Consider the following 144,179-nt stretch of genomic DNA (forward strand, 5'->3'; position numbering starts at 1 on the left):
CCAGTATCGCATGATTTCATGATTTCACCCTCGCTGGCCCCGGATTCCATTTGCCATCTTAAGTCAGCACCTGTACCCGGTTCTTCTCAGTCCACGTCTTTCCTTGGACCTGCTGCCATATCCTGTGTGGACATCTGCGGACGCTTTCCCGCAACACTCCTGTGTCCCAGCTGCTACGCATCTAGGCCCTCTGGGGAGATTGCCAGAAAGCCCCTGTATAGGGGTTCGCTCCTGGTGGTTTCCTTGGGGGAGTCCGGTGCGCGGTCCCGTGGATCCTCCTCTGCACCAAACATCACAGTTTGAACAGGCCATGGATCCCGCCGGGTCACAAGCATCCAAGCTACCTGGATTACACCAAGAACTGGTGCGACAACGCGAGACCCAATCTCGCATGCTGGCCTTTATGACGTCCGTGGATACCCATTTGAATACTCTTCAGGCAACAGCCACAGCCCAGTCAGATCAGTCTACTGCAGCGGCTCCCGCGGTTGCGTCCTCCTCAGCCTCAAAACTCCATCTTGCTGCTCTGCCCCGGTATGCCGGGGACCCCAAGACATGTAGAGGCTTCCTGAATCAATGCTCCCTGCACTTCAAGCTGCTCACACACCTCTTCGTCTCGGATCAGGCGAAAGTGGCCTTCCTGATGTCCCATCTGGAGGGAGAAGCATTGGCCTGGATGAATCCCTTATGGGAGAGAGAGGATCCAGTGACCGTCAACATCCAGGCATTCCTAGAGGCCTTCCGCAACACCTTTGATGAACCAGAATGTACCTCCGCGACGGCCTCTTCTCTCCTTCGACTACGCCAAGGTTCTCTAACTGTTGGTCAATACGCCATCCGTTTCCGCACGCTTGCCTCCGAATTGGGATAGAACATCGAGGCATTGACTGAGGCCTTCTGGGAGGGGCTCTCCGGTCGCATCAAGGACAAGTTGGCTGGTCGTGATGTTCCTCCTACCTTGGATGGTCTGATCTCTCTTGCCTCCAGGATTGACCTCCGTTTCCAGGAACGGACCAAGGAAGCACTCTGGGAGAGAAGACCAATGCGCCACGTCCCAGCAATCCAGAGACCCGTCGTACCCCTGTCGGTGCCGTCCAGTTGTTCTACTCCCGAACCCATGCAATTGGATCGCCTGGGACAGGCTGAACAACCTCGGAAGGAGCGGATCGCCAGGGGTCTATGCCTCTACTGTGGTGGCGACACACACCTGATTCGTTCCTGCCCAGACCGGCCGGGAAACTCCAAAGCCTAGGATTGGTAAGGGAGGCTATCCTAGGTGCCGGAGCACTCGCATCTCCGGTAACGCTAACGGTCCAGGTGACCACGCAGCAGACCCGGTTCACGACAGAGGCATATCTGGATTCTGGGTCAGCAGGCAACTTCATACAAGCCACGGTGGACAAATACCGGATTCCCGTTACCCCGCTCTCAAGTCCTCTTGTGATCGCCTCAATGAACGGGAAACCTCTCTCTGATCCTATGTTATCCGTCACCAAAGCCATGGAGCTCCGCATAGGCGCACTGCACACTGAGAAGATCAGCCTATACATACTGCCTTGGCTGGCTCACTCTCTCCTCCTGGGGCTCACGTGGTTCCGGGCACATGAACCTCTCGTCAGTTGGCATTCCGGAGAGATCACCCGTTGGGGTCAGTCGTGTCACGAGCGATGTTTACAACCCGTCCGCCCTGTTCCTCAGGTTCCGGCACCTTAGTCCCTGCCAGGACTGCCCTCTGCATATTAGTCGTTTGCAGATGTATTTGACAAACAGGAGGCTGAGGTGTTGCCGCCGCACCGACCATACAACTGTGCTATCGACTTGCTGCCTGGATCCACTCCTCCCTGTGGGCGTATCTATCCCTTGTCTCCAGCCGAGACGCAGGCCATGTCGGATCACATTGCAGATAACCTTGCAAGGGGGTTCATTCGGAGGTCCTCATCACCTGCAGGAGCCGGGTTCTTCTTCGATAAGAAAAAAGGAGACCTGCGGCCCTGCATTGACTACAGGGGCTTGAACCAGATCACTATTAAAAACAAATACCCCCTTCCTCTCATCTCGGAGCTGTTCGATCGGCTTAGAGTGGCCCGCATCTTCACCAAGCTTGATCTTCGCGGAGCTTACAACTTGGTCCGTAGTCGCTCGGGAGACGAATGGAAGACGGCATTCAACACCCGAGACGGGCACTACGAATACTGTGATGCCGTTCGGTCTCTGCAACTCCCCGGCTGTCTTCCAAGAGCTGGTGAATGATGTTTTCAGGGATCTTTTCTACGCCTGTGTGGTCGTGTATCTGGACGACATCCTGGTCTACTCCCCGGACTTAGCGACCCACAGGAGAAACGTATGACTCATTCTGCAGAGGCTTAGAGAAAACCGCCTGTATGCCAAGTATGAGAAATGCTTGTTTGAGCGGACTTCCCTTCCCTTTCTTGGATACGTGATTTCCGACACCGGCCTGCAGATGGATCCCGAGAAAGTGTCTTCTGTTCTCAAATAACCTCCTCCCTCCAGACTGAAAACCATCCAACGCTTCCTGGGCTTCGGTAACTATTATCGTCAGTTTATCCCCCACTTCTCTGCTCTGATGGCCCCTCTCTCTGCCTTGACGAAGAAGGGAGCGAATCCGAAAGAATGGTCCCTTGAGACCAACGAAGCCTTCTGCTCCCTGAAACAGGCGTTTGCCTCCGCTCCCCTTCTCCATAGACCAGAGCTGGACCGACAATTCACCTTGGAAGTGGATGCCTCCTCATCGGGATTCGGGGCCGTGCTCATGCAGAAGTCGTCCTCCGGAAGAATGGTCACCTGCGGATTCTTCTCCAAGGCCTTCTCTGTACCGGAAAGCAAATACACTATTGGCGACCAGGAGCTCCTGGCTATCAAGTTAGCCCTGGAGGAGTGGCACTACTTGCTGGAGGGGACGGTGTACCCGGTTATCATCTTCACCGACCATAAAAACCTGGTGTATCTGCAGTCCGCCCGAAGACTCAACCCGTGACAGGCCCGCTGGTCCCTGTTCTTCGCCCATTTCGACATCCAACTACATTTCCGGGCCGCGGACAAGAATGTGCAGGCTGATGCCTTGTCTCAGTCTTTCGTACCGGCAGGGCTAGAGGAAGAGACGGACCAGTCCATCATCTGCCCCAGTTAAGGTCATCCCGGTGGCTCCCATCACAGATTCCCCCTGGGAAGACCTTTGTTGCCAAGACCGACAGACTCATGGTTCTTCAATGGGGACATTCCTCGAAAGTGGCCAGACACGCAGGTCAGAAGAAGACTTAGTGCGCTATCTTTTGACACTATTGGCGGCTGTCTCTCTGTAAGGATGTCGTCTCCTTTGTCTCCGCCTGTCCATCCTGTGCCCGCAACAAGACGCCAAAGCACCTGCTCTTCAGTCGTCTCCTGCCTCTGCCCATTCCCTCCGTTCCATGGCAACACATTGCCATGGATTTCATCACAGACTTGCCCTCGTCTTCCGGTTGTTCCGTTATTTGGGTCGTGGTGGACCGATTCTCCAAGATGGCCCATTTGTGCCCATGGTCGGACTACCCTCTGCTCCGGAACTCGCCGACGCCTTCATTCAGCATGTATTCCGGCTTCACGGTTTTCCCTTGCATATAGTGTCCGACAGGGGGACTCAGTTCACCTCGCGCTTCTGGAGGGCGCTCTGTAAACATCTGGGAGTATCTCTCTCTGGACTTCTCCTCGTCCTACCATCCCCAGTCAAATGGCCAAGTCGAATGGGTCAACCAGGTCCTAACCTCCTTTCTTCGACACTTCGTCAACGCCCATCATGACAACTGGTCCACGATACTCCCTTGGGCTAAGTTCTCCTACAAATTCTCAGAAAAGGAATTCTTTAGCGGGTACCAAACTTAACTATTATGTCAGATTTAACCTTCTTTTTCAATTGATACTAAAATTTTTCTTTTTATTTATATCTCTTTAAAATCTTCACACCAGGACAAACAACATAAATACATATACAGTGAAAATTTAAAAAGGGGTCTGAACCACTATACTTTAGACAATTGAGGGATGGAAGGTAAGGAGAAAAAATGCACACCTCCTTTTGGAAAACCAATAATACTCGAGGGGGACCAATCAATCAGAAATGTCCTTATTATTACCCTTATTGTCCCTGCCTACCAATGGAGTACATCCTTATTTATACGATGCCCCCATTCCTCGGCGGCTTGCCCTTGTATGTCCCTTCTCTCTCCCTCTCAATCAATACCACACCAAGTCTCTATAGTGAAGAAGACCACCTAAATCTCCGGCAGCCAGTGCGTATAGTACATATACAGTGACATTAGTACCTAATATGGACTATCCCTCCGTCTCATTCCTATCTGGCCAATGGAGCACACCATGTAGGCCATGTACAATAACATTGATAGCTAATATGAACTTTCCCTCCGTCTCTCTCCTTCCTAGCCAATGGAGCACACCTTTATTTTTCCGATGCCCCCACTCCACGGTGGCTGACCCTATAGTTGGCCCTTACTGTCCTAGTTGAAAAAATGACATACGGTCATTGGAAAGTTCCATTATATTCAACAATGAGATTATTCACTTATCTGGGGATCTCCAAGGTGCCTAGAGGATATTCAATTTCTTATATCATAATTTCTTTAAGGTCTGATCTCAACGCGTTTCACTCCATACACATAGCTGACGGAGCTCATCAGGAGATTTTTCCTTTTTCAGGTTGGCCTAATAGCCTTGGTTGGCCTAATAGCCTAAAAAGGACATTGTCAAAGTCAGAAAACTTCAAAAAGAATAAATATTACTCCCAAATTATTATTTATGTTTTTTATATATACATATATTTTATGCAGAAGTTGTCCCCCAGAAAGCCAATCCATATATAGTGCCCCTATATTATAGCATATCAGATAAACAGTATATAGTAGTACATAGGGTAAGTTTTTACCTTAGATGTTGCTGCCTCCAGACATCAAAATGGTATGACACACCATACCTTAGATGCTGGGGTTTAAATAGGTCTATGCCCACCCCTTCAGCACACATGACCCATATAGAACTTTTTGATTGGTCATAGAGGGCTTCTTAGAATTAAAAGATTGAGCTTCTCACAATAAACAATTAAGCTTACTTAAGTGATTATTACCTTAGTCGGAACATATAATAATGCCTGATATCTACCAATATAACCTAAAAATGATCTTAGATGTATAATCCCGAAACCGGAAGTAACAACGCGGTTCACGCATGCGCATTGCGTCTTTCACAACCAGGATGTTCGGCTGTGGAACGCACGCTGCGTTTCAATTACTGCGCATGCGTTGAGATAACTTGACTCACTGCGCATGCGTCAGGGGATATCATATCGCTACTAATACAGCGTTTGCTTTTAGATTCAAAATGCAAGCAAGGGGATTTTAATTCAGATGGTCCGCTTACTTGGCACTCCTATAAACCCACAGTAACGGGCAATAACATGGAGAAATTTCTTTATATTATTTTTCATATTTTATTATACCTTTATGCACTTCCTATCGCTGCCTTTCCCAATAATAACCAGCAGATGTCCTCGGAGTACACAATGTGATTTCTATATATAAGTAGATATTCATGTTTTGTTTATTGCTCATACTAATTCAAAGTTAGGTAAAAAAAGGGGGGGGGGAAGGAAAAAATATGCTATCAGTAATGTAAACGGGGAATGGTCAGGACTTCTGTAGGAGGACAAATTCAGCAATAATTTTATTCCATATAAATAAAAATTAGAAAAGGGGTGACCCATTCTGGTCAATACAACCCTGGCAGGGAAAATCAGGCCACCTTCAGCCTATATGTTAAAAGCACGGTATCTCTCCCTTCAGCTTTACCACAATCACAGAAAACAGTTGAACACTAGCTGTTCGTTCAGACCATCCGGACTAATTGATCTGAATCGATAAATCCACTTACACTCCTTTTGGAGCAATATTTTGTTCCAATCTCCTCTCCTCGGTGAGGGGGACACTTGCTCAATTGCACCAAAATGTATACTCCGCAGATCTCCTCCATGGACGGACCTTACGTGCCTTGACACTGGGGTATCTCTTGCATTCCGTATATCTCCTAAGTGCTCTCCAATCCGTTTATGGAATTCCCTCTTCGTCTTTCCTATTTAATTCATAGGGCAGCTACAGGTAATTAGATATATTACTCCCTCAGAACCACAGTTTACAAACTCCAGTGTCTGATATGTCTTTCCGGTGCTAGCACTTGATGTTTCTTTCTTTTGGGCTATCCATTTGCAGAATTTACAATGTCCACATCTGAATGTCCCCGTTATTTTTCTATCAAGCCATGTTCCACTGGCTCTTGGGGGCTCATAGAAGCTGTGGACTAGTCGGTCTTTTAAAGCTCTCCCTTTCCTGAATGTTACTGCCGGTCTACATGTAACATAATCCTGCAAACTTGGATCCGCCCTAAGAATACCCCAGTGTCTGCGTAAAATTGACATTACTTCCTGGTTGCAATTATCAAAGGTGCCAATCAGTCGCACTATCTGCTCAGAGGCTTCTTTCTCTTTGGGAACAAGGAGATCATGCCTGTCTCTTTCAATCGCTCCCTTATATGCCCTAGTTAGAACATCCGAAGGGTAACCCCTCTCAGAGAACCTAGCCCGCAAATCTCTTGCTTGATTATGAAAGGCACTATTTGTTGAGCAATTTCTCCTCAATCTAAGGTATTGTCCCCTCGGGATCCCTCTTTTTAATGGAACTGGGTGGTGGCTTGACCAGTGGAGCAGAGTGTTTGACGCGGTCGGCTTACGATGAATCTTAGTTTGTATACAGCCCTTTTCATCTTTGCTTAGGATGACATCTAAGAAAGGTAAATCATTTCTCTGGATCTCTGAAGTAAAAAACAGCCCTATGGTATTCTTATTTAACTCCTGCACAAATTCTCCGAATAAATCCTGCGGGCCGGTCCATAGAATCAATATATCATCTATGAACCGGCCCCAGAACAGCAGATGATCAGTCCATCTCGACATATACTCCTGGAAAACCATGGTGTCCTCCCACCAGCCCAGGAACAAGTTGGCGTACGATGGGGCACAGGAGCACCCCATCGCTGTGCCCCTGAGCTGGTGGTAATATTTTTTATTAAAGATGAAAAAATTATGGGTCAAGACATGCTTTAGGAGGTCCAATATAAAGAGATTATGTTTTTCATATTGTAAACCTCTTGTTTCCAGGAAAAATCTAACAGCCCCTAGCCCCTTGTCATGGGGAATGGAACTATAGAGGGACTCTACATCAATGGATGCAAAAAATGTATCATCATCCATAGTAATCCCATCTATTTTCCCTAATAAATCACTAGTGTCTCTTATATATGAAGACAAGGACACTACAAAGGGCCTCAGTATTCTGTCAAGATAGATACCTGCATTTTGTGTCAAAGAGTTAATCCCTGCCACAATTGGGCGTCCCTTTAGGGGGGACGTCCCTTTGTGGACTTTTGGGAGAGCATAAAATGTAGGTGTAGTCGGAAACTTATTAGTCATAAATTCCAGTTCGTTTTTAGATATTAATTTTTCTTCAAAGGCTGTTTCAATAATTGTATTCAGGGATCCAGAGAAGGCTTCAATGGGATCTTCACTTAGTATACAGTAATTATCCCTCTGCTTCAAAATGTCATGACACATAGATAGATATTTTTCATGGTCCAGGAGGACAATGTTTCCTCCTTTGTCCGAAGGTTTCAGTACAAAATTGTTATTCTTTGTCAAGGCCACCATTGCGTCCATTTCCTGTTTATCAAGGTTCGCTGCACTATTTCGTTTAGATGAGCATAATTCCAAAAGATCCTCATTCACCACCTTCATAAAAATATATACACTGTCTAGAGCACTCCTTGGTGGTGATCTGGTGCTTTTTTTCTTAAGCGATGTAAATGGGCCTGTCCCTGGTTCCCTTCCTCCTTCTTCCTGGAGATCACAAAGTGTACAAAAAGTGTCCCTATCTTCAGGCGTAATTCCCAGGGCCTCCATTCCCAGGGCTTCTTCACTATAGAGACTTGGTGTGGTATTGATTGAGAGGGAGAGAGAAGGGACATACAAGGGCAAGCCGCCGAGGAATGGGGGCATCGTATAAATAAAGATGTACTCCATTGGTAGGCAGGGACAATAAGGGTAATAATAAGGACATTTCTGATTGATTGGTCCCCCTCGAGTATTATTGGTTTTCCAAAAGGAGGTGTGCATTTTTTCTCCTTACCTTCCATCCCTCAATTGTCTAAAGTATAGTGGTTCAGACCCCTTTTTAAATTTTCACTGTATATGTATTTATGTTGTTTGTCCTGGTGTGAAGATTTTAAAGAGATGTAAATAAAAAGAAAAATCTAAGTTCTCCTACAACCATCACGTCAGTGAGTCCTCCTCCTGCTCTCCCTTCTATGTAGTCTACGGTCTCCAGCCTTCCGTTCCTCTACCGGTATCCTCTACTTCTGGTGTTCCCGCTGCAGATACCCTGTCCTGGGACTTCTCCAACATATGGACTGCTGTCAAGAAATCTCTGGAACGTGCTTCCACTCGGATGAAGAAACATGCTGACAAAAGACGCCTCGATCCACCTCACTTTTCTCCTGGGGACAAAGTGTGGCTGTCCTCCATGTACGTCTGGCTGAAGATTCCCTCGTTCAAGTTGGCCCCGCGATACATTGGTCCGTTCAAGGTCATCAAGCGGATCAATGAGGTCTCTTACAAACTGGAACTCCCAGCCACGATGCGCATCCCTAACTCCTTCCATGTATCCTTGCTCAAGCCGGTGGTCCTTAGTCCTTACCTCTCGGGTACCGGTGATTCTCCTCTTTCTCTTGTCTCTGATGACGTCTTTGAGGTAAGAGATATCTTGGCCATGAAAAGGGTGAGAGGCAGGCCGTTCTTCCTCGTTCATTGGAAAGGGTTTGGCCCCGAGGACCAGTCTTGGGAACCCCGGGAGAGCATTGATGCTCCTCTTCTCCTTCGCCAGTTCTTGTCCCGGTTGCGGGGTGGGGGGTGTGAGAGGGGGGGGACTGGCGCGCCCCCAGGGCTGCAGCACCACTCATCGCTTACCGGCCTAGTACCCAAGCACTCTGACCACGGCCGCCGCTCCCGCTCTCTTCCCTCAGCTTCCCCTGCGCGTCCCGCTCGGCGGTCCCGGCGCCTCGCTGTGTCCCGGGATTCTGGTTCCAGCCCTCCTGCCTCATCTCCCCTGCGTCCTGCACTGTTCTCCGGCTCCCGGGTCTCGCACATGCGCACTAGGGCGCGGGTGTGCTCTCTCCCCTTCTCTTAAAGGGCCAGCGTCTCTGAAACAGGAAATCGCTGAATACAGGTACAGGGTATATAAGACTTCCTTTTCTATGTGGGCGGTGCCTGTTCAACGTGTACCAGTAGCCGTGTCTCTTGTGCTAGTGTTCAGGTCCCCTGTGTCTTGTGCCCAGGATTAACTCTGTCTCTGCCCGCAGATCCCGACTGCTGACTGTGCGTATCCGGTCCTCCGGCTTTCCAGGAGAATCCCAGGAGTCAGACTGTTGTGGATCCCGTCATCTTCCTCCAGCAGGTACTCATCACCGATCCTGGACTCCGCCCGGTATCGCATGACTTCACCCTCACTGGCCCTGGATTCCATTTGCCATCTCCAGTCGGCACCTGTACCCGGTTCTTCTCAGTCCACGTCTTTCCTTAGACCTGCCTCCATATACTGTCTGGTTCATCTTCGGACACATTCCCGCAACACTCATGTGTCCCGGCTGCTGCGCATCTAAGCCTTCTGGGGAGATTGTATAGGGGTTCGCTCCTGGTGGTCTCCTTGGGCAAGTCCGGTGCGCGGTCCTGTGGATCCTCCTCTGCACCGAACATCACAGGAGGTCAAACTTCCTTGGACAGACATTTTGCCTATTGCCTTATACTCAGTCAGAAACACTCCTAGGGGTCCCACTAACCTCACACCATACAAGATTCTTTTTGGGGGCTTTCAAGGTTGGGTCATACTTCCCATAATAGCTAGCATTAAGGCCGCTTTACACGCTACAATATCACGAGCGATATCGCTAGCGAGCGTATCCGCCCCCGTCATTTGTGAATCACGGGCAAATCGCTGCCCGTGGCGCACAATATCGCTAATACCCGTCAAACGGACTTACCTTCCTAGCGATGTCACTGTGGTCGGTGAACAGCCTCTTTTCTAAGGGGGTAGTTCGTGCGGCGTCACAGCGACGTTACACGGCAGGCGTCCAAGTGAAGCGGAGGGGCGGAGAGAAGCCGCAGGAAAGTTACGCCCACCTCGTTGCCAGAGGACGCAGGTAAGCTGTTGTTCGTCGTTCCCGGAGTGTCACACGTAGCGATGTGTGCTGCCTCAGGAACGAACAATCTACGTCCACAATGACCAACGAGATTTTGAAAATGAACGACGTGTCAACGATCAATGATTAGGTGAGTATTTTTGATCGTTAACACTCGCTCCTAGCTGTTACACACAACGACGTCGCTAACGACGCCGGATATGCGTCACGAATTCCGTGACCCCGATGACATATCGTTAGCGATATCATTGTGTGTAAATTGGCCTTTAGGGAATGATACTCTTGTAAATTATGTTATTGCCTTTACTAAAGAATTGTTAGTAACTAGTGATGAGCGAGTATGCTTGTTACTACTCGGTACTCGCACGAGTATCACTGTACTCGGGCTACTCGGCGGGGACCGAGTAATCTCGCGATACTCGTGCTGTACTCGTGGTCTTCATCCCTGCATGTTGGCGCTCTTTTGAGAGCCAGCCCTCATGCAGGGATTGACTGGCAGACCACTGCAATGCCACAGCCCTGTTAGTTGTGGAATTGCAGTGATTGGCCGGCCCGCACAGCGTGACCGAGCCTTTATACCGGCGGGCGCGCTGTGCTCTGCACACAGCCATCCAGACAGTCAGTGCAGGGAGAGGGTTGCTGCTTCAGGGAAAGGTTTGCGGCCCTTTATAGTTAGTTCCGGAGCAGGGCTGCAAACAGTGTGACCAGAAGTCCTTCTCAGGACATACAATAAGTTGTATACAGGCAGGCAGGGAATAGCCAGGTCGGAGTACAGTAGCAGAGTCCTTCTCAGGACTATTGTTGCTATATACAGGCAGGGTATAGCCAGGTCGGAATACAGGCTAGTGACCAGAAGAGTCCTTGTCAGGACTATTGTAGCAGTATACAGGCAGGCAGGCAGGGTATATAGCCATTCCTAGTGGTGACCGTATACCAGCCTTCATCATATCTGGGGCTGGTGTACACAGTCTAAAACAGTCCAGATAGTGTCAGACTTCTCAGTAATTGTCGCTCCTAAAAACCTGTTAGGTTCTTAGTGCGTCCGTGCTTGCATTTAAAAACCGCACGTGTGTGCCTGTCGGTGGCAGCGTACAGGTGCACTTGTGTGCGTTTTTCACAGACTATCCATTATATAACGCACAAGTGTAGTGTATAATACACGTCAGTCAGCAGTGGCTGATAGTGTCAGACTTCTCAGTAATTGTCGCTCCTAAAAACCTGTTAGGTTCTTAGTGCGTCCGTGCTTGCATTTAAAAACCGCACGTGTGTGCCTGTCGGTGGCAGCGTACAGGTGCACGATTTGCACAAACTTGGATATAACGCACAAGTCTAGTGAATACACGTCAGCACAGCATTGCAAAATGCGCAAGGGCGTTGGCAAGGAACAAGGAAGTGGACGTGATGGTGGTGCAGGCAGAGGCCGAGGTCGTGGGCAAGCTCTAATTTCGCCACAACAAAGGGCCACATCTAGTCGCTCGCACGTCCTGTCCCAAATTCTTGGGGACCGCAGCAGTACACCGCTCTTGAACCAAGACCAGTGTCAACAGGTTGTTAGTTGGATAGCGGATAATGCTTCCAGTCAGATTGGCACCACCACAAACACTCTGTCTTCCACACGGTCAAGTGTTAGTAGCCGTGATACTGCACCGCACATTTCAGAACCTGATCCTCCTTCCTACCACAAGGCTGAGTACACGTCCTCGGACATTACTGATCCCACACTTGGACACTCGGAAGAGCTGTTCACGTTTCCATTCGCACATTCTGGCCTCTCGCCAGCTCATGTTGAAGTGGGTCATGAGGAGATCGTATGTACAGATGCCCAAATATTTGAGCAGCCACGTTCTCACGAAGTTGGCAACGTGTCTCAACAAGGGGTGGACGATGATGAGACACAATTGTCAGGAAGTCAGGAGGAGGAGCAGGGTGCGGAAGAGGAAGACAACGTGGTGGATGATCCAGTAACTGACCCAACCTGGCAGGAGGATATGCAGAGCGAGGACAGCAGTGCACAGGGGGAGGGAGGCGTAGCATCCCAACAGGCAGTAAGAAGCAGGGTGGTGGCTCCAGGCAGAAGTCAGGCAACCGTTCCCCGGAACAACAACACGACACAAGGTGTCTGTACAAATGTTAGGTCTTCCCGAGTCTGGCAGTTTTTTAAGTTGGGTCCAGATGATTCTAAAAAGGCCATTTGCAACACCTGCCGTGCCAGCATCAGCAGGGGTACCAAAACTAGCAGCCTGACCACCACCAGCATGATCAGGCACATGTCAGCCAAGCACCCGACTTTGTGGGAAGTACAACAGAGTCGAGGAGCAGTGCTTGCTGATGTCACTGCTACGTCTTCGCTGGTTGTGCATGCGAGCCAATCCCCTGTCCATGCTGCCTGCGAACAAGCCTTCTCCGGTCCTGCACCTGCAGTTGCCTACGCAGAAATAACACAATCATCAAGCACGTCCTTATCCCAGCGCAGCGTTCAGTTATCCATTCAGCAAACCTTTGAACGCAGGCGCAAATACACTGCCAACGCCCCACATGCCACAGTTCTAAATGCTAACATTTCGCGACTGCTTGCGCTGGAAATGTTGCCTTTTAGGCTGGTGGAGACAGAAGCATTCCGCGACCTGATGGCGGCAGCTGTCCCACGTTACTCGGTCCCCAGCCGCCACTATTTCTCCCGGTGTGCTGTCCCCGCGTTGCATAACCACGTGTCACAAAACATCACACGTGCCCTGAACAACGCTGTTTCACCCAAAGTCCACCTAACCACAGACACGTGGACAAGTGCTTGTGGGCAAGGCCGCTACATCTCGTTGACGGCACACTGGGTTAATATTGTGGAAGCTGGGACCCAGTCTGAGCGAGGGACGGAACACGGCCTTCCCACACCAAGGTTTGCAGGCCCTACCTCAGTCAGGGTTTCACCCACACTCTACAGCTCCGGAATGTCATGCTCTTCAGCCTCCTCCTCCTGCGCATCCTCATCCACTTTACCCTCCACACCAGTCCCAAGCTGAAAGCACTGCAGCACTGCCTCGGCGAAGCGGCAACAGGCTGTGCTGAAGCTAATCTGCATAGGTGACAAACCCCACAATGCAGAAGAGGTGTGGACAGCTCTGAAACAGCAGGCAGATCACTGGCTCACACCTCTGAACCTAAAGCCAGGAAAGGTCATGTGTGACAATGGCCGGAACCTGGTGGCGGCTTTGAGGCGAGGCCAGCTGACACATGTTCCATGCGTGGCCCATGTGCTCAACCTCGTGGTTCAGCGGTTTCTAAAGTCATACCCAGAGCTGTCTGATCTGCTGGTAAAAGTTCGCCGCCTGTCTGCACATTTTCGAAAGTCACCTACTGCTTCAGCCGGCCTTGCCGGCTTTCAGCGCCGTTTGCATCTTCCGGCTCACAGACTGGTGTGTGATGTCCCCACGCGTTGGAATTCAACTCTGCACATGTTGGCCAGGATATGTGAGCAGAAGAGGGCAGTTGTTGAGTACCTGCATCACCTAAGCCGCCGGGAAATGGGTCAAACTCCACACTTAACACCTGAGGAGTGAAGATGGATGTCCGACCTATGTACCATCCTCCAAAACTTTGAGGACTCCACCAAGATGGTGAGTGGTGATGACGCCATTATTAGCGTCACCATACCGCTACTCTGCCTTCTAAAACGGTCTCTGCTTAAAAACAAACATGATGCATTGCAGGCGGAGCGCGATGAGTTGCAGCAAGAAACAGTAGTGGGTGTGGGTGATAACACACAGCCCAGCCTCGTCTCATCACAATGTGCAGTGGAGGACTATGACGAGGAGGAGGATGAAGACATGGAGCAACTCTCCGGCCAAATTGAGGATATGACATGCACACCAGTCATATCCTCGGTTCAGCGTGGCTGGCCAGAGGACAGGGTAGATGAGGAGGAGGAGGAGGAGGAGGACAGCATGTTCAGTCATCGTGTTGGTCAGGCTACTGAAGTCCTGGCTGTTAAGAGTCTGGCGCACATGGCTGACTTCATGGCAAGCTGCCTGTCTCGTGACCCTCGCGTTAAGAACATCTTGGCCGACAATCATTACTGGTTGGTAACACTGTTAGACCCACGCTACAAGGAGAACTTTATGTCTCTTATTCCCGAGGCGGAGAGGTCAACCAAAATGCAGCAGTTCCGGAAGGCCATAGTCACGGAAGTAGGCAAAGCATTCCCCTCACAAAACGCTAGCGGCATAGGTCAGGAATCAGTGGACAACCAAGGCGTACAGCCGAGAGGGGCACAAGTCCAATCCGCCAGAGGTAGGGGAACAGTCTTTAAGATGTGGGACAGTTTTCTCAGCCCCTCACGTACCACAGCCCCTGAGGTGCGGGGTAGTGCCACAAGAAATCCTAAGTTTGCCCAGATGCTCAAGGAGTACCTTGCAGATCGAACAACTGTACTCCGACATTCCTCTGTGCCTTACAATTATTGGGTATCCAAGGTGGACACGTGGCATGAATTGGCTCTCTACGCCTTGGAAGTCCTGGCCTGCCCTGCCGCTAGCGTTTTGTCAGAGCGTGTTTTTAGTGCCGCAGGTGGAATCATTACAGATAAACGCACCCGCCTGTCAACTGAAAATGCTGACAGGCTGACTCTGATCAAGATGAACAAGGGTTGGATTGGGCCAGACTTCACCATACCACCAGCAAATGAGAGCGTAATTTAAAGTTTGTAACGGGAATTTGCCATGTACCTCCACTCACCCATGGGTACACACTTCTGGACTTTGGATAATCGCTGGACTGCTCCTCCTTCTCCTCATGCGCCACCATGATGACCGTTACAAGAGTTAGGCCTTTGTTTCAGGTATACCCCCAGTGGTAAATTTTTTCGCCCATTCTTTGCAGAGTGGACATTACAACGACAGGAGACCCGCTCCTTTGCAATGGGAACAATGTTTTGAGGCCCTTATGCACGTCTCTATCCAGGGACAACGTGGAGCCTCCCAATTTTTGGCTGCCCTGCCTAAGGGCTATACTATAATACACCCACTTCCTGACAATGGACACTTAATGTTTTGAGGCCCTCATGCACGTCTCTATCCAGGGACAACGTGGAGCCTCCCAACTTTTGGCTGCCCTGCCTAAGGGCTATACTATAATACACCCACTTCCTGACAATGGACACTTCAGGTTTACAGGCCCTCATGCACGTCTGCATGCAGGGGCATTGGTGAACATCACAATTTTGGACTGCCCTGGCAAAGGAAAATACTACAAAGACTCACTTCCTCAAAATGGGCACATTAGACTCAGAGGCCTTTATGTACGTCTCTTCTCAGGGACATCGGAGTGCCACACAATGTTTTACGTAAAATCTTTCATGTATTAATCTCAAAAAGTAACATACATTAGCTCTATCTCACTATTGGGTATGTGCCCTTAACATTTCCGCCATGAAAATTCATTTTGGTGTCATTTTTGAAGGTTTTCTGGCGAGTCCGTAAAAATGGCGTAAAACGCGAACAAAATTGTTCACAGCTGTGACTTTTGAGTGATAAATGCTTCAAGGGGTCTTCCCCATGCTGTTGCCATGTCATTTGAGCACTCTTCTGAGACTTTTGTGCCATTTTTAGGGTTTCTACATGCTGCCGGGGGTCATTTCACAAAAATACTCGGGTCTCCCATAGGATAACATTGGGCTCGGTGCTCGGGCCGAGTACACGAGTATCTTGGGATGCTCGGCCCGAGCCTCGAGCACCCGAGCTTTTTAGTACTCGCTCATCACTATTAGTAACACATGCACGAGTTTTATCATCCATTCCAGATCCAGATTCCAGTGAAGGTACACATTCTTTCCAACCTGGTAACTACATGCTAGTAAGGAAGTTATGGTGGGTGTGCTAGCTGCACTCATCTAGGTATGTTCAAATTAGCGGACATGAAAGAGATGTCGGTAAAAGAATATACACCTAAACCCCTTAATATCCCGTATCCAGAAATTTAACAAAATGATAGCAATTGCAAATTTGAAGACAGCCTTTTTGTTGAAACGAGGTACACTGAGACCAACGTATGGTTGAAATATACACTAATAATAAGTCCAATTGTTTTGTCTGTGCAGGGGCAAGACTCTACTTAGGATCTGTCCCTTTAGATCTATCCCCAGATGTAGAAAAATATTTCCTGAGTCTGTTCACTAATAAATCCTTGACTGCCGAGACCCACCCACCGCTTCTCCCTACCCACCGCGCAATGAAGGAGACCACACATGGAATATCTTTCTTTTGTACTTTATTGAAGGTATCCACGTAACACCATTCAATTTTGATATAAAAAGGGGGTTGCTTGATATTTTGGCCACAGCTTTAACCACAGGCACAAATCCGCCTTAAACCTGAGGGAGGAGGCCCGATGCCTACGGCCGTCCGTGGCAGGTTGGCTCTCACCAAATCCCTCTTTCACCGGCTGTGACTTTGAACTTGAAACATAAACTTTACCATAGGCACAAACCCGCCTTAAACCTGAGGGAGGAGGCCCGATGCCTACGGCCATCCGTGGCAGGTTGGCTCTCCAAACCCTCTTCCACCGTCTGTGACTTTGCACTTGAAACAAAACTTTTAAACACAGGCCCACGCCTTAAGCCTGAGGGAGGAGGCGCGATGCTACGGCCGTCCGTGGCAGGTTGGCTCTCCAAATCCCTCTGTGACTTCCGAATTTGTAACAAAATCTTCTTAAGGGAGGGAGGGCGGGCGATGCTCACCCTGAGGGCAGATTGTGGTAAGAGAAAGGAGGGACTCCGGCAGCTGTTTATATGCCCTGGAGGAGGTCCCAGCAGGGAAGGGGGGCAGCGGGGGGCATTGCACAGTGGGGAGGAGGGAGAGGTGACCATGGGGGACATAACGAGGGGCTCAGCAGTCAGGGGCAGCGGCATCGGCCGCAGTGCCCTGCAGACTGCCGAGACCCACCCACCGGTTCCCCCTTCCCACCGCGCAATGAAGGAGACCACACATGGAATATCTTTCTTTTGTACTTTATTGAAGGTATCCACTTAACACCATTCAATTTTGATATAAAAATGGGGCTGCTTGATATTTTGGCCACAGCTTTAACCACAGGCACAAATCCGCCTTAAACCTGAGGGAGGAGGCCCGATACCTACGGCCGTCCGTGGCAGGTTGGCTCTCACCAAATCCCTCTTCCACCTGCCACACAGTGGCGAAGGCCCACGCCTGAGCTGCGACCCCCACACAGGGCCCTGATGGCCCGCTCAACCCCGTGCTGGATGTCCGACAGGAAAATATCTAGTCCTATGTCATTGAGGCTAAAACCATCCTCTAGCACCAATCGGCTGATCTCTGATTCCAGCAACTCGTGTCCCAGCACTATACCTCTTCCTGAGGCTATAAATTTGGCGATCCGCATATTGACGTGCCGCCTTGACCATTCCACAGCCGCTATGTTCCTTGCCCCTGTCCAGCTCAATCTCTGTAATATGCTGGACCATACCACCACTACGTTGCTAAAGAAGCTGCTGAACCTATCCAGGTCTGCTTGCATGACCGCGAGCAGATCTTGGATCCTCTAATTTACTAGGTCGTTTCCACCCGCGTGGATGACTAGCACTACTGGGCCCGTGGCTATTCTTGCTAAGCTGACTACCTCGGGCAAGACCTGAGTCCAGGCCGTGCCCCGAACTCCTCTCCAGTGGAACTTGAGGTGATGAAATCCCAGCTCGCTTCCACCTGGTCTTGACTCGGCCCGCCGTGCTGCCCAGAATACGTGTGAGTGACCTAGGATACAAATGCTAGGTCTCGCCAGATCTAGGAAGAAAAGCTGTTAGCAACTGTACACAGCATAGTTATCATAGTGTCAGCGTCCATCATTGTATTAGTGTTTTCATTGCTTTGTTGGTCTTTGGATAACTGAATTGAGTGGGTTTTTTTTTTTTTTTTGTATTATGACGTGAAACACAGGGCACAACTGGTGGCGGGGAACTACGGGCCCGAACGGTTAAATATGATTAGTTTTTTGAGGGATGGGGAAAGGTGTAGCGACTACCGAGGCTGGTTTGAGGTTAAAACTTGTGGTAAAATTTGGCGGTTGACAGGGATCGGGGGTTAAATTAGGTCTGGCCTGATATAGCGGAAGAAACAGTCCGATTTCCAACGCCCTATCCGCTGTATTTCCTCATTCGAGAAGCCGGCCCTTGCTGCCTCGGTTGCTGCGCCTATGCGGAAGGAGTGCGTGCTATACTCCCCTGGCTGTAAGCCCAGGCTGTAAAGTGACATTTTTTAGCAAGGCTGAAAACTGCGTTGCCGTGAGCGGGGATCCACCCGCTTGCTCTAAAAAGAATTTGTTGGGAACCCGGGACTCTAAGTAACGCTGCAAGATAAGGATGGGACATAGGGGTCCTGGAAACGGGAAAATGGGGAACCAAACTCCTCTGCCGAGCTGATCTGTTTTGGAGCGCCTTATGTGAACCCGTACTCCACCATTGCAAATTATAACATCGTCGCGGAGCAGACCACTGGGACGAGCTGATGATCTGCTGACTAATTCGCTGATTGCAAAGCCCCGAAGAATGAAAGCGAGAAAGCCACCGAGAACAAGAGGACCTCACTGTCATTGGCGCATACGTCGCCTAGCTGGTTTATTATGCCTGAAAGGATGGCAAATGAAATGGGCCTTCTGCTTTCAGTGCACTGACGCTTCCGCTTCCAGCCTTTAACGGCCTGCGTGAACAGGAAGGTCTTGGTGACATCCGGCCATCCACGAACCCGAAAGTGAAAGGCTATGCCTGCGAGCCGCTGCTGCGCTACTGTACCCGACAAGCCATTACTATGCAAATGCGCTATGTACCGAGCAACGGAATTGCTAATTAAATAAGCAGACACCTGGCTAGGCAGCGGTTGTGTCTGTGGCAGAGGGAGAATGATGACGCATGGACCGGCACTGGCCGCTCCACTCTTCATTGTTGCTGTGCGCGATGACGAGGGAGGGGGTCTCGGTGCAACCGCCGCTGACACCAGGCAGGGGGGCCCGGTGTCAGCAGCGGCGGCACCAGGTGATACAGCGGCCGCGTAGTCTGCGCCAGATCAGCGCAGCTCCTCTCACAGAAAGGAACTAGCTGCTGATCTGCAGAGCGGGCCACTGAGCTCCCGGACCCGGTCGCGACCTTTGCGACTGCTGTAATTACGCCCCTGCTGGGACCAATACTTTTCATGGATGACGGGATGGCAGAGATGGCTAGCCCAGATAGGCGTTGCTATCCTTGTTGTAGCTATTTTGGTAGGGGTATGACACAGGCTCCATTGATCTCTGGCCAGTGGACAAGATGGGCTATAGGATAATGGCTGCAGATTCAGCGCATGATTGAGATCTTGGCAAACAGAGATCTCAATCTCCGGTGAGCAGCTTCGGATGTGATGGACTTCAGGAAAATGGCTGTGAAAGTAGCGCACGTGCAGACTGAGATCTCGGCTATCTGTGCATGCGCTGCACCCAAAATTTGGGGTGAGTCTTTTAACCCCTTAACGACCCTTGACGTACTGGGTACGTCATGGTGACATGGTGCTAAACGACCCATGACGTACCCAGTACGTCATGGCGAAATCGCGGTCCCGGAGCCCCGGGGAGTCCAATTTGTTTAATTAAACAGTAGATTCGGGAAGGAGGGGACCTCTGCCTGACCTCAGGAGGGGTGGTGCCTCCTCCCCGAACCTACAGAGGCTGTGATTGGCTGATGAACGCCGCTCAGCCAATTACAGTCACTGTAATGTTCCAGCCATTGAAAATAGCTGGAACATTGAAATACAGCCCTGATCAGTGCTGCTGTAGCACTGGCCATTGGCTGGAGCTGGGTGATCGGTGCTTCACCCGCCCCCAGCTCTGATTGGAGAGAGCGGTCTTGTGACCGATCTCTCCAAGGTGACCTGTGTCCGTCCCTGAGGGTGCCCATTGGTAAGTTGCTGCCCCCGCCGACCGCCCCTGTCCCCGATCGCCCTGCCAGCCCCGCCGCTGTCTCATATCGCCCCGCCTGCCACCGCCAGCCCCACCGCTGTCTCCGATCGCCCCGCCAGCCGTCTCCGATCGCCCCGCCCGCCACCGCCAGCCCCGCCGCTGTCTCCGATCGCCCCGCCCGCCAGCCCCAGCCCCGCCGCTGTCTCCGATCACCCCGCCCGCCACCGCCAGCCCCGCCGCGGCCCCGATCGCCACCGCCAGCCCCGCTGCTGTCTCCGATCTCCCCGCCTGCCACACCGCTGTCTCCGATCGCCCCGCCGCTGTCTCCGATCGCCCTGCTCGCCAGCCCCAGCCCCGCCGCTGTCTCCGATCGCCCCGCCGCTGCTCCCGATCCACCGTTGTCCCCAATCGCCCCGCCCGCCACTGTCCCCGCCGCCACGCTCGCCACTGTCACCGCCGCCACTGTCCCCGCCGCACCCACCTTTTTCAGCCGCTGCTGCCCCCAAATCGGCCCCCACTGTTCAAAAATCGGCCGCGGCCTCCTTCATCAGCTGCCCCTTCTCCATCGCCACTACACCTCCTCCCCCTCCATGTGCTGCAAGCCACCCTCCCCCCACATGTGCTGCAAGCCACCCTCCCCCCACATGTGCTGCAAGCCACCCTCCCCCCACATGTGCTGCAAGCCACCCTCCCCCCTCCATGTTCTGGGGGCCACCCTCCCCCCTCCATGTTCTGGGGGCCCCCCTCCCCCCAGGGCCCCCCTCCGCCATGTGCCATCTCTCTCTCCCATCAGACTCTGCCCCCCTCCCCGATCTGCTGCCTGCTGTCTCCCATCCTCTTCATCTACTGCCCCCTCTCACACTCCTCAATCTGTTGCCTCTTTCATCTGCTGCCTCTTCTGTCTGCTGTGATCCTGCTGCCTAGATCCATCCTGTAAAGTAGGTATCCCCATCTCACCTCCCTCCCCCCCATCCTCCGCCGCTCCTCCATCCGCTGCGCCATTTACCATTATCCATCCGCTGCGCCCTTTCCCATGCTCTATCCGCTGCGCCATTTCCCATCAACCGCTGCGCCCTTTCCCATCCTCTGCCGCTCCTCCATCCGCTGCGCCCTTTCCCATCTTCGATCCGCTGTGCCCTTTCTCATCTTCCATCCGCTGCGCCCTTTCTCATCTGCCGCCCCGCCCTCTCGCATCGCATTATCCAGCGCAGTTGCTCGCTTCCAGACTGGAGTGGATGATGCGATGCGAGACTCGTGCATTGCTCTCACGTTTGGCACTGGTCTTAGTGGTAGGCGCTCATATTTTTTTTTTTACTGATGTCTGTATTTCTTATTTCGCCAAACTAATTTTTTTGTATAGGGGGGGTCTAGTTTCCAAAATGGGATCACATGTGGGGGAGCTCCATTGTGTAGGCACCTCAGGGGGTCTCCAAATGCAACATGGCGTCTGCTAAGAACTCCAATCAATTTTACTGTGAAATGGCACTCCTTCTCTTCTGAGCCCCGCCGTACGCCCAAACAATTGATTTCCACCACATATGAGGTACCTGTGTACTCAGGAGAAATTGCACAATACATTTTATGGTGCATTTTTTCCTGATACCCTTGTGAAAAAAAGCTACCTGTTTGAAAAAACAATTTTGTGGTAAAAAAAAGAATAAAATATTTTCACGGCTGAACATTACAAACGTTTGTGAAGCCTCCAGGGGTTCAAAGTGCTCACTAAACAGCTAGATAAATTCCATGAGGGGTCTAGTTTCCAAAATGGGGTCAATTGTGGGGGAGCTCCATTGTTTAGGCACTTCAGGGGGGTCTCCAAACGCAACATGGCGTCCGCTAATAATTCCAACCAATTTTGCTGTGAAATGGCGCTCCTTGCCTTCCGAGTCCTGCCGTGTGCCCAAACATTTGATTTTCACCACATATGAGGTATCTGCGTACTCAGGAGAAAATGCACAATACATTTTATGGTGCATTTTTTCCTGATACCCTTGTGATAAAAAAAGCTACCTAGTTGAAGCAACAGTTTTGTGGTAAAAAAATTTTTTTTTTCTTTTTACGGCTCAACGTTATAAACTTCTGTGAAGCCCCCAGGGGTTCAAAGTGCACATCAAACATCTAGAAAAAATATTTGAGGGCTCTAGTTTCCAAAATGGGGTCACTTATGGGGGAGCTCCATTGTTTAGGCACCTCAGGGAGTCTTCAAACCCGACATGGCGTCCGCTAATGAGTGCAGCTAATTTTGCACTCAAAAATTCAAATGACGCTCCTTGCCTTCCGAGTCCTGCCGTGTGCCCAAACATTTGATTTCCACCACATATGGGGTATCTGCGTACTCAGGAGAAAATGCACAATAAATTTTATGGTGCATTTTTTCCTGATACCCTTGTGAAAATACTAATTTTTATGGCTAAAGTAACATTTTTGTGTTAAAAAAGTAAAATTTTCATTTTTTCTTCTACATTGCTTTGGTTGCTGTGAAGCTCCTAAAGGGTTAATAAACTTCTTGGATGTGGTTTTGAGCAGAGTGAGGGGTGCAGATTTTAGAATGGGGTCACTTTAAGGTATTTTCTGTCGCCTAGGTTTCTCAAATCACTCCAAATGTGATGTGGTACCTAAAAAATTTTTTTTTGTAAATTTTGTTGGAAAAATGAGAAATTGCTGATGAACTTTGAACCGTTCTAACTTCCTAACGGAATTTTTTTTTTTTCAAAAATTGCACTGGTGTAAAGCAGACAAGTGGGAAATGTTATTTAGTAACTATTTTGTGTGACATATCGCTCAGATTTCTGGGCATAAAATTTCAAATTTTGAAAATTGCGAAATTTTCAAAATTTTCGCCAAATTTCCGAAATTTTCACAAATAAACGCAAAACATATAGGCCTAAATTTACCACTGATATGAAGTACAATATGTCACGAAAAAACAATGTCAGAATCGCCAGGATCCGTTGAAGTGTTCCAGAGTTATAACCTGTCAAAATGACACTGGTCAAAATTGCAAAAAATGGCCGGGTCTTTAAGGTGAAAACAGGCTGGGGGCTGAAGGGGTTAATCCGGTGCGTCTTATAATCCGCAAAACACGCTATCTATTTTTCTATAATTTGCAATACGGATTTAGTATAATTTTTCCATTCTTTTAATAATTGTGTTTTAATGCATTGTTTGTTGATTATTGTTCGCTAAACTTCTAATGAATGTATGATTATAAGATGTATCTATGTAAAACTGGTATAAAGGAAACTTTTTACGTCACTCGATAGGAGGGACCTGTTGAAGTGTGGCGTCCAAACACAAAACATCTGTCTGTATGTTTCCTGCCACACCCATGAAGTTGTTATAATACACATCAATAAAGCACCAATTTTATTCCAAGATAGTGAGTGCCACTTCTACTTTTTCACTGTTGTGCCTGCGATTTCAAGACTCCATTGAAGGTCTGCGACACGGGCATCCTAATGTGTATGGGGTTCAGTGTCGGACTGGCCCAGCGGAGCACCGGAGAATCCTCCGGTGGGCCCCCAGGGCCTATTTTGCGGGGTACCGAGGGCTGGGCAGGGGTGTTCAGTGGGCAGACTGCCCCCACCCCATGCTTTGATGGGCCACCAGCCTTTCCATCATAAACTGCAGTGATCGCACAGAACGGTGCAGTGCCAGGACTGAGGCAGAGGAGTTCCTCAGCACCGCACCAACATCCGTAATCATCGGGGCCGCACGGAAGAGGACGCGCAGGCACCAGGTAAGCGCTTCTGCCTCCCCCTGCAGTGAGCCTCCCCTTGCAGTGAACCTCCCCCTTGCAGTGAGCCTCCCCTTGCAGTGAGCCTCCTGACTCTCCCTGCAGTGAGCCTCCTGACTCTCCCTGCAGTGAGCCTCCTGACTCTCCCTGCAGTGAGCCTCCTGACTCTCCCTGCAGTGAGCCTCCTGACTCTCCCTGCAGTGAACCTCCTGACTCTCCCCGCAGTGAGCCTCCCCCGCTGTGAGCCTCCCCTTGCAGTGAGCCTCCTCAGGTAAGCGCTTCTGCCTTCCCCTGCAGTGAGCCTTCCCCTGCAGTGAGCCTCCCCGGCAGTGAGCCTACCCTGGCAGTGAGCCTCCCCCTGCAGTAAGCCTCCCCCTGCAGTAAGCCTCCCCCTTCAGTGAGCCTCCCCTGCTGTGAACCTCCCCCTGCAGAGAGCCTCCCCTTTCAGTGAGCCTCCTGCCTCCCCCTGCAGTGAGCTTCCCGCCTCCCCCTCCTGCAGTGAGCCTCCTGCCTCCCGCTGCTGTGAGCCTCCCCCTTCTGTGAGCCTCTTCCTGCTGTGAGCTTCCCGCTAACCAACCAACCCAGTCTGTCTGTGCTCCCTCAGTTCTGTCCATGTGCCCCTCTGGTCTATGCCCCATAATTGTAGATTCACATTGAAGGCATCAAAACTATGAATTAACACATGTGGAATGAAATACTTAACAAAAAATTATGAAACAACTGAAAATATGTCTTATATTCTAGGTTCTTCAAAGTAGCCACCTTTTGCTTTGATTACTGCTTTGCACACTCTTGGCATTCCCTTGATTAGCTTCAAGAGGTAGTCACCGGAAAGGATTTTCACTTCACAGGTGTGCCCTGTCAGGTTTAATAAGTGGGATGTCTTGCCTTATAAATGGGATTGGGACCATCAGTTGTGTTGTGCAGAGGTCTGGTGGATACACAGCTGATAGTCCTACTGAATAGACTGTTAGAATGTGTATTATGGCAAGAAAAAAAGCAGCTAAGAAAAACGAGTGGCCATCATTACTTTAAGAAATGAATGTCAGTCAGTCCGAAAAATTGGGAAAACTTTGAATGTGTCCCCAAGTGCAGTGGCAAAAACCATCAAACGCTACAAAGAAACTGGCTCAAATGAGGACCACCCCAGGAAAGGAAGACCAAGAGTCACCTCTGCTGCGGAGGATAAGTTTATCCGAGTCACCAGCCTCAGAAATTGCAGGTTAACAGTAGCTCAGATTAGAGACCAGGTCAATGCCACACAGAGTTCTAGCAGCAGACACATCTCTAGAACAACTGTTAAGAGGAGACTTTGTGCAGCAGGCCTTCATGGTAAAATAGTTGCTAGGAAACCACTGCTAAGGACAGGCAACACGCAGAAGAGACTTGTTTGGGATAAAGAACACAAGGAATGGACATAAGACCAGTGGAAATCTGTGCTTTGGTCTGATGAGTCCAAACTTGAGATCTTTGGATCCAACCACCGTGTCTTTGTGCGAAGCTGAAAATGTGAACGGATGGACTCTACATGCCTGGTTCCCACCGTGAAGCATGGAGGAGGTGTGATGGTATGGGGTGCTTTGGTGGTGACATTGTTGGGGATTTATTCAAAATTGAAGGCATATTGAATCAGCATGGCTACCACAGCATCTTGCAGTGGCATGCTATTCCATCCGGTTTGCGTTTAGTTGGACTATAATTTATTTTTCAACAGGACAATGACCCCAAACACACCACCAGGCTGTGTAAGGGCTATTTGACTAAGAAGGATAGTGATGGGGTGCAACGCCAGATGACCAGGCCTGCACAGTCACCAGACCTGAACCCAATCAAGATGGTTTGGGGGGTAAGCTGGACCGCAGAGTGAAGGCAAAAGAGCCAACAAGTGCTAAGCATCTCTGGGAACTCCTTCAAGCCTGTTGGAAGACCATTTCCGGTGACTACCTCTTGAAGCTAACCAAGAGAATGCCAAGAGTGTGCAAAGCAGTAATCAAAGCAATAGGTGTCTACTTTGAAAAACCTAGAATATAAGACATATTTTCAGTTGTTTCACACTTTTTTGTTAAGTATTTCATTCCACATGTGTTAATTCATAGTTTTGATGCCTTCAATGTGAATCTACAATTTTCAAAGTCATGAAAATAAAGAAAACTCTTTGAATGAGAAGGTGTGTCCAAACATTTGGTCTGTACTGTATATACAGTATATATATATATATATATATATATATATCTATATATATAATTGCCTTATTCTGTCTGTCTGTCTGTCTGTCTGTCTATCTGTCTGTCTGTCATGCTCCGAAATTGTGTCCTTACGGTGACACAAAGCTGATTGGCCGCTGGGCTCGCCATGGCCCTGCCCCCCCACACGGATTGGCCTCTCGCCCCGGCTCTCTGCAGGCCCCGCCCCCCTCACGCAATGCACGCTCGCTCTGGCCCAACTGACACGGAGCCGCGACTCCCAGGTGAGTACACACACACACATCAGATCACACTCACTCTCACACACACCTCACACATCACATCCACACACTCACAACATCCTGGGATATCGCTTGCTTCTACACCGGCTCCGTCAGGATCCCAGCAGCGCCACACATAACCTTGCGATGCTGGGATCTTGACGGAGGCCGTGAAAGCTTATACACCTCGGGTAACTAAGGTCCCTTAGTTACCCGATGTGTATCATAGTTACCAGTGTACACCGGCTCCCACTCACTCTCACACACACCTCACACACACATCACATCGCATCCACACATCAAGGTCCTGCAGCGGCGGAAAATACAGACACATAACAGCACACACATAACAGCACACACATACACACACACAAATCAGATCACACTCACTCTCACACACACATCACATCGCATCCACATACTCACAACATCCTGGGATATCGCTTGCTTCTCGGCGGCGGTACTGTGCTGTTAGCTTCCAGGACCTGCGGGAGGATCACATGGCCAGAAGCATGTGATATCCCCGGATGTTGTGAGTATAAGCGCGTATGTGCGATATCGTCAGTGTCTGTGTGTGTGAGTGTATGCGATCGGGTGTGTGTGAGTGTATGCGATCGGGTGTGTGTGAGTGGATGTGATCGGGTGTGTGTGAGTGGATGCGATCGGGTGTGTGTGAGTGGATGCGATCGGGTGTGTGTGAGTGGATGCGATCGGGTGTGTGTGAGTGGATGCGATCGGGTGTGTGTGAGTGGATGCGATCGGGTGTGTGTGAGTGGATGCGATCGGGTGTGTGAGTGTCGGCAGAGGAGCACGGCGTGCTGGAGGAGGCTGGGAGCAGAGAGGCTGATCATGGGGAAAGCTGGGAGGAGAGAGGCTGATGCTGGGGGAGGCTGGGACGAGGGAGGCTGATGCTGGTGGAGGCTGATGCTTGGGGAGGCTGATGCTGGGGGAGGCTGGAAGGAGAGAGGCTAATGCTGGTGGAGGCTGATGCTTGGGGAGGCTGATGCTGGGGGAGACTGGGAGGGGAAGGCTGATGCTGAGGGAGGCTGGGAGGAAGGAGGCTGGGAGGAGAGAGGCTGATCCTGGGGAAGGCTGGGAACGGGAGGCTGATGCTGAGGGAGGCTGGAAGGAGAGAGGCTGATGCTGGGGGAGGCTGGAAGGAGAGAGGCTGATGCTGGTGGAGGCTGATGCTTGGGGAGGCTGATGCTGGGGGAGACTGGGAGCGGAAGGCTGATGCTGAGGGAGGCTGGGAGGGGGAGGCTGGGAGGAAGGAGGCTGGGAGGAGAGAGGCTGATCCTGGGGAAGGCTGGGAAGGGGAGGCTGATGCTGGGGGAGGCTGGAAGGAGAGAGGCTGATGCTGGTGGAGGCTGATGCATGGGGAGGCTGATGCTGGGGGAGACTGGGAGCGGAAGGCTGATGCTGAGGGAGGCTGGGAGGGGGAGGCTGGGAGGAAGGAGGCTGGGAGGAGAGAGGCTGATCCTGGGGAAGGCTGGGAAAGGGAGGCTGATGCTGAGGGAAGCTGGAAGGAGAGAGGCTGATGCTGGGGGAGGCTGGAAGGAGAGAGGCTGAGGCTGGGAGGAGAGAGGCTGATGCTGGGGAAGGCTGATGCTGAGGGAGGCTGGGAGGGGAAAGCTGATGCTGGGGAAGGCTGGGAGGACGGAGGCTGGGAGGAGAGAGGCTGATCCTGGGGAAGGCTGGGAGAGGGAGGCTGATGCTGGAGGAGGCTGGAAGGAGAGAGGCTGATGCTGGCGGAGGCTGATGCTTGGGGAGGCTGGGAGAGGGAGGCTGATGCTGAGGGAGGCTGGGAGGAGGGAGGCTGGGAGAGGTAGGCTGAGAGAAGAGAGGCTGATGCACACACACACACACGCGCGCGCACTGCACAACACACCACACACACACACACACACACACACTGGGAACCACAAACAACTGCCCTACACAGACACCCACACACACAAACAACGCTGCACACACACAACACCCAACACACAAACACCGCGGCACACACAAATATACGCACATACCGCACAACACACACATTGCACAAAACATACCTCCCCCCAAAACAGACCACACACACACAAACCGCGCAACACACACACACAACGCTACAGACACACAGCGCTCCACAAACAACGCAACACACGCAACACACATACAACACCGCTCTCACCCCCCGCCACACCCAGACAGCACCCAGAACATGTACAGCGCCTACACAAACACTTGGTAACTACACACAACAACATCTCTATATATATATATATATATATATATATATATATAACAAAAATCATAAATGAACTACACAATACGTAAATTCTAGAATACCCGATGCGTAGAATCGGGCCACCTTCTAGTATATATATATATATATATATGCATATATACATTATCACAGGCCCTCCTGTGATATATATACACACACCGTAGTTTTCGGACTATAAGACGCACCGGACCATAAGACGCACCCTGGTTTTAGAGAAGGAAAATAGGAAAGGAAAATAAAATTTTACGCAAAAAATGTGGTCATGACACACTGTTATGGGGCGAGGATCTGCTGCTGACACTATTATGGGGGTAATGCCCCCAAATTCTCTTATAAGGTACCCCATCCTGGTAATGATCCTCCTGCCTTTTGTTTATATATAAACATATATATATATGTCCCTCATCCTGGTATAGCCCCATCTTGCTATATACTGCCATCCTGGTATGTGCTCCCATCCTGCTATATACGCCATCATCCTGCTATATACACCATCATCCTGGTCATATACCCCCATCATCCTGCTCATATACCCCCATCATCCTGCTCATATACCCCCATCATCCTGCTCATATACCCCCATCATCCTGCTTATATGCCATCATCCTGCTCATATACCCCCATCATCCTGCTCATGCCATCATCCTGTGGCACACAAAAAAAAATAAACATTTACACTCACCTTTCCTCGCTCCACGCAGCATCGCTTCTCCTCCCCTCTGTGCCGGCAGCGCTGTGTGGAGCCGACCACGATACCTGCAGGATCGCGATTGTCCTCCTGTCTGTGCCGACGGCCCGGCTGTGTGGACACGTGTGCACAGCGATGACGTCATCGCAGCGCGCACCGCTAGTCTCCACACCGCGCAGCCGGCAGACAGGAGAAGATCACGAGGCTTGCAGGGGAACAGTGAGTTATACTGATTCACTGCCCCCCGCGCTGATAATGATGCGTGGGGAGCAGTGAATACAGCCGCACATGATCACTCCAGGCTGTAGTTTCCAGGGGTGATCATGCGGGCAGGCTGTTTAATATGCACGCATCCCCCGCCCATGCCCCCACCCACCTGTCAGCGCCATCAGCGCTGAGAGATGGGCGGGATGATGGGCGTGCATATTAAATGAGCGGGTGCACGTGGTCACAGCAGGCTGCTGCAGCCTGCTCGTGCCCCGATGACCCGCTCCACCCTCATTCCCCGCAGCCCTACATTCAGACCACAAGATGGACCCCCACTTTCCCTCAACATTTGGGGAAAAAAAGTGCGTCTTATGGTCCGAAAAAATATGGTATATATGTCCACAGGCCTTCATGTGATGTCTATATACTGTACATATATCCCCAGCCCCTCCTGTGGTGTTTGAATTTTTTGTGGCCCCTGAAGGTTGGTAGAAATTTCCAAATGGCCCTCAGCAGAAAAAAGGTTCCCCACCACTAGGATAGGGCAATGTGGGATCAGAATGGGGCAATGTGGGATCAGGATAGGGTAATGTGGAATCAGGATAGGGTAATGTGGGATCAGGATGGGGTAATGTGGGATCAGGATGGGGTAATGTGGGATCAGGATAGGGTAATGTGGAATCAGGATAGGGTAATGTGGGATCAGGATAGGGTAATGTGGGATCAGGATGGGGCAATGTGGTATCAGGATGGGGTAATGTGGGATCAAAATGGGGCAATTAGGAAGAAGATTGTGAAAGGTAGCATAGTATAATGAGGAGCGGGGGGGGACTTTAAGCAGAGACGTAGTATGGGGGAGATATTATAGAAATGGCAGGTCTTGGGGGGAGATTATGGAAAGGGGCACTTTGTGGGGCTATTTTGGAAGGTGGATATTTTGTGCAGGAAGCAATTAACAACCCCTTCTGATTCCCCTTGTTTCCCCCCAGGTAAACTAAAAGACCCTGTATTCACCTCTGGTGCTGGCGCTGTTTCGGTGCTGGCACTGTTTCAGTGCTGTCAGTAATCACGATTCGTGGCTCACATTACATTGTGACATCACGGGAGCCCCACGTCCAATCACTACCAGCTTCTGTCTCCCCACCTTAGGAATGAACTATCATTTGAGGGAACATAAGGGCCCAGGATGGGAGACATTATCAAATAAAGGCGGCCAGGATGGGAGATATTACTATATATATGGGACCAGAATGAGGAACATACATCATGGGTTTATGGTGGCAATTGGTGAATATAATTACTGAAGGGGCAAATTAGGGGACATTATTACCGCTATAATATAATTTAATTTTGAGGATACTGTCTTCCATTGGGGGAACAGAAGACTGACGAGGTGTAGAAATGAAGGGGAAAGTGAGGAATGTGCTCTGGGAGTGATCATCTATAGGTGACTGTGTGTTATTTTCTACAGAGTCATGTCATGGCAGGAAGAAGTGATGTCGGTCAGTGCCGGATGAAGAGGAAAAACGAAGATGAATAACCTCAGCTAGAGACGTCACTGGTAAGTAAGTGCATTACATGTACGTACACACACACACACACACACACACACACACACACACACAGAGAGAGCTCCTGTGTATAATGGCACTGATGGTAATATTGTTATTAGCATTGTGGTATTAATTCATGATCATTATTGTAGTATTGTTTGGGCAATGTGTGGTGGTGATATGTGGTCTGGTCACAGTGTGGTGGTATTTTTCTGTTGTATGTGGTATTATTTGGTTATTTATGTGATCTGGTCTTGAGGTATTTCTCCCTTGTATGTGGTAATATTCGGTCATTATGTGCTCTGATTATGGTGTGGCGGTATTTCTTGTATGTGGTTGTATTCAATTACTATTTCGTGGTAATGTTATTGGTCACGGTGTGGCTGTATTCCTCCCTTGTATGTGGTATTATTGGTCTTGGTATAGTGGATTGTGTTGTGTCTGGAGGACATTTTTTTTCTTTATCAATAAAGGTAAGATTATTTCCAGTAAATATTAAATACTTAAATGTTTAACCCCTCCCTGTCTTGTGACATTGTAGCAAATATGCTAAGTAATCACCTATTCTAAGGCCATATGCCCATGTTGCGTATTTGGTCATTATTTTACTTCAGTATTTGTAGCCAAAACCAGGAGCGGTAAAATCAGAGAAAAAGTAGAATAGAAACACCTCTGCATTTTTAACCCACTGCTGGTTTTAGCTCAGAAATACTGATGTAACAAACTGACCAAATACTGAACGTGGCCTAAGGATCATTGATCACTTATTCATCAGTGGGGACAGATTGCTGAGACCTGCACTGATCGTGCAACTTTTATCCCTTGAAAGTGGAGCTCATGTCCGACTAGTCCCCGGATCCATTCATTCTATAAGTGATCACATACCTAACCTGGGGATTGGTGATCACTTGTTTTCAACAAAGAACCCCCTTACTGCAAACTACTGTAATTGTACATCAGTTATTGTGTGTGCACAGGAGATGTGCAGGAGCCGCCTGTGCTCCACAGTCGATGCTCCACTATAACGGGGATAATGGCTAACAGCTGTAGGGTGGGCTCCAGACACCCCAGTCCGACGCTGATGAGGTTGTAACATCTACCAATTTGGTGTATATGAGTAGTGCCAGAATGTTTTCTATGTGTTTGCCTGCATTACATTCCCATCCCCATTCCCCACAAGAGTAACGTCACCTCCTTGCTCACCAAAATGCAGTCCCAAGCGAGTCACGTCTCCCACTTCCAAGTATCCCCCTTAGCATGCAGCCCCACACAAGTAATGTCACCCCTCCTTCCGCACGCAGCCCCCCAGCACATAGACCCAAACAAGTAACGTCACCCCATCCTTCTGCACGCAGCCCCCCAGCAAGTAACGTCACCCCATCCTTCTGCACGCAGCCCCCCAGCAAGTAACGTCACCCCATCCTTCTGCACGCAGCCCCCCAGCACATAGCCCCAAGCAAGTAACATCACCCCATCCTTCTGCACGCAGCCCCCCAGCACATAGCCCCAAGCAAGTAACGTCATCCCATCCTTCCGCATGCAGCCCCCCAGCACATAGCCCCAAACAAGTAACGTCATCCCATCCTTCCGCACGCAGCCCCCCAGCACATAGCCCCAAGCAAGTAACGTCACCCCATCCTTCCGCACGCAGCCCCCCAGCACATAGCCCCAAGCAAGTAACGTCACCCCATCCTCCCGCACGCAGCCCCCCAGCACATAGCCCCAAGCAAGTAATGTCACCCCATCCTTCCGCACGCAGACCCCCAGCACATAATAGACCCAAGCAAGTAACGTCACCCCATCCTTCCGCACGCAGCCCCCCAGCACATAGACCCAAGCAAGTAACGTCACCCCATCCTCCGCACGCAGCCCCCCAGCACATAGACCCAAGCAAGTAACGTCACCCCATACTTCTGCACGCAGCCCCCCAGCACATAGCCCCAAGCAAGTAACGTCACCCCATCCTTCTGCACGCAGCCCCCCAGCACATAGCCCCAAGCAAGTAACTGTAGTGGGTGGGCCTACCCCCTACCAGTACCAGCATAGTTAACCCGGAATTGTAACTAATAAAAATGTTGATGTTTATTATCATATGTTGTGTTAGGGCACCCCTAGTGGCCGGGTTGGACGGCTGTCGCCACCGGGGAGGAGGAGCCGGCTGAATCACAGGGGAGTGTGTGTGTGTGTGTGAGAGGAGTTGGATCCGGGACAGCAGAGTGTGAACATCGAGGGGCAGTGTGTGTGAGCGGGACCACCAGGGGGCGCCGGAGAACAAGGAGGAGAACGTAACCTCAGCGTGTGAAGCCACTGGTGTGGGTCCGGTGTGTGAGGAACCAAAGTGTGGGAGCCCGGCGAAGTGGAGTACCCCGGGCATATCCCCACCAGAGGGTGCGTTAGGGCAGGCTGCCCCCAGCTCCACCGAAAGTGCCTGATTTTACCGCCGGATAATATTGTGCAAATAAAGGATGTCGTTTGTTACCAGCACCCTTTGTCTGAAGATCGTTTGTACGACGGCCGGCGAATGCACGATCACACTCTGCCCCACCAAGTCAGTCCCCGACCTTGAAGAAGTGGTGAAGCCAGGGACCAGCCTGAGAACTACTGCCACGACTACAAGGCCGGAGGCTCCCCTGGCTCATCACTTCATGTGGCGTAGTCGGCAGGATGCGATGCCCCTGCCAGGAACCCAAGAAGCCGGAGATCAAGTGGTGCCGAGTGCACCGTATCCGGGCTATGAGAGAAGATTTCCAGTCCCATGGTGGGAGGAAGAAGTGCCCAAGGCGTTGGACCGGGCACAAGATGGCGGCAAGATGGCCGCCGTCTGTGAAGCTGAGGAAAAAAAGGCGCGAAGAATTGGCACCAAAAGAAGAGCCTGGGGCTGGCCGGTGCCGAGAAAGAGGTACAGAGTACTCCGCCTAAAGAGGGGAGGCGCCAGTCCCCGGACACGAAGAAAGAAATATGAAGTGGGCGGTATTGTAAAGAAAAAGAAGAACCGCCGCGGAGGAGTCAAGATGATGTGTGAGGCTGGGGGTGGAGCCTGTTTAAGAGCGGGAAACATAGGCCCGCCTCTTCTTCTTCCAGTCTCAGCATTGACCTCGCCGCCCAGCTACCGGTGGGGAACCGCCCCCTGGGGATTACCTATTCCCCTGTGGAGACACCTCAGCACGTCGCCACAGCCACAGCATCCGCAGCCGCAGCACCATCTGTCCCCGAGCGGGAACCGGCCGAAGTGTATGCCGAGCGGCTGGAGCAAGATCACCGGGGCTTCTTTTGGGACCCTGTAGTCCCGTCCTCTACTCCCTATCCAAGGGCTCCGTCTCCGGTGCCAGACCCCGTCCAGGAGCGGTTGCTTGCAGAGACCATCGTCTGGGAAATGATGTCCGGTCCCGGCGGTGAGGAGCTGGCCCTGCAATTCACCACTGGTATAGTGGTGAAGTTCAACCAGCAGGAGGGCTACGGATTTATCCGCGAAGCAAGCACCGGGGACGATTACTTTTACAATCGGGTCCACCTGGACGTGGAGGGCCTACCCAAGAGGCTCCACACTCTTTACCCGGGCGAGAAGGTACAATTCTTACCTGAGGCGGGAAGTCGCGGCCTGTTCGCAGTTGGCGTGACCCGGACTCCGACCGCCCGTGAAGCGGCTCAGTGGCAACAGGAGCTGGAGTGGGAGGAGCACCAGGAACGACGCCGGAGCCAGCAGAAACCGACGCCGCTGGATGCCTCCCATTCCCGGCATACTCTGGCGGTCCCACCGGAGGTGCAGTCTGACCCGGAAAAGGGTACCCCGGTCGTGGCGGTCAACCAAAGTGTCACCAACAGACCGGTAATAGTTCTGGACGTGCCACAACCTGTACCTCAACCGCCCCGAGTGGCGACTCCATCGCCTCCACCGGAAACTGAAGAGGCCACGCCATCGGAGCCGCCGTTCGCTCCTGTTTCATTCCGGAGAGTCCGCCGCCAACCTGGGCAGTCCCTGGGCGCCTACATCCAGGCCCAAGCTGCCGAATGGAAGCGGTCCTGGCCTCCGGAGTAGGTCGCTCGAGCTGGCTTGTTAAAAAGACCGGTATTGTTGGTCGACCGGCAAAAGTTTAAGTTCTACGAAGAGTTTACTTTACAGTTGATACGAGTTGATATGCCTGTTGCTCACCATCGAAAGACCGGGAGCGCTGTTGAGCCTCCGGGCGCCATCACAAGACCGGGAGCGCTGTTGAGCCTCCGGGCGCCATCACAAGACCGGGAGCGCTGTTGAGCCTCCGGGCGCCCCAAAGGACCGGGAGCGCTGTTAAGTCGCCTATTGTGGACTGGGCTGAAGGGTATTTTTATGCCATGTTCATTGTTTTTAGTTATATGTTTTATAGTTAGAGCCTTGCCGGGAGGCTCGGATTTTAAGAGGGGAGGCATGTAGTGGGTGGGCCTACCCCCTACCAGTACCAGCATAGTTAACCCGGAATTGTAACTAATAAAAATGTTGATGTTTATTATCATATGTTGTGTTAGGGCACCCCTAGTGGCCGGGTGGGACGGCTGTCGCCACCGGGGAGGAGGAGCCGGCTGAATCACAGGGGAGTGTGTGTGTGTGTGTGTGTGAGAGGAGTTGGATCCGGGACAGCAGAGTGTGAACATCGAGGGGCAGAGTGTGTGAGCGGGACCACCAGGGGGCGCCGGAGAACAAGGAGAACGTAACCTCAGCGTGTGAAGCCACTGGTGTGGGTCCGGTGTGTGAGGAACCAAAGTGTGGGAGCTCGGCGAAGTGGAGTACCCCGGGCATATCCCCACCAGAGGGTGCGTTAGGGCAGGCTGCCCCCAGCTCCACTGAAAGTGCCTGATTTTACCGCCGGATAATATTGTGCAAATAAAGGATGTAGTTTGTTACCAGCACCCTTTGTCTGAAGATCGTTTGTACGACGGCCGGCGAATGCACTATCACACTCTGCCCCACCAAGTCAGTCCCCGACCTTGAAGAAGTGGTGAAGCCAGGGACCAGCCTGAGAACTACTGCCACGACTACAAGGCCGGAGGCTCCCCTGGCTTATCACTTCATAACGTCACCCCATCCTTCCGCACGCAGACCCCCAGTAAGTAGCCCCACGCGAGTAATGTCTGCCCTCTCTTTCCCTATGCAGTCAACAGCACACAGCGCCATGAGTAACATCACCCCCCTTCCCACTAGAATGCAGACCCAAGCAAGTCACGCTACCCCCTTCCCCACGTAGACCCCCAGCAAGTAACATCAGTTCTCTCTTTTTCACTTAACTCCCCAGCACACAGCCCCCCTCATGCAGCAGCCCACATCAGTAACAGCCCCCCCAGCAAGTATAATCATTGCATGCCCTGTTCAGCTCCCCCAATACACAAGCTCTATACTAGTAGCAGCAGCCCCTTCCCTGTTCAACTCTTCAACATGCATCCCCCATATAGGGATACCACTTATCTGTGCCCCAAAAGCAACGCATCACATCCCTCACACTCAGTCCTATATAAAGACCCTCGCTCCACTCCGCAGCCCCTCACTATCATCTCTCCTCGCAGGATCCTCATTACCGGCCACTACAGCACGACCCTGCTTCCCCGTATCAGCTGTTCTGTTGGGGTTGAACCTAGAATGTACGAGGCCGAGCTCCTGCGCGGTTAGTGGGCGTGACCTTCTTGGCTGGTGGGCGTGACCGGTTTGGTTGGGGGCGTGGCAATGTTTCTTCCTGCCACTATAATCATGCTTCGCCCCCCCCCCTTTGCACCCCACCATTTTGGGGGTCTTACCCCCAGACCCCGCTGCTATTATAATTAACTCTATGCCCACATGGCCTCAGAGAAAGAATGTTTATTCCCTTTAGAAACGTCGGGCTGAAAACATCTAGCTGCATTTTTAACACCTCATCACATGACAAGTTACGTCACACCGGGCAGGAGCCCGTACACTCTAGCATCTACTGTTCTTTCTGTTGGTAGAACAGATCTGTATGGGCTTCCTCCGGGTATCACGTCAGTTTGTCATGGGAAAGGGACGTGTTCATTCTTAGCTCAAGCTTTCACTGTTGCGGAGGCCCCACCCCTTCAGGTGACATCTTCCCGTCACATGGGCCTGACATCAGCAGAGGTCCTATATCACTTGGATTTAGCCTCTACCGTATGACAAGTCGCATGATACGTTCCTGATGACGCATTACCTGGGCGCCAGCAGCGGAAGCCGGATGGTCTCTCCTTGTGATGACGTTTAACCTGACCACGTAGTGACAGATTGAGGAAAGCGCTGAAGAAACCATGGCGGAAACAGAAGAAAAGCAGGAGAACGGAAGCAGACAGCTGGTGAGCAACGGGATTGCCGCGGCCGAGGGTGGGGTTTTTTGGGGCATACTAAAAAGAATGATGAAAAGGAATAAATAAAAAGAACGAAGATAACTTATTAGGTGTATATTATGTAGATGTATAAAAGGTTTCTTGGGCAAGTTAGACATGGAATGAACATTATATATGTAGATAATAAGAGACTGAACGCATATCCCATATAACCAGGTGTATATTATGTTACCTGGGCATTATAGGTGTGGAATGATCATGAAATATCTGTAGATAATAGAAAAATGAACGCATATCCCATATAACCAGGTGTATATTATGTTACCTGGGCATTATAGGTGTGGAATGATCATGAAATATCAGTAGATAATAGAAAAATGAACGCATATCCCATATAACCAGGTGTATATTATGTTACCTGGGCATTATAGGTGTGGAATGATCATGAAATATCAGTAGATAATAGAAAAATGAACGCATATCCCATATAACCAGGTGTATATTATGTTACCTGGGCATTATAGGTGTGGAATGATCATGAAATATCAGTAGATAATAGAAAAATGAACGCTCAGGTAACATAATATACACCTGGTTATATGGGCTATGCGTTCATTTTCCTATTATCTACAGATATTTCATGATCATTCCACACCTATAATGCTGAGGTTACATAAACACCTGGTTATATGCCATATGCGTTCATTTTCCTATTATCTAAATATATTTCCTGATCATTGCACACCTATCATGCTCATATATAATGTTCATTCCATGTCTAACTTGCCAAAGAAACCTTTTATACATCTACATAATATACACCTAATAAGTTATTATCCTCTCTCTTTTTATTTATTCCTTTTCATCATTCTTTTTAGTATGTACCTTTTTTTTTTTTTTTTTGCACGCCTGATATATATGTGTGTGTGTGTGTGTGGTTTGCACGCCTGGTGTGTGTGTGTGGTTTGCACGCCTGGTGTGTGTGTGTGGTTTGCACGCCTGGTGTGTGTGTGTGGTTTGCACGCCTGGTGTGTGTGTGTGGTTTGCACGCCTGGTGTGTGTGTGTGGTTTGCACGCCTGGTGTGTGTGTGTGGTTTGCACGCCTGGTGTGTGTGTGTGGTTTGCACGCCTGGTGTGTGTGTGTGGTTTGCACGCCTGGTGTGTGTGTGTGTGGTTTGCACGCCTGGTGTGTGTGTGTGTGTGGTTTGCACGCCTGGTGTGTGTGTGTGTGTGGTTTGCACGCCTGGTGTGTGTGTGTGTGGTTTGCACGCCTGGTGTGTGTGTGTGTGGTTTGCACGCCTGGTGTGTGTGTGTGTGGTTTGCACGCCTGGTGTGTGTGTGTGTGGTTTGCACGCCTGGTGTGTGTGTGTGTGGTTTGCACGCCTGGTGTGTGTGTGTGTGGTTTGCACGCCTGGTGTGTGTGTGTGTGGTTTGCACGCCTGGTGTGTGTGTGTGTGGTTTGCACGCCTGGTGTGTGTGTGTGTGGTTTGCACGCCTGGTGTGTGTGTGTGTGGTTTGCACGCCTGGTGTGTGTGTGTGTGGTTTGCACGCCTGGTGTGTGTGTGTGTGGTTTGCACGCCTGGTGTGTGTGTGTGTGGTTTGCACGCCTGGTGTGTGTGTGTGTGGTTTGCACGCCTGGTGTGTGTGTGTGTGGTTTGCACGCCTGGTGTGTGTGTGTGTGGTTTGCACGCCTGGTGTGTGTGTGTGTGGTTTGCACGCCTGGTGTGTGTGTGTGTGGTTTGCACGCCTGGTGTGTGTGTGTGTGGTTTGCACGCCTGGTGTGTGTGTGTGTGGTTTGCACGCCTGGTGTGTGTGTGTGTGGTTTGCACGCCTGGTGTGTGTGTGTGTGGTTTGCACGCCTGGTGTGTGTGTGTGTGGTTTGCACGCCTGGTGTGTGTGTGTGTGGTTTGCACGCCTGGTGTGTGTGTGTGTGGTTTGCACGCCTGGTGTGTGTGTGTGTGGTTTGCACGCCTGGTGTGTGTGTGTGTGGTTTGCACGCCTGGTGTGTGTGTGTGTGGTTTGCACGCCTGGTGTGTGTGTGTGTGGTTTGCACGCCTGGTGTGTGTGTGTGTGGTTTGCACGCCTGGTGTGTGTGTGTGTGGTTTGCACGCCTGGTGTGTGTGGTTTGCACGCCTGGTGTGTGTGGTTTGCACGCCTGGTGTGTGTGTGTGTGGTTTGCACGCCTGGTGTGTGTGTGTGTGGTTTGCACGCCTGGTGTGTGTGTGTGTGGTTTGCACGCCTGGTGTGTGTGTGTGTGGTTTGCACGCCTGGTGTGTGTGTGTGTGGTTTGCACGCCTGGTGTGTGTGTGTGGTTTGCACGCCTGGTGTGTGTGTGTGGTTTGCACGCCTGGTGTGTGTGTGTGGTTTGCACGCCTGGTGTGTGTGTGTGGTTTGCACGCCTGGTGTGTGTGTGTGTGTGGTTTGCACGCCTGGTGTGTGTGTGTGTGTGTGTGGTTTGCACGCCTGGTGTGTGTGTGTGTGTGGTTTGCACGCCTGGTGTGTGTGTGTGTGTGTGTGTGGTTTGCACGCCTGGTGTGTGTGTGTGTGTGGTTTGCACGCCTGGTGTGTGTGTGGTTTGCACGCCTGGTGTGTGTGTGTGGTTTGCACGCCTGGTGTGTGTGTGTGTGTGTGTGGTTTGCACGCCTGGTGTGTGTGTGTGTGTGTGGTTTGCACGCCTGGTGTGTGTGTGTGTGTGGTTTGCACGCCTGGTGTGTGTGTGTGTGTGGTTTGCACGCCTGGTGTGTGTGTGTGTGTGTGTGTGGTTTGCACGCCTGGTGTGTGTGTGTGTGTGGTTTGCACGCCTGGTGTGTGTGTGTGTGTGTGTGTGGTTTGCACGCCTGGTGTGTGTGTGTGTGTGGTTTGCACGCCTGGTGTGTGTGTGGTTTGCACGCCTGGTGTGTGTGTGTGGTTTGCACGCCTGGTGTGTGTGTGTGTGTGGTTTGCACGCCTGGTGTGTGTGTGTGTGTGGTTTGCACGCCTGGTGTGTGTGTGTGTGTGGTTTGCACGCCTGGTGTGTGTGTGTGTGTGGTTTGCACGCCTGGTGTGTGTGTGTGGTTTGCACGCCTGGTGTGTGTGTGTGTGTGGTTTGCACGCCTGGTGTGTGTGTGGTTTGCACGCCTGGTGTGTGTGTGTGTGTGTGGTTTGCACGCCTGGTGTGTGTGTGTGTGTGGTTTGCACGCCTGGTGTGTGTGTGTGTGTGGTTTGCACGCCTGGTGTGTGTGTGTGTGTGGTTTGCACGCCTGGTGTGTGTGTGTGTGGTTTGCACGCCTGGTGTGTGTGTGTGTGGTTTGCACGCCTGGTGTGTGTGTGTGTGGTTTGCACGCCTGGTGTGTGTGTGTGTGTGTGTGGTTTGCACGCCTGGTGTGTGTGTGTGTGTGTGTGGTTTGCACGCCGTGTGTGTGTGTGTGTGTGTGGTTTGCACGCCTGGTGTGTGTGTGTGTGTGGTTTGTACGCCTGGTGTGTGTGTGTGTGTGGTTTGCACGCCTGGTGTGTGTGTGTGTGGTTTGCACGCCTGGTGTGTGTGTGTGTGGTTTGCACGCCTGGTGTGTGTGTGTGTGTGTGTGGTTTGCACGCCTGGTGTGTGTGTGTGTGTGTGTGTGTGGTTTGCACGCCTGGTGTGTGTGTGTGTGTGTGCTGTTTGCACGCCTGGTGTGTGTGTGTGTGTGTGCTGTTTGCACGCCTGGTGTGTGTGTGTGTGTGTGTGGTTTGCACGCCTGGTGTGTGTGTGTGTGTGGTTTGCACGCCTGGTGTGTGTGTGTGTGTGTGTGGTTTGCACGCCTGGAGTGTGTGTGTGTGTGGTTTGCACGCCTGGAGTGTGTGTGTGTGTGGTTTGCACGCCTGGAGTGTGTGTGTGTGTGTGTGTGTGGTTTGCACGCCTGGAGTGTGTGTGTGTGTGGTTTGCACGCCTGGTGTGTGTGGTTTGCACGCCTGGTGTGTGTGTGTGTGTGTGTGTGGTTTGCACGCCTGGTGTGTGTGTGTGTGTGTGGTTTGCACGCCTGGTGTGTGTGTGTGTGTGTGTGTGTGTGTGGTTTGCACGCCTGGTGTGTGTGTGGTTTGCACGCCTGGTGTGTGTGTGTGTGTGTGTGTGTGTGTGTGTGTGTGTGTGTGGTTTGCACGCCTGGTGTGTGTGTGTGTGTGGTTTGCACGCCTGGTGTGTGTGTGTGTGTGGTTTGCACGCCTGGTGTGTGTGTGGTTTGCACGCCGTGTGTGTGTGGTTTGCACACCTGGGGGGTGTGTGTGTGTGTGTGGTTTGCACACCTGGGGTGTGTGTGTGTGTGTGTGTGGGGGGGTCCATCTTCTATCTGCTGCAGTAATCTGTTTTTCCCCTTCAGTTTCTATAAAAAAAAGTTGTTTTTCTCTTACTTTTTACTAGATTTTTTTTTTTTTTTGTTAAAATCTTCTCTTTATCCATACTTGGCAATCTGTTTCACATACTCTGTTGATCCTTCCATTTAATTACTGAATAATGAGAAATTGTCGGTTTTGCAGTCGCTGGAGTTCAGTGGCTCAGCAGGCCGCGTTCCCCACGGGTGCAGAATACACGTCTCACTTTATTAGTGCCAGAAGGAGCAGGGTGAATTTACATTACCGCTGAAGGGGAGGCAGAATGAAGTGATTCAATGATAACAAGAGATTAGTTTAGCAGCTTCCGTACGTGTTTTGGTTTTTTTTTGGTTTTCTTAGACTGTTGCTTGGCAATGTGAGACTTGGGAAAAGTAAGGGGTTTTGTACCAATATTACAGCCTTTCTATAAGAAACAAGGTTTGTGCTGTTCTTCCATTATCGCCTTCTTTTCCAGTTTGCAGGATTATCCGATGTTTCTATATCAGGAGATATTCCGGTGGAGGGGGAGATCACGGTTCCAATGGCCTCACAGTCACAGGAAGAGGATTTTTCTACATTGGATGAACCTGTTAGGGACACCATTGTAAGTGTACAATCTATACCATGACCAGAGTCACACTAAATGAGATGAGGATATATCCATGGAGCTTTTCATTGCCATTTTGTCGAGTTCAGAATTTGAGCACTTATTGTTTCCAACCAATTTATCAGAACTGATTTACTTTTTCAGATGCGGGACCTTAAAGCTGTTGGGCAGAAGTTTTTTCATGTTATGTACCCTAAAAAGAGTAATGCACTTCTGAGGGACTGTGAGTATCCAGTTCCAACTTATTATACATCTGAGTATCACAAAAGAGTTTTGTATACTTCAATTTCCCAGTCATTTTGTTTGGAGTGTTGAGTTTATCACTTATGAAATTCAGATTCTGTAAATGATAAAACAAAGTGTGCCCGGCTAGTAAAAAGAAAATCCATGAAGCATAAATGTTAGGCGTAAGCAAAATAATTTTCAGGACCCTGGTCCAGAGACCATGTCATTAGTCTGTGGTCTCCGGACGGGAGCCCTGTGGACCTCCTCTTCTGACTAGTAGTCCCAGCATAACATCATCGTTTTGATGCAACTCTCTTATGAAGGTACAACAAAGAGCCAGCACCAATGTGCACTAAGGCATCAAATATTCCAAACTGCATTATAAAAATTTTTTTTGAGATTTTTGGCAAAAAATTGCAATTTCTTGAGCTGCTTCGCCACGTCACGGCAAATCTCATTTGAAGCAGTCCTACACTAAAATATTTTTATAAAATGTGCCATGCGGCCTCACATATAAATAGCAGAACTGCTCTCAGCAGCACTCACCTGGTCTATTGCAGTCCCGTACCCATGACTGAGTCATGGCTGTGGGCGGGACAGGTCCAAGCAAATGCTGCATGAAGTATATATATAGCCTGTGGACAAAGCCTGATGACCCAATGTGAACAGTCACCAAACGCCAAAATCTATACAGATGGAATACATCCCAAATTGGGGTGCATAGCAAGGTGGAGGTCAACCACCGACCAATTCAACAAAGAAACAACAAAGAGCCAGCACCAATGTGCACTAAGGCATCAAATATTCCAAACTGCATTATAAAAATTTTTTTTGAGATTTTTGGCAAAAAATTGCAATTTCTTGAGCTGCTTCGCCACGTCACGGCAAATCTCATTTGAAGCAGTCCTACACTAAAATATTTTTATAAAATGTGCCATGCGGCCTCACATATAAATAGCAGAACTGCTCTCAGCAGCACTCACCTGGTCTATTGCAGTCCCGTACCCATGACTGAGTCATGGCTGTGGGCGGGACAGGTCCAAGCAAATGCTGCATGAAGTATATATATAGCCTGTGGACAAAGCCTGATGACCCAATGTGAACAGTCACCAAACGCCAAAATCTATACAGATGGAATACATCCCAAATTGGGGTGCATAGCAAGGTGGAGGTCAACCACCGACCAATTCAACAAAGAAACAACAAAGAGCCAGCACCAATGTGCACTAAGGCATCAAATATTCCAAACTGCATTATAAAAATTTTTTTTGAGATTTTTGGCAAAAAATTGCAATTTCTTGAGCTGCTTCGCCACGTCACGGCAAATCTCATTTGAAGCAGTCCTACACTAAAATATTTTTATAAAATGTGCCATGCGGCCTCACATATAAATAGCAGAACTGCTCTCAGCAGCACTCACCTGGTCTATTGCAGTCCCGTACCCATGACTGAGTCATGGCTGTGGGCGGGACAGGTCCAAGCAAATGCTGCATGAAGTATATATATAGCCTGTGGACAAAGCCTGATGACCCAATGTGAACAGTCACCAAACGCCAAAATCTATACAGATGGAATACATCCCAAATTGGGGTGCATAGCAAGGTGGAGGTCAACCACCGACCAATTCAACAAAGAAACAACAAAGAGCCAGCACCAATGTGCACTAAGGCATCAAATATTCCAAACTGCATTATAAAAATTTTTTTTGAGATTTTTGGCAAAAAATTGCAATTTCTTGAGCTGCTTCGCCACGTCACGGCAAATCTCATTTGAAGCAGTCCTACACTAAAATATTTTTATAAAATGTGCCATGCGGCCTCACATATAAATAGCAGAACTGCTCTCAGCAGCACTCACCTGGTCTATTGCAGTCCCGTACCCATGACTGAGTCATGGCTGTGGGCGGGACAGGTCCAAGCAAATGCTGCATGAAGTATATATATAGCCTGTGGACAAAGCCTGATGACCCAATGTGAACAGTCACCAAACGCCAAAATCTATACAGATGGAATACATCCCAAATTGGGGTGCATAGCAAGGTGGAGGTCAACCACCGACCAATTCAACAAAGAAACAACAAAGAGCCAGCACCAATGTGCACTAAGGCATCAAATATTCCAAACTGCATTATAAAAATTTTTTTTGAGATTTTTGGCAAAAAATTGCAATTTCTTGAGCTGCTTCGCCACGTCACGGCAAATCTCATTTGAAGCAGTCCTACACTAAAATATTTTTATAAAATGTGCCATGCGGCCTCACATATAAATAGCAGAACTGCTCTCAGCAGCACTCACCTGGTCTATTGCAGTCCCGTACCCATGACTGAGTCATGGCTGTGGGCGGGACAGGTCCAAGCAAATGCTGCATGAAGTATATATATAGCCTGTGGACAAAGCCTGATGACCCAATGTGAACAGTCACCAAACGCCAAAATCTATACAGATGGAATACATCCCAAATTGGGGTGCATAGCAAGGTGGAGGTCAACCACCGACCAATTCAACAAAGAAACAACAAAGAGCCAGCACCAATGTGCACTAAGGCATCAAATATTCCAAACTGCATTATAAAAATTTTTTTTGAGATTTTTGGCAAAAAATTGCAATTTCTTGAGCTGCTTCGCCACGTCACGGCAAATCTCATTTGAAGCAGTCCTACACTAAAATATTTTTATAAAATGTGCCATGCGGCCTCACATATAAATAGCAGAACTGCTCTCAGCAGCACTCACCTGGTCTATTGCAGTCCCGTACCCATGACTGAGTCATGGCTGTGGGCGGGACAGGTCCAAGCATATTTTAGTGTAGGACTGCCCCAAATGAGATTTGCCGTGGAGTGGCGGGGTGGCTCAAGAAATTGCAATTTTTTGCCAAAAATCTCAAATTCATAATAAGTACAGTTGGAATTTTTAGTGCTGTAGTGCACATTTAGTGCTAGCTTTTTTGTTTTCTCTTATGAAGGTGCAATGTGCTATTTATGAAAAGAGGTCCCAGGGATGACAGCAGCTAGGAGCAGGTGATGCGCTAATGACAATGGCACTGTACCAGAGTCCTGCAAATCTATCTCTACCGATTATATACAGTGGGGAAGAAAGTATTTAGTCAGCCACCAGTTGTGCAATTTCTCCCACTTTAAAAGATGAGAGGCCTGTTATTGACATCATAGGTAGACCACAACTATGAGAGACAAAATGAGGAAACAAATCCAGAAAATCACCTTCTGAGTTGGCAAGATTTATTTTGCAAATTATGGTGGAAATTAAGTATTTTGTCAATCACAAACGTTCAACTCAATATTTTGTTATATATCCTTTGTTGGCAATGACGGAGGTCAAATGTTTACAGTCTTTACAAGGTTGGCACACACTGTTGCTGGTAAGTTGGGCCATTCCTCCATGCAGATCTCCTCTAGAGTAGTGATGTTTTTGGTCTGTTGCTGGAAAACACGGACTTTCAACTCCCTCCAAAGGTTTTCAATAGGGTTGAAATCTGGAGATTGGCTAGGCCATTCCAGGACCTTCATATGCTTCTTACGAAGCCACTCCTTCGTTGTCCTGGTGGTGTGTTTGAGATCATTATCATGCTAAAAGACCCAGACACCTTTTAATCTTCAATGCCCTTGCTGATGGAAGGAGGTTTGCATTCAAAATCTCACAATACATTGCCTAATTCATTCTTTCATGTACATGGATTAGTAGTGTTGGTCCCGTTGCAGAGAAACAGCCCCAAAGCATTATGTTGCCACCCCCATGCTTCACAGTAGGTATGGTGTTCTTTGGATGCAACTCAGCATTCTGTCTCCTCCAAACATGACGAGTTGTGTTTCTACCAAACAGTTCTACTTTGGTTTCATCAGACCATATGACATTCTCCCAATACTCTTCTGGATAATCCAAATGCTCTGTAGTAAACTTCAGAGGGGCCCGGACATGTACTGGCTTAAGCAGGGGAACACGTCTGACACTGCAGGATCTGAGTCCCTGGCGGCGTAGTGTGTTACTGATGGTAGCCTTTGTTACGGTGGTCCCAGCTCTATGCAGGTCATTCGCTAGGTCCCACCGTGTGGTTCTGGGATTTTTGCTTACCGTTCTTGTGATCATTTTGACCCCACAAGGTGAGATCTTGCGTGGAGCCCCAGATTGAGGGAGATTATCAGTGGTCTTGTATGTCTTCCATTTTCTTATTATTGCTTCCACAGTTGATTTTATCACACCAAGCTCCTTGCCTATTGCAGATTCAGGCTTCCCAGCCTGGTGCAGGGCTACAATTTTGTTTCTCGTGTCCTTCGACAGCTCTTTGGTCTTCAACAGCTCTTTGGTCTTCACCATAGTGGAGTTTGGAGTGTGACTGTTTGAGGTTGGGGACAGATGTCTTTTAGGCTGGTTTCAGACGTCCGTCTTTTAGGTACGTGTGACATCTGTTTTTAACATGGATTCCACACGTACCCATGTTATTCTGTACTGGTACTCACTTGGCCGTGTTTGCACACGGACCGTGTGAACTTTCGTGACCCCGCACTCACACGCAGACACATGTCCGTTTTTTTTCTCCGACAGCACGGGTGTCACACACATTGCACACTGATGTGATCCGTGTGACATGTACCGGAGTAAACACGGGTCTTTTAAATTAAAAGACTTTCTATATTGACCTGTATCCAGGGGTGCTGTCTTCGGCTCTGCTGCCTCCCGCTCATTATACTCATTGATTATTCACTGCAGTGAAGAGCTAGAAGCAGCGCTGGGGACTTCAGTGCCGGGGGCCACATCGCTGGGGACAGGTGAGTATCGAGCAGTGTGTGTGTGTGTGTGTGTGTGTGTGTGTGTGTGTGTGTGTGTGTGTGTGTTTTCAGTTTATACATGCATTTGCGTTGTGTGTATGTGCTCCGTGTATCCATGTGTGTCTGCTATGTGTATATGTGCTCAGTGTATACATGTGTGTGCTATGTGTGTGTGTAGTGAGGACCTGGAAGCCGGAGTATCGCGGGGACCGAATCGAAGACACATCAGTTCCAAATGAACTCTGATGAACTGTGAAGTCACCGTCCTGACAACCGCTGTACCGTGGGTGTCGTGGGGGTGTCATCAGAGTTCATTGGTAATTCCAATGACCTCCTGGATGTCACTGCACACACACTGCTTTGTGAATACTCACCTGTCTCTAGCAATGCGGTCCCTGGCACTGAAGTCCACAGTGATGCTTCGGCTTCCAGGTCCTGAGTGCGGTGAAAAATCAATGAATATAATGAGCGGTGGTCAGGAACGGGAGAGAGCAGAGCCGAAGAAAACACCGCTGTATACAGGTGAATATAGAACATCTTTTTATTTCACAGACACGTGTTTACTCCGGTGTTTGTCACACGTATGCAAACACAGATGTTACACGTGTGACACACATATAACATACGTATGACCATAACCATGCGTGTGATTTATACCTGATTAAACACGGATGTCTGAAACCGGCCTTAAACTGATAACAAGTTCAAACAGGTGCCATTACTACAGGTAATGAGTGGAGGACAGAGGAGCCTCTTAAAGAAGAAGTTACAGGTCTGTGAGAGCCAGAAATTCTGAATGTTTTTAGATGACTACATACTTTTTTTTTCCACCATAATTTGCAAAAAAAATCTTGCCAAATCAGACAAAGTAATTTTCTGGATTTGTTTTCTTATTTTGTCTCTCATAATTGTGTTCTACCTATTATGTAAATTACAGGCCTCTCTCATCTTTTTAAATGGGAGAACGTTAACTTGGTGGCTGATTAAATACTCCCCCCCCCCCCCCCCCCTCCCCACTGTAAAGATGAGATATTGCTGATGTTTGTTTATTTTGAGGTGTAGGCACCACGCAGAACCATGACTAATGCCTGGGTTGCCCATGCAGTTTGGAGTACATTTTGGGTGGAGATTTATGATGTCACTTAATTACACACCAGAAGTGGCCCAAGCTATGACACTTGCCATGTCTGACCTTTTAATTTGCTGCTTCCTCCACTTTTAAAAAGTTGGAAAAAGGGTGTGAGATGGCGGGTGGCCAACAGTATTCCTACACATTTATTAAGTGTGGAGGCAGAAAATGGCAATGCAAGAAATTATTAAAGTTGGCATATTTCAGTACAATCTTCAGTTTGACGTATTAAATACCAGTCTTAAAGGGAATCTGTCACCAGGGTTTTACCACCTTTTATAAGAGAGCAGCATAATGTAGAGAAAGAGACCCTGATTCCAGCGATGTGTCACTTACTGGGCTGCTTAGTGTAGTTTTGATAAAATCACTGTAAAATCAGCAGTAAATTATAATTGTAGGACTACTTGGCGTACTGCCAGGTAGTCCAGCATACACTGTATACAGAATTATTAGGCAAATGAGTATTTTGATCACATGATACTTTTTATACATGTTGTCCTACTCCACGTTGTATAGGCTTGAGAACCAACTACCAATGAAGTAAATCAGGTGATGTGCATCTCTGTAATGAGGAGGGGTGTGGTGTAATGACATTTATACCCTATATAAGGTGTGCTTAATTATTAGACAACTTCCTTTCCTTTGGCAAAATGGGTTAGAAGTGAGATTTGACGGGCTCTGAAAAGTCCAAAATTGTGAGATGTCTTGCAGAGGGATGCAGCAGTCTGAAATTGCCAAACTTTTGAAGCGTGATCACCGAACAATTAAGCGGTTCATGACAAATGGCCAACAGGGTCGCAAGAAGCGTGTTGGGCAAAAAAGGCGCACAATATCTGCCCATGAATTGAGGAAAATCAAGCGTGAAGCTGCCAAGATGCCATTTGCCACCAGTTTGGCCATATTTCAGAGCTGCAACGCTACTGGAGTATGAAAAAGCACAAGGTGTGCCATACTCGGGGACATGGCGAAGGTAAGGAAGGCTGAAAAACGACCACCTTTGAACAAGAAGCATAAGCTAAAACGTCAAGACTGGGCCAAGAAATATCTAAGACTGATTTTTCAAAGGTTTTATGGACTGATGAAATGAGAGTGACTCTTGATGGGCCAGATGGATGGATTAGTAAAGGGCAGAGAGCTCCACTCCGACTCAGACACCAGCAAGGTGGAGATGGGGTACTGGTATGGGCTGGTATCATCAAAGAACTCGTGGAACCTTTTTGGGTTGAGGATGGAGTGAAGCTCAACTCCCAGACCTACTGCCAGTTTCTGGAAGACAACTTCTTCAAGCAGTGGTACAGGAAGAAGTCGGTATTGTTCAAGAAAAACATGATTTTCATGCAGGACAATGCTCCATTACATGCATCCAACTACTCCACAGCGTGGCTGCGTCTAAAAGATGAGAAAAATTATGACATGGCTTCCTTGTTCACCTGATCTAAACCCCATAGAGAACCTGTGGTCCCTCATAAAATGTGATATCTACAGGGAGGGAAAACAGTACACTTCTTTTAATAGTGTCTGGGAGGCTGTGGTGGCTGCTGCACGCAATGTTGATCGTAAACAGATCAAGCAACTGACAGAATCTATGGATGGTAGGCTGTTGAGTGTCATAAAGAAAGGTGGCTATGTTGGTCACTAATTTTTGGGGGTTTTGTTTTTGCATGTCAGAAATGTTTATTTCTAAATTTTGTGCAGTTATATTGGTTTACCTGGTGAAAATAAATAAGTGAGATGGGAATATATTTAGTTTTTATTAAGTTGCCCAATAATTCTGCACAGTAATAGTTACTTGCACAAACAGATATCCTCCTAAGATAGCCAAATCTAAAAAAAACCAAACACTCCAACTTCCAAATATATTAAGTTTTTGATATTTATGAGTCTTTTGGGTTGCTTGAGAACATTAGTTGTTGATCAATAATAAAAAAAAAATCCTCTAAAAATACAACTTGCCTAATAATTCTGCACACGGTGTATTCATGAGCTCTGTATAATTGCTAGATCTGCAGCAGAGAAAACATTGATTTCCAGGTGGTCCCCTCATGACAGCACCACTGGAGGTTGCTCCTCATAGCCTCTATAGGGACATGATACACAAAAGGTTAAAAGCAACCTCCACCCTCTCGATGTTTTCGCTCTCCCTATACAGGACAGATGCAAGAGTATAGTGCTCCAGTGCGTAGAGCTCACCCGGAGACTGACTGAGGAGGGTCGGTGGGGGTTCACCTCTTTCTTCCTGTCAATTGTCCAAGGCCAAAACCTCTCCCAGAGAGGTCCCTCAGCTTGCGCCAGTTAAGCGAGATGTGGATCCTGGCGGCAGCCGCTTCCCTGCTCAAGTGGGCTCTCTGCATCCTGCTACAAGACCGTGGCTGCGCTTTCGGACATGCGCAGTATGTGTGTTCAACTCCGGAACATACTTCGAGGTTCAAGAGTTGGAGTGCACGCTCCACACAGAACCGTGCGTTCCAGGATGAAACGCACAGAAGCAGGAAGACCGGAGGGCGTCCCAGGATAAAGGTAATATAAACCTGGTGGGGAGCGAAGGCAGGCTGACAGGTGAGAGTTGGTTAATACTATTAGCACTGTCAGAGTGATGGATACAATTAAGCAATCCGCCCATTTAGAGGTGTCCCCTGTTCTGCTTTTGGTCAAAGTAGGTGCCTTTCTGGACCCATTACCCAGGCTATTGACCCGGGTGTTTTAAGGTATCCCTTTATGTATTTTAGGCCAGGGGTTCTTCAGCAGGGTCCGGTATGGCTGCTAGGAAAAAGTCGTGTAGGAAGGCGACAGGTAAGTCCAGAAGATGTGGCGTCTTTAATGCTAAGTTGCCCGACGCCTACCAGAAAAAACTATGCTGCTCTTGGATTTCCAGGATTGTCAGCGAGGAACAGTCTCCATTTCTGGCTGACATAAGTTCCTTAATAAGAGAGGAGGTGCAAGCGTCCATATCAACTATGGTTCTGCAGCAGACATCCCAGCCCGGGCCCTAGCGGAAGCGGAAAAGAGCTAGATGGGAGATGGAGCAGACCTCGGAAGAGGAGGATTTATCCCCATATCCAGATTCTGATGCAGAGGAAGAAGAGACGGGGGTCCCACCAGAGGAAGACAAAAGATACCTGTTTGCTACAGAGGATACGGACGAACTTGTTTGAGTCGTAAGGAATATGAGGTGCTGCTGATATGTCTCTGGCTTTATCCAGAAAGAAACGAGATAGGATCATGAAACTTTACATTTTTTTCCACATACACTACACTGATGTCAACACACTTCTTACATTATTATTCCAAGTTCTGTAAGCCTAAAGGGAACCTGGGTGCATATTGCTAATCCCTGTCCAACGGTCCCTGTATACACTAGCATAGATAAAGAGATCTTTAGAAAAAGTATTTTTAAAGATCTTTTACCGTATGCTAATGAGCGAGGGGACTAGTCCACTAGGCGTTAGTTTCTCTTGCCAGGCGGCTCCATTAGCATGTTAACTCCTGTGGGCGTGCTAACATGCTAATGAATATGCAGCGTCACAGGATGATCTATCTCGCCTCTGTGCCGCCATCATGTTCGACATTGGATTTCGGCTCCGTGCGCATGTCCCCGGAGTTTGCTTCTCTGGGAGTTTTATTCCTGATACCCAATCTTGAAGTCCTTGCCTCTACTGAAGATTGCGATGTTGTTCTTGGCTAGTCTGTTGGATTTGCAGCTAGAAATAACACACTCTCAATCTTAGCCCGTCACACAGTCTGGTTAAAGACCTGGTCTGAGGACAACTTATCAGAGAAGTTATGTTCCATATCTTTCTCAGGCCTAAGAGTGTTCGGTCCGGTGCTGGATGATAGTTTAGAGAAGGTGGCAGGTAAGAAGAGGGGTTCCCTGAGGATAAATCCCAGAGGTCCCAGCCAGTTTGGAGATTCTGCTCTAATAAGAGACAGGATTATAGAGGGAAAGGAAAATCAGGGAGATGGTCCGACCAAAAGGGAGAAAGGGCCAGTAAGCCTTTTTTTCGGATCCACATGGGGCCCAAATAAATCTTGACGCAGGAGGGTAGGTAGGAGGCTCAGTCACTTTGTGGGAAATTGGCTGGGAGTTATTGCAAACAGATGGGTCCTAGCTACAATAGCAGAGGGCTACATAATAGAAATCTCCCATCCAACTCCCGAGCGGTTTCGCTTTTCAAGACCTCAGTCTCCCCCCTCCCTTTCCCGGTTGTGGCACCACGTAGAAAACCTTGTGGGGTCAGGTGCGGTAATCCTGGTCCAGGCAGCTGAAGAATTCCAGGGTCACTATTCCACTCTTTTCTCTTAAAAATTAAAAAAAAAAAAAAAAAACCCTTGAACTCTGCCAATCATAAACTTGAAGACCCTAAATCGGTGCGTAAAATACAGGAGATTTCGTATGGAGTCAATACGCTCAACAATCCTAAATATGAAGTGGAAAAAAATTATACTTTATAGAATTAGTAAATACAACATTGAATACTTAGTAAATACAACATTGAATACTTAACAGTGTGCTGCCAGCCTAAACAAATCACTGTCACTGCAACACCAAGGAGAGGTAGTTACCCATAGCTACCTAACTGCATGGAGAGTTTCCACAGGAGTTGGTGTCTCAAATGACCTGAAACCCCAAACAATACATGAGGAGGAGGGAAAGGAGAGCCCACAATTCCAGGCGTATCGCCAAAGAAAATTTGCTTCCTCAGGGTTAGTAATATCTGTATTGTTTGGGGCTTCACGTCATTTGAGACACCACTTGATCTTAGTACCAACTCCTGTGGAAGTGCTCCATGCGGTTATGTAGCTATGGGTAACTACCACTCCTTGGTGTTGCATTGACAAAGTGATTTTCCCTTCACCACGACAGCTCCACCAGAGAGATAGGTCCGCCCATCTTAGAACAGGAAACCTACTGAAATGAAAAGGCGGACCCTCTCCACCCTATCAGTTTCGGTTTCCTGTCCGAGAATGGGAGACCCAGTAGAGCTGTGGCGCTGCTACAGTGAAGGCGGCAAGATCCTAGGGCTGCGTAGAGTGGAGGATTACGGAGCTCCATATCCTCAGCCCTGGGATTTTCCTCTGGAAGTCCTCCCTGATGAGGGCAGGTGTTGGGGGGAATAGCGACCCTGCCACATGCGGTTCTGGTTCGGTGCCCGGCGGATGTCCCTACTAGTACCGCTGCTTCCTCCCTGGTTGGTGTCTCTGCTCGGTGCCCGGCGGCTGTCCCAGCAGGTGGTTCGCATGACAGCAAGGAGCTAAGCGAACCTGTGTTTGCACCTGCGGTCCGGGATCGGCGCCTGGCGGCTGTCCCTCCCAGAGACTATGCTTCCTGCCCTGCTTCTTTCCCTGCTCAGTGCCCGGCGGCTGTTGCGGCAGGTGGTTCTGACGGCAGCACGGAGGTAAGCGTACCTGTATTGTCCACGGTCCTGGCTTGGTGCTCGGCGGCGGTCCCTGACGGAGACGCTGCTTCCTCCCCTGCTTGTGTCCCTGTTCGGTGCCCGGCAGCTAGCCCAGCAGATGTACGCAGGGCAGCAGCTTCTTCCTGCTAGGTGCGGGTCGCGACGTCTGAGGTGTGCATCGCCTCTGCACATGTGCGATGGGTGGTAATATGGCGCTGCCCACCGCTATCTCCTCACAGGGATGGATGGAGAGCTCATCCAGTCCCAGGGTGCTTTGGCCGGCGGCACCTCTAACAGGATGGAGGAATCACAGGAAGCATCCTGTCAGAAAGCATGCAGCGGGGGGAGCGCTAAAAAAAAATAATTTTTCATCTAGACGGTGCATGAGTCCCCAGAGGTCTCCGCGTTCACCTGATCTGGAAGATCATAGGAAAATATCGCCCAAGACCAGGCATAAGGAGTGCGCAGCCTCGTTGCCTTCTGATTCCCAGAAGAAGCTGTGTGGGGCTTGCATTTTGCAGACTTTGTTGGGAGGAGGCGAGGGTGCTAGAGGCTGGATTTCGCTAGCTCCCTGGAAAACGTCTTCCGAGCAAAGGTTCGAGAATCCCTTAAGGGGTTTGTTTTTCGGCTGTCTCTGCCACCTCAGCCAGCTCCATCCTGTAGGAGCATAAATCAAGGGAGTAATCTGCTTCTGATTCAGCAGTTAGGTCCACAGTGGGCCTTGTGGAACCAAGTGGACCAGAATTCGTGGACGTCAGGAAGTTCCGGGGCTTGGAACATGAAAGACACCGTGCCTTTCCAGTCCGCAACAGGGACAGGAGAGGTGGAAGGCATTCTCCGAAAATCCGTCCTCGTGGAAATCCCCAAGGGAGAAGATGGTTGAGGAGTCTGCTCCCCACTATTTCAGGTCCAAAACCGGATGGCTCTTTCAGGACAATTCTCAAGTTAACCCACCTCACCCGTACTCTGGTGTATTGGCATTTCAAGATGGTGTCAGTAATGTCAGCCATCAAGATTCTGTTCCCGGGTGTTTCATTACTATTGGATCTGAATGACAAGTATTGTCATGTTACAAGACTTGCTGCCCATCAGAGGTTCTTTTGAGTATCCCTTCCTATGGTGGGGCTGTCAGGCACTGCGGTTCAAGGCGCTACCCTTCAGCCTCGCGATGGCTCCAAAGGTGTTCACAAAGGTAGTAGCAGAGGTGATGGCCCACATCCATGAGACGGAGATCCTCATTGTGCCATATTAAGACGACTTCCTCATCGTGGGGACGTCAAGGGAACCCAGGTGGGGTCGGTGTTAGCTTTCCTAACGACTCTTGGTTGGCTTATGACCTTCGCGTAGTCTAGACTACAACCCTCCACCTGCCAGTTGTGCTTGGGCCTCTTTCTGGGCTCTGGTCCCACCTCTGCCTTTTACCTCCGGAGAAGGTGTCCAGTCTCAGTACTCGGGTCTCTCTGGTCCTCTCACACCCAATCCTCACGCTCAGGGAGGCTGTGTGTCTCCTGGGATCCCTGGTAGCGTGCATACCGGCAGTTCCTGGGCTCATTTACATGCGTACTACAGGGGGAGGTATTGCGGGCATGGAGGCTATTGCACGGGCGTTTAGACAAGAGCATTGCTCTTCTCCCGGATTCTCCTATCCCTCCGTTGGGGGCTGCAGACTCAGACTCTTTAACTGGGGTCCTTTGGTCACTTCAGGTTCTGACGTAGTCTTTATCGACGCCAGCGTCTGGGGCTGAGCGTCTCATTTCAGAGGTCATGAGAGTCAAGGCCCCTGGTCTCCACACGACTGTCGGTGCTCCTCGAATCTCGAGGGTTAGGTGCGTTCGGAAAAACCCTGCGCTCCCTCCCTCCACTTCTGATAGGATGCAACGTCGGGTTCTCTCTGTTGACTGGGTGGATGTCTCATACATCGTCCACCAGGGGGCACGAGGTCTCCCTCCCTTATGACTGTGACAGAACAAATCTCCCTGACATTCTAAGGGCAGTCTTCCTAAGCAGGACTCCAGTGCACAAGGGGAATGGTGCCTGCACGAAGAGGTTTTCGGCAGATAGTGCAGCTGGGGGATCTCCTACTGTGGACCTTTTTTGCCACCCGAGCCATCAGAAATTCAGTCGGTTCTGCTCCCTCGACCCGCAGGTTAGGATCTGGGCAGTGGATGCCTTTCACGTGTCGTGCGATTCAGGTCTCCCTTCTGCCTTCCCACCCCTGATTTCATTCCAGCAGTTCTGAGGCGGGCCCGGGAGGACAAAGCTCGGTTGCTATAGATGGCCCCTCTTTGACTCTGGAGGGCATGTTTCTGGCTACAAAAGATGTTAGTATCAGGCCCTTGGATCCTCCCAGAGGGACATGATCTCCTCTCCCAGGGGCCCTCTCCTTCATTCTCAACTTCCGGACTTTCACCTGATGGCCTGGTATTGAGAGACGGCTGTTGGAGAGTCAGGGATCCTCCTCTAATCTGGGTGTCCCTCTCTTGCGTAGGGGGACTCCAGCTCCCACCTAGATATATGTCGGAGTATGGAGGCGGTTCTTGTCTTTTCCGGGCGCAGCCAATGGGCGAGCCTAAGGTGGGGAGAGATTCTGGAGTTCCTTCAGAAAAGTCAGGAGTTAGGACTAACTGTCAGTCCTTGTGATTCCCGGTATCTGCCCTAGGGACGTTTTACCACTCTGACTTAGTTGGTGATTGATGGTTTACGAGGTTCATTCCTTCCGTTTGAACCTCTGTCTGATTTTTTTTTTTTTCTGTTCCATTCCTGGAAATACAGTTGCTCTGTTAGTGGCCCTGACGTCAGCGACCTTCCGGCCCTCTCGGTGAACACCCCTATATGCAGTGTTATGTCCGAGTACTCTTATGGACTAACCCTGCCTTTTTACCCAAGGTGGCTGGATTTCATTTATCTCAGGGACTTGTCCTTCCTTCCTGTCCAGCCCCTAGGAATCCTTAGGAGGAACAATGCATGCCTTGGTGGATGTGTCTAGAGCCTTGAGACAGTACATTGAGATCCCTAGGCCCCGGTGGAAAGGTGGGGTTCTGTTCCTGTGTTTCAGGGTCTTTCACGGGGGTGTTCCTCTTCCAGGGTTCAGTAGCTAGATGGGTCAATAAGACTATTCAGGCGGCTTGTGTGTCCAAGACTGGGCCCATTCCGCAATTGGTCAGGGCTCACTCTACCTGAGCAGTGGCGACTTCTTGGACCGTGAGTACCCATGCACCCTTGGTTTCATATGTTAGACAGCTACCTGGTCTTCTTCTACGACCTTGTTTCAGCACTACCGTTTAGCTGTCGACCACGGTGGATCTGACCTTTTGGTAGAAGGAAGCTAGAGGCTATGGTCCCTCCCTAATTTGCTTGTCTTCAGAATCTCTCTGGTGGTGCTGTCGTGGTGAAGGGAAAAATCTTAAATTACTTACTGGTAATGATTTTTTCCAGAAGCCACGACAGCGCCACTGCTTCCCACCCCTTTCTTACTCATCACCCTTCAGCCTCTTGGTATCCACGGTCCAACAGTTTTCATTGCTGTAGGGATGGATTGTTTTTCTGTGATTATTGTCTTTCTGGTTTTCCTCTCTGTGCTCTAACCAAACTGATGCGGTGGAGAGGGTCCGCCTTTTTATTTCAGTGTGTTTGCTGTCCTAAGATGTTTATTAGCCCTTGCGTGTATGAGGAGGGGAGGCAATTGTTCTATACACAAACATGTCCTTATGTATGTGTTTTTAAATGTTTTTAATTATTGCCAATGTTTGTCCTTTTGTATATTAATAGTACACTATAATTTATCTGGAGATCCCAAATGTGTGCATACAAGTCTTTTTTTTTCTTTGTTTATTATTGTTCAGCTTTGGCATGTTTTTGATATAGATCCCATAATATGTATTGGTGCCCTCTTCCCCCTTCCCCCTTTTTTTTCTTCTACTATATACATCACAGGAAGGGCTGGGGGCAGATACGTCACAGGAGAAGCTGGGGCACAGCATCACTGGTGGTGGCATGGATAGTAATAGGTGGGCAAGTACAGGACTGGGGAAGCATAGACCTCACCGGGGGGGGGCAGTGGTGGATACACATCACTGGGGGGTGGCACACAGCATTGGGGGGGAACGGACAGCACTATGTGGGGCATGTACAGGACTGGGTGACACGAACAGCACTGACAGTGGCATGGACAGCACTGGCGGTGGCACAGACAGCATGAGGTGGTGCAGACCGTACTTGGGGGGGCACAGACATGGACTGGGGGTCACAGACAGTACTTGGGGAGCATAGACATCACCAGGGGGGCACGGAGAGCACTAAGGGTGCATAGACAACAGTGGGGGTTACACGGCACTGGGGAGGTAGCGCACACACTGTAAGGGCCACACTGCACTGGGTGGTAGCGCACACGCACTTCTAGGGTCACACGGCACTGGGGGGTAGCGCACACACACACACACACACTGCTAGGGCCATAGGGCACTGGGGGAGGTAGCACACACACTACTAGGGCGGCGCACACACACTACTAGGGCCACACAGCAGTCTTTTTTTTTTTTTTTGTTTTTTTGTTTATTATTGTTCAGCTTTGGCATGCTTTTGGTATAGGTCCCATAGTATCTAGTGGTGCCCTCTTCCCCCTCTCCCCTTTTTTTTCTACTATATACATCACAGGAAGGGCTGGGAGCATATACATCACAGGAGGGGCCACACGTCTTCAAATTTCCAAGAGCTTAGTGCAATCTGGGAGGCCATTCAGGACAATCGGATCCTTCTCAGGAACCAACACTTAAGTGTGCTCTCCGACAATATCACAGCGGTTTCTTTCACCTGCCATCAAGGCGGCCAAAGACATCCGACGCTCCAATCTCTTGCAAAACAGATCTTGCATTTGGCAGAGAAATCGATAGTCTCAACAAGAGCGGTCCACCTAAAGGGCTCGGAAAACCAGGAGGCAGATTAGCTCAGTCTACAAGACCTAAGACCTTCAGTGTGGGAGCTGGATACAGAAGTGTTTCGTCTGCTGGTCCACAGATGGGGTCGCCCCCAGATAGCTCTCTTGACCTCTAGGAATCGTGTGATTAGGATTTCTTTTCCTCAGACCCCCAACAACAACAACCCGGTAGCTCTGGATGCCCTGTCTCAAGTCTAGGACATGGATCGGGCATACGCCTTTCCACCCATTCCATTGATACTGAGAGTGTTAAGGAAGATTCAGGAGGATCGAGCCAAAATAATCCTGATAGCTTCGTTTTGGCCAAGAAGAAGTTGGTTCTTGCTTCTAAAGCAACTAGCCATAGAAGAACCATTAATGCTTCCACAGAGAAAATAACTTCTGAGCCAGGGTCCTCTTCTTCATCTGCATATTTATCTTGCAGCGTAAATCCTGAAAGACAGATTCCAGATGCTTAGGGCCTGTCGGATCACGTCATTACCACCATCCAGGGAAGCAGGACACCAGTTGCGTAGGGGCTCTATAGAATAGTATGGAAAAGTTTCTGCTCATCCATGAGGGATGTCGTCATTGACCCATCTCGCCCAGACATCCTGAAGATTCTGGATTTTCTTCAGACAGGCTTTGATAAGGGCCTCAGTCCAAATACTCTGAAGGTGTAGGTCTTGGCACTGAGTGGTTTCTTTGATTCGCCACTGGCCTCTTGCTCATGGATCATCGGGTTCATCAGGGCAGTGCAGAGATTAAGACCCGCCCTACATGGCAGCATCCCCCCATGGGAATTGAACTTATGTGATCCTCCCTATGAACCGCTGGATCAGATCGGGAAGCTCTCTGGCAAAGCAGTTTTCTAAATAGCTATTACAACAGCTAAGCAAATAGGATAGATTCAGGCACTTACCATTGAAGATCCCAACATGAGGGTTCTGGAGGGCAGTCTAGTTCTGAGACTGGATCCGACATTCTTGCCAAAGGTCATCTCCGCAGGAAACCTGAATCATGAAGTCCTCCTACCAGCTTTTTGCCATGACCCAAAGAACCAGAAGGAGGCCCATTTGAAATTATTTGGATGTTATACAAACAGGGGGGAAATTGATACATCGGAATCAGAAGTCGGAATATAATTTAACTTTTTTGCTCAGTTTGCTCAAAAGTTTACATAACCCCAGCAGATTTTTTTTTTTTTTTTTTTTTGTGCTCTCTTGGCCTTTTTTTCAGAGAATATGAATGATAACACAATCTTTTTTTCCACTCATAGTGGTTGGGTGAAGTAATTTATTGTCAAACTACTGTATTTTCTCTTTTTATATCATAATGACAGCCAAAAACATCCAAATGACCCTGATCAAAAGTTCACATACCCCAGTTCTTAAAGGGAACCTGTTACCTAGAATATCTGTTCTGAGCCATCAGCAGACGCATGTGTGCCCTAATTACACCTCCCTACTCATCCCTGTGCTGTAAAATTGTATAATATGAAAGTAATAAAAAACGTTTTATTACCTTCATATTTCGTATGTAAATAGCAGGGAATGTGGTCACAGGGGCGGCGCCTTGCCCGATGGACGTCTGCATATTTCCATGGTATCACGCCACTGTGGGCGTGATACCATGTAGCGACGTCCCCGTCGCTCATTCTGCCCTGCGCGCATTGCGGCAGACTTCTCTTCCGAGTTCTCCTCGTCAGTTTCAGACGCGCACTGCGCATGCGCAGTGCGCGTCTGAAGCCGGCGATTGAACACCCGGAAAAGAAGCCTGCTGCAATGCGCGCAAGGTAGAATGAGCGACGGTGACGTAGCTCCATGGTATCATGCCCACAGGGGCGTGATACCACGGATATATGCAGACGTGCATATGGCAAGGCGCCGCACCTGTGACCACATTCCCTGCTATTTACATACGAAATATGAAGGTAATAAAACGTTTTTTATTACTTTCATATTATACAATTTTACAGCACAGGGATGGGTAGGGAGGTGTAATTAGGGCACACATGCGTTTAACATCAGTGAGAACTTGAAGTCTTTTGTTGTAGTTGTTAATGATGAGCGAGTTGAAAATATTCGTGATACTCTTAAATAGTACTGTCTAATACTCGCATATTCATTCCGAACAGAGTGTGTAATGCAAGTCAATAGGGAATACTCGCAATGTAACGAGTAACCCGAATGCCGCACTATTCGTGCGAGTAGTGAATAGTTCGGCATTCAGGTTATTCCTTACATAGCGAGTTTTTTCCCTATTGACTTGCATTACACACACTATTTGGAATGAATACGCAAGTATTAGACAGTACTCTTTTATGAGTATCGCGAATCTAAGTATTTCGAAACTCGCTCATCATTAGTAGTTGTGGATGAGGCTCTTTATTTTCTCAGATGGTAAAACTGCCTATTCGTCTTGGCAAAAAGCCTCCAGTTCCTGTAAATTCCTGGACTTTCTTGACTTACTTGCATGAACTGTGCATTTTGAGTTCTTCCCAGAGTGGTTCAATGATATTGAGATCATGAGACTGAGATGGCCACTTCAGAACCTTCATTTTGTTCTACTATAGCCAATGACAGGTCACCTTGGCCTTGTGCTTTGGATCGTTGTCATGTTGGAACGTTCAAGTACGTACCATGTGCAGCTTCTGGGCTGATGAGTGCAAATTTGCCTCCAGTATTTGCCGATAACATGCTGCATTAATCTTTCCTTCAACTTTGACCAAGTTTCCTGTGCCTTTTGTAGCTCACACATTCCCACATCATTAGCGATCTACCTCCATGCTTCACAGTAGGAATGGTGTTCCTTTCATCATAGGTCTTGATGCCACCTCTCCAAATGTAATGTTTATGGTTGTAGTCAAAAAGTTTGATTTTTGGTCTCATCACTCCAAATTACCTTGTTCCAGAAATTTGGAGGTTTGTCTGTGCTGTTTGGCGTATTGCAGGCGAGATACTTTGTGGCATTTGCACAGTAATGGCTTTCTTCTGGCGACTCGACGATGCAGCCCATTTTTCTTCAAGTGATTCCTTATTGTGTATCTCGAAATAGCCACACTGCTAGTTTTCAGTGAGTCCTGTATTTCAGCTAATGTTATTTGTGGGTTTTTCTTTGCATCCCGAACAATTTTCCTGGCAATTGTAGTCGAACTTTTTATTGGTCTACCTGATCGTGGTTTGGTTTTTACAGAGCCTCTGACTTTCCATTTGTTAATGACAGTTTTAACACTGCTGACTGGCATCATCAATTCCTTGGATATCTTTTTATATCTATTTCCTGTTCTATACAGTTCAACTTTCTTTTCCCATAGATCCATTGACAATTGTTTTACTTTCCCCATGACTCACAATCCAGCTACGTCAGGTGCAAGACTCTGTCTGGATCCCAGAAACTCACTCAGCTTTTATGCTCGCACACACTGATTACTAGCAAACAGGTCACAGGTGAGGATATTACCTTTATTAGCCATTCAAAGCCATTTGTGTCAACTTCTGTGCATGTTATCAGGCCAAAATCACCAGGGTATGTGAACTTTTCATCAGGGTCATTTGGATGTTATTGGTTGTCATTTTATGATTTAAAAAGAGAAAACACAATAGTTTGACAATAAATGGCTTTACCCAACCACTAACCATGAGTGGGAAAAATATGATTTTGTGTTTCTCATTCATATTCTCTGAAAAAAGGCCAAGAAAGCAAAAAATCTGTTGTGGTATTAAAACTTTTGAGTATAACTGTATTTGGAGGCTACTCATAACTGGAGAATGGATTCAAACCTTTTTGTTCAGTTTTTGGGGAAAAATAGGGGTAGGACGGCCTCAAAGTCAATCTTGGCTAAATGGGTTAGGTCCACCATCGCGTCAGCCTATTCCTTGGGCGGTAGATCCCCACCACTTCTTATTAAAGTACATTCCACTAGAGCAGTGTCTACGTCCTTAGCAGAGAGGGCTTGAGCTTCATTATATCAGATCTGTAGAGCGGCTACCTGGTCAGGTCCCCACACATTTTGTAGGCATTAAAATCCGATGTTCTATCAATTCAGCATATTGCCCTTGGTAGAAAGGTCCATCAGTCCGTTGTCACACCCTAATATGGTTCATTGGGTATTCTCCAGTGGTGCTGTCATGAGGTGACGACCTGGAAAACAGGAATTACAGTGACCGGTAATGGTATTTCCAGGAGTCTAGCATGACGGCACCCTTATATCCCTCCCTTAGTTCTTATGCTTCTCTGACTAACATTACTGTAAGGAAATTCAATTGTAATTGTGTTGCATCCAGTCTGGTGTGGTACTTGAAAAATCACTGAGAGGTGGGAGGGGTTTTAACCCCTTGTGTATTCTGTCCCTAGAGGAAATGAGGAGCAACCGCTAGTGGTGCTATCATGATGGACCAGTTTTACCATATAGTGAACAGGGTAAATAAAAAAAAAATTTTTTATCGCACTTGTAATTTTTTGTTCCCTATTTTCCAGTACAATATGTGTCAGAATGAATGGTGTCGTTGAAAAGTACAACTTGTCCAAAAACAAGCCCTCTTATGGCCTTTAGTGATGGAAAATTAACAGTTATGGCTTTTAGAAGAAGGGGAGGAAAAAAACCTGAAAATTGCTAGGGGTTAATATAATAAGCTTTACTCTCTGTCTCTCCACCGCTACTACTTGTCTTTGTTGACTGGCTGCAGCTGAAAGTCATGACTAGATGACATGACCTCTGCTGCCAGTCATCGGGCTCAGTGATGGTTGTGTTGAATACTTTAGCATCACAATTGAATCCTGCATTAGATTTCCTTTTAAGCAATCAGTAAGCTGCAGAAGACTGTTAAGACTCAATTTATTCCATTAGTGCCCTTCTAAGAGAAAAGTCGCTCCTTTGTGCAGTTTTTCAGAAATTTCTGGCCATTCATCTTCATGGGGATGTTAAAGCCTAAGGCTGCTTTCACACCTCCGTTTTTTGCTATGCGGCACACTCCAGCACTTTGCAGGAAAATCGCAACCGTTTTTTTTTGCTGCCGGTTGCGATTTTCCCGCATAGACTTTAATTAATGCCGCATTGTGCCGCATGGCCTTGCGTTCCGTCCGGTTTTTGCCGCATGCGGCAGATTTAGCCGATGCGGCGGCCGGATGGAACGTTGCCTAGCACGTTTTTTCGTGTGGCAAAAAAAACCGCATCGCGCCGCATTCGGCCGATGCGGCGCATTTTTCAATGCATGCCTATGGCGGCCGGATGCGGCGCGATGCGGCAATAACCGCATCCGGCCGCCGCATGCGGTTTTTGCCACTGCGCATGCTCAGTAGCATGCCGCAAGCGGCAAAAACCGGACTGGCCGCAAAGGAAAAACTTATGCAAAGGATGCGGTGTTTTCACCGCATCCGTTGCATAGCTTGCACAGCCGGATTGAGCCGCAGAGCTCAAGCCGGATGTGTGAAAGTAGCCTAAGGCTACTTTCACACATCAGTTTTTTGGCATCAGGCACAATCTGGCAAATAATGGATAAAACAAATCCAGCGTCTGCTGCCGCCGGATGCATTTTTCACCCATAGACTTCTCTTAGCGCCGGATGACCTTGCGTTCCATTCGGCTTTCGCCGGATCCGTCAAAATTGCTTGTCCGGTGGCCAGATGGAACGTTTAAGGGAACTTTTTTTGTATCTGGCGAAAAAACGGATTGCGCCGAATCCGGCGCTGTATGGCTTTTTTTTTAATAATGGAAGCCTATGGTACCGGATTTGTCGTCATCCGTCATATGCTGAAAACTGGCGCCGGTCTCAGTTTTTGTTTCTGGGCATGCCCAGACGTTGTGTAAATAGTGTGTGTCTCTCTCTGTCTGTCAGTCTCAGTCAGTCTCTCTCTCTCTCTCTCTCTCTCTCTCTCTCTCTCTCTCTCTCTCTCTCTCTCTGTCTCTCTCTCTCTCTCTCTCTCTCTCTCTCTCTCTCTCTCTCTCTCTCGGTCTCTCTCTTTCTTTTTTGTCTTTCTTTCGGTTCGTCTCTTTCTTTCTTTCGGTTCGTTTCTTTCTGTTCGTCTCCCTCTTTCTTTCTTTCTTTCTTTCTTTTCGTCTCTCTTTCTTTCGGTTAGTCTCTCTTTCTTTCGGTTAGTCTCTCTTTCTTTCGGTTAGTCTCTCTTTCTTTCGGTTAGTCTCTCTTTCTTTCGGTTAGTCTCTCTTTCTTTCGGTTCGTCTTTCTTTCTTTCGGTTCGTCTTTCTTTCTTTCGGTTCGTCTTTCTTTCTTTCGGTTCGTCTTTCTTTTCTTTCTTTCGGTTCCTCTCCCCCTCTCCCCCTCTCCCCCTATCCCCCTCTCCCACTCTCCCACTCTCTCTCTCTCCCTCGTAATGCCGGGGTGTGTGCGGGGATGATGGGGGCGGTAGTGCGGATGTGTGAAAGTAGCCTAAAACACATGGCTTTTTTTTTTTTTGCTAACCCTGTTCAGATATATGGGACTGCGTCAGAAATGCCTGAATATACCCTCTGGTTTTCGTTTAGCAGCTTACACTTGATTCTAATGCCATTGCGATCTGCTTTTTCCTTAGGGGACTTGTGGGGCCCTCTTGTTCTTTGTGTCTCACTTGCATTGTAAGTACTTTATTTATTTCACTTTTGTGCATGCTTTATTGTAACAACTTCATTATTATATCTTCAATATAATATGGGATAATTGACTGACACACACATCTGCCTCAACTTACCTTCTAGGTATTATGGGAATAGGGAAAGTCTAAATTGTATGTGTGACTCTTTAATACGCTGCATACATTAGGTGGTTACCCTCTGAAGCCTCCAGATATAGGGTTATTGGGGGATCCTGTGAGGATTGTCAGGATTTGCCATAACAATCTAAACTTGCCTGGTTTTTCTTAGATTTAAAAATATCTGCCTATTTAGCCAGCTGTGTAAGAATTAGCAGCCACATACCGAAGTCTTCTCAAAATAATCCTAATTAAAGCTTTTAAAGAAAACTTTCTCTAAAGGACTAGCTTTTATAGAAAACTTCTGGCACGTGGGAGCCGCACATGCAATGTGGCTGCCTATAACCCACCATAGCCACATTTGCAGCCAGACTGTAAGATCTCTCAGGTTATGTCAAGATCTTGCTGTTCTGACTAAACAACATTATTGTGGCAAACACTTGTGATAACCTGCAAAGTTTTGCAGTCTTTTTTTTCCAAATGCAGCTGTGGTGGGTTGTGAGACACTGCACAGAGTTGGGCTCTTAAAACACAGACGTTCTTACCCTATTTTTGCTAGGTGATCACATCTTTTAGGCTACATTTACACATTCATGTATCGCAGTCCTTGATGCAGATGCCGACCTCTGTTCTCCTCACCCAAACTCAACAGCCTTATAGGTATACGTGAGGCGGTCGAGTTCTGTTCAGACCTGCGGCTGTTCCCCATATCGCACTCTCTATACTAGCATAGCGCCACACGAATGTCTGAATCTGACCTTAGTGGCAGCTTTCTTTCTTTCTAATTAACCAGAATTAAAAATATTCAGGTCACTTTCTCACTTTTGTATTGTGCGAGGCCGAGAACCTCCAGCTGAAATATGTCTGGAAGTATGCAAATCTCATAATTGCAGTCCCATGACCGCTTTTCCTCGCCGGCAACACTGGAGAATCCCAACAGTGTGCAGTGTAAGATTTCAGAAGGTTCAATAAGTACACTGCAGACTTTTATCACAATATCGGACAACTCCTTCAACATCTTCACGACACATGATGTACTGGGTACATCATGGATCGTGTGAGGTTAATACCCGCGGGCTCCGTGGGCAGTCTGCGGCGATCCGCTCACATCTCAGCTGATTTCAACAGCTAAGATATGTGCCTGCCAGGCGCGAGTGGAATCGCTCTCCACCCGCGCCTATTAATCTTTTACATCTCGCTGCCAAAATCTGACAGCGAGATGTAAATGCGCGCCGTCCTAAGGGTAACTTACCCACCCCCATCGTAAGTCACGTGGCGTGATCATGTGACTTGCGGTGGTTGCCATGGTAGCACAGGGTCATGTGATGACTCCTGTAGCTATCATGAGTCACTTTTTCTCACTGCCGGCAGAGGGCAGTGTGTGAGAGTAAGGCCAGTATACGTGCGAGTCTCTCATAGCATCACCTGTCACAGCCGCACACTCTCTGGACAGGAGCGTCTCAGCTGCATAGAGATGCATGCAACCGACCCGCTCCTGTCAGGAGAGTGTGCAGCTGTGTCGGGTGATTCAGTGAGAGATTCGCACGAGTTACACGCAAGGCACTCTCAAGTGTGACTCCGGCCTAAAGCCACTTTTCTCCAGATATCAGCTGTGTAGCTGTGATGTGAAGAAATGGAAGAGCGATCAGACTGATGACCATTATAGTCCCTTAGAAGCCCTAATAGAATAAAAAAAAGTTTTAAAAATTAAAAAAAAAATAAAATCCCCTAAAAGTTCAAATCACCTCCCATTTGACGCATTGAAAATTAAAGGGTTAAAAAAAAATACACATTTGGTATCGCCGCGTTCAGAAACTCCCAATCTATCAAAATATAAAATAAATTAATCTGATTGGTAAATGGCGTAGCGGCAAAAAAAATTCCATACACCAAAATTACGTTTTTTGGTTGCTGCAAAATGTAGCATCTGCGCAATAAATGGTACCATTAAAAACGTCAGCTTGAGACGCAAAAAATAAGTAGTCACTGAGCCATAGATCCCGAAAAATGAGAACACTACGGGTTTTGGAAAATGGCACTAAAAGTGCGCCACTTTGGACAAACTTGTGAATTTTTTTTTTAGCCACTTAGATAAAACTAAACCTATACATGTTTGGTGTCTACAAACTCGAACCGACCAGATACATCACACCAATTTAACAGTTTTATCATATAGTGAACATGATGAATAAAACATCCCAAAAACTATTGTGTGATCACACTTTTTTTTGCAGTTTTTCCGCACTTGAAATTTTTTTTGCTTTTTCCAGTACCCTATATGGTAGAACTCCTAGTTTCATTTAAAAGTACAGCTCGTCCCGCAAAAAAACACGCCCTCATATGGCAAGATTGACAAAAAATAAAGTTACGGCTCTCAGAAGAAGGGGGGGCAAAAAACCCCAGAAGATCGCACAGGGGTGAAAGGGTTAAGAACAAGTGAAGGCAGCAGTTTGTGTACTCTTACAATCTGACACCCAACCAGGCTGTGTGTAGGAATAGATTAAAAAGACCCAGACCTCTACCAGGGGTCGAAACATTGCTGCCGTTTCTGTATTTGTGATGCCATAGAAAGTTGGTCATTGCTGGTTTCTGAAGCTTCCTCCTGTTACTTGGACCTACTATGTAAAGACGTTGCAAACTTGACATCGGTATTTAGAGAGCTCCTTAATTTTGTATTTGGAAAGAAAAGGAATAATAAGAAAATAAATAATTGCAAAAGTATATATAGCTCTTTAGTTTTCTACTAAGACAGACGTCTGTAACATGTTGCCCCCTGTGGTAAAATCTCCGTTTTGGAGGTATTATTCTCCCCTTTCTTCGGTTCTGGTTCCTCATAGCTCAGTTTAGCCTAGTTTTTTGCAACCAGTAGAAAATTGTATTATATGTTTTAGATTTGTAACCCTTGTGAGACGTACAAGAAATGGGCACAGTGGCAGCGCAGGAAGTACATCTGGTGAAGAACAGCCCACAGAACATTGACTCATTAATCATCGCTTTGGCCAAATTTATCTAGGCTCTGTAGACCTCTGTAATCGGGGCATCGTATTGGAGCCTATACACCTGGCGCTGCTGCCTATACACCAATAAGAAAATAAACCTCTGCCCATTGCTTATGTCTGGTGTATGTGCAGAGCAAGCATTCAGCACACTACACAGTGATCATCACATGGGCTCCTCCAGCCTGGTGCACATGGACTTAAATACTTGAGTGATGCCACCAGTCCTATGCTTTGTTAGCTCTGTGTGCTGTCTTGTTTCTTGGTTGTGTGCACTGCAGGCTCCTTGCTCTGTCCTTCAGTCTTGTCAGGCGCTCTGGCCTCTGTTCCATTGTGTGTGGCGTCACAGTGCCATATGGATCACAGCACAGGTCCAACCTCCTAGGTGTCTAGGAAGTTTTCTTTCCTTAGGGCGGGTAATGGTATGTGTGTTTTATCTTTGGTGACACCAGGACGCTCTATTATGTTGTTCATGGCAAGTGGATCTAGATGGAACATTAGAAATGAATTCAGTAAAGAAAAGAAAATCCTCCTAAGACTCCACCTAAACATACAGTGCAGCTCGTGTTACAGACAGTAGTGGAATAGAAAATAATGAGACCAATAACTTCTGTTGCATCCTAATACTACGACTCCCTTACCTACTGGTAAGTATGTTTGGCATTAAGCAGCTAGAGCAAAGCCATCCAATATATCTCTGGCTTACTAGCCTTGTGGCTGAGTTCCCATGGAGTGAAAACCTATTTGATTGCATCACTACTGGGAAAAAAAATCTCATGCATAGTCTGTAAAATGTATCCACAGCGTAAACTGACAGGAGCAATGAGATTGAGATTTGCAGCATGTCCGTGTATGTGGGAGATCTAGGTGTGAGGTGAAATGCATGACTAAAATGCACCTTTTTCACAATGCAATCCGCATCAGTAAATGCGTTTTGTGTCATAGCCTTAGACAGGCAGAAATAGTGTTGGAAGAGCATACTAGAGCGCCACCAAAGATGAAGCCATCTCACCCTTGTCTAACACCTACACTGACATCAACACAACACATCCCGAGGACAAGGAGAAGCCAGCACAGGTACAGAGGGGGCTGCCACGCATGGACAGATGGGGGGGCTATGTGAGTATGAAGGTTTATTGTTCTTCCCCACTCGTATGGATCCAGCAAAATGGTGAATTAATTTCTGCTAATTCAGAAAAATTTCCATTTGCTAGAATCAGTGAATTTTGGAAAATTGTAAACCATTTTGATTAGTTTTACAATTTTTTTTTTCCTTATCCTTAATAAACGCACTCTAATGGGAGAAATAAAAGGCCAGTGCTATCCCTGAGGAAGGAAAGCATCACATTTTTCAAACCTGTAGGAGCAAACTAATCCAGTGCTGCAATCCATTCTGCAATATGACATGACACGTCATTGACTACAAAAAAAGACAGTTTGCACTCTGACAATGCTAAAGTATGGAAACCATGAACGTGTGAACATGGACCTGCATTACTGCTAAGGAAAATCTAGGAAAAATGAGATATTTAGCATATATAAATGGCCATTTGTATATCTGCCCAGTTGCCCCTTCACGGCATATCTCGTGACTGGGTACCTACACTGTGCTGAAGCCTTTCTCTGGGTTAAAAACCTCCTGTGTATGGGCAGGTAGAAACTTGCTATATAGGATAAGATTACCTGTGGCAAGTGGGGGAGGGGTGCACCCAGGTTCCTACTTGCCCATACACCGGAGGTTTTTAACCCAGAGAGAGGCTTCAGCATAGTGTGGCTGGCCTGGAGCAGTGCGCTTGTGTCTGAGTCACTGAGTATTCGCTCTGTGTATACACCACACATAAGCTGTCTCACAAAGAACCTAGGAAAGGTGGGCACCTTATAAAACATGACCAGAGGTAAGTGCAAGCCAGAAACTTCTCTACAAACAGCCTGTGTAGGTGTGTTTGCTTGTAAAAATAAGCAATTTTTGCAAGTTACCTCTTATTAAAAATCCTGTCTGTTCTCCAGTACAGGGATATTTTTGAATTCTGTAGTTTCCAGCTCATTGCGTAGGTTAGCAGCTACCCTACAGTGTCATATTGACCAGGTACCTAGGTAAGAAGCTTGCAGCCAGCTGAACCTCCTGGGGCCGACTAGCTTCAGTCCCCCTGTGTTCCTCCCAAGCTGCAGTGTTGTCTCAGCTGCATGAGTAAGCACTCTGTTTTGGCCTGCAGTGCCTACGTGCCGCCATCCTGAACGGTAAGTCTTCCGGAGCACACAGCCTCTGTAAATCAGGGAATCCAGTAGGCAGTGGAGCTGTGCTCTCCTGAAGAAAAAAAACATGATACTGACCCTTTAAAGAGACCAGCGGCGTATGGAGTCATGCATGCAATACCCTATGGGAGAGAAGTAGGTGAATTCTTTTCTGTTCTGCAGGAGAGCTTGTTTGCCTACATTTTTGCACTGAATGCTTCTGCTGTCAAATTTTGTCTGTAGGGTCTCTACATTTGTGTTCTTTATCCTTCCATAGAATGTTACAAGGCGGCCATGCAAACAGCGAGGATGATGGAGGGCCCCAGTTTGCAGAAGTGTTCGTAATCATCTGGTTTGGGGCTGTTGTCATCACGCTAAATTCCAAGCTTCTCGGTGGAACCATGTATGTACATAATGACTGGGAGGTTGTTTGTTTGTGTCCCCCCCCCCCCCTTTTTTTTTTTTTTTTTGCCTGAATATTGAATAACACAAAAAACAAAACTAAAGCTGGCATCTAATTTTTTGTATAAGTATGAAGCTGAAAAATATTTCACAAGCTGTAAATTAATGCCGGTGACTTAGTACAAATAAAATGCTAAGCCACCCTAAAGTAATAACCTGATTGGCGACCCATGACTTACATTTTCATCAAGGGCGCTTGAGCTGAGGCCGCTTTATACTAGGTAGACACCAGATGTGTTCCGTAGCTGAAATCTGTCTTTACGGTGGCCGGACTTTTGAATTGGTGTCCAAAAAACATCTGACAGTGACAGTTGTCAAAATAAAAAATGATTTAAAGAGAACCTACCACCATGATTTTGCTATATGAAGCAAAGGCACTGCCATACTGGCACTAGGATGCTGAATCCAAGCAAACCTGTTGTAGAAAGATCACATGCTTGGTTGCTGAAATATCATTAATCAAGGTAACAGAAATTCACTGCACTTTGATTGACGTGTGCAATGGAGGTGGGCCTTTGTGGATCAGGTCCTCAGCGTATATTTTTCTTTCTGTGTCTTGTATTGCATGTCAACAGCAGCAATGGCGGTGTGGCGCTATATTTAAATAAGGAAAAGGCGGCATGCAATACAAGACTCAGGAGGAGGAATATACATAGAGGACCCGACCCTCAAAGTCCCGCCCCCAATGCACATGTCAATCAAAGTGCAGTGCATTTCTCTAACCTTCATTAAAGATATTTTTCAGCAACCAAGCATGTGATCTGTCAACAAAAGGTATGCTTGGATTCAGCATCCTAGTGCCAGTATGGCAGTGCTTTTACTTCATATAGCAAAATCCCAGTGGTTGGTTCCCTTTAAGCCGTATATTATATGCCAAAAAGAAAAAAACAATTGGAACTCTAGAATGATTGGTTTTTTTTTTTCTTTTTGTTTTTTTTTGGGGGGGGGGTTCCCACTTTTTTTTTTTTTAAATGCAGCGTAAAGGGATCGAAATGTAATTTGTACCACAAAGTGGTATTAATTAAAAAATGGAGTCAAAAGAAAAAAATTGAATTCAGCCTACCCTTTAGTTTGTCCACAGATCCACTAATGCATGGCCTGAAAACGGAGATCACATCCGGACAATGGCAAGAAAAAAGGAAAAACAGCCAGCACCAAAATTCTCAAGGATAAAAAAAAAATTCTTTATTTCTTTAGTCCTATGTTTAAGGACCCCGTGAGGTCTGAAACATGTAAGGGTACGCTATGTTTTTTTTATTCCACTTATGCACACTCCTTTATTTCTTCATTTTAAAAAAAAAAAGCATTTTTTTTATTTTTGAGAATTTTGGTGTTGGCTGTTTTCCTTTTTTCTTGCCATTAATAAAAAATGTCAGCTCACGGGGCAGTAAATAAGCCTTCTCACAGCTCAATCAACAGAAAAATAAAAAAAAGTTACAGGTTGCAGGAAATGGTAAGAGGGTTTTTTTTGTTTTTTTGTTTTTTTTCCCACCAAAACAATTTAAGAATAAAAATTTGAGAAGTTTGGTACTAACCTAGAGACTCTTATTTCTAAGTTACAGTTGCCACACAATGAATTCTGTAAAAATAAAACTTTAAAAACAGTGGTGCAATTACTTAAGTTGTCCATTACACCACACTTGTTGTTATTTTCTTGTTTTCTGGTACATTGTGTGATTAAAATAAATGTTGTCTATCAAAACTACAACTCCCCTCGCAAAAAAAACAAGCTTTAATATGGGTGTGTGCCCACGTTGCGTGTTTTCATTCTTTTCAGCAGCGTTTTCAACTGCACCTTTTTAATGCCAAAATGCATGCGTTTTGATTTTCCAGCAAAGTCTATGAGAAATAGGGATTTCTTGTGCGCACTTTGCTGTTCTAAACGCTGCGTGAAATTTGCATGTTTTTGGGCAAAAACTCTGCGTTTAAAGAAGCAACATGTCAATTGTTTTTGCCATTGTGGCTGCGTTTTCCCATCCATTCAATATAATACAAAACTGCAACGTTTCTAAAAGCACCGGAAAAGCACTAAAAACTAATGAAAACAGCAAGGTGCGCATAGGCTACTTTTTTTGCGTTTTACATGCATTTTTAAAGCCAAAAGCATTGCCCTTTCTGCCAGAGGATGCTTTTTGAACTGCAACTACCTCGACGCAAAGTGCACACATAGCCTAAATGGAAAAATAAAGTTTAGACTGCAAGGACATGGAGAGGAAAAGGAAAATGTAAAAATAAAATGTCACTGTTCCTTTAAAGGAGTTTTCCCTCATAGTTTGTTTTAAAGTATATTATAATCAATAGATCTTGGAATAATATGAAGTTCCACAACTTGGATGTGTTTAAAAAAAGTTTCTCTGCTGAGATAATCTCTTATATGCGCCCCTGCTATGTACTGTGTAATGGCTGTGTCTGACCGTACAGGGACATGGTCTGAACATACCAGATCTCCAAGGCAGGGGGATGTAAAAGAGTATACAGACATGGCCACACCAGATTATAGCTGACTCTCTCTTTTTGTGAGGTAAAACATTTCCCTGTGTGTTGTTGGTGTGTGTGTTGTTGTTTTTTTTTTTTTCTTTTTTATGTTTTTACCTCAAAGAATTATTTGCAATCTATTTGCTTTAATGTCTGTATACTCTTGCTTTCCTTCCCCTCCCCCCTTTTGCGCAGTAGTTGTGGTATGATCAGACCATGCCCTTGTACAGTCAGACATGTCCGTTACACAGTATATAGCAAGGGCACATATAGATTATCTCAGACAGGAATATATATATAATATCTATATATATCTAATATATAAAGGGGTGTGGGTGTGTCCGGTGATTGGCATCTGCACCGTCGCAGCTACAGCCACAAAATTTTACACACTCTCACACGTCTGGACCCCGAGAGCGTCATAGGATATGTTGTGAGGCGAAATTTTAACCCCGCGCGTTCCAATTTACCAATCAATTTTGCCCCTATCTACATAATGGGGAAAAAGTGAAATGAAAAGTGTATCCGCACTGTCGCATTTACAATCCCGAAACTTTGCACAGACACCTCATGTGACCAAGGGAATGTCGTACACTATGTTTTGACAGGAAAATTTAACCCCGCACTTTACAGTTACTCTCCAAAAAACATGGCTTCATTAAAGTAAATTGAGCCTGGAACTACAGGTTATTAGTAGGAGCTGTGAGTGGTTGCTATAGGAACAAAAGACATTCATAGTATAAGAAGCTTATATGTGAGGTAATAAGATGTTGGTGGGGAGACTGATAGAGAGAGACAGACTGGGAAAGAGACGGACCTGGAAAGAGACGGACCTGGAAAGAGACGGACCTGGAAAGAGACGGACCGACATGCAGACAGGGACAGAGACAGGCAGACAGGGAAGGAGGAGAGAGACAGACAAAGATAGATTGGGAAAGACACAGATCTTGATAGAGACAGACGGGGAAAGAGACAGAGAAATAGAGACAGACAAAGACAGGCAGACAGGGAAAGAGTCAGACAGGAAAAGACACAGACAAAGAGACGGGGCGACAGGCCTGGGAAAGAGACAGACCTGGGAAAGAGACAGACCTGGGAAAGAGACAGACCTGGGAAAGAGACAGACCTGGGAAAGAGACAGACCTGGGAAAGAGACAGACCTGGGAAAGAGACAGACCTGGGAAAGAGACAGACCTGGGAAAGAGACAGACCTGGGAAAGAGACAGACAGACCTGGAAAGAGGCAGAGAGAGACAGACAAAGAAAGAGACAGAGACCGGCAGACCTGGAGAGAGGCAGACAGAGAGACTGGGAAAGAGACAGATGTAGTATAGTGTGCAAGTAATAATATGCTCGCTTACTACCTTCTCCAGAATTCTGCGCAGCTCTGCTCTTCTTAGTGACATCCCTGCTTTTCCCCTAGGTCATGCTGTGCTCTTTGTGACCCAGAAGTAACCTCTACAATGTAAGTCAATGGAGCATCAGAACGAGACTCCATAAACTTACATTATAAAAGAGACTGCTGTGTTTCTGTGCGTGATCCAGATAGTCTGAATTGTGGGGACGTTGCTGAGAAGAAGAAAGCTATGCTGCTGAATCCTTGAGAAATTATATTAACCCACTCGCACTACACTATATACACAAATTTATTGAAAAAAAATCTTCATAGTAGGTTTCCTTAAGGCTACGTTGCCACGATGAAATTTTTTTTTTTCTTTTTTTTTAAACACTTTATTTGATGAGTTGTCAACAAAATAGTTAAAAAAATGAAAACATTCTCAGTTAGCTTTTTAACAATTCTCATACATTTTAAATCTTTGTTCTGTTGCAATACTAAACATGTTGGCGTTTTCAAATTGTACATCAAAAACAATAATAAATTAACAGAAATAACCATAACATAAGGGTTTCTTGTTTTACCTCTCTATCCTTAATCCCCCCAATGAGCCGTCTATCTCTCCCCAGCTATACCAGGCTGTGTCTTTGAAACATTGCATTAAATTAGAAATCTCTCTTTGAGAGTAGTTTTTTTTTCTATAAATGTTTTCCATTTTTTTAAAAAATAACTAGACGTGCTTTTCTCTTTGCTATCTTCTGCTTCTAATTGATCCATCAGTATCAACATTTTCATGGTATCTAACACCCAGAATATTTGGTGCTTGTTTTGCAAGCCAGTGTCGCAAAATGCATTTTTTAACTGATAGTATTAACGCGTGTACTGCTTTTAGAATGAATAACTGTTCTTCCCTCTCTCTCGCCCCTCGACTTGTGGCATGGAATAAACAGAGAATCGGATCTTTTAGAATTTTGATTCCCCAAGTCTTGACTATCTGCTTGACTGTATCCCATCAAAATTTTGCTATTACTGGGCATTCCCATAGGCCAGTCATGGCGAACCTTTTACAGGCCGAGTGCCAAAACTGTAGCCCTAAACCCAATTTTTATTCCAAAGTGCCAACCAATCCTATTATGTAAATAATTTATTTTAACCTTACGTTTGCAGTCTTCTTTTCTTTTCTCTTCAGCAGGGGGCATCACGCTCATGCATGCTTACCACACATTGAAGCTGAGCCCCTGCCCTTTCCAGACACAGCAGTTGGATTGATCTTTCTGGAAAAAATTGCAGCATATTAGACAGATTTTAGCATGGAATGCAATCAGATTTCACCCTGTAATCCACATCTACATTTCAAAGTCTGAACATCTTGAAATCCAATTAAGACATACGAGTTGCTCCCCTCCCCCTTCATTGTGTAGTTATCTCCCCCTTCCTGGCAACTTTCTGGTAAACATGTCCCCCATCCTTACATATATTTCCTACATTCTGGTATATTTGTCCCCATCATGGCCCCATCCTGGTAAATATACCTCATCCTGATGATAAATGTCCTCCATCCTGGTAAATGTTCGCCCATCCCAGCATGTACCCTATTCCTGGTAAATGTCCTCCATCCTGGTTAATGTACCCTCATCCAGGTAAATGTACCCCCATCCTGGTAAATGTCCGGATTCCTGGCATGTTCCCCTTCCTGGTAAATATTCCCCATCTTAACATGTTCCCCATCCTGGTAAATGTTAAATGTACCCTATCCTGGCATGTTTTCCCCCATCCTGTCATGCATGTTTTCCAACATCCTGTCATGCATGTTTCCTCCATCCTGGCATGTATGTTTATCCATCCTGCCATGCATGTTTTCCCCATCCTGCCATGCATGTTTTCCCCATCCTGCCATGCATGTTTTCCCCATCCTGCCATGCATGTTTTCCCCATCCTGCCATGCATGTTTTCCCCATCCTGCCATGCATGTTTTCCCCATCCTGCCATGCATGTTTTCCCCATCCTGCCATGCATGTTTTCCCCATCCTGCCATGCATGTTTTCCCCATCCTGCCATGCATGTTTCCCCATCCTGCCATGCATGTTTCCCCATCCTGCCATGCATGTTTCCCCATCCTGCCATGCATGTTTCCCCATCCTGCCATGCATGTTTCCCCATCCTGCCATGCATGTTTCCCCATCCTGCCATGCATGTTTCCCCATCCTGCCATGCATGTTTCCCCATCCTGCCATGCATGTTTCCCCATCCTGCCATGCATGTTTCCCCATCCTGCCATGCATGTTTCCCCATCCTGCCATGCATGTTTCCCCATCCTGCCATGCATGTTTCCCCATCCTGCCATGCATGTTTCCCCATCCTGCCATGCATGTTTCCCCATCCTGCCATGCATGTTTCCCCATCCTGCCATGCATGTTTCCCCATCCTGCCATGCATGTTTCCCCATCCTGCCATGCATGTTTCCCCATCCTGGCATGTTTGTTTACCCATCCTGGCATGTATGTTTTCCCCATCCTGCCATGCAGGTTTCCTCCATCCTGGCATGCATTGTTCCCCCATACTGGCATGCATGTTTTCCCCATGCTGGCATGCATGTTTTCCCCATGCTGGCATGCATGTTTTCCCCATGCTGGCATGCATGTTTTCCCCATGCTGGCATGCATGTTTTCCCCATGCTGGCATGCATGTTTTCCCCATGCTGGCATGCATGTTTTCCCCATGCTGGCATGCATGTTTTCCCCATGCTGGCATGCATGTTTTCCCCATGCTGGCATGCAGGTTTCCTCCATCCTGGCATGCATTGTTCCCCCATGCTGGCATGCATGTTTTCCCCATGCTGGCATGCATGTTTTCCCCATGCTGGCATGCATGTTTTCCCCATGCTGGCATGCATGTTTTCCCCATGCTGGCATGCATGTTTTCCCCATGCTGGCATGCATGTTTTCCCCATGCTGGCATGCATGTTTTCCCCATGCTGGCATGCATGTTTTCCCCATGCTGGCATGCATGTTTCTCCCATCCTGGCATGCATGTTGTCCTCCCTCCTGGCATGCATGTTTCCCCCCCCCCATGCTGGCATGCATGTTTTCCCCATGCTGGCATGCATGTTTTCCCCATGCTGGCATGCATGTTCTCCCCATGCTGGCATGCATGTTTCTCCCATCCTGGCATGCATGTTGTCCTCCCTCCTGGCATGCATGTTTCCCCCCCCCCCATGCTGGCATGCATGTTCTCATCCATTCTGGCATGCATGTTTCCCATCCATTCTGGCATGCATGCTTCCCCCCATGCTGGCATGCATACTCCCCCCCCCCCCCCCCCCCCATGGCATGTATATTACCCCCCCCCAAGCTGACATGTGTGTTCTCCCCCCCCCCCTCCCCAATGCTGGCATGCGTTTTCTCTCCATCCTGGCGTGCATGCCCCCCCCCCCCCTGCTGGCATGTGTGTTCTCTCCCCCCCCCCCCCCCCCATACTGGCATGTGTGTTCTCCCCCACCCCCCCATGCTGGCACGTGTGTTCTCTCCCCCCCCCCCATGCTGGCATGTGTGTGCCCCCCCATGCTGGCATGAGCGCTCTCCCCATGCTGGCATGTGGGTTCCTCCCCCCCCCCCGTGCTGGCATGTGCGCTCTCCCTCCCCATGCTGGCATGTGGGTTCCCCCCCCCCCCATCCCATGCTGGCATGTGTGTTGTTCCCCCCCCCCCCACCCCATCCTGGCATGCATGTTTTCCCCATATGCTTTCATGCATGTTTTCCCCATATGCTTTCATGCATGTTTTCCCCATATGCTGGCATGTATGTTTTCCCCATCCTGGCATGCATGTTTTCCCCATATGCTGGCATGTGTGTTCTCTCTCCCCCCCCCCCCCCCCCCCAATGCTGGCATGTGAGCTCTCCCCCCCCCCCCCCCCCCATGCTGGCATGTATGTCCTCCCCCCGCGCTGGCATGTATGTTCTCGCCCCCACCGTGGCATGTATGTGTCGTCGTCCACCGCGCTGGCGTGTATGCCCCCCCTCCACGCTGGCATGTATGTTCCCCCCCCCCCCCATGCTGGCACTGCCCCCCCATCCCCACCTTGGCACAGCCGCACACAAGTTATAAAGAAAAAAAATAAACACTCAACTCACCTTCCAGCACCCGCTCCACTGCTGCGCGCCGCTGATTCCTCAGTTCCCGTGCGGCCAGAAGACCTCATTACGCCGGCGCCGCTTACTGTCGCTCCTCTGTCTCCTAGGCAACAGACCTGCGGCCCAGGAGAGGAGTGTCAGAGCGAGGAGAAATGTCTCTTCTGCTCCAACACAACTTTGAACTGCCGGCGCGACCGTACCAGCAGTTCAAAGCGGCAGGATGAGGACACAGTGCGCGTGCCAGCAAAAAGGGCTCTGCGTGCCCCTGCTGGCATGCGTGCCATAGGTTCGCCAGCACTGCCATAGGCAATGTATAGGGTTTGCTTTGTGGAGGTGGCATTTGGGGCAGCTACTTAGATAGTGTGCTGGGGAGTTTGTGTACGGAAGGTCAAAGGCGTATATAGCGTTGTGCATTAGTTTGAATTGCATCTCTCGCCATTGTTCGTTAACCACTACTTTTTCTCACCGTTAACCATCCCTTGAGTATTTTTTCTTGTAGATCCTCAACTTCAAATTTATTGTTCCACTTTCCCCCCACTTCGTTCTCTTTTACCTCGATCTTATTGACTCCGTATTTGGGCATAAAGTGTCGCCAATGAGATCTGGTCCTTTTTTCCACCCAACAAGATATCAAATCCGTTTCTAATTCCCAGTGTCCCCCAGCATTTCACGATGGACGAGTAATTGCTCACCAGTTGTCTGTACTGAAAGTGTTGTTTGTTAGATAGCGAGTATATGTCCAGCATTTGTTGCCAGTTAAAGGCCCTGCCCTCTTCTAGATTTAGTAAAGCTCCAAATTTTTGAACTCCCTTTTTGTTTCCATTCTCCAAAAAGCTTGTTTTGTTGTCCCTGTTCAAAATTGATGTCTTCCCAGAGAGGCAAGTGTTTTGAAAGATTAAATTGTAATCTATATAATTTCCTTAGTGCTTTCCAGGCTTCTCTAGTGTCAGTTAGTAGGCAGCTGAGTTTAATATGTGACGGGAGTTTCTTCGTTTTCAAATGTAATATCATAATTAGATCTAGAGGTTTTGCTAGCTCTTTTTCTAACTGAGTATTGGAAAAGTACTGAGTGTATATCCAATCTGTGATGTGTCTAAGGTAGCTAAATTATAGGCTCTCGTCATAGGCATTTGCATCCCTCCTTCCTGTTTCAATCGGGTCCATTTATGATATCAAATTCTAGGTCTTTTGCCCTGCCAAATAAATTTGGTGAATGCTTTCTGAATTGTGTTTACATCCGTATGTTTTAAAAGGACTGGAATGGTTTTCATTGGGTAAAGTAGTCTCGCAAAACTAATCATTTAGATAGAGAAAGCGGCAGGGTTTTCCATCTCTCTAGTTCCCTAATTATTTTTTCTATCAAGGGGGGGTAATTAAGTCTATACATGGCCAAGGAGTTTGTACCAATTTTAATCCCTAAGTATGTGATAAACTGCGTCACCACTTCTATGTTCAAAAATTTCTTTGATCTCCGCCCTGTGGGTTTTAGGAATAGCAACTTGCATTTATTTATATTTATAGCCTGAGTAGGCTCCAAAAGATTCAATCAGGTTTAAGATGTGCTGTAACTGTTTTTCTGGTTCTGCTAGAAATAAAAGCATAGCAGCAGTGTGAGGCAAATCCCGGGATATGAAGATGAATTATGACTCCAGTCATAATCCCTCATCACTCCCTGGCAGTGCCCCCTCCCTTCTTGTTCTCAGTGTTCCACTTACACCTCCATGGCCATGTCCTGTGATATGGAAATTAGGTGGCTTGGGGACAATGGACACAGGATGACTCCCTGCCGTGACCCTGTAGTGGGGGCTGCTAGCTAGTTAGCAAGGCTATGGAAATAGCCAGACAGAACGACTCCAGTAAAAAATGGTTCATATCTCGCAAGCCATATTTCCGATAAATATGGCAACCATAAAAATGGTGTCTCCGCATGCGGACGATGCCGGCACACCCTTTTTATGGGAGCAGGACATTGGGAAATGCCCCAGGCGTGATATCAGCCAATGGGGAACTGGCAGACAGGTCATGAGTCCCCTCGTTCTGTAGCTAAATTCATAACTGTCACAATGAGAGCATTGGCGTCCGCCTACGACGCTCCCAGGCAAAGTTATGGCCCATATTCCATGTTGTGGATTGTCCATAACTCAAGCCAGGGGTGGAGCAGTGCTCCCTCTGAGGTCACTAAGGTAGGAGGGGACCTGGATTTGCCCAGGTTGATAACCCTACTTCGGCCATTTTCCAGTGTTCTTTTCGCTGGGGGCACGTGTAGGAAACATCTGTGGGAAGGATCCTAGAAAACCTGGGTACAGCGCCCCCCTGTGGCCAGACGCAACAAGGTAACTGCTGGAACTGTGTATGCCTGTTTGTAACCCATGCTTTGATTGTAACTGTACTCTGACATATGTATATTCTGTAGATTCCCTATTGTATATATTGTAGTTTCTAGTGTGCTTTAGGCTGATTAAATTATATAATTAATCTTGGGCTGTTCTGTTATCTCGATCTTGAATCCCACGTCTGTGTGTTCGGCTAATAGTTACCGTAAATCGGTTGGTGGCAGCGAATTGTGCCAAGGATTATTGTGGGGAGGCCAGTGAGATTCGGGGAGATTTTATATATTCCGCCCGCGGAGGTCGGGGGAATATATACCTTACTCTCACCGGGGACCCTTCAATAATCGGCATAAGTAGTATAGCGGCCTCCTTGCTTATTGTCGGGCAATTCCATAATTGGCCTGACTATAAGAGGGGCGCTAGAGAGCGCGTCACGTGCTCTGTCTGTCGGTCGGGAGGTATAAAGGAGGGGTGACCCCCACTTGTTACCCCCCGATTGTGACGTACTGGTAGCCAGCGCGGGGGATTTCTGAGTGACCCCCCCCCCGGTGGTTTGTGACAAGCAGCAAAACAGGTCAGCTTTATTTCTCTGTTCCCACTCTTATCCCTGTAAAATTTCCACATATTAGAAATTGTTGGGCAAGTTGTTCAATGGCGATATCAAATAGCAGCGAAAGTGGACATCCCTGTCTAGTTCCTTTTTGCAGGTGAATTACATTAAACAGAAATCCTGGAGTTGCTATTTTTGCTTGTGGCTCAGCATACATGGCTTTTATATAGCTTTGGAAGGTCCCCATGATTCCCATTTTGTTCAACACTAACTCCAACCATTCCCAGTTTACGTTGTCGAAAGCTTTTTCGACATCCATTGCCAAAAGTGCCTGGTTGCCTCCCACCATGCCCGTTCGGTTCATACTATCCTGTACCGCTAAGACAGAACGAATATTACAAACCGCCAATCTATTTTTAATAAATACCACCTGATCTTTTCCTATCAACGGTGGAAGAAATAGGGCCAATCGGTCCGCTAAGATTTTGGACAATAGTTTAGTATCCTGATTTAATCAGGGATATGGGTCAATTTCATCCTTTTTTTTTTTTTTTTTTTTTTTTTTTTTTTCTTTTTTTCTTTTTTTTTTGTGAATAACTTTGATGTAGGCCATATTTCCAGATTTTAGAAGTGTTTGTTGTTGTAAGATAGTGTTGTATACTTGGCTTAGTGTGGGTGTTATGTCTTCATTCGAACTTTTAAAGAATTCTCCGGGAAGTCCGTCAGGGCCTAGAGCTTCATTTTTTAAATTTTCAATAGCCTCTGTTATTTTGCCTTCCCGGATTGGTGCATTCAAGGTTTCCCTATCTACTTCTGAACTTTTTGGCAGAGCAAGGTTGTTCAACAGCTCCTTTCCTCCCTCTATCTTAAATTTTTCCTGAGTATATAGTTTCGTGTAAAAGCTTTCTAAAATCCCGTTTATTTTTTAAGGGCCAGTATTATTTTGCCCCTGTTCATCTCTTAAACACCCAGTGTTCGTAATAGGGGTCTTTCCTTTTGCAAAGTTCGCTAATAGTTTACCTGACTTGTTTCCATATCTGAAAAATTGCACTTTTACACTCTGGCCCTTAATATGTTCCTTTCTATCGAGCTACAGGTCAAGTCTTTTTTTCTTTTGCGCTGCCATGTACCCCCTAATCCGACCTCTCAAAACCACTTTGACCGTATCCCAAAATAAATGTCTGTCTAGTTTATAGTGTTGCTGGTTATCTGTAGTAAACTTTGACCACCACATCTTTTAAAACTTTTTGGAAATTTTCCTTTCTTGCCATGTATGATGGGAATCTCGACAGAATATCCGATCCCTTCAGATGAGCATCTCGCAGCACCAATTCCAAAGGGGAGTGATCCGAAATGACCATTTCCTGAATGTTAACCTCCTCCACTTCTGGCCCTAGGTTCTGTGACCCCAAAAAATAGTCAATCCTAGACCAGCTATTATGAACTTGTGCAAAGTGAGTATATTCCCTCCCTGTAGGATGTAGTATACTCCAACAATCTAGCATTTTCGTGGTTTCCAAAAATGGTGTCAATTTTGTTATGTGTACGTTCTACATCACTAGATTTGGGTTTTTTTCCTGATTTTATCCTCCCATGTATTGACTACTGTACTACCCCTCCTACCACAACTCTAACCTCCTTTTCCAGTAGTATCTGGCTTTCCAGGTTTTGGAAAAATATTTTATTATTGCAATTGGTGCATAAAGGTTGTACAATTTTAACCGTCTACCCTAATAGATCAAAGTCAAATTTTGCCATCTGCCTTCTTCGTCATTCTCGTGCTCAACCATGCTGCATTTGGCCTGTTTGTGTACTAAAATTAGTACTCCCGCTTTTCTACTCTGTGACTGCAAACCCAGAACCTGGCCCACCCACATTTTGTTCATCCTCTCAAAGTCTTTTGTTGCTAGATGAGTCTCCTGTAGCATGGCTATGTCTGGTTTGAATTTTTTTTAAATACCTCAGCACCATCATTCTCTTTTGGGGAGATTGTAACCCCTTTACGTTCCAAGATATAATTTTCATTGTGAGTATTTGTACCTGAACCCCTGTTAAGCTATGTCAACATATAACTTTTAGCTATTAAAAACTTGGCTATTAAACTTTTTAATACCCAAACACTGCTCTAACCAATAGTAAGATGTATATTTCTTGGACTTACTTTTTTCACGCATGTATAAGGGACTCTTACCTGTCCCAAAACTGTCTCCCCTAGTTGATATCACTGGGATACAGTTAGCGGCTTTCCCCTAGCTCACATTCTCCCCTTCTTTTCCATTCAACCTTTTTTGTTTTTCCCCAACCCCAACTCCCATACATTCTACAATTTGTCATGAAATAGGAACGCGTATATCGAAGTGTCATTTATCTTTTGGATATTAAAGAGGAAGAGAGAGAGAGGGAGAGCGAGAAAAAAGAGGGGGAAAAAAGAGGGAGATTAGACGAGGCATGAAGATCAAAGCAATGTATAGGATCATACTCCCCTGAACGATCTCCCAATGTCCCTCTTCATCCCTTCCCCTCCTTCAGTCCACACAATCTTTGTCCTCTCCCACCTGTCCACTAGTCCCATCTTTTTTGAGTTATGTTTCTCAACGTTTTCCTCGGGTCTCCACCTGGTTGTCGCCTCTTGCCGCTTTAAAGGTTGTTTTCACATATTCTGCTGCTAGATCTGGCGCCACGGAGGGTTTCGTGCCTCCTTGTGGTGCAAAACTCTTTAGGACGGCAGGAAACTGAAGGGTGAGTCTTATCTTCTTTTTCACCATGTCTGAACAAAGCTCGCTGAACGATCTTTTTTTTTTTTTTGTTACTTACACTGAGTAATCATTAAATAGTAGGATTTTATGTCATCCTACAAAAATTGTAGCCGTTGCTTTCTTGTATTTCTGTAGCACATTGACCTTGTCAGCAAAGTCCAAAAAACGTGCAATTGCCGGTCTAGGTCTTAAAGGGGCCTCATTCTGCTGTTGAGCTGGTGGACCGACTCTGTGTGCCCTTTCAATCTTTAATGGGGTTTTCAGTCCCAGGGCTGCTGGCAAATCTTCTCCAAAGATCCCCATTAGTTGTGCCGGGGTAATGGATTCTGGGAGACCTATAATCCTCAGGTTATTTTTCCTGGATCTGTTTTCTAAGTCCTCTACTTTCCCCAGTAGTTGTTGACTTACTTTTGTAAGTTCTTATTTCAGGTCTTCCACCTCATTTTCTGCAGCATTGATTCTAGTTTCTGCAGTGTCCAGGCTTGCAGCCTGTTGTGAGATGGATGCCTGCATTTTCTGGAGGGCTTCAGCCACTGTCTGCTCCAGCGATTTCTTTAATTCTGGGGCCAATTTATTTGCAACCTTTTCTGCTAGTGATTTGTGTTGCATGTGGGTCTAAGCCACATGCCACTGGTTTTCCTCCACTCTTTGTTTGCTCGGTGACTTTGAGGCTATGTGCGCACGTTGCGTAATTACATGCAGTTATGCTGCGCTTTGTAGCGCAGCGTAACTGCATGCGTCCTGCGTCCCCTGCACAATCTATGAAGATTATGCAGGAGCCGTGCGCACTAGAGCGCAGCGCTTCGGCTGCTGCCCGAAGCGCGCGTTCTAAGAAGTGACATGTCACTTCTTCCGTGCGCTTTGCCTGCAGCCCCTGCTCTGTCTATGGGAGGGGCTGTAGTCAGAGCGCATGGAATCGGCTTTTTTTTTTTTCACTACGGACATTTTCTGCAGCGATTTGAAGCGCACGTGTGCTCTTCAGATCGCTGCAGAAATTTCTGCAGTGACTGTACGCAACGTGCACACATAGCCTGAAGCTGCAGGAGCCTTATTTCTGCCTGTTTTATCAGTGTGCTGTGCTATCTCCGCCATCTTATGCCTGAGGCTTCTCTGGGCTTTTGGGGATTGTGTGACCTTGGTCCCACGCTTCTGCACAAATCTCTCCATAAAAGCTGGAGATGTCACCGGAGGGTCTCACCCGCAGGTGAGGACTATGTTTGTCTTTCAGTGCGGGAGGCACAGGGAGCAGGGGCTGAATGCAAAGCTCTGTTTACCTTTTGCTGACCATGCAAGCGCTGGAATCGGAAGTCACGATGAACTTTTAATGCATTTTTTGATGTTGCACGATTTCATGCGATACAGCATGTTAAAAAACGCAAGTTAGCTAAATGAAATAATTTAAGTTACTTGCGTTTTTTCAACATACGTTATCGCGCTTTTGACGCTGCGGTTTTTGTCTCTTGATGGTATCTCGTATTTTAAAGCTGCTTTGCTTTGTTTTTGATTCTTCCTGGTGTTTGGCTTTCTTTGCCAAAACTTTTTGATATACATAGGTGCGGATTACATGCGTTTCCACAGCGGAAGTGCACTTAAAATTGCATGTGTGTTTTTACTGGTAGATTTCTCTAGTGCAAGTCTGGGAATGGGGAAAATCCTTCACTGAAAACCCAGTGTAAGTGCAAGAGAAATGGACATGTTGCGGATTTGAAACCCGCATTGCAGATGAGTGTACACTGAGTAAAAAAGCAGTGCACCTGAGATTTCTATAAATCTCATCCACTTTGCTGGACCTGTAAGATGCTGCTTTTTAGACACCACAAACATACACCGCATCAAAAACTCACCAAACGCTCATCATGGCAACATAGCCTTAAGAATTTAACCCCTTTATGACCAATGACAGACAGCACTTCATTAGCAGGCATCATTTCCCATATCAAGACATGCTATGTTCATCATGGATTAAAACTGTCACTTTATCAAAACAGTGACAGCTCCGTGCCATCTCGATCAGTATATGGGAAGGAAGCGCTCAAATTTTTGGCCTCGCCATGATGCACTGAGCGCCTAAACCTGGCTTGAACAGTTTTTCTGTGCTGACAGATTCTCTTGAAAATTGATTCTCAGTAGGGTTATGCCAGTCTCACTATAAAAATCATTCAGGATCTGTTTGAGGGACATAACAAAGAGCTCAAGGTACAGACTTGGCCTCCAGTTTTCCAGATATCTATGGGTGTGCTGGAAAAAGATGTCTGATCCATTGAGACTCTACTTCGCAGCTTGAGGACACCTAGGATCAGCTGCTGTCTTGATGCAGGACACCTTTAGGCTATGTTCACACACTGCGTTTTTTACCTGCGTTTTTGCTGCAGACATTTTTAGAAAAATTCTTGTAACCTTTCTACAGACATTCCCCAGCAAAACCTATGGCATAAAAAATTAGCTGTGCGCACACTGCATTTTTTTTCTTAAGAAAATTCTTTCAGTAGATTTTCTTAAGAAAAAGAATGAGCTTGTCACTTCTTTTCTGCAGCTAGCTGCGTTATTCACTCCATTGACTGTAATGTAATCATGAAATCACGCAGGGAATAACGCAGGTAGCAAATTCTGTGTTTCATTGCGTTTTCCTGCGTTATTCCCACGTCATTTCACGTTTTTCGGGACATAATGTTCATCACTACCCTGCGTTTTGCAGGGAAGTGATGTTATTATGACAGGTAGAGAAAGCTGAGAAGAGAGTAAACACACACAGATCACACTCAATCCCTGGAAGCCGCACGTAAGCACTTCCGTCTGACCTCCGTCGGGTGCCCGTGCAGTCTGTGTCCCGCTCCCTGCCAGCCCCGCGGCTGCCCGCACTGCAGTATCCGCAGCTTCTCACACTGCAGTTCGGGCAGCCGCGGGGATGACGAGCGCTGCTGTCAGGAGGTTAGATGAGATCATTACCTGCTGTGACTATCTCCTGCACTCCTGACGTCAGCGCTGTCACTGCCTTCCATTGCCCGCAGCATTCTCACGTCACGTCTCGCTGGCGGCCCGAGACTTTCACTAGTGGTAACGTCACGGGTTCCCACGTATCGCTGAGAACGCGGCGGGCAATGGAAGTCAGTGACAGCGCTGACGTCAGGAGAGCAGGAGATCGTCACAGCAGGTAATGATCTCATCTAACTTCCTGACACCAGCGCTCGTCATCCCCTGCAGTGACCTGGGCTTGACCTATTAATGTTGGCTCGGGTCACTGCACTACTCTCCCAGCCAATTGGGAACATTCTGTTCTTCATTGACTGGGACAGTGACTATGGTATGGATCGTCATGGGACCCCCTTATTGCATTACGCCGGACCTGGATTTGATTGTTCTTTTCAATAAAATGGTGAAAGAGGGAATGTTTTGGGAAGTGTTTTTTCAAATAAAACTTTTTTTGTTGTCTATTTTTTTATTTTTTACTGACTGGTTTTGTGATGTCAGGTATCTGATAGACTCGTGACATCACTAACCCCAGGGCTTGATGCCAGGTGACATTACACATCTGGTATCAACCCCATTTATTACCCCGTTTGGCACTGCACCAGGGCAATGGGATAAGTTGGGGCAAAGCGCCAGGATTGGCATGTCTAATGGATGCGCCACTTCTGAGGCGGCTGTGTCCTGCTATTTTTAGGCTGGGGAGTGTCCAATAACGGTGGACCTCCCTAGTCTGAGAATACCAGACCACAGCTGTCCGCTTTGCCCTGGCTGGTGATCCAATCTGGGGGGGACCCCACGTTTTTTGTTTTAAATTATTTATTTAATGTAAAATAACAGCGTGGGGTGCAACCTGTTTTGGATTACCAGCCAAGGTAAAGCTGCCAGCTGTGGTCTGAAGGCTGCAGCCATCTGCTTTACCCTAGCTGGCTACAAAAGATAGGGGAAGCCCACATCGTTTTTTGTGTAAATTTTTTTTTAATTCATCTATCCATCTTTCTATCCATCTATCATCTATCATCTATCTATTATCTATATTATTTATTGCTGTTAAAGCATTAAAAAACTCAGGGACCAACAAAAAATGCACCAAAACGCGGTAAAAACGCATGTGTTTTTTGGTGGGTTTTTTTCAATGCAGGTGCGCTTCACTCTCGAAATTTCTTCAGAAAAATCCTTTTTCTAGTGCGCACAGAGCCTTAGAGATCTTGTAGCTTCCTTTCCTCAATGGGTCAGAGCAGTTATGGCTGCACAAGGAGGACCTGAGAAATATTAGGCAGGTAGTTTTAATGTTATATCGCCGTATACATTTTTAAAAAAAATTTGTATCCACTAAATCTTCTCAGTTGGGGAAAGAACTAATAATACATTCAGATTTATTGAATCATTTTTATAGTAATTTTATCATTTCTCTTGTAGTTCTTTCTTCCAGAGTCTATGTGTGTTGGGATACTGCATCCTGCCCCTTACAGTGGCCATGCTGGTATGTAGGTTGCTGCTCTTGGCGAGTGTAAGCATGACGGCTTTTATCCTGCGGCTTGTCACAGTGGCTGCAATGTTTGCCTGGTCTACTTTTGGTAAGTTTGGTTTGCTTGTTGCCCTCCTCTTACTTTCTTTTTAAGGTATAAAATGTGCTGCACTTTGTCACTCTAAAATGAACAGGTTGGCTCGGGTAACAGTTCAGGTTGACATGGGGAATGGTTTGTATTTATTTTTAACGTTTTACGTTCTATCGTGACATCAGTCAGTGGCAATGATAAAGACACAACACATTTGCCATGGTAGAGTGGGTGGGGGAGGGGTCTCTGCAAAGATACCGTTTCAGGGTCCACTAAGGCAGGAAGAGAAGGAAGAAGTTGTGCTAAACCTCTCCTGCCTTCTTTTCACAGCCGACACAACCCTTTATGCAGGACCACACACCGTAAGATTATATTGTAGTATGTTGGGGTTTGTTTTGTTTTTTTTTTTTTTTTGTTTTTTTTTAACCTTTCCTGGTGAGTTTTCAGACAGAAGATCCCCTATTTATACAAGTAAAATATATCTTTGTACCGTGTTAGCCAGTAGAGATAAAAAAATTGTTTAAAAGAACAGAGAGTCCTCAGTGGTTGATACCTTTTAATGGCTAACTGAAAAGATGGTAATAATTGCAAGCTTTCGAGACTACTCAGGTCTCTTCATCAGGCATGGTATAACACAAAATCTGAAGAGTCACGTATTTATACACAACAGGACTTAGAATAGTGCAGTAAAAAAAAAAAAAAAAAAAGAACAAGTTATATGAAACAGAACTATCTCTATGGCAGGGGGACAAGCTGTTCTAGCCATAAATACTGCTGCAGTTCAGTGTGAAAGTTTTATTGTCCTTTGATAAGGGTCTGGTCCAGGGCTGTGACACGCTCGGATGGTCAGAGGAGCACATCTTTTAACTGATGTAAAAAGACATGAATCCATGAGACACATTCATTCCTTCTCTGAATGTGTCAAAGGTCATCATAAGTTTGTACTCCCATAGTCTCCTGTCTCTCTGGGACTTGAAGTTTCCTTGTCCAGGGCTGTGACACGCTCGGATGGTCAGAGGAGCACATCTTTTAACTGATGTAAAAAGACATGAATCCATGAGACACATTCATTCCTTCTCTGAATGTGTCAAGTCCAGGGCTGTGACACGCTCGGATGGTCAGAGGAGCACATCTTTTAACTGATGTAAAAAGAGTACAAACTTATGATGACCTTTGACACATTCAGAGAAGGAATGAATGTGTCTCATGGATTCATGTCTTTTTACATCAGTTAAAAGATGTGCTCCTCTGACCATCCGAGCGTGTCACAGCCCTGGACCAGACCCTTATCAAAGGACAATAAAACTTTCACACTGAACTGCAGCAGTATTTATGGCTAGAACAGCTTGTCCCCCTGCCATAGAGATAGTTCTGTTTCATATAACTTGTTCTTTTTTTTTTTTTTTTTTACTGCACTATTCTAAGTCCTGTTGTGTATAAATACGTGACTCTTCAGATTTTGTGTTATACCATGCCTGATGAAGAGACCTGAGTAGTCTCGAAAGCTTGCAATTATTACCATCTTTTCAGTTAGCCATTAAAAGGTATCAACCACTGAGGACTCTCTGTTCTTTTAAACAATTTTTTTACCCCTATTTATAGACATTACAGCAGTGTGTGTTCTTCATAATGTAAGCAAATAATGAGAACTAATAGTCAGTCCAGAGAAATTTTACTGACTATTGCAGCGTCAAAGTAGTGGTGGAGTACAGCACCTTCCCAAGGAATCAGTGTATAGTATGGAGACCCTACCTTTTCTAAGCATCCAGATGAACAACAGAGCTGTAAGGCTATGTGCCCACGAGACAACGTACCCGCAGACTTTGCCGCAGGTTTACCGCAGCTGCTCCTCGAAATTCGCAACTATCCATTGTTGCGGGGTTCGAGCATTTTTGTTGCGGTAAACCCGCGGGAGAAATGCGGAAATACTTGCGGAAGTCTCGCCCTCTACCTCCATAGTGGAAAGGCGGGACACCCGCAGATATTTTTGCATGAATAATTGACATGCAGTTACGTGTGGCTGTGGGACATCCGCAGCATATTCCGCAGCTGCACATACCGCAGCATTGATACAGCACTCCCCAAATCCCATAGGATAACATGGGGAGTGTCTGTACTTGTGTTAACCTGCAGATTTATCTAGAAAATCCAGATAAATCCGCAGGTTTTCCACGTAAAAATCCGCGTGTACGTTGTCCCTTGGGCACATAGCCTTATTTCATTCTCAGCCTTCTGCTTACTATGTCCTAGTCTACACGGAAAAGCTGACTAGGAAATTTAGATTTTAAAGCCTCTAGATTTAGTCCCATTGCATCCTGTGATTCACATGCTCTTTTCATGCTGCTGTCTGTCCTACTTACTCACTGTGTTTAATTCCTGCAGACCTAAAATATATTCAAATAATTACAACTTGAGATTTGTATTTTATTTTATTTATTTTTTTTTTTTTTGCAGCTTCAACTGCCTTTCTAGCAGACAGCCAGCCACCAAACCGGAGAGCCTTGGCAGTCTATCCCATATTCCTGTTCTATTTTGTCATCAGCTGGATGATCTTGACCTTCAATCCTCCTCCTCATTAGGTTTTGAAGGGTTTCATTGTAGAAAGACTTAATAGGCTTGCAGAATGAGACTGTATTGGTTAGAATGAAGAACTCTAAATTGCCATCAAAACTGAAAAAGGAGGAAAAACTCACTGATGTGTTCAGAAGTCTGAGGAGCTGTGGTGCGGTGTATTTTGTATCTAGCCCTGCACTAGATCTATAGATGTCTATTATTTTCATTACTGCCCATCTGCAATATAGGAGAATGTACTTCAATATACAAGGATCTGGAAATGCAGATCTATAGCAATTTTTGTTTACCTGCTGTACTGGAACCTTTTATTAAGATACATGTAATATAAAAATTAATTACACTTCACCATGTACAGTCCTTCTCTAGACCTTAGTTATCATCTGATGTCTTATGCTGCATTCACACATTCATAGTACTTTTTATTTTTTTTTATTTTTATTTCTCAAACTGACAGCACAAGGACCCATATAGTTTCATTGATCCATGTACACATTTGTTTAACTAACAAAACTGATCTGTGTGTTCGATCCATGAGACTCATTGCATGTCGTATAAGGCTAACTTTACATGTCCATTAAATATCCGTTAGAACGGATCCAGCAGCAATCCGTTAGCAAATAAAGTTGTGCAGAAACGTTTTTTTGTCCGTTTTTGAAAAATGTATCTTTTGTGTAAAACTGATCCAGTAAGTAAATAACTGATCTTTTACAAATTAAAGGGTTATTCTCACCTCAGAAATCCAACACATTGCTCATGAATACAGTGGATCTTTACTGCACATGTGAACTTAGCCTAAAACGGACAACACACTGAAGACAGACTTTCTAATTCAAAGTTCCATCCGTATTTCTACTGTTTAAGTAATCCATCAAAGTACATTTTAATTAATAGATCTTGGAATAATAATAAGTTCTAGAATTTTTATTTGTTAATTTTTTATTTTTTTTTCTGTGCTGAGATCAAATAAATTGCCCTTACTATGTACTAATATATTTGCTGTGTTCGACCATGCAGATCTGCTACAGTTCTTAGTCCGCACATACCACATCTCTTGGCCAGTGGACGTAGTATAAGTCACTTATGATCAGTGAGAAAACAGACTAAATAGTAGGGGCTCAGAATTGTTTGTTTGTGTGAAGGAACACATTTTCCTGCCTGTTTTATCACAGGAGCATGTGTTTCTGCCATGTCATCACTTTTGTGAGCTCATCATAAAGGCCTTATAAGCCCAGCTGCTGCTGGAGCTCCTGCATCACTGTCTTGATTTATGAGCTCCGAGTCCTGGAGTTGTGGTAGAACTCCTGTGATAAAACAGACAGGGACAGAAGTTACTTGAGAAGTAGCTGCATCAAGCTCCTATTGAATCTGTAGACTCAATTATCATAGTTGACTTATGGTTCCCTACCTGGCCAGAATCTGTGGTATGTATTGACCATAAACTGCAGCAGCAGCTCGGTATCGTCTGACAAACTACATTATTACATAGCAGGGGGCACATATATAAGATTATCTCAGCGCAAGAACATTTTTTAACACAACCAATTATGGAATTTATTATTTTCCCAAGACATATTTATTAAAAATGTAGATTTTTCATGGAATGATCCCTTTTACGTTTCAATGGATAAAAAAAAAATTTCAGTCTACCTGCTTCAATTTTATAAATACGGATGAGGAAAAAACATAGATGTAACAAAACAGAAGGCACCTGGTCCAATATTCATGGATGTGTGAATTGTAGCTTTACACATATTTCTTATGCACAGGAAAAATAGGATTGTGAAAGGTCAACATTAAATATTTGCACAAAAAAGGAAAACCGCATATACCCAGAATATAACTATAAAACTAAAACTGCCTTTATTGCTTTAGATACTATGCCAATATCAGCAGATGAAGCTTCAAAGCATGGTTCATATCTACTGAATTACTCAATGAGACATGTTATATGCGCGTGTAGGCAGAGACTTGTCACTCATGGTCAGTGGGTGAGGAGAAGCCACCGGGGACCCGCCTGTACGACTAGTCAATAGTGTGGCTCGGTCCCCGGCAGATATTTTAAAATGATGTTTTTCTGAAACGCCACAGCTTTTCAGATACATGCTGTTTGGATAGCATGTAGCACCTGATAGGTTGCCTTTAAGTAGGGTCGTGTAATAACTCCAAACAGGCATACAGATAGGGAGTTAGATTGTGAGCCCAAACGGGGAAAGTGTTGCCGATGTGTAAAAAGCACTGTGGAATAAGGCTGGTTTCACACTACGTCTTTTTAACATCCGTTGAAAACGTTATTTTAGCGGAAGTACGGATCCAGTGCAAATGCGTTTTCATTTCAATGCATTTGCAATGGACTCGCGTTAACATGCGTTCACCTGCGTTTGCGTGCGTTATAGTGCGGATCCGGTGACTTGCAGTTTTTTAACATGTTTCAAAAACGCTACTTGTAGCGTTTTTGAGCTGCGTCAAAATACTGCAAGTCACCGGATCCTGACTAAACAGCACGCGAACGCAGGTGAACGCTGGCGTGCTGATAGACAGGATCCTGCTTTTGTACTGAGCATGCCCAGAAAGTACTGAGCATGCCCAGAACCAGTCTCGCGTGATCTGTCTCTCTCCTCCTCGCTCCCTCACCCTCTCTATCTATGTCTTTCCCCTTCCTCTCTCTCCCACCTGAGAGCTGCGGACACTCGTAACCCAAGGTAAATATCGCGTAACCACTTCTCTTAGTTACCCGATGTTTACGTTGGTTATGTGTGCAGGCAGCCCGACTCCTAGCAGCTGCAGACACTCGTAACCAAGATAAATATCGGGTATCCAAGCCCGATGTTTACCTTGGTTACCAGTGTCTGCAGCTGTCAGAAGCCGGCTCCCAGTCTAGTTTCCCTCACTCCCGATCACATGACTCCAATGCCCGCCCCTAAACATCCAGTGCAGGATCCTGCAAAATAACAGATGCGTTTGCATACGTTATTTGCTGTAAAAGCAGGATCCGTATTTCCGCTAAAATAACGTTAAGGACGGATGTTAAATAAACGTAGTGTGAAACCAGCCTAACAGCGCTATATAAAATGAATGTTGTGAGCCGCTCTGAGTCTTTGGAGAAGGGCGACACACAAGTTTGACAAATAAATAAATAAAATATGTGAACAACCAGTAGAGGGCACTGCACAAGAAATGGCTTCATGTCTGTATAGGTATATACAGTATATCTAGATTTATGGAGTATAGGGAAGGAGCTCTAAGCAGAATAAAATCCAAGAAGAAAGAAAATTTACAGAATATGTGCTTCTAATGGGGACTATGCATTGCTTTATCCTCGCATAAAGGGCCTAATGAGTATATTCAGTTACTACTGTGCATATTTCTTTCTTTGGGTGTTGGCACATTTGGAGAGCGGTCGGCTGTGAATTTCTTTAAATATGATTTGTTTTAAATTAAATGGTATAATGCAATCTATATTTATAATTTATTAAACTTTTTTTAATACAATTATGTGTGTTTTCTGTTTGTAATAACAAAGTAAACAAAAATGGAGAATGAAGATAAAAAAATATAATTTATTAATAGGGTTGTCTCACAGTAGGTCATTTATCAATTGGCTACTGGCCCAGTGATTAGCATCTTCCTGATGAATCAGCAGTCCTCATCCTGGTTGGAAAGGAACCACAGCCACACCATGATTTACCAGACATGAATGTAGATAGTAACCATTATAATATGCATAGGATCCTGGATGGGGACTGAGGATAAGTCGTAGTTAAATAGCAAATAAAGAGAACCATACGACCGAAATCCAAAGTGCAAAAAGTGAGATCTTTATTGGTAGGGGTAGGTGCAGGGCGGCACAATACAAGTGAGGCCACAGACAATCAGACACTGACCATATGTAAACAAATAGTCAAATAGATAATACATCCATATAGAGATCACATAACTCCAATCACTTATGCATATAGGAAACCATTGAAATCCGTACTTCAAATATTAAAAAAATACAGGTATCAACAGGATGGACTATATCATCACAAAGGAGGGGAGATTTACCCTTGTATCCCATATATCAGGGTACTCAATTGTTGTTACGCGTCAGGGGCATTGACCATCTTGATTCTAACATCCGGGGTGGCAAGATTAGCCAACGACTGGCCAAGATGGAGACAAGATGGATTTGGGAACTGAAAACTCTTCACCCTCTGGGACTGAACGAAAATATCTCCTATGCCCCCTTTTTGTGAAAACCATGGTCCTCCTAGTGTCATCTATATGTGGGGGGTATTCTGTGTGGTTTTTCATTTTTTATTTTTTGTTTTTAATGTGTTATCTATATTAGTTTTTAATTTAATCTATTTATCTTAGGCGTCTTCCTCTCATCCTTCCGACATACCAGTATGACTGAAATTTGAAAAATTCCCTTTATCATCATGAAGTTTTTATATCCACATGAAGAGTCGGGACTGCACCAAGACTTAGGAGCATTTGATATTTCGATTATGTGTTAGCGCTGTTTATATTTACAGAGCATTATGCCTTTTGGACGCTATGGTTATTGTTATTACTGGGTAATTCCCATGATATATATGACGCAATTACATCTTATGGGAATTACGTGGGGGATTAACATAATTTTGCATGATGGCGTCCTGCTTTTTTCATGATGTCATGATTATTTTCTGGATATACCACCGAGTACGGAATTTTGATGTATTGATTTTTCATGATATCATGAAGTTCCTATATCTTGTAGTTTATATTTACAGAGCATTATGTCTGTTGGACGCTATGGTTATTGTTAATATTGGGTAGTTCCCACGATATGTATGACGCAATTGCATCTTATGGGAATGTACGTGGGGGATCGACATAATTTGACATGATGGCATCCTACTTTTTTCATGATGCCATGATTATTATTTATTTTATTTTTTGATATACCACTGAGTATGGAATTTTGATATATTGATTTTTACATGATATCATGAAGTTCCCATATCTTGTAGTTTCTTATGAGGAAATGGGATTACATCATGCTTTATATATCTTTTATGTTGATCCTTCGGCCACATACAATTTATATGTTTATTGTTCATAGTTATTGAATATCATGCTTTTCTATACGTCATGTTTATATCTACATTGGTCCTGGGCTGTGCTACTATGTATATGGAGCATCCATTATCTATGGCATACACATATATCGGCTATATTATATATACAGCACCTTGTCCCGCCCATACATCTATGGCATACACATATATCGGATATATTATACACATAGCACCTTGTCCCGCCTATATAATTTTTTCCACAATAGTGCTGTTTTCATACTATATGCGATACAGTGGTGTGTCTGTGCGCAGGCGTCCTGCGAGCAGTGGGCGTCTCCGTGCTGCCGCGCCGTCTTCCTTGTGTGACGTCTGCTCACACGACGGCCACGTGATGCGCACACGTGGCGGTCGTGTGACCGGAACCGTCGGGCAGGAAGTGTGCGCGGCTGGCGGCGAGCGTCCTATGCTGTCCTGGTTACTGCCTGCGTCACCAATATAGTAGTCGGCGGTAATTGGTTGACGCTTCCTTTTTAAACCACGTGTTCCCTCACTTTGTACACGCCCCCTGACGAAGGCTTCTCGCCGAAACGGCCGTCGGGAAGGACGCGGACAACACCCACTGACCACCAATCCTTCAGGTACAGTGCTATACCATATAATTGTTATGATCGGTGTGAGGTTCCCCTTATATATAGGTACCTTAGTCACATTAGTGGGGACTCACACTAATAAGACATATGGAAATGCCCTTTTCTTTTAGCGCATATAATGGTATAGCCTCTCCTGATTGGTGTTACACGTCCATATACAATCTGTATCACAGTCATGACCACAGTCTGTCAATGATGCCCATTGTGGCTGCCACAGAGTGATGTCAATTTAGACTGTGTACATAGTAAAGATCACATCATTTTCATGCACATTCTGGGATTCCCTTGATAATATTAATATACTGGTATCAATTGGATATCCTGATGTTTGGGAGATGTGGGGAAATTCTCCCTCTTTTGGATGATGTAATTTAATCTGGTGACATCCATATATATCTTTATAGTATAGATTTGATGCTTATTATGTCAGTTCCAGATTGATATCAATACACGTTATGTATACAGCGAGATTTTATCATCAGTATATATATCTGGGATTCCCTTGAAATTGTTAATACACTGGATTCAATTGAGTACCCTGATATATGGGATACAAGGGTAAATCTCCCCTCCTTTGTGATGATATAGTCCACCCTGTTGATACCTGTATTTTTCTAATATTTGAAGTACGGATTTCAATGGTTTCCTATATGCATAAGTGATTGGAGTTATGTGATCTCTATATGGATGTATTATCTATTTGACTATTTGTTTACATATGGTCAGTGTCTGATTGTCTGTGGCCTCACTTGTATTGTGCCGCCCTGCACCTACCCCTACCAATAAAGATCTCACTTTTTACACTTTGGATTTCGGTCGTATGGTTCTCTTTATTTGCTCATCCTGGTTGGAGCCACGTCTACCCATAGCTCCTTCAGGGGAATTGTAGCGGTTTATGCCAGCCATTATAGGTAATGCATGCAACATCAATGTCAATCCTTATGTGAGTGTAAATGAAGAAGTTGTGTCATGGTCACTTGACCAAATCTCCATTCCCTTCTATAGTTATGGATGGGAATAGCTGTACTGTCTGTTCCATACAATGAATGAAGCTGTGATTGAGCATGTGCACCATTGCTTAATTTACATAGATTGTATTGTGCGCAGTCACAGCCATGGTGACTATATTTATCACCTATGCTTTAACGTCACCACTGCAGACAAAACACTGAGCAGCAGCGGGGAGGTGACTCTGGTTTCTGTTGTTTTAGATATGTTTGAAAGTGAAAAACCCTTTTAAATTCTCCTAGTGTAGTAAGTGAAAGAAAAGCATTCCTGCCTCCAAAACTGACGCTGCTCCTCCCCTTCGAGCACTATGTCCCCTGGTGATGTTGTGACATGATAGACTGCAGCACTTGTGATACAAACCATGTCATACGATCCCTGGGAGACACAGCACACAGAGCAATTTTGTTAATTTTTGAAAGTTTCAAATTCGTACTTTTTTTTTTTTTTTTCTTCTGTGTTGTATAAAATGTTATCCTCATTCTGTAGGTCCGTGTGATTGAGATATTAACTTTAGATTTATTACTTTAATACAATAAATTTTATTACACTTATATACACTTTTTAAAACAGTGTTGTGTCGCCATATTCAAAGAGCCATTGGTTTAACATTTTTGTTGACAATGGAGCTATGTGAGATTACACAGGTTGAAAAAACACCTAGGTCCATCTAGTTCAACCTTCCTCCACCAATTATATATTTTGTCATTAAATCATATATAATTGACAATGTTGTGTGTATTGGGGAAATCATCCAGACCTATTTTAAGAGTTGTTATAGTGTCACCCATTTTTACCTCTTGTGGTAGTGCATTTCACAATCTTACTACTCAAAATGTAAAGAACCCTTTCCCATTTAGCTGCCGGAATCACTTTTCTTCCATTCTTCCACTCAGTGAGTGCGTCTTGGTCCTTAGTATTCTCTTTGGAAGGAATAAGTCATGAGCCAGTCCTTTGTATTGACCTCACGTGTATTTATACACATAAATGAGAACTCCTCTGAGACGTCTTTTTTTTTCCTAAGGTAAACAAATCCAACTTTTTCAACCTTTCATTATATGGGAGGCCTTCCATTCCTTGTAGTAGTCTAGTTGCAGGCCTATAAACTGACTAAATATCCTTTTTAAAATGTGGAGCAAAAACTTGACCCCATATTCTAGATGTGGCCTTACAAGTGATTTATAGAAAGGTAACATACGTTGGGATCACGGGATCTAATCTCTTTCTATACACCCTAAAATCTTGTTTGCTTTTGCAGCTGCTGCTTGACATTGAGTGCTCGCTGCTCAGATTACTCGTAACCAGAATACCCAAGTCTTTCTCCTGTTCTGTGGTCACAAGTTTAGTTTCGTTTAATGTATATACAAAGTAGAATTACTCTGTCCCAGGTGCATTACTTTACATTTATCAATCTCATTTGCCAAGTATCTGCCCATTCTGACATCTTATTCACATTATTTTTTAATATTGTACTATCAAGGTCCGTTTTTAATATCCTACATAGTTTGGTGTCGCCAGCCAAGACTGACACTTTATTAATTACTTGCGGATTGGATTGATAGTAAACAGATTAAAAAGAATCTATCCTAGCATAGATCCTTGCGGTACCCCACTTGTGATATTCCCAATTGGAGAAAGTACCATTTATCTCTGTTTCCTATCTTTTAGCCAATTCCTTATCCATTTGCATATAGTTTCCCCTAGTCCTTGCTTCTGGAGCTTTAGTATAAGGCTATTATGTGGTACAGTATCAAATGCCTTTGCAAAGTCCAAATAAATCGCATCAGCTGCATTACCAATATCCAGATTTGCCCTTACCTCCTCATAGAAACCCCACATGTTGGTCAGACACAACTTATCTTTCTTGAATCCATGCTGTTTATGGAATAAATCCCATTTAACCTGAGTGGCTCCTGGAAATATTCCTTTTGTTTATAAATCCATGCTGATGACCAGTGTACTGTTTGAATTAAATGTAGTTTTCATCAGTTGAAATTTGGAGTAGATATGACGTTTGGATGCTTGTTTATTTTATTACACTTTTTGGGAGAAGGATTGATAAAAATAGCAGCAAGTTTAGACAACAGAAAATAGGAAGATAATTGCTAATTCAAACTTCAAATGTAGTTTTAGTTATTACTGCTTTCTTAAAGAACTATAATGTGGTCAGTAACCTATATTGCTGGTGCCCTGACATCATAGTGTGTTAATGCAGCCCAACACAGCTGGCATCTGCATATACTGTAATTGCTACCCTTATCTAGCCCCTTCGTGTATGTGCCTACGATAAAGGTTCATAGTGTTTTTTGGATGCATGTTTTTGTTGCGTCCAATATGCCGCGTTGTACAGTAGAAAGCACAGTGGATGGGATTTCTAGAAATCCCAATCCCACTGTGCTTGTTTTCCCACAGTGAAAACTGACCTGCGGTGCGGCTTCCCGAGCCGCGGCATTTCAATTCTTTGCTGCGGAGACGCAAGCATTCTCCGAAGGGAGAACACTGCGAGACACCGCAGCTGCCTGAGCCTGGATCGTGGGCACTAGCAGCTATGGTCTCCTTTGGAAGAGACCCACAGCCATGCAGGTCAGGACCCACTCCTTTGAGGACGCAGCGGGTCTTGATCACGAGCACATACCCTTAGAAATTGACAGCAGTATCAAAGGTGTGCAATCCCTAGAGATATTGCCACCCCGGGCACAAATCAGCCTTTACAATACAGTTGCTGCATTGTTGTTATTTCGGTTAAAGTGTGTGTGTATGTATATATGTATATGTATATGTGTGTGTGTATGTATGTATGTATATATGTATGTATATGTGTATATGTATATATATATATATATATATATATATAATTATATGTCTCTTTTCCCCTCACACATAAGCTTCTTATACTACAAATGTCCTTTGTTCCTACAGCAACCAATCACAGCTGATATATAATCACATTGCATGATTGCCAAATCACACCAAAAAAAAAAAACTGAGCTGTAACAAGTATTCAATAAACATGCGACATTACAAGCATGTGAATTGCATCCTTAAGACTAGGAAAAAAACCAAGGAGAAAAATTGTATGGAATATACCCTGACTATAAATAAATAAATTGCAAGTGCTTAATAACAGGGTACTTAGTATATACATTTTTGCAAAAAGGTAAAAAGCTGTATCACCTCGTCACGGTGTACCCATATGAGACAGTCCCTAACCAACTAAAGTCAAAACCATTATACATACCTGACTTGTGTCTATCAAAAATTCCAATGTGAATGGTAACAAGTGGTCAGCTGTGTCACAGATTAAATACACAGCAAAGTGAGAGGCAGTTTGCTGTTCCGCCTCAGTAAAAGGAGGGCTGCACCCCCAACTTGCAGTAAAGCAATATAACAGACAAAAAACACCAAAAAAACTGAGTTGTAACAAATATTCAATAAACATGCGACATTACAAGCATGTGAATTGCAGCCTTAAGACTAGGAAAAAAAACAAGCAGAAAAATTGTATGGAAAATACCCTGACTATAAATAAATAATTTGCAAGTGCTTAATAACAGGGTACTTAGTATATACATTTTTGAAAAAAAGTAAAAAGCTGTCTCATTTATACTAAAAATGTCCTTTGTTCCTATAGTAACCAATCACAGCTCATATATAATCACATTGCATGATTGCCAAATCACAGCGCTTGTCACATCAAAGCACCGTACTGTAAACCAGACTGCGAGGAGCGTGACATGTGATCTGGGCATTCGCACCAAACTGCTGTCACTCAGAGAGGCAACCTCACCCCCCACCAATGACGAGCCCTGCTCATTTGGTCCGATTCTGGTCTCCAGACCGAAAGGATCAACGCTAAAACATCAACATATGAATATACGCGCCACAGAGAAATCAGCTTACAGGAGCAGGGTAGGTAGCAGTATCTTTGGAAAGTGTTAGGAAGAGTTAGGATAAAAGAAAGGGGGTCACATTAGCAGTGGGAAAACCCTTTAAATGTCCCCTAGACTTGTTTGGGATTCATCATCCGGTACTCAAGGGCATTGTACACAATAAAGTGGTCATCAGTGTGGTATGTGGCATGTGGCCAAAGGGCGTCCACTTATGTGCTTTCTGAAAACCTCTTGCTTCAAGCCCCGCAATGGCGTGGTACTGTTGATCAATTTTTAGGAGTCATGTTGGTCTCATGATATCAAAAATTGAATAGCATAATGAAGAGTACTGTTTAAACACCAAATATCAAATCCTGAATTGTAATGGGCGATTCATGGATCAAACAACTGTTGTGAATCTTTCCATTACGTTTCTTCATAGTAAACAGGGCTGTGGAGTTGGTAAGCCAAACCTGCGACTCCGACTCCCACATATATTGCTTATATTTAAGTGAAAAATTTATTATAGTACAATGTGAACATCAGACATTTAATCATTTTTATAATACAATAATCAAGATATTTAGATAGAACATAAAATATATTTATTGGAATACAACTTTAGAACACAAACTGTAATAAATTGTAAATATGTAATATACTATGTAATATAGATTACATATAACACTATGTAAGTGGCAAAAAAACTGTTTTCAACAAAAATATACTAAATAACATTTGTGCAGTCTATAAATTTGTTGTAAGAAATAGAATTGCCTCCATCAGATCCTCCTTCATAGATGACCTCAAATCTGACCTAATAATTTTCAAGCTACAGAACAACCTCTCTTCAGTAACTTGGGTAGGAAGCAAAGCCGTAATCACATGGGCAATATCTCTAATAATTTCCGGATATAAACGAATTGCCTCATGCACAGTCAGTTTTGATGAACGGTTGAATTTTTCTATTATTTGAGAGCAAGTGAAAAAATTTGCAAAAATATGGTCAATCTGCTGCTATAGGAGACGGAGTGAAATATTTTTCCTTGCGCCAACGCTTTGCCTACTCCATGTCATCCAAATACTTGTCAAAGTTAAACTCCTCATCTGATGAGGATGAAGATATGGCAGCAGTACCATTGTCAGGACCCAAGTCCTCTTGCACCTGGCAGTCCTGTAGGCCACTCATCCTAACTGTTACCTCAGTCAGAGCTTCTTTTCCTTTAGTAAGCTGTTGATCATCAAGCAGTATCCGATGACTTGGGTCCACATAAGCAGCTGCCAGAAGAATTTTATTTTCCAATAGCTGTGTCTCTCTCCGTTTCATTGAAGAAGAAGTGCCATCTGCGATTAAACCTCCTCTTTGGGACAGGCAAAATATCAATTTCTTCCACTCCCTTATGAAAATGCCAAGCGTTAAGTCCTCAGCTTGTAATATTTTAGTCACGGTAAATGGGTGATTAAGCAATTCCTTCAATTCAGCCACCTGTGTCCATTGACCTTTATTTAGGGTTACCTGAGGGTTCGCCATATCTATAAGAAACCTGTTTTAGTGCAAGCAATCGCTCAATCATTAAATAAGTGCTGCCCCACCGAGTGGCTTAATCGACAATTGCCCCTTTCCCAGCACGTCTCTTCAAGATGGAATCAATTTTAGGGGTTCTGACGGCAATAACCAATTTCCTCACTTTTCCAATCAGATTTCCAGCATGTCCCGCTTGCAGACTATCTCTTATTGCCAGCTGCAGCGTGTGCACAACACAGCGCATGTGATGAATATGAAAGTGTTTTGAAGCAGCTTCAACAAGATCCTCTAATTCTAAAGTATCATTTTGCTGTTCTTCTGTTGTAATATCAGTTTGTTCCTCAGTTACATGAACAGCACTGTGCACTGCCATCTCAAACATACTGAATCCTAAATTTTCTTCTAGCTGTTCATTATTCTCATAAATCAATTTAATTGTACTTATCATATTTGAAGCATCCTCACAAAGAATGAGCATGTGTTTGTGTAGCGTTTTTCTTATCTGCTTTTGCTATTGAAAACATTTTTCTATGAGCTCAAAAACCTTTCAGGTGATGCAGTTTTTTACAGAGCTGATCTGCTTTTGTAGCTGAAAAACGTATCCTCAAAAAACTCAGCAAACACGCTGTGTGTGAATGGAGCCTTAGATCAGGAATAGAACAGACATTTATAGGACATTTCATAACTTTCCCAAATTCCTATGAAAAAATATTCACCACAATCTGCATTGAACTCCTGTACCCAATTTATTATATATTTTAGGAGTCTCAGTCTGTCCATTTAATACAGACTTCGACTCCACCAAAATGAACAACGACTCAGTCTCAGACTCCGACTCCATAGCCCTGATAGTAAACGGCAAGATGTGCGAAAAGTACTGAAACATTGAACATGGACAGATGCAGTCAAAAGTTTAGAGTAGGTCACATTAAGTTCATCTGAAAAGGTTAGAGTAAACTTTAGGAACATGAAATTTCACCTGAAAGCCTAATGTCCCTAACTTAGTTTATCTTCCACCTGGTGATAGCCATGTACAGGAGAAGCACTGTGTGATACAGTGCCTCATACCACTGCTTTTTTTTTTTTTTTATATACGCATTCTCACGGCGACCTGCCTGTGCATTAGCCATGTTAATTTGTGGCAAGCCAGATTCCTCTGCAGGCCATCTACAGTCCCTGACAGTTCTGTCGCTTATCCATGTTATGTAAATAAAAGCTTATAACCTGACTTTAAATTCATCCATTGGTTTAATAAATTACTTTTTTCAAAGCTGAAACCCTCCCAAATTTGGTTTAGGTTATGAAGATAAAGTTGCTGCAAAGCTGAAATATTGATCATTTAATGAACACAGGTCAGATTTTGGCAAGACAAAAGTTTTGTCGCCCACAGAAAGTAATGTGAAATTCAAACAAATAATTAACTTCTAATACAAAGATATGTTGCATAACATTTGTGAATGACGTTGTGTTGCTATTAGAGCCCTATTTAATATCTTGTGTGACTTCCATGAGCTTGAAGGACTTCATCAATGCAGTTCAACAAAGATTCATACAATTTATTGTTTGAAGTCATCAGGAATAGCAAAGAATGCAGTTTTACATGGCTCCCAGAGTTCATGTAGATTCTTTGGTTTTGTCTTCCAAGCTTCCTCTTTCATCCTACCCCAAACATGCTCAATGATGTTCATGTCTGGTGACTGGGCTGGCCAGTCCTTGAGCATCTTGATCTTCTTTGCCAAGAGGAACTTTGTTGTAGAGATGGAGTTATGGATGATATGAGATGGAGCACCATCCTGCTGCAGAATTTGACCCCTTTTATGATTGGGAATGTAAGAGGTAGCTAATACTTCTTGATATTTTAGGCTATTGATATTGCCTTCCACCTTGCAAGTGTTTTGCACACCCCCATACTGAATGTAACCCCAGACCATGATCTTTCCACCACCAAACTTAACTGTTTTCTGGATCCATACAGGCTCCAGTAGGTCTCCTGCAGTATTTGCGGTGGCTGTGGATTCAACTGAAGATTCATCAGAGAAATCCACCTTCTGCCACTTTTCCAGCGTCCAACTGTTTAGCAGGCTGTGGGACTTGGCAAATGCTACACGTTTTTTTTATTGCTTTTTGTTTAGTGCTGGCTTCTGGGCACTGATTTGACTATGGAGGCCATCTCGAAACAGAATCCTACAAACTATTCTAGTTAACACAGGGACTTGAGGTGACCAGATCTTTTGGAGCTTTGCTGCAGTGGAAGAGGGGCTGGCCTTGGATTTTCTAACCAACAAACATTTCCTCCTGAGCAGTTGTCTTGCGGGGTCTGCCGGACCTGGGCTTGTCAAAAACATCTCCAGTCTCTTTAAATCTTTTTTTTAATTATTTGTTCTTGACGCTGAGACACATTAAAGGTGCCAGCCACCTCTGCAGTGGATTTGTTCTTCAGCCTCTTGAAAATCAAGGCTTTGGTCGCAGGGTGGATTTTTGGCATGTTGTCAGAGGTCAAATTGCATTTCAACTGAAGGTCTGGCGTGCTGGGTTTCTTTTTATACACACCCACTACTTAACCGATTATTTATTGAGCACAGGTGAGGATGTAAACTAGCATTGGGTGCATTATATGACAAGGTGACAAAACATTTGTCCTGCCAAAATCTGACCTTTCTGTGTTTATTAAACGATCAATATTTCAGCTTTGCAGCAACTTTATTTTCATAACCTAAACCAAATTTGGGAAGGTTTCAGCTTTCAAAAAGTACTTTATGAAACCAATGGATGAATTAAAAGTCAGGTTATAAGCTTTTATTTGCATAACATGGATAAGCGACAGAACTTCTGTCAGGGACTGTAAGAGAAACCACAAGCTGGGATGGTTGCCGTGGCGCAAGGAATTATACACATGGTCTATATTGTTGGTACTGCTCGTTCAATGAAAGAAAAACCCAGAATCACAGAAATAACTTGAATCTGACAAAAGTAATATTAATCTCTTAACGACTGCTGGCAGTAATCTTTCGCCCTAGCGGTCATAGTGCTAATCTCCCCCGGCTGCTGCTGGCAGCCAGGGGAGATCGGTGCACATCTCAGCTGATTTCTACAGTTGACGTGTTCCTACGAGGCACGAGCGAAATTATGTTCTGCCCGTGCCTTTTAACCCCTTAAATTGCGCTGTCAATATGTCATAGCGCCATTATAATAGCAATCGCGCTATAACTTTACTCACAAGGCCTCCACCGGTAGTCATGTGACGTGAGCACATGGATCCGGTGGTTGCCATGGTAGCACAGAGTCATGTGATGACTCCTGTGCTCACATGACTAAAGTCTTGTAAAGAAACAGCCGAGTACTGGCTGTTACAAGACATGATCATTTCTCCTGGTCTGAGCGATCAGACAGCTGATCATTATAGCGCCCTAAGGGGACTAGTAAAATAAAAAAAAAAGTTTTGAAAAATTAAAGCCTAAAAATTCAAATCACCCCCCATTGAAAATTAAAGGGTTAAAAAATAAATATAAACACATCTGGTATCACCGCGTTCAGACACGTCCGATCTATCAAAATATAAAATCAATTAATCTGATTGGTAAACAGTGTAGCGGCAAAAAAATTCCAAACCCCAAAATTGTTTTTTTGGTCGCCACAACTTTTGCGCAAAATGCAATAACAGGCGATCAAAATGTAAAAACATCAGCTTGAGATAAAAATAAGCCATCACTGAGCCATAGATCCCAAAAAATGAGAACGCCATGGGTCGCGGAAAATGGTGCAAAACATACGCCACTTTTTTCGGACTAACTTCTGTTTCGTTTTTTTTACCCCCATAGATAAAAGGAAACCTATTCATGTTTGGTGTCTACGAACTCGCACCGACCAGAGTCATCACAGCGACACATCAGTTTTACCATATAGTGAATAAAATATCTCAAAAATAATCGTGCAATCACACTTATTTTTTGCACTTTTTCTGCATTTGGAATTTTGTTTGCCAATTTCCAGTACACTAAATGGTAAAACTCATGGTTTCATTTAAAAGTACAGCTTGTTCTGCAAAAAAAGAGCCATCAAATGACGATATTGACAGAAAAATAAAAAGGATACATCTCTTGGAAGAAGAATGGAGAAAAAAAATGGAAAGCGCAAAATCGGCCTGTCGTGAAGCTGTTAAAACAATATATGAAAATAAACAAATGAAAGTCAGACATTGCTTTTCAACGATGCTTCCACAGAATTAAATAAAACTCATGAAATCGGTCTGGACAGAAATGAAGGTACCCTTCCTTTTAGCTATTCTTTTGTGTTTTTTTTACCTATGTGTTTTGGGTCCATTATCCTGTTGCAAAACCCATGACCTGCGACTTGAGACCAAGCTTTCTGACACTGGGCAGCACATTTCTCTCTAGAATCCCTTGATAGTCTTGACATTTCATTTTACCCTGCACAGATTCAAGACACCCTGTGCCATATGCAGCAAAGCAGCTCCAGAACATAACAGAGCCTCCTCCATGTTTCACAGTAGGGACCGTGTTATTTTCTTGATATGCTTCATTTTTCCGTCTGTGAACATAGAGCTGATGTGCCTTGCCAAAAAGTTCAATTCTTGTCTCATCTGTCCGTAGGACATTTTCCCAGAAACTTTGTGGCTTGTTTAAACTTGTAATTGCTCTGCTTAATTGCTATTGTCCTGTGAGCATATACACATTGTTCCTTTTGAACTTTTAGTTTGGCAAATTCTAGTCTGGCTTTTTTATGATTTTTTTTTTTTATTTTTTTTTTTTTCCAACAATGGTGTCCTCCTTGGTCATTTCCCATGAAGTCCACTTTGGCTCAAACAATGACGGATAGTGAGGTCTGACACTGATGTTGCTTGAGCTTGAAGTTCACTTTTAATCTCTTTAGAAGTTGTTCTGAGATCTTTTAGTACTATTCGTATTATCAGTCTCTTTGATTTGTCATCAATTTTCCTCCTGCGGCCATGTCCAGGGAGGTTGGCTACAGTCCCATAGATCTTACATTTCTGAATAATATGTGCAACTGTAGTCACAGGAACATCAAGCTGCTTGGAGATGGTCTTATAACCTTTACCTTTTAACATGCGTGTCTATAATTTTCTTTCTAATCTCCTGAGACAACTCTTTCCTCTGGTCCATGTTGAGTGTGGTACACACCATGTCACCAAACAGCACAGTGACTATCTGTAGTCCTATATTCAGGCCCACTGACTGATTACAAAATTGTTAATTAGTGGACACACCTTGATTTAGCATGTTCCTTTTGTCACATTATTTTCAGGGGTACCATCATTTCTGTCCAGGCCTATTTCATGATTTTTTTTTTTTTAAATTCTGTGGAAGCAGAAAAGCAATGTCTGACTTTCATTTGTTCATTTTCATAGATTTGTTATTCATTATCACTTTTGTCAGATTCAAGTTATTTCTGTAACGATTGTGGGTATTTCTTTCATTAAACGAAGGGTACCAACAATTTTGACCGCATGTGTAAGTGTTTTGTGAAATCCCCCACAACAGTTTGTAGTTTTGGTGGCCATTCAAGGGCTGAGTCATGATGATTCCATATTCTTATGGAAATGTAGAATCTCTACTAGCTGTACCCTCAAAATAGGTAGAAAAAAAAGTATGTGAGCTCCTCATGATAGCTTTCTTCATCTGGGAATATGGCAGCATTCAATCAAAAACACATCTAGCGATGAGCAAATATAGTCGGCACTATTAGTTACTTGCATGAATAACAAGGTATTCGGGATATTCATTACGTTTCGAGAATTTTAGTATTTGCCTCGTGAGTTTCAAGTTTCTCCCCACATGTTTGGTGTCTAATTTTCAGCTACTAAACATGCGGGGATTGCTTGCCAATCTCAGTAATGCTGTAGCCATCTTTGCTACTGGCATTACTGTGATTGGCAGGCACAGTGGGGAAAAAAATGACGTGTTGTCCCCTGGCTATTTGTGATTACCAGCACAGATAAAGTAGATTTGGAAGGTTGACCTCTCCCCGGTCTAAAAATAGCAACTCACAGCCGTCCCACAATTGGTACATCCGTTAGTTGCGCCAATTGTGGAGCTTAAACACTAAAACCTCAATCTACAGTTAGGTCCAGAAATATTTGGACAGTGACACAATTTTTGCGAGTTGGGCTCTGCATGCCACCACATTGGATTTGAAATGAAACCTCTACAACAGAATTCAAGTGCAGATTGTAACGTTTAATTTGAAGGTTTGAACAAAAATATCTGATAGAAATTGTAGGAATTGTACACATTTCTTTACAAACACTCCACATTTTAGGAGGTCAAAAGTAATTGGACAAATAAACCAAACCCAAACAAAATAATTTTATTTTCAATATTTTGTTGCGAATCCTTTGGAGGCAATCACTGCCTTAAGTCTGGAACCCATGGACATCACCAAACGCTGGGTTTCCTCCTTCTTAATGCCTTTACAGCTGCAGCCTTCAGGTCTTGCTTGTTTGTGGGTCTTTCCGTCTTAAGTCTGGATTTGAGCAAGTGAAATGCATGCTCAATTGGGTTAAGATCTGGTGATTGACTTGGCCATTGCAGAATGTTCCACTTTTTTGCACTCATGAACTCCTGGGTAGCTTTGGCTGTATGCTTGGGGTCATTGTCCATCTGTACTATGAAGCGCCGTCCGATCAACTTTGCGGCATTTGGCTGAATCTGGGCTGAAAGTATATCCCTGTACACTTCAGAATTCATCCGGCTACTCTTGTCTGCTGTTATGTCATCAATAAACACAAGTGACCCAGTGCCATTGAAAGCCATGCATGCCCATGCCATCACGTTGCCTCCACCATGTTTTACAGAGGATGTGGTGTGCCTTGGATCATGTGCCATTCCCTTTCTTCTCCAAACTTTTTTCTTCCCATCATTCTGGTACAGGTTGATCTTTGTCTCATCTGTCCATAGAATACTTTTCCAGAACTGAGCTGGCTTCATGAGGTGATTTTCAGCAAATTTAACTCTGGCCTGTCTATTTTTGGAATTGATGAATGGTTTGCATCTAGATGTGAACCCTTTGTATTTACTTTCATGGAGTCTTCTCTTTACTGTTGACTTAGAGACAGATACACCTACTTCACTGAGAGTGTTCTGGACTTCAGTTGATGTTGTGAACGGGTTCTTCTTCACCAAAGAAAGTATGCGGCGATCATCCACCACTGTTGTCATCCCTGGACGCCCAGGCCTTTTTGAGTTCCCAAGCTCACCAGTCAATTCCTTTTTTCTCAGAATGTACCCGACTGTTGATTTTGCTACTCCAAGCATGTCTGCTATCTCTCTGATGGATTTTTTCAGCCTCAGGATGTTCTGCTTCACCTCAATTGAGAGTTCCTTAGACTGCATGTTGTCTGGTCACAGCAACAGCTTCCAAATGCAAAACCACACACCTGTAATCAACCCCAGACCTTTTAACTACTTCATTGATTACAGGTTAACGAGGGAGACGCCTTCAGAGTTAATTGCAGCCCTTAGAGTCCCTTGTCCAATTACTTTTGGTCCCTTTAAAAAGAGGAGGCTATGCATTACAGAGCTATGATTCCTAAACCCTTTCTCCGATTTGGATGTGAAAACTCTCATATTGCAGCTGGGAGTGTGCACTTTCAGCCCATATTATATATATAATTGTATTTCTGAACATGTTTTTGTAAACAGCTAAAATAACAAAACTTGTGTCACTGTCCAAATATTTCTGGACCTAACTGTATATCCTCGATCAACAAAGGGTTAATAATGCAAACACAATGTGCCCAAAGGGCAACTAGAGGTACCCTAACTAAACATCTATAAAACTTAACTTTTATTATTAAAGCCAAAAGAAACAAAATAAACAGACCAGTTTAAACTAGCATGCAGGGCAACCTAATGTATTAACTAAATCAGGTGTCTGGCCGCGGACCAGACACCACGTACAGATGGACCGCTGTCCTATAATATCATCAGATTAGTACAGCCCTACGCTACCTCTAAAACCATTCAGCTAATAGCCTCCCCAACATATTTCACCATGACTGGCTTCATCAGGGGACTGAGGCTATAATGAGCTGGCGATCAGACTACAGCCCCTCTTAGAAGTTCTAATGATGACATCATCTGTGGGTCACCTAATACACATTATTGTTGAGTATTTGATGTCAACCAATCAGATACCTAATCACATCTACTCCCATATTCATTAGTGTATCTCACAAAGTCACTCATATGCTATGCTTTTATTCGCCATCAGGGAAGTCAGTCAAACTCATTGGGTTAAGCAGACCAATCATAGTCACTATTGCATATGGAGGGAAACTCATATACCTACCAATCGCCTAAGGCTCATACATTATTAGTTGTTAAAGATATCCATCAATTGAGAGAGCCAATCGCATATCCCATTCCGGGTGTACCCTTCTACCAATCATCTTCTATTTCTAGGTCAAACGTGCATCACATAATAGATGTGACGTATCATCTGCTCCAGACCAGTCACGTAGCTATTAACACGATATTGTAAAATACTCACACATGCGCGAGCACTTAGTGCAAACACCAACATAAGAACTGTTACGCGCATGCCCGGGAAATTAAACTCCGCGTGAAGTTAAGATTCAGAGTTCATACTACTAACACAATCAGAAACAAAGTTTCAAAAAATGAGTATAAAAGCTCTTAATTTATTGTATTTTAGTTAAAATATAAAACAATATAATACAATACAATATTATGTATTATATACATAATTTCAGTGTCGCTAAATATAAATATTAAACGCTTACTGATTTTTATTATAAGCGCAGGTATATTATGTTTTACTAAATATCTTTTGCACTATGTTCTTTTCTACAATTGTTTCTTATAATTAATGCGACATTTTGAATATATTTATATGAAGATAATTTATTCTACCACTAGATGGTGTTAGAGTTAAATTTTGGAACAAAATAAATATTTTAGTGTTTCTAAATATAATTAATAAAAAGTTACTGATTTTTACTATAAGTGCGGGTATATTACGGTTTACAGACTTGATGGATTGGCAATCTTGCTTTTGATATAATATTGTATTGTATTATATTGTTTTATATTTTAATTAATATACAATAAATGAAGAGCTTTTATACTCATTTTTTTGAAACTTTGTTTCTGATTGTGTTGTTGGTTAAGGAGTTTAGCTCATTATTTTATGATATTTTTGAATAATTGATTGAGTTCATACTACGCAGACTCAGGCACTTAGTCGCCGTGAGAATGAAAAACAGAAAGCGTCTGCGCAGGAACTTAACAGGAATTCCATGCTCATTCATATGCACATTCATAGAACCCATTTATAAAGGTATTCCGGAAATAGGTATAAATATAGACACCAATGTTGCTACACATATTCCAATATATATAATATCTAACTATGCATCCACTAAGTACCCATAATAAAAAAAAATACAATAAATATTCAAAATAGATAATAATTTCACACTTTATCTCCAAAAGAAGCAGGAGTACGTTTTATAATAATACACAGATTAAGGACAGATGCAAAGTATATTATAATATACTATATAGCAAAGGGAATTAACTCACTGATCAGACAATCGGCAATTAAGCGAGGGGATCTGATTAAAAATAGGTCTGAGAGTTATACATAACTCAAATAAGTCAAAAGACAGGTTATCAGTCACAGAAAGGCTGAGAAAGTGAATCCCTCATTCAATCTAGAGGGAGAACGTGAATTCAATCGGTATATCTATCTAAATTTTTGGTGTATTTTATTTCAAAGTTGACAGTCCATATAACAAACAAAACGTTTTCGACATAAGCCTTCTTCAATGACTAGGTAAATAGGATGGAGCTGGTTAAGTAAGGGCTGGTTCACACTAAGCGACAGCGACAACGAGGTTGCTGTTACGTCACCATTTTCTGTGACGTAACAGCGACCTTGTAAGTCGCTGTTATGATCGCTGCTTAGCTGTCAAACACAGCAGCCGAAGCAGCGATCATAACCGCGAGAGCAGGGAGCCGCGCACACTGCTTAGCGCTGGCTCCTTGCTCTCCTAGCTACAGTACACATCGGGTTTATTAACCCAATGTGTACTGCAGCTACATGTGCAGAGAGCAGGGAGCCGCGCACACTGCTTAGCGCTGGCTCCTTGCTCTCCTAGCTACAGTACACATCGGGTTAATTAGCACCCTGATGTACTAACTATGTCTTTTTCCTCCTCTAGGCACTCTACACCACGTGATCACCTGTTCTTCACCTGCCATCACCTCCGATAGAAAGTTAGAAAAGGCACTTCCTATCCCAGCGGTCACCGGTGGATAATATTGGAATGTTACCCTTCTCTCAAACAGTTCCCCCACTGGTTCAGTACTATCACTTACTAGCGTTGTAATACCGTACGCCACCTAATATACCAGGTTTCCCTATGCCACTGCAAGACGCAACACAGCGCCGCATTATCACCATCCACCACCGACCTCTCCACGACATGATGCGCGGTGCGCATGCGCGGACCGTGATACGGTCTGCGCATGCTCTGCAGAGCGCATCACGTCACCACACTAGCACTGTTACGTTTGCCACTCACCTTCCCTAGTTTCCCTATGCCATTGCGCAGGCGCGACACAGCGCCGCAATACCACCATCCACCACTGACCTCTCCACTGTACAGTCAGATGCATTTGTAGGCACACTAACACACCGGTATCCCTCTGGGACTTGCTGGTTCTCTCTCCAGTCTAATTAACTGTTTATACTGCTCTTACCTTATCACTGCTGTATTCCTCTTTTGCCTAGATATTAGCCATATGACATCCCTTACTACTTGACTGGATATATACGGTCCTTACCCCCAACCGAGAACCACTGTGATTGTGATTTCAACACTGATAATACAGGTATACAGTATCTTGTTTTTAGGACATAACCATCCATCATGACTAGGTATGGATATTGACATTAGTACATCTCACCACCTTTTTTTCTTCCATCAGGACGCATTTCTGGGCATAATACCCTGCACATTACATTGCTTCCCCCCCGCTTTTTTGCCTGACAGCACATGCACAGGTATGATTCTAGATAGTCCATGGTATCCCGAGGTGGGACTCTGTACTTGTTTCCTTGACTCTTACCGTTTTTTACTTAGAATACAAACAGTATCTCGCCTCCCAAGGTTCCGCCTACAAGACTCTTCTTTTTCTCGTGCTATTAGTGTGACACATAACCTGGGTTATACGGTCACAGGTATTTATTATATGTCAGTGTTCACACTGTTTACCATGTATCTTTTCGCGTACCTTAGAGTTTTCTCATTCTTTCATACAGTACCCAACCCTACTATTAGACGCGATTGACGATTACACATGTTGTCCGTTGGTGCATGTTTATTTTCCACTATACTCTAGGTATGTTCATATGTATTACTTACTAGTTGCGACATCTATCCATGATGTCTCATGTTCATATATTGTCTGTATTTTTCGTGTTTCTTTGACCCCTTATTTCCAGGGTATTATATGCGGTGTGAGACTGTGACCGGGGTTATCTATGACGGCCGGTATGTCTCGCCCCGGTTGTGCTCACTCCATGATAGAAAGCAACTCCACTCAGGGGGTTAATGCTGTTTCCCTACAGGCTTCAGGAAGGGTTAAAAGGAAACAGGAACGAGGGCAGGTGTGCCGGGTGTGAGGGAGTGAACAGAACTCCCTGAGTTTTCTGCTGGAGAGGCACATGTATTTTTGTTATGGACTTTTGTTTGGACATTAAAACCGTGTGCTGTGAACCTTAATGCCTGGATGCCGTGTCTTCTGCTGCGCAGCCGACCGTGCTACCTCACATATGGTGGAGAATGCGGGCATGACAGCCGGTGAGGTGTAGCATCCATCCCTGGTGACCCAGCTGCGCATGTCCTGGATTCGAGCGGCTATACTACAGCCCAAACCCGGCGATGCCATGGAGGACATACTAAAGCATTTGGCTCAGGCTAATGCACAGCAACAACAGGCTAATGCACAGCAGCAACAGACCAATGCACACCTGCTCCAATCCTTGCAAGTGCAGGAAAAAAACCTCCAAGAACAGATGGATCAAGCCAATGCACGTCAGCAGCAAGCCTTGCAATTGCAGGAAAAAAGGCACCAAGAACAGATGGTTCTCCTGGCCAAGTCGATCCGTGCCGGACCGGCAGCAACAACCCCGGGACCGGGTGACGACGGCAGCGTCCGGAAAGCGGTGAGACAAGCGTTGCAAAAGATGACCCCGGGGGATGATGTGGAAGCGTTCCTGGCGGTGTTTGAGCGGGTGGCCGAGCGGGAAAAGCTGCCGACCCCGCAGTGGGCTGAGGTATTGTCGCCCTATCTGACAGGGGAACCCCAAAAAGCGTACCTGGACCTCTGTACCGAGGACGCCATTGACTATGTGACCCTGAAAGCCGAAATACTGGCTCGGTTGGGGGTGAATACCTATGTACGGGCTCAGCGGGTAAATCAGTGGTTCTATAAGGAAGCCAAACCTGTACGCTCCCAGGCCTATGACTTGTTGCATCTTGTAAAAAAGTGGTTGCAGCCTGACACTCTGAGCCCGGTGCAAATGGTGGAAAGGGTAGTAGTGGATCGTTTTGTGCGCACTTTACCCGTCACCGTTCAACGGTGGGTCGGACAGGGTGACCCGAGTACCCTGGACCAATTAGTGTCCCTGGTAGAGCGGCATGTGGCTACGCAGGACTTGATACGGGACACTGAGACTTTGCGTACCGCCCGTCGGTCCGGCCCCTCCAAGCCTAGGGCCAAGGACCCACCGCTGACAACGGTGCAGGAGTCCCCTACCGTCCCGTCTGAGGCCGCGGCCGCCATTCCTGAGGTCCGGAAGGTTCTGTACCCTAAACGACAACCCGTCAAGGGGGTTTCCGTCCCCATTAGATGTTGGCGGTGCCAGCGGGTGGGACATATGGAAGCCCAGTGTCCGCTCACCACGGAGCCCATGGATTGTGGGGTTACCCGGCGGGGTTCAATGTATGCTCAGGTGGTGTGTACCGCTGACCTGGTCTCCCCAGAGACGGAGCCCCACTTGTGCCAAATACAGGTGAATGGATGTCCGGTTACAGGATTGTTGGATTCCGGAAGCTTAGTGACCCTTGTCCGATCCACCTTGAGGGCTAAAGTAAAGGCCACAGGACGCACCGTGGGGGTGGTTTGCATACATGGGGACCGCCGCGACTATCCCACGGGGATTGTCACCATCACAGCACCTTGCAGTCAGGTGCAACATGAGGTGGGACTTCTTAACACTCTTCCTTATGACGTGATCCTAGGAAGGGATCTGCCCTATTTTTGGACTTTATGGAGGGGACCCCCTAAGTCCCCTCAGATATTGGTCGGTCCGGGACCTGAGCCCTACAATCCTGAATCCGGGACACCTGCCGTAGGGGTCACCATGATAGGGACAGAGTGTGAACCCGATAGGTCGCCCCTAGAGGTATTGGCAGGAGAGGCTGAGACGGTCGAGCCCATCCCGGAGTTGGAGGCGTCCCCGGATACGTTTGGGACAGCCCAACTGCAGGACCCTACGTTAATACATGCTCGGAGTCGGGTGACAGTAGTTGACGGGGTGGCACAGCTGCCCGGTGCCCAGGTAAGGTACCCCCATTTCGCTCTTAAACAGGATTGATTTACTCTACCGGGTAGATGAAATACGGGGCGTGGGGGTAGGACAGTTGGTGGTGCCCCAGCCGCATCGCCGGCGGGTCCTCGACTTGGCTCATAAACACCTGATGAGTGGCCACCTAGGGGTCAAGAAAACGCAGGAGCGAATATTGCAAAGGTTCTATTGGCCCGGGGTCTTTGGGGAGGTAAAACGGTCCTGCGAAACCTGCCCGGAGTGTCAGCTTACCGCACCCCTGACCCATTTTCGCAGTCCGTTGGTACCGTTACCCATTATAGAAGTCCCTTTTGAACGGATAGGGATGGATCTGGTGGGGCCCCTCGTAAAGTCCGCTCGAGGGCACCAACACATCCTAGTGATCGTTGACTATGCCACCCGGTATCCTGAGGCGATACCTCTCAGACATACTGCAGCAAAGCTTATAGCTCGGGAGTTGTTTGCTGTGTTCTGCCGGGTGGGGTTGCCCAAGGAGATCCTTACGGATCAGGGGACCCCATTCATGTCTAAAGTGACCAAAGAGCTATGCCGGCTACTCCAGATCAAGCAGTTGCGTACGTCTGTGTATCATCCTCAAACGGACGGTTTAGTCGAGCGTTTCAATAAAACCCTGAAAACCATGCTAAGAAGGGTGATTTCAAAAGACGGGAAAGACTGGGATATGATGCTTCCCTATTTGATGTTTGCCATACGAGAGGTGCCACAGGCATCCACGGGGTTTTCGCCTTTTAATTGCTATACGGGCGACATCCCCGGGGATTGTTGGACCTGGCAAAGGAAACATGGGAACAAGAGCCCACCCCCCATAAAAGTGAGATCGAACACATTTTAGGTATGCAGAACCGCATAAGCGCGGTCATGCCAATTGTGAAGGAGCATTTACAGGAGGCTCAGGCCGCGCAAAGCAGCCGCTACAATAGACAAGCCACCGTGCGGACCTTTAAACCCGGGGATCGGGTGTTGGTATTAATCCCCACGGCGGAGAGTAAATTTCTGGCTCGGTGGCAAGGCCCCTACGAGATAAAGGAAAGAGTCGGGGTGGTTAACTATAAAGTATTGCAGCCCGGTAGGTCGGAAACCTGAACAAATATACCATGTCAACCTATTAAAACCTTGGCAGGAACGGGAAAGCCTGATGGCTGTTTCTTTCCCCACCTCCCTCCTCTTCGGGTCGTTCACATCCGGCTCCAGCGACCTCCGGAGAGGACGAACCGGAAGTAAGGATTGGAGAAGCCCTCACCAAGACACAGAGGCGAGAGGCCAGACGGTTGGTTCAGCAGAACCCCGATGTCTTCTCCGAGCTGCCCGGTAGGACCAGTCTGATACGACATGATATTGTCACCGAGCCCCACCTGAAGGTACGCCTGAAGTCATACCGAGTACCGGAGGCTCGACGACAAGCCATATCGGAGGAAGTAAAGACAATGTTACGCCTGGGGGTCATCAAAAAATCCCGGGGTGAATGGGCTAGTCCGATTGTCCTAATACCAAAACCCGATGGCTCCTTAAGGTTCTGCAATGACTTTAGGAGATTGAACGAAATATCCAAGTTTGATCTCTACCCCATGCCCCGGGTGGATGAGCTGATTGATAGGCTGGGACAGGCGCGATATTTTACCACGCTCGACCTGACCAAGGGGTACTGGCAGGTGCCACTAACGGAGTCCGCCAAGGAGAAAACCGCTTTTGTTACGCCGGAGGGTCTCTTCCACTATGTTGTGTTGCCTTTTGGGTTACATGGCGCTCCGGCCACGTTCCAGAGGTTGATGGACTTAGTGCTGGAACCCCACCAGGCGTATGCATCAGCGTACCTGGATGACATCATTATTTACAGCTCCGATTGGCAGACTCACTTGGAACAGGTACAAGCGGTGGTGGACGCGCTTCGAACAGCCGGATTGACAGCCAATCCCAAGAAATGTGCATTGGGACTTACGGAAGCCCGCTACTTGGGCTACGTGATAGGCCAAGGAGTGATTAAGCCCCAAATTAACAAGGTTGAGGCGATCCAGAAGTGGCCTAGACCCCTGACCACGAAGCAGGTTAGGGCCTTCCTGGGTATCGTGGGGTACTACAGGAGGTTTGTAAAAGATTTTGCGGGACTATCAGCCCCCTTGACGGACCTTCTCAAAGGCAAGAAGTCCGTCATGGTGCGCTGGACTCTACAGGCCGAGGACTCCTTCCGGACCCTGAAGGAGGTCCTGTGCGGACAGCCCGTTCTGGTCAACCCTGATTTCCGGAAGGAGTTCATAGTACAGACTGACGCCTCGGAGGTCGGCCTGGGGGCAGTGCTGTCTCAGGTGGTTCAGGGGGAGGAACACCCCGTCACCTTCTTAAGTAGGAAGCTCACCCCTCCCGAGCGGAATTATAGCGTAGTGGAGAAGGAGTGCCTGGCAATCAAGTGGGCCTTGGAGTCCCTACGCTATTACCTGCTGGGACGGCAGTTTCGCTTGGTGACGGATCACTCTCCACTGGTCTGGATGAGGTCCGCCAAGGAACGGAATGCCCGGGTTACCCGGTGGTTCCTTTCTCTGCAGAACTTCCGGTTTACGGTTGAACACCGGGCCGGTAGGTTGCAGGGCAACGCCGATGCCTTGTCCCGCGGCCCGTGTTTGATGGCAGGAGTTCAACCCCGCACGCTTGAACTGAGGGGGGGGGTATGTGAGACTGTGACCGGGGTTATCTATGACGGCCGGTATGTCTCGCCCCGGTTGTGCTCACTCCATGATAGAAAGCAACTCCACTCCGGGGTTAATGCTGTTTCCCTACAGGCTTCAGGAAGGGTTAAAAGGAAACAGGAACGAGGGCAGGTGTGCCGGGTGTGAGGGAGTGAACAGAACTCCCTGAGTTTTCTGCTGGAGAGGCACATGTATTTTTGTTATGGACTTTTGTTTGGACATTAAAACCGTGTGCTGTGAACCTTAATGCCTGGATCCCGTGTCTTCTGCTGCGCAGCCGACCGTGCTACCTCACAGCGGTTGCTAACATTTGATGTTTTGTACTATAATGTTGCATTATACCATGTTATGCTTCCCCTAATCCACCTTTATATGAATTCCTTTATGATGAAATATTTCTTGATTGTATATTCATTCAATTTTTTCTGTTTTTGTTTTTGCTTTTGTTTGCTAGTCTGATAGATCCCTTGACAAAGGTCTGATGTAGACCGAAACGTTGGGACAGACTTCATTTCTTGGTTTAATAAAAACGCATTCAGCACCACCCGAGACTTTATGCATTTTTTTTCTAAGGAGTGCCGGAGTTATATCTATTTTCCTGAGGTTGATTTTTCTCCAGAGCACCCAACTAGATAGTGAGCCAGGCTTGCTTTTTCTATTGGACTCTTTTTGTCCTGTGCTCCTATCACTTACACGTTTTTTAATACCAATGTCGTTCAATACCTTATCATATGGACAAGATGAAGTAACTAGTATCCTTTCACGTGTGACCACACCTCGTTCATTCCTTTCCATTCCATCAGAAGAGATCCGTACCCAAGATTATGACAAAGAATTGAGGAGGCATACTGCGTTGGATTTGCACTGCGCTACCTTAGCGGAATATCACCGTGTACAAAGAATTCCTAGAGGCCTTAGGGTATCTCTACGTCCTACATTGTTCGCAGATAACCCGGAGTACTGCACCAAATACGAAGGGATCCTTAATAAGTGCTCTATGGACATAATCATCCTGACCATTGAATACCTTAAGAAAGAGATCAGTGAACTAGAACCGAAGATAAAATCCATAGAGGACCAGTTTTGCAACAACTTACCAAGTTCTGAGTGGGAAAAGCTAAAACAGAGATCGAAGGATTCTATAGAAAGTTTCCAGAAAACTCTGCAGGAGCGCAAACGACTGAAATTCATAAGGGACCAGGAGGACTATGTCAAAGACCGCGTATATCGGTGGCGCTCTCTGGACTCTAACCAACAGCGCCGTCCAAATTATTACCGTTTTTCTGCCTCTTCAGGTTCAGATAGCGATTCCCATTCTACTCACTCCAACCGTTTTTTAGAACCACGACTACCCGCAGAAGAAAGACGAGGAGGAGTCAGAGGAAGGCCAGGCCCGTCGACTCGAGCACACAGAGCAGAGCGCATCACGTCCCCACACTAGCACTGTTACGTTTGCCACTCACCTTCCCTAGTTTCCCTATGCCATTGCGCAGGCGCGACACAGCGCCGCAATACCACCATCCACCACTGACCTCTCCACTACGTGATGCGCGGTGCGCATGTGTGGACCGTGATACGGTCTGTGCATGCGCGGCCGAGCGCATCGCGTCACCACATTGCATCCCTCCCAATCAGGAAGCGACGTCACCTCATTCCACTTTCCTGATCCACAGCACCTATTTCAGGTCCGGCCCTTACACCTCTTTCAGAGCATCCGGTCTACACTCATCCACCCGGACAAGGTCTGTACCATGCTTACACCCTTCCTCCAGCTTTGCACTATAGCCCCTTGAATGTCTCTTTTCATTACCATAGGCACAGTCCAGCGCTTTTCTCATGTTCTCTGTCCTCTTCCTGATGGTATGTGTAACCCTTTCATCATTGTGTGTAACTGTTAATCTGTCACAAGGAATTTTACCTCTATCCCTGTTACTATTAACAAGTTATGCTCTCATTCCCTTTCACATAGAGTATCCAATGGTATTACCCTGTTAGACTTGCAGCTGTTACTGTCGCCTAGCCACCAGATCATATGATTCTTCTCCTGATCCTACTGAAGATTTGTCACTGTGGCTCTCCATAGCAAACTTGCTTTTGCATCCATTTTGACAGGTGCATTACCTATTGCCCCTGTCGTAACATGTGTACAGTCAGATGCATTTGTAGGCACACTAACACACCGGTAGCCCTCTGGGACTTGCTGGTTCTCTCTCCAGTCTAATTAACTGTTTATACTGCTCTTACCTTATCACTTCTGTATTCCTCTTTTGCCTAGATAGTAGCCATATGACATCCCTTACTACTTGACTGGATATATACGGTCCTTACCCCCAACCGAGAACCACTGTGATTGTGATTTCAACACTGATAATACAGGTATACAGTATCTTGTTTTTAGGACATAACCATCCATCATGGCTAGGTATGGATATTGACATTAGTACATCTCACCACCTTTTTTTCTTCCATCAGGACGCATTTCTGGGCATAATACCCTGCACATTACATTGCTTCCCCCCTCCCCCCTTTTTTGCCTGACAGCACATGCACAGGTATGATTCTAGATAGTCCATGGTATCCCGAGGTGGGACTCTGTACTTGTTTCCTTGACTCTTACCGTTTTTTACTTAGAATACAAACAGTATCTCGCCTCCCAAGGTTCCGCCTACAAGACTCTTCTTTTTCTCGTGCTATTAGCGTGACACATAACCTGGGTTATACGGTCACAGGTATTTATTATATGTCAGTGTTCACACTGTTTACCATGTATCTTTTCGCGTACCTTAGAGTTTTCTCATTCTTTCATACAGTACCCAACCCTACTATTAGACTCGGTTGACGATTACACATGTTGTCCGTTGGTGCATGTTTATTTTCCACTATACTCTAGGTATGTTCATATGTATTACTTTCTAGTTGCAGCATCTATCCATGATGTCACATGTTCATATATTGTCTGTATTTTTCATGTTTCTTTGACCCCTTATTTCCAGGGTATTATATGCGGTTGCTAACATTTGATGTTTTGTACTATAATGTTGCATTATACCATGCTATGCTTCCCCTAATCCACCTTTATATGAATTCCTTTATGATGAAATATTTCTTGATTGTATATTCATTCAATTTTTTCTGTTTTTGTTTTTGCTTTTGTTTGCTAGTCTGATAGATCCCTTGACAAAGGTCTGATGTAGATCGAAACGTTGGGACAGACTTCATTTCTTGGTTTAATAAAAACGCATTCAGCACCACCCGAGACTTTATGCATTTTTTTCTAAGGAGTGCCGGAGTTATATCTATTTTCATGGAATTGGGGTCTGACTGATGAAGTTTGAGTCACCTGGACAAGTCTACAGGAGCTGCAGGCAGAGCGCATGGAATCGGCGCTCACTACGGACATTTCTGCAGCGATCTAAAGCGCACATGTGCTCTTCAGATCGCTGCAGAAATATCTGCAGGGCTAGTACGCAACGTGCGCACATAGCCTTAAACTAGATTTATCCTCCGGGCTCACAGCTTTGTGTTGGCATCAGCCTTAAGCATCACTGTTTTCCTGCAGGTGGATCTAGTTTAACTCCTCACTGTCTGACACACATCACTCAGTATGTTTATTTAATATCGGCAGGTCTGCTTTGCACTCCTTATCTTTAACTAGACTCACTCCCTGGGCTCACAGGCTTTGGCAATCTGCCCTGGGGTATTATATTTATCAGTTGTTGATAGTGAAACGGAGCTTATCGCTCATTTATGCTTACTAACAGCGGGTCTGCTATTTTGCATATCTTTATTGTACAGCTAAACTAGATTCATCCTCCGGGCTCACAGCTTTGTTTTGGCACTAGCCTTAAGCATCACTGTTTTCCTGCAGTCCGTAGTGAGCGCCGATTCCATGCGCTCTGCCTGCAGCTCCTCCCATAGACAGAGCAGGAGCTGCCGGCAAAGCGCAGGAAAGAAGTGACATGTCACTTCTTTTTGCGCAGCGCTTCGGCAGTAGCCGAAGCGCTGCGCTCTTAGACGCCACGTGCGCACGGCCCCTGCACAATCTCCATAGACTGTGCAGGGGACGCTGGACGCATGCAGTTACGCTGCGCTACAAAGCGCAGCGTAACTGCATGTTTTTACGCAACGTGCGCACATAGCCTAACTGTACAATAAAGGAATGCAAAGTAGCAGACCCGCTGTTAGTGAACATAAATGAGCGATAAGCTCAGTTTCACAAACAACAGCTGATAAATGTATAATGTAGGATTTTTTATGGTTCCTGGTATTTTCCTGACATTAACCTGATTGTCTTTATATATACATTTTTATGAAACAAACTTTTTTCCTCTTATGCTGGTAATTTTGTACTAATAAAATTTCATTGGATTATTTGCAAGAGGTTGTTATACTGTGCATTATTTTTGATTAACCGATATCCTCACTAGTAGAAACCCCTGTTTTCTCTTGTTTTCCCATATGCTAATATACAATTGGCTTACCGGAGTGTTATCATGAGCCGCTCTGCTGGATTGATTGCCAGCCAGCAAAATGTATTGCTGCGACTTATCAGTGGTCCAGTATCATAGGAAATAAGGGGGCACCTTTCCCCTATTGGGATCACCTCCAGCAACCATAGACCATATCAAGAAAGAGAGAAAAAGAATTGCCTTTGCAAAGTCCAAATAAATCACATCAGCAGCATTACCAATATCCAGCTTTGCACTTACCCCCTCATAGAACCCCAACAGATTGGTTAGACACGACTTTGATGAATCCATGCTGTCTGTCAGTTATTATATTATTTTCTGCAATATATTTTTGCGTGTCACCCCTTAAAATGCCCTCAAAAACTTTGCATACTACTGATGTCAGGCTTACTGGACGGTAGTTGACTGGATCCATACTCTTACCATTCCTAAATATCGGTACCACATCAGCAATCCTCCAATCCTGAGGCACCAATCCTGTTACAAGCGAGTCTAAAAAGATGAAATTCAGCGGTCTGTCGATTACGGAGCTCAATTCCCTCAATATTCTTGGGTGAATGCCATCTTGCCCGGGGGATTTGTCAATGTTTCATTTACTTAGACGCAGGCGTACTTCTTTTTGTGTTAAATTAATTATATCGGGTGCTGAACTTTGATTTTTCACTTGTTGAATGATCCCTGGAACAGTCTGCTCCTTGATAAACACTGATGAGAAGTGCTTGTTTAATATCTCAGTCTTTTGTTTGTCCCGTATAACTAACTTGTTATTATATTTTAAGGAGCCGATACTATCCTTTATTTTCCTTTTTGCATTAATGTGTTTATAAAAGATTTTGGGATTTATTTTAATGACCTTGGCGATTTTTGTTTCAGTAGCTAATTTTGCTTGCTTGATTTATTTTTTTAATTTCGTATTGATATCTTTATACTTCTGAAATGCTATTTCTGTATTCTCAGCCTTTAAGATTTTTAAACACCCTTTGTTTTTGTTTTATTATACTTTGTACAGTCTTATTTATCCATACTGGTTTCGTTTTATTCCTTGATATTTTATTACCAGAGGGTATAAGTTTTTTACAGGACTCTAGTAGTATATCCCTAAACTTACCCCATTTATGTTCGGTATCCCCAGTTACCATGACATTATCCCAATCTACAGATTTAAGCTCTTCTCTTAATTTGTTGAAATCAGCTTTGCTAAAATTCCAGGTTTTAGCATTTCCTCTTTTAAATGTTCTATTGAATATTATGTTGAAGCTTACCATTTTATGGAGAGTCATATTCATCATTGCATTTTCAATTCCGTCTTGGCATATCTACAATATCGGGAATTGTCGCCACAACCTGCCGTGCATTGAGCGAATCGTTGAATACTGAATATATTCCTCAACCAACAGAAAAAGCTTGGATGGCCACTGCATCAAAGTTTGAGGACATATGTGACTTCCCAAATTGTTGTGGTGCCATAGACGGAAAACATGTTCGGATTGTGAAGCGAGCACGCACGGGATTGGAGTATTTCAATTATAAAAAATACTTTTCTGTAGTGCTGATGGCGATTGCAAATGCCGAATATCAGTTTGTTGCAGTTGATATTGGAGCGTATGGACAAGCTAACGACTACCAGGTTTTTAAAACATCTGCCATGGGCCGGAATTTGTATGGAGATCATTTTCACTTCCCACCACTCAAACCGCTTCCACAAACTGATGGGCCACCCCTGCCTTTGTTTTTTGTTGGCGACGAGGCTTTTCAAATGGATAAGCATTAGAGATGAGCCACCCCCCTAGTGTTCGAGTTTGGTTCGTCGAACGGAGGCTCCGTTCGACGAACGTTCAACGAACTACTTCGAACCCCATTGAAAACAATGGCAGGCAAGCACAAACACATAAAAACACATTATACATGTAAACATACAGTTAATAAACATTGCCATTACACTAGGTCCCCGCGATGCGTCCTGCACTCGGTCTCCCGCCGCTTTTCCTTCCGATAATTGCTGCGTGCTCCCGGTAACCAGCACTGATGATAGGACCTTCCGTGACGTCAAAATAGCATGTGACCAGTCATGTGTCTATTTTCTCTTTGGCTACAGACTGGTCACATGGCTAGACGTCATGCTAGGTCCTGTCAGTGCATCTCTCCGGTACGCGGTGCTAGTTCCAGCATCTCCGTGTATCGGTGAGATGCTCTGGCACATGGTTGGCTTCCCCGTTCCTGCATGTGGGCTCTCTTTACAGAGTCAGCCCACATGCAGGGACTGGCTGCCTCAGCCGGTAAATAGCAGCACCGGGAATCACGTGATCAGAGATTGCCGTTGCTATAGTAACGGTGGCAGCGGTGACGTCACCGCTTACAGCCCGCAGCCTCTGCTCACTCACTGAGTGATTAGACTGCATGGGAGCAGGAGCGTCTTCCTCCCATGCAGTGCTGTCTGATGTAGCAGAGCTGCATGGGTTGAAGGAGAAAGAAGACAGAAGACCAGGATCGTGGAGAGTTGAGAGGGAGTAATAAACATGGAGTCTCTAATGTGTCTGTGTATTTATTTCTATTAAAGTATTTTTTCTCTGTGTGGTGTCTTTTTTTTAACCCTTTAATGGAGATGATTAATGGCCGGATCAAACTTGCCTGACATTAAGAGTCTCTGGCTTAATACTAGCTAGTAAAACAAAGCTAGTATTAGCCCATTATTACCCAGCAAGCCACCTGGCTTCAGGGCTTCTGGAAGAGTTGGATACAGCGCCAGATGATGGCGCTTCTATGAAAGCGCCATTTTCTGGGGCGGCTGCGGACTTCAATTTGCAGCAGAGGGGCCCAGAAAGCTCGGACCAACCTGTGCTCCGGATTCCAATTTCCAGCTGCCTAGTTGTCCCTGGATGGACACAAAAATTGGGCGAAGCCCACGTCATTTTTTATTAAAATTATTTCATCAAATTTGTGAAATAATTAAAAAAAAAAAAAGGGCTTCCCTATATTTTTGGTTCCCAGCCGGGTACAAATAGGCAGCTGGGGGTTGGGGGAAGCCGTACCTGCCTGCTGTACCTGGCTAGCATACAAAAATATGGCGAAGTTCACGTTAAAAAACTCCTGTATACAGTCCTGGATGGAGTATGCTGAGCCTTGTCGTTCTGCAGCTGCTGTCTTCTCTCCTGCATACACTAGTGAATGGAGCATGCTGAACCTTGTAGATCTGCTTCCCCTGTCTCTCCCTCCAGCATACAGTCCTGGATGCAGCATGCTGAGCCTTGTAGTTCTGCAGCTGCTGTCTTCTCTCCTGCATACACTAGTGAATGGAGCATGCTGAATCTTGTAGTTCTGCTTCCCCTGTTTCTCCCTCCAGCATACAGTCCTGGATGCAGCATGCTGAGCCTTGTAGTTATGCAGCTGCTGTCTGCTCTCCTGCATACAGACAGCTGATAGCAGCTGCAGAACTACAAGGCTCAGCATACTACATGCAGGACTGTATGCAGGAGTTTTTTGGCCCCCCCAAAAATTACGTGGGCTTCACCATGTTTTTGTATGCTAACCAGGTACAGCAGGCAGCTACGGGCTGCCCCCAACCCCCAGCTGCCTATTTGTACCCGTCTGGGAATCAAAAATATAGAGAAGCCCTTTTTTTTTTATATTTTATGAAATAATTAAAAAAAAAATGACATGGGCTTCGCCAAATTTTTGTGTCCAGCCAGGTACAACTAGGCAGCTGGGTATTGGAATCCGCAGCACAGGGTGCCCAAGCTGTCCGGGCACCCCTGCTGTGAATTGCAGTCCGCAGCTGCCCCAGAAAATGGCGCTTTCATAGAAGCGCCATCTTCTGGCGCTGTGTCCATCTTTTTCAGCTGTCCTGGAGACGTGTGGCTCGCTGGGTAATAATGGGGTTAGAGCTAGCTGTATATTATCAACTGGCCCTAAGCCCGAAATTCATGGTGTCACGCCAATATTAGACATGGCCACCATGAATTTCTAGTACAGATAAAAAAAAACACAACACACAGAAAAATATTTTTATTAGAAATAAAACAACACAATTAGTGACTACATCTTTATTGAAATAAAGAACCCCCCCTCCGCAGTAATCCTGGGTCAAGGGTCCCGCGCCGTCCAATCCGGATCCAATATCATCTGATCGGTTTGCTGGAAGGCAAAGCGATCAGATGATGTGTCAGGTTCAAGGGCCTGAATCACATAACATTTATACAATCAGCTGATGCATCAGTGCAAAAAAAAAAAAAGCAGTGAAAAACAGACCTCACGGTTCGACTTATAGTGTCAGCTGATTCCGTCAGGTGACCGCATCAGCTGATCATTGCCAGGTCTGAGAGAGAGAAAAAAAGAGAGGGAAGAGAGAGAGAGAGTGGGAGAGAGAGATGAGAGAAGAGAGAGAGAAAAGAGAGAGAGAGAAGAGAGAGGGAGAAAGAGAGAGAGGAGAGAGCAATGCAGCCTCATTCCGTGAACTGCTCTGATTTTAGAGGTGTGGCCCGCGGCTCACAGTTGATGTCCGGCTCCTCCCCTCAGTGCATAATTAAAGTAAATTAAATTATAAATAAATAATAATTATAATTTAAAAATAAATTAATTCTTTACCGGGGCGGCCGGGACTTGAACTTGTGAACTAATGCTCCCTAGGCAGTAGCTCTAACTATTGAGCCACTGCCTCTAATGAGAACCATAGGAAGATTTGGTTATCTTGACCTCTGCATTGCAGAGTGAAGTCTCCGGTGACAGCGCGGCTCACTTCAGGTGCTGCATGGAGAGGACACAGAGCGCTCCCTGTCATCTTCATGTAGCAGAGCTGAAAGCGTCGTGTGGATTACTTCGGACCTGGATTGTTGTTTGGGGATCAATAAAGAGGTAAATGAGGTGTTTTTTTGTCTTCTATTCCAAATAAAGGATTTTTCGCTGTGTGTGTTTCTTTACTTTCACTTACAGGTTAATCATGGAAGATGTCTAGGGGAGACGCTTGTCATGATTAACCCCGTTATTACCTTGATTGCCACCGCACCAGGTCAATTCGGGATGAGCTCTGTAGAGTCCCGGGACTGTCGCATCTAATGGATGTGACAATTCCGGGCGACTGCCTGCTGATATTGTTAGGGTGGTGGGCTCCCCATAACGTGGCGCTCCCCATCCTGACAATACCAGCCTCCAGCCGTGTGGCTTTATCCTGGCTGGTATCAAAATTGGGGGGAACCGCATTTTTTTTTTATTATTTATTTATTTATTTTACTGCACGATATAGACTCGCCCGCCAGCGGCTGTGATTGTTTGCAGTGAGACAGCTGTCACTCATCGTGGGGGCATGTCTGACTGCAACCAATCATGGGCACCGGTGGGCGGGGAAGGCAGGGAATACCTGATTGAATAATGAAGCGGCAGCCATTTTCAAAAGAGGAAAAGCCGCCGGAGATTTGTGACAGCCGTGCAGCACTGCGCCCGTGATCGGTGAGTAGGAAAGAGAGCGGGATTGTGCTGGGGACGCAGGACGTATGCAGATATGCAACGTGCGCACATAGCCTAACTGTGAAAAGCCACGCTTTTGGTGATCGAACCGTTCTTGAACGTAACTCGAACTGCTGAACTTTAAGCAAATCGTTCGAGTTCGTTGAACGACTCGAACACCGCCCAAAATCACTCGAACATGAAATTGGCGAACCGTTCGACTCGAACATCGCTCAACTCTAATAAGCATCTCCTGAAACCATATTACAGTCATGGCTTAACACAAAGCAAGAAGATATTCAAGTACCGTTTAAGTCGCTCACACCGCATGGTAGACTGCGCCTTTGGACTTCTCACAGCTAAATGGAGGGTTATAGCAAGTGCTATAAATCTGAAAGATGAGTCTGTTGATGAAGTCATTAAAGCTTGCATGGTGTTACATAACTATCTTTTGGCAAATGGTCAAATTCCTGTTGACGAGGAACTTTCCAACAGTCCTTTGCCACAATACACCAACATAACTTACCGAACCAGTCGAGAAGTTATGGAAATACGTGACCAATTCGCCGCTTATTTTGTCTCTACAATTGGCAGATTAGAGTGGCAGGATAGAATGGTGTAATTCACTTGTCTATCGTTATTTAATTTTTGACAATTCTGTAACACTTTCACATTTATAATGTATGAAAATTATTAGAGAAATTTGACTTCCATATTTTGAAGTATTGCTAGTTATGTGCATTTTTGTCCTTTGTTTGAAACGTTATTTTATTGATTTTGTTTTAGAAAACCTGTTTTAGGAAACCCACTTTAAATATGTTAATAAAACCAAATGTTAACTGTTATTTAATTTAAAAAAAAAATTACACACACAAAATATAACTGAAATAAAAAAGAATTTATTTACATCATTATTAACTTGTCATGATTATAAATTTATGTATCTATGTGGGTTGGAGATATCGCCGGAGGTCCTTGCAGGACTGTCCCCTCCAACAGGTGGGGTATGAAGAGAGGATGGGGAAGGGGAAGGTTGGGTACTAGTTAATGTAGAAGGTGAGGGTGTGAAAAAACAATGAGAAGTTGTTGGGAGAAGAGGGGTTGGGACAGAAGATGACTGAGGGACGGAAGATAGAAAGGTGGATGTTGCAAAAGATGGGCGGGTTTGGATTAAGAGGGGTGAAGAGGTAGAATGCTGGTACAGAGAAGGGAGTGTAGGTGGAGCAGACAGTGAGGAAGAGGAAGGGGATGGAGTTGGGGCAGGAATGACATGTGAGCTGGAAAGGTGAGACGGGGAATGAAGAGAGGTTTGCACCGAGCGTGTATGCTGGGCAGGGATTGTGGATTGGGTGGGGATTGAAGAGTGGTAATGGTCAGGTGGCTGGTAATGGACAAGTGGATGAATCTGGGCAGGAAGATGTGATGGGGCAGGGGGTGGAGGAGTAGGGGCTGTGGGCAGAGGTGGTACAGTGGTGGGAGGGGTGTGTGTACTTAGTTGAATATTAGCATTCTGGAAAACCCTCATCACAAGTGTTGAGTGGACCTGAACTGTAAACGTTTCAGCACTATCCCCGGGCCGGACCCGGGTGCGTGATTCCGGGTGCACGATCCGCAATCGGCAGTTAATAAAAATGAATAAAACAATAAATAAATGAGCGTTTCATACTTACCGAGACTCTGTGTCATGGCGGCACACTGCTTCTGGGTCGCGCTTTCACTTCCTGTGCTGTGCACGCAATCGCACAGCTTTCCGTGTTTTCACCGCCCACCGACCGTCCTCTCAGCTGTGATTAGTTACTGGCTGACGCGCCCCCAGCCTGTGACAGTCTCTGCCGCAGTCATCGCTTATCGCGGCTCAGTAATAGGCTACACTCAGAGCTGGCAGTCTTCTCTATGGCTGCTCACTCTGACACATAGCAGAGCTGGATGTGTCGGCGAGGAACTCCCACAAGTCTGACATCACAGAACAGTTGCAAACTTCTGACAGGAGCGTGCATGTGTTTCTAGGTACATGCACGCTCATGTTCAGACAGCAGCAGGCTACCTGGTGCAGACGATTTCAGCACCAAATGTGCACCTCCTGGCAAAAAAGTGGCAAAAATCTCGTAAAAATAACCGCGGCAAAAACCGCTGCAAAAAATTGCGTCAAAACTGCATTTTTTGCCAGGAGGTGTAGATTGGATGCAGGAATATGGTGTAAAAATCTCAGCATCAAATTTGCATCCCTTGGCTCCAAAAATAAAAAAAAATAAAAAAAATTCTGCCAGCAGGTGGAACTTTGGTGCTGACAGCTGGTGCAGACAATTTCAGCACCAAATGTGCACCTCCTGGCAAAAAAACGCAGCAAAAATCGCGGAAAAATAACCTCGGCAAAAAAATTGCCTGAAAACACCGTGGGAGGTGCCAGGAGGTGTAGATTGGATGCAGGAATATGGTATGAAAATTTCAGCGCAAAATCTGCATCTCTTGGGCAAAAAAACTGTGATATTTCTGCTAGGAGATGCAGGTCTGTGAACTCAGTGACCTCCACCTGAGGTCAGGTTACCTGCGATCACAGATGAAGGACCGTGGGAACCTCCAGCTGTGACCGCAAATGACCTGAGTGACGTCACTGCTCAATGCGCAGCTCATTCATTCTCTGGAGCTCGCAGAGAGCGGTCGGTCGTGCCGCTCTCTGTGATATTCAGATGTAGCAGAGCTGGATGTGTCGGCGTGGGACCTCCTGTGGATTAAGTCGGAGCTGCAGGGTGTTGGGAGGTTAATAAAGAGGTGAAGGAGGGGATGTTTGTATTTTATTCCAAATAAAGGATTGTTCTCTGTGTCTGTGTTTATTTACTGTCACTTACAGGTTTGTATGATGCAGGTATCTGATAGACGCCTGTGCCATCACACAAAGCTAGGGTTTAGTAGCAGCCGTGCGCTGTTATTAACCCCTGCTATTACCCGACTGGCACCGCATCACGCCTGTGGGAAGAGCCAGTAGCGCACACCGGTATGGTCACATCTAATAGATGCGGCACTACCGGGCGGCTGCGAGCTGGAATACCAGCCCCCAGCCGGCGTTATCTTTGCTGGGGATGAAAACAAGGGGAACCGCACGTCTTTTTTTTTTTATTTTCACCGCAGTCATACATGCAAGGGGCTCACGCGAGTCTGCCATGGCAACACTCAGCAAAGCCTCGCACGTGTGACTCTGGGCACTGCATACACTGCACAGATACAGCGCGACAGCTGGGGCTATAACTGTGCTGTCGAGTGCTTATTTTTACCACCGTGAACTGACTGGCAGACACACTGCTTTCCCCGCCAATTGGCTGTCCTGGCGCCTGTGATTGGTTGCAGTTAGCTCACACACTGCCACTCAGGGTGGGAGCGCGTCTAGCTGCAACCAACATGTGCCGGTGGGTGGGGAAAGCAATGAATATTGAATTGTCGGCTCCGGAAGGTAACAGCGTGACTCGGAAGGAGTGTGCCGCCATGACAGCGCCTCGGTGAATATGCCGTGCTCACTCCTAGCCCCCTAGCCCCTCCACAAACGTTTTTAACCTCCGGATTCCGGTCCCCATTGACTTATATGGGCACCAGATTCCGGAGCGGATCGGACTCTTTTTTTAAATTTGGCAGTGATCCACTGGTACCGGATTATTGTCCGTCCGATCAACTCTACTCATCACATGTATTTGCTGCTCAGACGGTAGGTTTTCCAGCTCTCTGACTATAGAATGAAAATAATTCTGGCTAGGTGTTTGTCTTAAGGCTGCTTTACACGAGTCGATCTATTGTGCGATGCATCGTTGGGGTCACGGATTTTGTGACGCACTTCCGTCATTCGTAACGACATCTCCTCATGTGACAGCTCCTTGCGAGTCCAACCGATGCTTAATCGTTTGAAATTCGGCCATCGTGTACTCATCGTTTAATTCCATAAAATCGGTCAGTTTAGTCTTAATGAACGACACATTGCAAAGTGTGACACCGTGTAATCGACCATCCTCGTAGTTATTTGTGACGTCATTAAACGTTCAGGGCGTATTTGCGGTTTTAAATAATCACGCCTAATCTAATCGGATTGGTTGTAGCAGATGCGTTTTGATTGGTTATTACTGTTATAAAATACGGAGCTGTAGTCATGATGTGTGAACATTCAGCCTTGGCGTCATGCACAGTGTTTTATAGTGCATTACTCCTAATTTTTCTTACGTTTGTTTGTTCGCTGGATTTTCCGCCCTCACTCCTTGTTATCCCTTTTTTGTGGTAAGTTGTTATATGCCAATATTTCCTTTTTGGATCAAAATCGACATTAACCAGACCACAAACAATAAACAAGAATGATGCTAAGGACACACGAGGCAACAAAGAGAGACGCAGAAGAGAAACTATATATATGGGATGTAACCAATCAACCACATTAGCAGAACTGGATTGAGCAGGTCAGAATAATTCAGGGCGTGCAACAATCCAGACAACGTCACGGAGGGGTGTATAGTTTGCCTAATTACGCCCATACAAAAGACAGATTGACCAAAGGAAAACATGTGTGAAGCCTTTTGGACGTCCGCCATGGCCAATCAATATATCGATGAGCGCTTTGTGGTCGTTTGACAACACTCAACGTGTGACACATGGACAACTACCTATCAGCGATACAAAAAAAAAAAGACTTTGCTAAAAAAATCGCACGATGGATCGACTCGTGTAAAGCAGCCTTTACAGCTGAAAGCACCTGATCCATCTTGCTGGTCAACACCTGTAAACTATAGTTTATCAGGTTGAAGCCAGCAATTATTTGGTCAGATAATACTTTAATAAAACTATGGATGGATGCATTCAGATGTACTCGGGGCTGCCCCTATCCTGTCCCCTCTAGCACTGTCGCACCGAACAAAACGCTGTTCAAGTGTCGGGAGTGTCACAGGGGATGGATAAGGGAACACCTACTCACTGACAAGCCTCATGTAATGAGGTCTGCCAGAAGGCTGCTGGGCAGGGGGGGAAAGATGGCATGGAAGAGTGTGTGGGATCATTAGTAGAGGTGGCATACCTCCTAACATTTAAAGATGAGAAAGAGGGACAAAGTGGCAATTTTAGGACACGCCCCTAACCACACCCATTTTGCAATCTGTCACGCCCACATCCAATCCTTTTCAGCACTGCTGATCACATTGTTTAAGGCTGCGTGCCCACAATCAGTGTTTGCAGCATTTTGGATGTAGCATGTTTTTGCTGTGTCCAAAACGCTGCGTTGTACAGTACAAGCACAGTGGAGGGATTTCTAGAAATCCCATGCCCACTGTGCTTGTTTTTTATGCAGCAAACACTGACCTGCGGAGCGTCTTTCCAGACTGCAGCATATCAATTGTTTGCTGCAGTTGCATGCGTCCTCCATAGGGAGAACAGAGCAGGAGACCACAGCGCACTGAACCCTGATCGTGGGCACAGGCAGCTGCGTTCTCCTGCAGAGGAGACTTGCAGCCCCGCAGGTCAGGACTCGCTGCCTCCAGGACACAGCGAGCCCTGATCATGGGCACAGGCAGCTGCGGTCTCCTGCGTTCTCCTGCAGAGGAGACGTGCAGCCCCGCAGATCAGGACCCGCTGCCACCAGGACACAGCGAGTTTTGATCATGGGCACAGGCAGCTGTGGTCTCCTGCGTTCTCCTGTGGAGGAGCCGTGCAGCCCCGCAGGTCAGGACCCTCTGCTTCCAGGACACAGTGAGTCCTGATCGTGGGTACAGGCGTACGCACATATACGGTTCATATTTGAAGACAAATTCCCTAAAATACATATAAAGAGACAAATCTATACACAGTCATCCACACTGACATACATAGATATATACATCATACATATACACACATTGGAGGTAATAATATGGGGAAGCCGGCATCAGCTGCACTCACCTACCCCGCTTGTCTCTATCCAGCTCCTCCTCGGCTTGTGATCAAATGGCATCACTTTAACAGACCTAGCCACGCAGAGTGCACACTGACACTGCTGTGTATGTATCACAAGGGAGGATGGGGGTTTTATATATATATATATATATTTATATATATATATACACACACACACACAAATACACTGTATATATACAGTATATATCACAGGAGGGGCTGGGGGCTATAGTATATACATCACAGGAGGGGCTGGGGGCTACAGTATAAACATCACAGGAGGGGCTGGGGGCTACAGTATATACAGCACAGGAGGGGCTGGGGGCTACAGTATATACAGCACAGGAGGGGCTGGGGGCTACAGTAGATACAGCACAGGAGGGGCTGGGGGCTACAGTAGATACAGCACAGAAGGGACTGGGGGCTACAGTATATGCATCACAGGAGGGGCTGGGGTTATAGTATATACATCACAGGAGGGTCTTGGGGCTACAGTATATACATCACAGAAGGAGCTGGGGGCTACATTAGAGGAGGGGCTGGGGCTACAGTATATACATCATAGGAGGGGCTGGGGGTATGGTATATACATCACAGGAGGAGCTGGGGCTACAGTATATACAGCACAGGAGGGGCTGGGGGCTATAGTATATACATCAGAGGAGGGGCTGGGGGCTACAGTATATACATCACAGGAGGGGCTGGGGGCTACAGTATATACAGCACAGGAGGGGCTGGGGTTACAGTATATACATCACAGGAGGGGCTGGGGACTACAGTATATACAGCACATGAGGGGCTGGGGGCTACAGTATATACATCACAGGAGGGGCTGGGGTTATAGTATATACATCACAGGAGGGTCTTGGGGCATAGACAGTACTTGAGGGAGCATATACATATTAGGCCTGTTTCAGATGTCAATGATTCTGGTATGCATGTGCTAGTTTTTATACATACCAGAATCACTGACCTATGCAGACCCATTATAATCAATGGGTCTGCACACACCAGTGATTTTTCACTGACCGTGTCTCCGTGCGGCGTACATGCGTATCCGTGATTGCCGCACAGAAACATGTCTGTTTTTTTCTGGCATCACTGATGTCCCACGGACCACACTGGTGTGATCCATGAAACACGTACCAGAAAAACACGGACATTTAAAATAAAAAGCTTTTTCAACCCACCTTCTCCAGCGTTGCTGAGTTCGGCAGCTGCTCTCTGCAGCTTCCTGCCTGGTTAATTATGGCATGGATATTCATTTATGCAGCCAGAGCCGACCCGGATGTAGCTGCAGAGGTGAGAGAGCGATGGCTGGATGCTGAATCGCGTGACTTTTCAGCACCACGGAGAGCAGGAGCCTGGGCAGGTGAGAATATGTCCATGTGCAGTCGCAGAGTACGGATCATGTAGCACGGATTGCACATGGACAACCACTGTGTGCCATGAATCACGGAGTGTGAAGGGACATATGCATGTTTAACACGTCAGTGAAGAACGTCTGTGTTTTTTACTGAGGGGCATACACATTACTAAGAGGTATACACATTACTGGGGGAAATACACTTTACTGTGGGGCATGCAAATTACTGGTAGCATAGATATTACTATGGGGCATATAGCTCTGGTGTTGGGGCTTATACAGCTCTGGGGGCACATACAGCTCGGATGGGGGGCTGGAGGCATACAGATCTGGTGAGGGGGCTGGGGGCCATACAGATCTGGTGAGGGGGGGGGTGGCTGGAGGCATATAGCTCTGGTGAGGAGAGGGCTGGGGCATACAGATCTGGTGAAGGGGGGCTGGGGGATACAGATTTGGCGAGAGGGGGTTGGAGGCATACAGAGCTGGGGGGCATATAGATCTGGTGGGAGGCTGTTGGGCATACAAATCTGGTGTGGGGGCTGGGGGCATACAAATCTGGTGAGGGGGCCATACAGATCTGGTGAGGGGGGTGACAGGAGGCATATAGCTCTGGTAAGGAGGGGGCTGGGGCATACAGCTCTGGGTAGGTGGGGGGTCACATACAGCGTTCCTTGGTGCTGCAGCTCCTCTTCCTCCAGTCTCTTCATCTGTGGACAGAGCTCAGCATGTTGCTCGGTAGCTCTGCCCACAGGTGCACTTCCGTACACAAGCAGCCCAGCAGTGAGCAGTGCACTGGGCTGCAGGTGCCGGATTTAAAGCGTTGGCAGCCAGGAAAGTGCTGCTGCCACTGACCCATAACAGCGGCAGCACAGCACACAGAGCCAGAGCAGTGAAGTAGCGCTCGGCTCTGCTCATGTGGATAGGAGGGGGAGAAAGTCAGATGGGGAGAGAGCGGGTGAGCAGAGCCACAGGACACATGGCTCATGATCGTGACACCGGGACACCTGCTCAAATCCGGTACAGTCCAGCTGTATCCGGGACGGTTGGGAGGTATGGGGGTGGAAGGGAGGGATCAGAAGTAGAGGTGAAAGGGAGGGAGGGATCAGAAGTAGAGGTGGAAGGGAGGGAGGGAGCAGAAGTAGAGGGATCACAGGGCCTGTTGGAGGGGTCACCAGTGACAGTCTCTTCGGGAATCACTCCAGGAGGGTGCCGGACTGATGCAGGCTCCATGGTGTTAGTGAATGTTCTGTGGGAGAAAACAAAAAGAGATTAATTAAAATGTGTTCTTTAACTTTTCACTAGCATGCTGGTGTAAAAATATGTTAAGCATAACTACATTACAAATTTAACAAAAGACAGTGTAAGTACCTTCTTGGCAGCATAGGGCTTTTCAGGAACGCAAGGGCTCTGGCATATTTGTATTGGGAGCCCTTGCGTCTTGCGGATCCACTGGGAGCTTGTGCACCGCCCCGCACTCGGCTGCAGCCGACTTGCTCAGATCCGGGCTCGTTTGGTGGGTGGCTCGAGCGCCTCTGGACCCGGGGGTCACTTCGCTCTGCAAGGGGTTGCTGGCGATCTCGATGGGGGTGGTTAGGTAGGTGTACGGCCGGAGCCGTGTTTGAGTTCGTGATGCCACTCACGAAACGTGGTGAAAGTGTAGACACCACCGCTGCAGTTACGGGGACACCCGGAGGAGATGGTCATGCAGCAAGATGTTAACCCCTCCGTGGGCAGGGATGGTGGCCCCGGGACCCGTTTGGGGAAAGTGATGGTTGGGCGGTGCAGGGCGGTGCGCGGCCGGATGGCACTGTTGTACTCACGATTATTGACACACACAAGTCTCTGGTAAACAAAGTTGATGGTGGTCGGTGCCCGCAGCCGGCTGCATCTGGTCCCCCACCCGGGTTGGTGGTCTTGGCCTTTCTCCTGCACCTTGTTATGTTTGTGTAGACTGCCTGTGCCTCAGCAACAGGAGTCCGCTTCCCGGCTGTGTATGTTTCGATGGAGTCCGTTTGCCTGCAGACGCTGGCCCGTGTGATCTCTCTGCCTGTGCGGTGGCTTTCTATCCCCCTCGGTGGGCTGTTGTCTTCAGTCGGGACTTGGGATGGGAAAGGACCTAAAGTCCAGACCTCAATCAGTAAATTCGACGTGGTCCAGTGGCGTCTGGGCCTCGTTCTGGGTCTGAGTACCCCCCCTGGTGCTCCGGTTTCCAGTCGGTTCCCCGGTTCGGTAGCGGCAGGCCACTACCCTGTCCCAGTCCCTTACGGTTCCACCTGGCCGTGTTCCCGACTCCTGCAGGCCAAGCCACCGCCTGCCTCCTAGCCAAGGTGTGCGGGCTGCGACCCTCACACCTATCAGACTGTCACTCCACTCCACTGAACTTGACTTGACTCAACAGCCCTATCTGACTGACTCCTAACAGATCTGACTTAAACTTGAACTCTCCACTTTTTCCTGCCTCAGGCCCTCTGGACTCCTTGGTGGGCGTGACCAACCACCTGGCTCCGCCCCCTGGTGTGACCATTAAGCCGTGAGGGAGGTGACTAGGTTTTAATGTTGTTGGCTGCTGTTACCTTTTTAGGGGACAGGTGATGTACGGGGCCTATCTGTGACTACCTGGCTAGTCCAGGGCATCACACTCCCCCTTGGTTAATTACAGACCGTCCGCGGGCTGTCCGACCAGCACCATTTATTTTAACTGAAAAGATAAAAAGAGAACATATACAATTATAATAACAGTTGTACAATATGCAGATTGTTGTGTTTCTTCCCTTGTGGGAGGCATTTTGCTTAAACTTTACCAACATTTTTATTAAAACTGGAAACGGGACGGGACCGGTTCCTTTCAGTCTCCCACCCAAGCAAACCTGCCCCTTGATGCTGCCTCTAAGAAACAGGCAGCACCCCTTTTCCCCAGTCCAGGAAATAGGAACGGGTCCGGGTATTGCCCACACGGGCCTGGTACAAAGTTCCATACCCGGCAGTCTCTCCAGAGGCCCCACGTCCAGGGGACCCCTGACCCGGAGGATCATCACCGGTTTCATTGGTGACAGGGCCTCGGCCATCGCATTCCCGCAGGCCCTTCCTCCAACCTTCCTCTCCGGAGGCTGCGGGACCTGAAATGGTGGTCCAAGACTATTTACAAACAGGGTAACTTCGCTGCCGACGCAGCCTTCTCCAGCCACTTTCCTACAGTCCACCACAGGGCAGCACGGGTCCCCAATGCCACATTCACTCACGGTGACACTGTCAGGATGCTTTATCACAAAATTTCCTTCCAGGTGGTGAGTCTTCATTTTGTGCTTGGGAGCCTACAGCAACTCCCCAGCAGGAGAGTGTGGCACCTGCTTTGGGAGCAATCTATAGAGTTCCACTCACATTCATCTCTACAGATGTTTCTTCTTTGGCTGAACTGGAGAATACTACAATTCCCAAGGTGCCTTGCAAATCTGGGGGAGGAGAACAAAGGACGGAGGGGTGGAAGGAAGTTGAGCCATCTTGGAGGGGTGAAGCTGCAACTCTGTGTGATGAGAGACTGAGTTCTGAAGCTACAGGATGCACCATTAGTAGGAGCTGCTGTTTTCCAGGTTTACCACGCCGAAGAAGGATTTTGCCTGCTGTACCAACTCTCTGCAAGCCATTGAATCCAGACGCCCCAGTGTGGAATAGTTTGATTAAACAGGCCTGCTGCAGACAGAAGCGAGTAGGACATTGCTGTGACTTGTAGTTCTACAGTTTGAGAAGTGTGCTGGAGCAAATTACAAGGCCTTGCTAAAGAGGACTTTTGATTGCACTAACTGGGAGTTTGTATAGGACCAGCCCTGGGGAAATACTGCCTTCATTACTTTAAGTGCACCAACGTACAGCAAGCGCGCCAACATCCGCTGCAGCTGGGGCCCCAATTTGGGACTGTGTTATTTGTGAGGCTGCACCTGTTAGTTGGTAGATAGTAATTAGTCAGCAGAGTGTGTGGTGTAGGTTAAAGAGGAAGCATTACCCCTAACCTTCATGTCTATTACAAAGAGCCCCTCCTGCATTTTTGTAGAATACTGCATACATATCTTGTTGTTCACTGTTATTTGCTTTTACCCCGCAATTGCTATTTTTCATCCTCCTGCAAATAAACCTGTTAAGATTTCTAACCTCAGTTATTGTGAGTGTGTACGGAGCGTGGGCAGGGGTTTCCTGAGTCGACCCCTAGCAGAAGACAAAGAACCTTCTGCATTCCCCTAGAGTGCCTAGCAATATTCGGGTGGAGGCACTGCATCATATCAAGGTGAGAACTACCGAACACCCTGCCCCAGCGGCAAATTAAAGGGGCGTTACACAAACTTAGTGTGTCGTTACCCCCCCACTCCACCACTTTCCGTTCTCAACCCTAAAGCCAAGACTGTTTGGCTGTATGGGGACCAGAAATTCCTCATGGTGATTCTGTAAAAATGGATCATATTTCAATACATGCTGGGATTGTAGACAAATGTAATAGGAGCACAAACAATGAAAGATTGATAGACTCCAGTTATCTGTAGGACCTGTGGTGGGGTCTGTGGACTCACTGCTGTTTGGTTACTTTTGCTTTCTACAACTAAACAATTGTTTTTCACTGAGCTATAAAGTGAATTTATCATCTGCTCTTTGTTTTGCATGGTCATGGCCCATTTTCTCGCCCCCTCATCCAGCTGTTGGACGCCCTCTCACATGCAGGAGGCATTAGATAATTTAGCACAAGGCTCACCCTGCAGCTGCTGCCGCCAGATGTAGTGACGCTTTTTTCTGTCACGTGTTAAAAGTTGAACTTGTTCCAGTCTATAGATTGCAGCCACAGTTCTGATTTCCTTTCAAATACACAAAAATGACATTGTGAACAACGTTTGGGGCTGGATATATCTACATAAGGCTTTGTTCATACTGCACAAGAACTATTCTCTAACTGACATTATAAACAAAGGCAAAACCTCATAAAAATACTATTTTTTTCAATATTACCATTGTAAATTGACAGGGACACAGCTAGATGTAAAACGCAGGGACGCCAATATGGGAGTCGATAGCAGATAAGATAAGATAAGATAGTAGATAAAGCAACTTTCCCATGTGCCATGTTTTCTTTTACAGGGAATCTGTCAGCAGCTTTTTGCTATGTAATCTGAAGACAGCATGGGTTTATTATAACATAGAATTCAGTGATGCCTGTCTGATTAAGGTCCATTCTGTTGTTTACTTGCTATGTATGTTTAAACCTTTTACGACCAAGGACACATATATATATATATATATATATATATATATATACATATACACGTCCTATACTGCCTCACTCCCTTTGATGTGGGCTGACACGGTGAGCTGACGTCTTTCAGTGCACAGTAATAGCACAATGGTCTGCACACAGACTTAATTGATGATGGTGCAAGTGAAAGGAGGGCAATACCCTGAAGTCATATATCAAAGAATTCACTGCACTCAATTCTTGTTTTGCAAAGAGTGAAACAAAATTTATTAGAGAAACGTGGTAAAGCAAACATAGATGTTTGATTTACCACGTTTCAATAATAAATTTTGTTTCACTCTTTGTCTTTCAGTGCATGTCAGCTGATCTGAACAGCCGACATTTGCAACTAACAGCTGATCCACCCACGCCTGTTAACCCCTTGGATTGAACTCTCAAACTCTGACAGCACAATCTAATGCGCACCAGGAGGGAGTGCGCTGTTCCCCACCGCCATCGGTGGCCTTGTGAGGCAGTCATGTGGCACCAGTGAGTTGTCATGACAGCGTGGGGTTAGCTGATGACCCCTGTCATTGCCATGATTCACTTCCTGTGAATGCTTGCACAGCGCCTAGGAAGCGAGCTAACAGGTTACCCTAATGTAATAACCTGCAGGTAATGGGATACGCAAGGACTGCACGGAACCACGGGGGTTAATCAATGCAAATTTAATAACATATTGCACAACACAGGTGGAGGAATAGTGCAGGAAAGGAGGGGAAGAAAAGAGGGAAGGTGCACAGCAGTAGATATAATGTAACATACATACAACCACTTTGAATAGCTTGTCAAGGGTGGGAAGCCTCAGATTGTACTCCCAAAAGCAAAACACAAAAATCCTTATTAAGCAAAAAAAAAACGCAGGGTCCTTGTTACCTTACTTGTATAACACAGTGCAGAGTCTTTTCCTATCTGTCCCTAACTAAAAGTAGTGTGCACACTTAACTGCAGGTTTTAGCGTGGGGTACCTCATCACCGTTGGGGCCCGTATTCCGCCGCAGACACCTCTAAAGTTCAGTCTTTGTCCCAGATCTGTAATTTGCCCGTGCTGTCTGGCACCTCGCTCCACATCCAGCCTTTCTTGGATCTGTGTCTTGGGGAGATGTCACGCAACACTCAGGTACTTGGACCTTGTTCAACAGGGCAGAATGCAGCCTTGCCTTCTTCAGCATGTCCGAACACACACCTCTCTGCATAAACAGCTACCAAACAAAACTAGCTCCTCTTCACATCCTGTTCAGGACTGTACCAAGTAAATCAAGCAGGAGGGGGTTTGTGCCCGCTGTTCTTTGTTTTGACAGCAGGTGGCAGCATAACAAGGAAAAGTCCACAGTCTTCTAACCTATATATGTAAATGTTAACAGGTCTTACATTTCCCCCCCTCTTTAACCTCGGCCGTCCCGGCCGATACTCTCCTGAGGCGCTCTGCGCAGGGGCACACGGTGGCAACTCCTGCCC

The 144,179-nt window shown here is 46.3% G+C and overlaps 1 protein-coding gene across 1 annotated transcript; it reads left to right on the top strand.

Moving 5' to 3' along the window:
- Nucleotides 1–37,115: 37,115 nt before the first annotated feature.
- Nucleotides 37,116–95,347, top strand: YIPF6 (Yip1 domain family member 6). The gene is made up of 7 exons (XM_075323982.1): nt 37,116–37,452; nt 42,242–42,370; nt 42,518–42,596; nt 65,340–65,382; nt 71,001–71,126; nt 89,145–89,302; nt 91,739–95,347. Exons 1-7 carry the CDS (start codon nt 37,408–37,410, stop codon nt 91,861–91,863), a joined length of 705 nt encoding a protein of 234 aa, XP_075180097.1. The 5' UTR covers nt 37,116–37,407; the 3' UTR covers nt 91,864–95,347.
- The last annotated feature ends 48,832 nt before the right edge of the window (nt 95,348–144,179 follow it).

Source organism: Anomaloglossus baeobatrachus, chromosome 9, assembly GCF_048569485.1.
Source record: "Anomaloglossus baeobatrachus isolate aAnoBae1 chromosome 9, aAnoBae1.hap1, whole genome shotgun sequence".
In the NCBI taxonomy this organism is placed as follows: domain Eukaryota; kingdom Metazoa; phylum Chordata; class Amphibia; order Anura; family Aromobatidae; genus Anomaloglossus; species Anomaloglossus baeobatrachus.

What these genes read in the sequence shown, in the direction of transcription:
- YIPF6 (XM_075323982.1), top strand. Translation starts at nt 37,408, where the DNA reads ATGGCGGAAACAGAAGAAAAGCAGGAGAACGGAAGCAGACAGCTG. An exon ending in TAATGCACTTCTGAGGGACT is followed by an intron (nt 42,597 to 65,339) that starts GTGAGTATCCAG and finishes CTTTTTCCTTAG; the next exon opens with GGGACTTGTGGGGCCCTCTT. An exon ending in CTTTGTGTCTCACTTGCATT is followed by an intron (nt 65,383 to 71,000) that starts GTAAGTACTTTA and finishes ATCCTTCCATAG; the next exon opens with AATGTTACAAGGCGGCCATG.